General features: G+C 43.4%; 8 protein-coding genes and 1 long non-coding RNA gene across 18 annotated transcripts in view; 4 read left to right on the top strand and 5 right to left on the bottom strand.

The window, feature by feature from the left end:
* Positions 1-34417: 34417 nt before the first annotated feature.
* Positions 34418-42328, top strand: ODF3 (outer dense fiber of sperm tails 3). The gene is made up of 6 exons (XM_033156716.1): positions 34418-34573; positions 36765-36962; positions 38982-39083; positions 39894-40015; positions 40594-40731; positions 41827-42328. Exons 1-6 carry the CDS (start codon positions 34465-34467, stop codon positions 41914-41916), a joined length of 759 nt encoding a protein of 252 aa, XP_033012607.1. The 5' UTR covers positions 34418-34464; the 3' UTR covers positions 41917-42328.
* Positions 42329-45260: 2932 nt separating this feature from the next.
* BET1L (Bet1 golgi vesicular membrane trafficking protein like) lies at positions 45261-50606 on the bottom strand. 2 transcript variants are annotated; one of them, XM_033156697.1, is made up of 4 exons: positions 50053-50182; positions 49860-49951; positions 49386-49442; positions 45261-46194 (listed from the first exon to the last, which is right to left on the bottom strand). In XM_033156697.1, exons 1-4 carry the CDS (start codon positions 50087-50089, stop codon positions 46027-46029), a joined length of 354 nt encoding a protein of 117 aa, XP_033012588.1. In that variant the 5' UTR covers positions 50090-50182; the 3' UTR covers positions 45261-46026. The 2 variants fall into 2 exon arrangements, with proteins under 2 accessions (XP_033012588.1, XP_033012597.1); XM_033156706.1 differs by lacking the exon at positions 50053-50182 and adding an exon at positions 50507-50606 and having other exon boundaries at positions 46027-46194.
* A 2372-nt stretch (positions 50607-52978) lies between these two features.
* On the top strand, positions 52979-72872 carry RIC8A (RIC8 guanine nucleotide exchange factor A). 3 transcript variants are annotated; one of them, XM_033156613.1, is made up of 11 exons: positions 52983-53343; positions 56119-56303; positions 61319-61366; positions 63479-64093; positions 65529-65623; positions 65799-65949; positions 66709-66804; positions 67164-67308; positions 68142-68286; positions 69428-69547; positions 71603-72872. In XM_033156613.1, the coding sequence occupies exons 2-11, from the start codon at positions 56220-56222 to the stop codon at positions 71736-71738; spliced, it is 1635 nt and encodes a 544-aa protein (XP_033012504.1). In that variant the 5' UTR covers positions 52983-53343; positions 56119-56219; the 3' UTR covers positions 71739-72872. The 3 variants fall into 3 exon arrangements, with proteins under 3 accessions (XP_033012513.1, XP_033012504.1, XP_033012522.1); XM_033156622.1 differs by lacking the exon at positions 71603-72872 and having other exon boundaries at positions 52979-53343; positions 69406-69523; XM_033156631.1 differs by lacking the exon at positions 56119-56303 and having other exon boundaries at positions 52984-53343.
* Positions 65559-83132, bottom strand: SIRT3 (sirtuin 3). Of its 6 annotated transcripts, XM_033156652.1 has the most exons (9): positions 82935-83132; positions 82183-82278; positions 80522-80705; positions 79944-80126; positions 78301-78533; positions 78034-78134; positions 77615-77776; positions 76402-76608; positions 75254-75480 (listed from the first exon to the last, which is right to left on the bottom strand). In XM_033156652.1, exons 2-9 carry the CDS (start codon positions 82256-82258, stop codon positions 75268-75270), a joined length of 1359 nt encoding a protein of 452 aa, XP_033012543.1. In that variant the 5' UTR covers positions 82259-82278; positions 82935-83132; the 3' UTR covers positions 75254-75267. The 6 variants fall into 6 exon arrangements, 5 of the variants coding, with proteins under 5 accessions (XP_033012563.1, XP_033012553.1, XP_033012571.1 ...); XM_033156672.1 differs by lacking the exons at positions 75254-75480; positions 82935-83132 and adding an exon at positions 65559-65653 and having other exon boundaries at positions 82183-82504; XM_033156662.1 differs by lacking the exons at positions 75254-75480; positions 82935-83132 and adding an exon at positions 73562-73659 and having other exon boundaries at positions 82183-82505.
* A 430-nt stretch (positions 83133-83562) lies between these two features.
* On the top strand, positions 83563-92409 carry PSMD13 (proteasome 26S subunit, non-ATPase 13). Its single transcript, XM_033156601.1, has 13 exons — positions 83563-83777; positions 84258-84336; positions 86005-86039; positions 86175-86230; positions 87282-87325; positions 87716-87802; positions 89019-89190; positions 89491-89570; positions 89656-89781; positions 90321-90383; positions 90633-90713; positions 91011-91127; positions 91599-92409. The coding sequence occupies exons 1-13, from the start codon at positions 83683-83685 to the stop codon at positions 91692-91694; spliced, it is 1131 nt and encodes a 376-aa protein (XP_033012492.1). The 5' UTR covers positions 83563-83682; the 3' UTR covers positions 91695-92409.
* Positions 92410-94573: 2164 nt separating this feature from the next.
* LOC117050766 lies at positions 94574-99351 on the bottom strand. Its single transcript, XR_004427124.1, has 2 exons — positions 99027-99351; positions 94574-94667 (listed from the first exon to the last, which is right to left on the bottom strand). It is a non-coding gene; the product is annotated as an uncharacterized LOC117050766 (long non-coding RNA).
* A 1521-nt stretch (positions 99352-100872) lies between these two features.
* Positions 100873-107181, bottom strand: LOC117050760 (veficolin-1-like). The gene is made up of 8 exons (XM_033156579.1): positions 107015-107181; positions 105397-105534; positions 105115-105177; positions 104768-104812; positions 104255-104388; positions 103004-103133; positions 102294-102428; positions 100873-101823 (listed from the first exon to the last, which is right to left on the bottom strand). The coding sequence occupies exons 1-8, from the start codon at positions 107118-107120 to the stop codon at positions 101573-101575; spliced, it is 1002 nt and encodes a 333-aa protein (XP_033012470.1). The 5' UTR covers positions 107121-107181; the 3' UTR covers positions 100873-101572.
* Positions 107182-109062: 1881 nt separating this feature from the next.
* LOC117050755 (NACHT, LRR and PYD domains-containing protein 12-like) lies at positions 109063-125471 on the bottom strand. The gene is made up of 12 exons (XM_033156564.1): positions 125241-125471; positions 122773-124434; positions 121794-121880; positions 119451-119621; positions 118533-118706; positions 117010-117180; positions 115345-115515; positions 113739-113909; positions 112568-112738; positions 111670-111840; positions 110813-110983; positions 109063-109454 (listed from the first exon to the last, which is right to left on the bottom strand). Exons 1-12 carry the CDS (start codon positions 125270-125272, stop codon positions 109367-109369), a joined length of 3240 nt encoding a protein of 1079 aa, XP_033012455.1. The 5' UTR covers positions 125273-125471; the 3' UTR covers positions 109063-109366.
* A 5972-nt stretch (positions 125472-131443) lies between these two features.
* Positions 131444-140642, top strand: part of PGGHG (protein-glucosylgalactosylhydroxylysine glucosidase) — a 12659-nt gene continuing 3460 nt past the window's right edge. The window contains exons 1-9 of one of the 2 annotated variants that reach the window (XM_033156551.1): positions 131444-131898; positions 132551-132761; positions 133420-133855; positions 135376-135495; positions 136017-136148; positions 136516-136627; positions 137543-137615; positions 138745-138881; positions 140573-140642. The exon at positions 140573-140642 is cut by the window's right edge and continues 64 nt beyond it. In XM_033156551.1, coding sequence (XP_033012442.1) covers positions 131610-131898; positions 132551-132761; positions 133420-133855; positions 135376-135495; positions 136017-136148; positions 136516-136627; positions 137543-137615; positions 138745-138881; positions 140573-140642 — 1580 coding nt within the window. In that variant the 5' untranslated portion in view covers positions 131444-131609. The remainder of the gene's footprint in view (positions 131899-132550; positions 132762-133419; positions 133856-135375; positions 135496-136016; positions 136149-136515; positions 136628-137542; positions 137616-138744; positions 138882-140572) is intronic. The other variant, XM_033156542.1, reaches the window with a different exon arrangement.

Raw genomic sequence — 140642 nt, 5'->3', positions numbered from 1 at the left:
ATAACATAAGAATATAAGATGATCTTGCTGGATCAGACCAATGACCCATCCAGTCCAGCTTGCTGTTCTCACAGGGGCCAACCAGATGCCTATGGGAAGCCTGCAAGCAGGACTTGAGCTGGACAACAGCACTCTGCTCACCTGAAACTCCCAGCAACTGGGATTCAGATGTGTGTTGCCTCTGGAGGTAGGACAAGGCCATCATTGCTAATAGCCACTGGTGGTCTTGTCCCCCATGAATTTGTCTAATCCTTTTGGAAAGCCATTCAAGCTGGTGGCCATCACAGCCTCTTGAGGGAGCAAGTTCCATAGTTTAGCTATCTGCCCTGAATCTTCCAGCATTCCGCTTCATTGGATGCCTATGACTTCTAATGTTATGAAAGAAGCAGAAAAACACTTTCTACATGTCATGCATAATTTCTGTCACATCACCTTTTTTCTCTGAACTAAAAAGTCAAGAATGCTTCAGCGTTTCCTCACAGAGAAATTACTCCACCTTCTTGATAGATTTGTATAATGGTGTTATGATATCAGCAGTTTTATTTTTAATTCCTTTTCTAGGGATCTTCTGTTGTGGAGGTGGCGGGTGGTTAACAAAATCAAGCCTCCTGGCAATATCTGGGAATATCCCCTCACTCACACAGTTTAGGACATTCCACACCTTTCCTCAGCAGAGTTTCTTGTTCACTGAGAAAAATAAAGCTCGCATATATGTAAACTCAGCTTTAATAATAAGGAAAACTGTAACAGAATAACATAATGAAAGAAACTAAATACAACAACATGAGGCAAGTCTGAGGCAAGAAACAAGAAGAGACAGTTGGTCCCTCTTAACTGAAACTTAACAAAACACACTGAAGGAAGGAGCTGATTCCAGAGCAGAACACACAAGCCCCTCCCACCAGATACCTAGCACTCTACTATTCAAATTAGGCCCTAGTGTTTTTCTTACATCTTCAGCATGGGATTTGCCCTTTCCACAGCTGCTACACCCTGGGTCAAATATTCCTTCAGCTACTACCCCATGGTCTCATTCCTGATCAGTCACTGCCAGTTCAGACCCTATGAGTGTATATGTGAAATTAAGATTATTTTTCACCACAATATGCATCACTTTACACTTGTTTACCCTGAATTGCATTTGTCATTTACTGCCCATTCCCTCAATTTGGAGAGGCCTTTTTGGAGTCCTTTGCAAAATCTTTTCATGCTAATGACCCTGAACAATCTATTATCTTCCACAAACTTGGCCACCTCACTGCTTACCCCTAACTCTAGATCACTTTCGAACAAGCCAAAGATCACAAGTCCCAATACCAATCCTTGTGGGACTCCACTTTCTACATATCTCCATTTGGAGGACTGTCCATTTATTCCTGTTCTCTGTTTCTTAACCAATATCTGACCCACATGAAGACTTCTCCTCTTATCCAATGACTGCTAACCTTACTAAACTTTCATGAGGTACCCTGTTAAAGGTTTTTGAAAGCCCAGGTACACTACATCACTCGATCAGTTCTATCTATATGCTTGCTGACACTCCAAAATAAATTTAATAGCTTCGTCAGAAAGAGCTTGTCCGTGCAGAAGCCATGCTTGCTGGCTTTGCTTCTTGATGATGTACAAACAGCCTGCCTATTTCTCATAAGAGTACATGAAAAAGGCAGTGCCTATCTCCAGAGAGGCGGAATAACCCCCAAGCAGCAGCATTGGGGTAAAGTGGCTGTAGCCTCCTTGTATATTACTGATCTACTCAGTAAGCATGACCAACCAACAGGGGATAGGAATGTTGTATTCCAGAAACATCTGGAGGGCCATAAATTCCTTATCCTTGACAAGATCTCCTGAAAAGGTTTTAAGGGTTGGTCAATCCATTAATCCACCTGATAGCATGCTTGTGAGCACTCCTCTTCTACAGCACACGAAGGTGCAAAATTTGCCTCAGACACTTAATACCAAACACACAAAGTTGCCTTGCACAGGCTCAGACCATTTTCCATCTAGGCCACACAGACAAATTAGCGTAAGCACAGCCCTGACTTCACCACCACCTTCCCCTTCCAGTACATGGAAGTGATGCTACCTCTGTCAAATGTTGTTGTTGCAGCTCCACCCAACCACTCTCGTAATAGTATACAGCATTTTTAAAATGGGTCAGATTTCTTCTCATCATAAGTCTCGTGATTTATTTATTTTTAATCTTTGGCCCTTTTCACTTTGTTTTCAGCTAAGGAATCTTTCTGCCCATGTCAGACCTTTTACCCATAGAAAGTGATAGTACATTCCTCCACACAAGGAAAAGATAACAAGGAACGAAAAGGAGAAGGAAATCAGAAGAAACCTAGTTGATCAGTAAAGATAATATTGTCTATATGTCTGCTTATGAAATGAATGAATGAAGATAATCTGGAAAATTTTGGGGAGTGAATAGAATTCAAAGCAGAATTCATAGTTAGCCTAGCCCAAAGACAATAGGTGGTATCTAATGAAGTAGTTCCATCAGTGGCGGAGCTTGGGGTCTCAAATTTCAGGGGAGCCCTGTGCAACTTCAAAATTCAGCACCCTCTGCCTTTTCTGCTCCATTCTAAATCATAGTTGTGGTGTCCCCAGCGTTGCCACGCCCCTAAACCTGTTCCATTAGCACATGGATAAGAGAAAACACACAGGCCTGGGCACAAATCAATATGCAAAGGAGAAATGTCAATATATACACATCCTTTAATTTAGGCACAGTAATCCCATAATGACCTAAAGAATTTAAAAGCAACATTCATATTAGCAATACTTGGCAAAGTCAAGATAGTTTGGACTACTGTATTTATAAAACCTCAGGCTATACTGATCATTTGCATTTACATTACCATGGAACAACCTGCCCTTTCCTTTTTGCCTCCATCAACCATTTGCTCTCTATAACCTTGAAAATCTTACAACCACTGATCTTTTGTCCTGAAATTTCATTGAATGCACATTTGGAATGTTACTACAGATTTACAAAGTGGTTGGAGTGGGGGAATCAAATCAAAGACACAGAATGAAAACCTGAGGGTATTTGTAAGTGATTTAGCAACTACACACAGGGTCTATTAAGTATAATGCATGAGAGAGAGAGAGAAATTTTGTTTTGTTACGTTCTCTTCCCCAGAAACTCAGTGTGGCACTCGAGCCTCACAATACCCCTTTGAAGTATGCTATACCAAGAAAGAGTGATTTTCCCAGGGCTACCCAGTGAGCTTCATATGTGAGCAGGGATTTGATCAATCGAAACTCAAGAGTACAGCCATAACGCTCTCTTGGCTCTCTTGTCTTCTTACACCCTACGTACACTCTGCATATAGGTAAATGGGAAGCCACACCTGACCCTCCTTGTGCTGTAGGAATTGATCTTGGTCTCTTCATCTTGCCAACCTTAAGTTTAAAGGTAAAGGGACCCCTGACCGTTAGGTCCAGTCACGGACGACTCTGAGGTTGTGGCGATCATCTCGCATTACTGGCCAAGGGAGCCGGCGTTTGTCCGCAGACAGCCTCCAGGTCATGTGGCCAGCATGACTAAGCCGCTTCTGATGAACCAGAGCAGTGCACGGAAATGCTGTTTACCTTCCCGCCGGAGCGGTACCTATTTAACTACTTGCACTTTGATGTGCTTTCGAACTGCTAGGTTAACCTTAAGTTTAGTCACCCCATTCCCACAGCATTTTTTTTCCTTTTAAAAGCTGCCACAAAAATAAATGATATTCTGTATCAGTTTGCTGACATACTGGCTATCTCCCCCACCTGCAGTGCATACAAATACCGGTAGTCAAAAATTTTATTTTGTCCCCTCAAGGAACTCTCTAATAGGGCACACCACAGTAACCAACCCAGTGCACGCTCAATTTTAAATGCACGCAGCAGCTCTCCATCTCCTTTGGGTTTGATCAGAAATGAGGAGGAGAGCAATGTGAATAAGGGCATGTGTTGTGTTGTGTTGTAGGCGGAGCAGCTCATGGGCACATGGAGCTATATATATAGATGCTTGAGCTGTGCAGCTCAGGATCCCAGATAGTTTTGCTGTGTGCTGCAACCCACCTGAGAATTTTTCTCCATCATGAAGCTGACATTCATCCTGCTCATCGCCCTAGCATGCTACTGCTCTTCAGGTAAGCATCACTACTGAGACTTCTGGCTCTTGGTTTCAATAGACTCAAGAAGCAAACATTAAGTAGTACGGCATAACATTTCCAGAGATGCCATTTGTAAATGAAATACAGTAGAATCTCAGTGAAATGAACTCCAAGAGCTGGACATTTTAGGCAATGAGATGTCCTGGACTAGCTCTGCAGGCCTCCACTCAAGTGCAAATGCAAAGCAGGCTTACTCAAAAGTAAGTCCTGTTGTGCCCAATAGGGCTTTCTGCCCAGTAAGCTTTCTTTAAGATTGCACAGGCCACAGTTAGGGATATTGGAGAATGCTGACGGAAATGGCAGCAGAAATCGCCACTATTTACTTATTTATTCCATGTCTGGAATGAAAATCAGTCGACTGAATGCAATCGGTATTAGATGTCACTTCAGTCTGGAAATGAATGAGGTGGAATAATGCAATGGCAATGTAATTACATAATTTACATAATTATGTAAAATTTGTCACATCGGACAGTGAGACGAGTAACATAGTTTCTGACAGAAATGGTGCTTTCTTACATCCTTAGTGACAGTACTAAGCTCTAAAAAAATGTTATGGCAACCAGATGCAAAAAAAGGACAAGGCTCCTGTACCTTTAAAAATTTCAGCAGGTGTAGTTTGGCATGGGAGGTGCATCTGCAGAAATCTCCTCTTTTTACACAGCTGTTAAAAGGTGCAGAAACCCTGTCCTTTTTTATACCTGGGCACCCTAAAAACCACTGAAGATGATAGTGAGTTTAAGTGGGCTACAACAGGACTCAGTTTCATCTAGTGACATGTGCATTTTATGGTAAGTTAAGATGTAATATTTATGGCCTCCAATTTAGAAATTACTCAGCTGTGGAAAGGCCGGTTTTGGTTAGTACTACACAGAGGAAGTATAGTATTTTTTCCCTGCATCTACAGAGCCCAGGAAACATAGCATCCTCTGGTCAGGGCTGTGTGTCCTCCCTGACATACAAACATGGTAATGAAAGAACATTTAAACCATCCTCATGTGGTGTCAGCACAAGAAAGTGCTTTTCCCATGGAGGTTTCTTGCAGAGAAATGGGCATCCAAGCTGGATCTGAGCTGGGCCCTCGCAGCTGAGTCATATGATTTCCATCCAGCTATCAGGTGATTATTTCTTTTTTTTCCTAAGATGACAATAAAGAGTTTAAATAAAACATGTATAAAGTATTATAAATTCAGTTTTTGTTTTTGTTTTGTCCCCCCCCCAGTTTATTCTGAGCTATGTCCTTCTGTCCAGAATTCAGTGACTGCATTCCTTTCTGGAACACCGGATGACTTAAAACAGGAGCTTAAAAAACATGTACCTTATGCAAAGTATGGGATAGCCAATGCACAGCAGGTGCAAAGTTGCACCAAGGATGAATTTACAGAAAAGGAAAAAGAGGCGTTATATGATCTTGTGGTAATTACCTATTCTGCCATTTTTTCTTACCTGTGTTTGGGTATTTATTATACCTTGTCTTTCATCCCCAGTCAAACTTTATTTGCAGTCTGCTATTTGAAAACATTATTTTACCATGCATATCAAAGGCCACAAGTAAATATCTGAGGATCTAAAAATGATCTAAATTCTTTGTCCTGCCATCTATATTACCAAAGCCTTCTCCATATGTCAGAGACTAATTCAGGTCATACACTAATAACTCTAGTTTAACATGTATGCATGCAGCAGGTCTGTGTCATCATAAGGAAGAGCCATCTTTTCCAACCCTAAAGCTGCCCAATTATGGTTGAGCCAAGTGAATCAAGGCACAGACAGAAAGCAAAGTGGCCTTTTATTGACTTTCAGTCATTTTCACCATGGCATGACCTTCTACTGTTCAGGAGGCAGGCTGTTGAGTAATGCTCGCCAAGAGCCAGCTAGTCCCAACCTTCCTCACTTCCTTTAGCAGCCTGTACTTACATTTATTTCATTTCATTTCAGAAAAAGATGGTTGACAAATGCAGCAGCGACGAGTAATTCTGATCTATGGAAGAAGTCAATCAAATTCCACATGCCGACTACTGATATTGGTTGCTGGAAAATATCAATCCATTCGTCTATTTCTTTCATCCTGTCATTGATGTAGGAGCGCCCTCCTCCCTTTGAAGCAATAATCATATGCTGCAGAAAATCTCCTGCCATGTTCTTCAATCATTCCTACTTGAATCATTATTAAAACCCGTGCTTTGCATTTCTGTGCCGAAGATTCGTTTTTCAGTGTGTATGATAAATGTCACAGTTAATCCCGAGACTACTTGAAGGATCTAGAGAACAATTCTAGAAGAGGAATTTAATTTTTGTCAATATTTATTTATAAAAATATTTATATACTGCCAACTCAAGGCAGGGTAGAACAAAAGATATAAGGACACTAAAGGATTGTTGGGGTCTTCTAATTGGGCCCAAGCTGCCTTGGTCACTGAAAGGCCAATAAATGCCATAGACAGAGGAGATTCCCATAATTACTCGTTTATTCAGCTGAGTAAAACAGAGCGGGCGAGCCACACTCACCAGTGTGATGGTGAAGCCACACCCAAATAGCCTTTGTTCATGCTATTTATAGGCACCCTGGAAAATCACCTAGCAACGTTATCTGGTCTTCATATATTTGTGGCTCACCCTCCTAAATTCAGTTTCTTTACAGAAGCAAAATGGCATCAGTTTAGGCTAACCAAAAAACAGGACAATAACAGGCCTCTGTGGCTTTTCCTGAGACCTCACAGGATAAAATACAATAAAAAACAATACTGTATATGGCAAAGGGCCAGCATTGCTATATCAAAGGATTCTGTCTGAATGTGGTGCACAACTCTAATACATAACAATATTCAAACTTATGCATCTTGCAAATGACCTGCTTATCAAGCATTCATTCTGGTTTGCTTACATAAGCAACTACACCCTCTACAGTGCAGCTCATGGTTGGCACAGCAAGCGGGAGCATAGCAAACGACTTAGTCCAGCCCACTCTGTGGAATGGAGAGAAGAAGCATGTTTTGCCATCACCCTACCTTCTCACCATCCAAAGACACATTCAGTCAGTAAAAAAACAAAGACCTCAAGGAGGACTGGGGGTGGGTGATCTGAGCCCCCCCAGAGCCCAATATTCCATATCTATGCTCTAACCCAGCACCCTTAACAAAATACAGTTCCCAGGGAGCTGCTATTTTCTGCTTTACCTCAGGCAGCAAATTGTCTTGGAGGGCACATCTGGAGGGCACCATGCTGGCGACTCCTGATCCATTGGATTCGCAGAGTTTTATGCTGGGTTTAATTTTTTTAGTTGGTGTGTTCTATGCTGAAGTTAGTTGTTTTTCATTGGGCTCTTTTTACTTTCTGATTTATTTTAAGGTTTTTAATAATAGTAAAAATGCAGTGTAAAAATGCAGGCTAAACCAGCTTCCTGGCCAGGAATTACCTGGGGAACCATGTGGCTCTCAGAAGTGGACAGAGGCAGGAGAATTGGCAGGTTTTAAAAACTGGGCTTGGAATGCCTGAGGCTGAAGGGGAGAGGCTGCGTTTTCCAGGGACTTGGGCGTGTGTAGGAGAAAGGAGAGGTCAGAACTTCATGTAGCAGCTGAAAGGCAGAACCATCTTGGCTGCTGGCTGGATAGGCTGCAACCCAGAGGCTGAGGAAGATGGCTGGCTGCTCTGGACTCAAGATGGCTGAAGCTATGAGAGAAGCAAGGAGAGACACTCTGGAGATGTAATGCTGTGTACTCCTCCATCCTAGGCTCAGGTGGTAAATATGTGTTATTAAACCATATTTCTTAAAGACACTAGCCTCCTCTGTACCTTGATCTGCCCAATGCAAACACAACCCTAGGTTAAGTGCCTGGAACCCCGGAGATTGGGGTAGCGTGTAACAGTATTTTATATCAAAATAAGGTGGCTAAGTTCCATTAGCAATACTGTTTGTTCTTACCGGAAACCCGAGGACACCTCTGACTCTGTACTATAGCATATCACAAATTATAATCTCCATGTGTTTCTAATTACGCCTACATTTTACAACATGTGAAGTGAAGCTGTTTCACATATTGCAAAACCAGGTGGTAAGTGAATTCAAGGCTTAGCTCACAGTTTATCTTGCCCCCTGAAATTAGGGCAGTCCAGCAACAATTCTGTTCTATTTTGACTTCTTTGTGTTGGGTTAGTTAGCATAACCCCTTGCACTGGGCCAATGATCTGCAGAATTATTTCAGATTGAAAATCAAACTCTTACAAGTATCACCAGCCATGTAGCATGGCATATTACGGACACCCAAGTGACTGCTATGGAATCAGCTTTGCAACCAAGACATTTGTGCCCTCCCCAGCAGTTCAGTGGGTGAGCAAAGAGCACTTGTCATCAAGAATACACAAAGCAGAGTTTGAATGCAAGGCAATGAGTTTAATGAAACAGGAAGTTTGAGTGATTTAGAAATATTATAGGAGGTTTCTTCAAGTTTTGTAGATCATGATGAATGCACTCTAAAGGAAAGATGGGGCTTCTTGATCAGCGAGAAGGAAGGGATGCATCTTGCAATTGGCTTTATCTGGTTGTTGACCTGTAGTGTTGCTGTAGATTTCCTTTGAAAACTGAAGCTACTGGATTGAGTCGCAGTTCTTCATCACATTACGCTGAAATTGAAAGAACAGATGAAAGGTCAGGATAAAGTGCCCACTCTCAAAATCTCTTCTGAAGGATCCTCCAACCCTCTGGAGCAGATTTTGAAGGCATGTGCATGGTGGACTACAGGGGAGAGGAGGGAAGGGGGAAGTTTTGTTTCACAAGTGGAAGTCTTCTGCACAGGCTGAACAGCAGCTTAGATATGACCCAAAGACTCATGGGTATTCACTGGCATCATACCAAACAAGAGAGTCAATAGGCTGGTCAGTTGGGAAAGGGGATAGGATTCCTGTACCTTTAACAGTTGTGTAGTAGAATTTCTGCAGGTGTAGCAAGTGACAACTGCTGGAATTCCTTCATCTAAACAATGATTACAGGAGCAGAAGCCACTCTCCTGTTTTTCACCTGGTGGCCACCCTAGTTACACCTCATGAGCACCACTTTGTCCATTGAATTAGACAAAGGTAGGACCTTCAGTCATAATTAATTCAATACAGTGGTACCTTGGGTTAAGAACTTAATTCGTTCTGGAGGTCCGTTCTTAACCTGAAACTGTTCTTAACCTGAAGCACCATTTTAGCTAATGGGACCTCCCGCTGCTGCTGCACCGCCAGAGCACGATTTCTGTTCTTATGCTGAAGCAAAGTTCTTAACCTGAAGTGTTATTTCTGGGTTAGCAGAGTCTGTAACCTGAAGCGTCTGTAACCTGAGGTACCACTGTATTGGTATCTTTGTTTGGCTCAGTGGTTATCAAACTTTTGGGTCACACGCCCCCCCCCCCCAGTCCCATGAACTCATTCCCAGCATCCCCTACCCTATAAAAAGCATAATTCAGAATAGTGGTTTGCACAACCCACTAAGGAAGATAAGAATGCAATAAAATTCAAAACAGTGACAATTAATTGCACAATTATTCAAAATAAACCGCTCCCTGCTGAAAGGCCCATTTCCACCTGGCCTAGGGGGCAGGGCCCACACTCACCCTGAACAGCTAAAAGAGGCTCCTGGGAGGCCACTGGGACACTGCTGGAACAACTCTTGGGTTGAAGCAACTGACTAAAATGTTTTAAATGGTTCTAATTTTGGTTGCTCTGCTTCATTTTTGTTGTGTTTGTGTCAGTTAAATGTTTAGTTAAGTTTACCTTAATTTGGGTATAACTGTAAACTGTTTATTATTATTATTATTGTTATTATTGTCACTGCTTTTTATTGATTTTTTGGTTCGTAGAGGATATCTTGTTTTCTAATGTTTGATATTTTGTTGCATTTTATATGTTGTAAGCCACCCAGAGTGGCTGGGGAAACACAGCCAGATCAGTAGGATATAAATTAATTTATTATTATTATTATTATTATTATTATTATTATTATTATTATTATTATTATTATTATTAAAATCCAGTTAAAACTATTTAGTTGAATTACTTCAACAGTGGAACCACTGGCTTAGCCAGTTATCTCATAGATACACAATTATGCTGTACAAGTAGTCCACCACCTGAAATATGAAGGCAGAAATGTGATTTTAAAAGTTAAAGGATTGCATGCATGCGTGCAAAGGCGTACCTAGGCTCCCATGCAGCCTTGGCAAGGAACTGTATCGGTGACTCCCCATCCCCACCACCAAATCCCTTCCACCTTTGACACCTCTGAAGCCAGGAGAGAAAATGAACCATGAACTCAAAAGGTTTGCTTTTTGTTGCCTTTCACTCTCTGCCAGTGACTTCCTCCACAAACATCGAAGTTAGGATGCATCTGCTCTGCCTCCCTTCCTCCTCCTCCTCCTCCTCCTCCTCCTGTCCATCTGCCTCCCTCCCCACCTCAGCTTCCCATGGCAGAGAGTGGAAACAAAACTATTTCTTCTTCTCCCCCACTCTCCACAAACAACTTAGCTTAATTTTCTAGATAGTTGTAGCAAAATTTAATTACCACCACAGGAAACAGAGTTGCTTTTTGCCAAAGGCTTAATTCGCTGACACACTCTTTCAATTTTAATACAGAATTCTTGGCATCACTGTCCTCTGTGTGCTTATAAACTTCTTTCTCAACTTCATCATCCGATTTAAAAAGCACCGCTATTACGAAAGACTTGACGGGTTCACAGATGGAGAAAGCTGCATTAAAGCAAAACAAAACAAAACAAAACAAAACAAAAACACTAAATAGCTGGCGATTTAAGAAATAATTTTTCACATACATTTAATTTCAGATCTTTGGAGTTTTAAATGTATAATGACAATAGTAACTAGAAACAGTGTATGGCTTGATTATTTTTATTTATTCCCTATTAGATTTATATGCCATCCTTCAAAAGATCTCAGGGCAGTTCACAAGACAAAAACACTAGATAAAAGCACAGATAAATAGTTAACACAGAAACAACAAAACCTCCCCACAAACACATTTAAAAGGCTATAGAATGTTATCAGGAACGGGGAGTGAGAAGAGAAAAATATAAAAGAAAAAGCCTTTTCTGCTTATAGCTTCCTAATCAGCAAATTCTGCCTAAAATGCAGAGAGCAAAATAGTAGGAACACAGGCAGTTGCATTACACCAAATCAAGCCACTAACTAACTTAGTAGTGTCTACACTGACTGGCCATAACTCTGCAGGATTTCAGGCTAGGAGTCTTTGCCAGCCCTGCCTAGAGGTGCTAGAGACTGAAACTGGGACCTTCTGCATGTAAAGCAAATGTAGCAACGTCCAAAGATCAATTAGATATCAGGAGAGAATGGTGTCCATGATTGCCAGTCGGTTATGCTACGCTCTGTGCCTCCCTGCCATCGTTTTGCGACTGATTCTGTCCCTGCACCACCACTTTGTGACAGTAATTTTCAGCCATGTCAGGTGGGACTTGGGAGTAGAAGGCTTGAGGAAACCCTGCTCTACAGGGAGTTCTGCATGGCATTATGGATGCTTACCAGAGTTGCAGTTACATGCCAGGATGAGGAGCAGAAAAAGAAGGGTTGGCTTCATAGCTGCAAGGACCACTTCCTAGGAACAGTAGAAATGCTTTGTGACTTCCTTTGGAACCTAAGGCGCACAGCCGAGAAAGAAGCAGATATATAAGTGGCTACAACACTGACTCCTCCCTCAACAGAGCATGGCAGGTCACCAGACTCCCTTCGCGCTTGTCTTCCTTGAGTATTTCCTTAGGGAGGACACACAGGCAAACATGCCCTCCAGCCAGTTTCAAATATGCAAGCCTCTGTTCTGTTCTACGAAGCTATGACATGTTGAAGAGTTTGAGGAAACCAAGCAGCCACAAGGACTGCCATTCGCACTGGCAACAGCCATGACCAGACATAGTTGCACACAGCATAGAACAAGTTGGGATTTTCTAAGCCCATTTTAACAACAAGAGCTGTTTCAAATCCCCCAAGAGAAATAACAACACCAAGATCTGTTGAGTTGGGTTTTCTCTAGAATCCTTGTATCTGATATATTTCAAGAAAATGTCACCCACTAACCCCATCAACAATAAAGCAGGAGCATAGAATGGATAATGTTTTATTTCAAACAATTTCTTGGGAAAGTAATGGCAGAGGTGAAGAAATCAGTACCCTTCCCCAATCATCTTTAAGGCATCTAGTACAATACAAAACATAACACACATTCCTCTGACACAGTAGGCTTCATCCACTCAGAAGACTACTATGCCTGCAAATTTCATCCAGTTTTGACACATTAAACCCACTTGCTGATCTCTCCATTATACCGTTCTTGATGGGGAGACAGCTGAAGCTTTGAAAAACTAACCAAAGCAAGGCTCCTCTTCAAATCTTAAATTAAGTTTGAGGATATTACTAGGCTTCAGTTTGAGGCTCCAAAGTGGGTTCTGAACCGAGGTAATTTGTTTTTACACCCCTAATCTGTATGCAATGGGACATTTGTTGTTGTGGCAGACGCTACAGTTGTCACCTCTGTGTTCTTTTCCCTGGAACTGTCATTATTTGTTTACTCACTTTCTATGGTGATTCATACAAAGTGGTTGCCAGATCGTTGCGTTCTTGTATTTGTTTTTGCGGTGGTCTCCTATTATTTTTCAGACCTGGTGACAATTTTTGTTATAAAATACAATCACAGTTGCAGCTTGTCTAATGTGAACAGAGAAAACACTCTCAAGGCTTTTAAACATTAGTGTGCCTTTAAACAAAAGCTTTCTGTCTGCAAATCCAGGACACAGATTGATGGCGCTGGTCCCAGCAGGTAATTGGGCAGCCCCGGCCTTGCTGCTGCACCATCCAGGTTCTCAGCAGTTTCAGGAGAGCTGTTCCACGACTCCACCACACCCCACTACCACCTAACATGTTATCAATCTTCTTAAGGGAATAAAATAAAAAATACACCTATGGAAAGACCCCCAATACAGATTTTGTTTTGGATTTGTTTCTATCATTAAGGGATTTCCTTAGCTATTGACATTTCTTCTCTTGATATTGACATGCAAGTTTCTTTTCTGAAGGAGCAGTTAATTTGGCCACAGGCATGCTTTACTTTTATTCCTGGTTTTGGCACACTTTGAAATTCAGTTGCTAAATGTGCCAAACTACTACACCACTAGTTCTTTATTTATTTGCTATTATACTCCACCCTTCCTGCAAAGGAGCCCTGTGCTGTTCACCCTAGGTGCTTGGGGTGTGTTTTATGTTAAAGTGCTTTCCAACCATTGCAAATGCTTTTATTTCTAAGTACAGTGGTACCTCGGGTTAAGAACTTAATTTGTTCTGGAGGTCCATTCTTAACCTGAAACTGTTCTTAACCTGAGGTACCACTTTGGCTAATGGGGCCTCTCGCTGGCGCCGCACCGCCGCCACACGATTTCTGTTCTCATACTGAAGCAAAGTTCTTAACCCGAGGTACTACTTCCGGGTTAGCGGAGTCTGTAACCTGAGCGGCTATAACCTGAAGCGTCTGTAACACGAGGTACCACTGTATTTCAAAGAAAAGTTTGCATTGGGAGATACAAAGGTGAAAACCATCCTACATGCATATAAGTGTAATTGTGTTCTTATGGCCTGTACACCTAATGCACGCACACACAGAGAGAGAGAGAGAGAGAGAGAGCTGTTCCATCCAGCATTTCCAACAACATGAAAATAAATTTCTTTCCATCTCCACCTTGTCAGCTACCTGCCTGCTACAGTAAAAGATGTGTAGAGTGTTACTGCACTCATCCATCTAGTGTGTTTGTGGGAAATGTTTGCATCTGCCCTATTGGAAGATGGCTGATGGAGAAGCTTTGTCTCTTATTTTTTTATATAAATAATTTTTTATTGTTTTATGCTAAATTACTACAAAAAATATAATATACATTCACATCCATTTTTCAGTTTTGGCTAACATAGCCGTGACTTCCCTCAGACCTTCCACATGGCATTCAAAATTATATCTTAATATTATACTTCTTTAATCTACCATTGCTTACATTATCATAAATCTCTTACTCACTCTAACTACCATAATTACAATAATATTTCTACAAATTAACTACAAAGCTTCTTGAAGTCCTATTAGCGTATTCAACTGCAAATTGTTTGTCAAATAGTTCGTAAACTTTAACCAGTCTTTGATGAATTTCTGGTCCCGCTGTTCCCAGATTCTTCCCGTCATTTTGTCCAATTCTGCATATTCCATTAATTTCACTGTCCAATCGTCTTTTGTCGTTATTTCTTTTTGTTTCCACCTTTGTGCTAGCAAAATCCTAGCAGCAGTCACTGCGTATTGGAAAAGTTTAACGTCCTGTTTTTTAATGTCTGTACCTATAATACCTAGTAAAAAGGCTTCAGGTTTTTTAGCAAAATTATATTTCAACATTTTTCTCAACTCATGATATATCATATCCCAATATGCCCTCACCTTCTTACACTCCCACCACATGTGATAAAAGGTACCGACACTTTCCTTACATTTCCAACACTTATTATCAGACTTATACATCTTTGCTAGTTTAACTGGGGTAATATGCCATCTATACATCATTTTTAACATATTTTCTTTTATTGACGTGCATGCCGTAAATTTCATTCCTTCCTTCCAAAGTTTTTCCCAGTCTTCTAGCATGATGTTATGTCCAAAGTCTTTTGCCCAATGAATCATCACCGACTGAGAATTCCCCTCCTCCTTCAAATGCTACTTCAAATGCTACTCCATCATTAAAGTGCCCAATCTGAAGCCCCCCCCTATCTCTCTCACACACACAGTGAACAAAATGGAGGCAGCTAGTACCAGTTTAATTTTCCATGGAGGCCATAAAGCATAAATGAGGGAAAGCACACATGCCTCGGTCCAAATCTTTTCCCAAAGAAGAAAAGTCCATGTATAAAAAAAACTAATCCTTTAATTTAGGTAATCACTTAATAACCTGAATAATTTAGAAGCAGCATTTATGCTATCAAGTCTTGCCAAAGTCAAGACATTTTTGACAGTTTACAATGCCTAGGATTATGTTGATCGTTTTTTATTTACCTTGCTATGGAATAATCTGCCTTTGCCTCTTCCCCTGCCCAGTCACCAACCATTTGCTCCTTGTAACCGTGAAAATCTTATAGCCACTGATCTTTGCAAACCTCATGATCCTGTTCACCAGTTCTTAACACAAACGCTTCCTTGCTATTTATACCCATTAGTTATCTTGGGAGGGGTGCCAACTTGAATAAAATATTGGAGGGTCCAGATAAGCCCTTCCTCTGCCCCTGTCCACCTTAGGCTTCAAGCTTGGTTTTTTCCACTCACCCTTGGTCACCTCCAACAGAGGAGAAGGTTGCTGGTAGGCTCTAGCTTGTCTGGCCCCTAGCTTGTCTGCCCCCCTCCACCACCACCACTGCCACACCATGACCATGAAAACCTTATGGCTATTGATCTTTGCAAAATCTACCATCCTATTCTGCATTCAGGTAGGTAGCCGTGTTGGTCTGACACAGTCGAAATATAAAATAAAAAAATAAAAAAATGTCCAGTAGCACCTAAGATACTAACTAAGTTTGTTCTTGGTACAGTATAAGCTTTTGTGTGCATGCAACACGAAAGCTTATACCAAGAACAAACTTAGTTGGTCTCTAAGGTGCCATTGTACATTTCTTTTTATTTTTTTATTTTATACATCCTATTCTGCAGTTCTTAATGAGCACTAACTCTCCCTGATCTCACTACCTTTCCAGCAGCACTAACTTAATTTCATTCATTCCTAATTTTCTATTGTCCTCAGATTTTGTTTGTATGCCATCAAATACATATTCTGATAGTTATTTTCTTTATACAGAGTTTTGGAGGAAATCAGAGACATGGCATGCAAGCCCGAGGGCATGTGAAACTGATTCAGCACTTGCAAACCATGTACATGAAAAATGAAAACAGGTCAGGCAGATATAGATATTGTTGCTTTTCTGACAGTTATAGCTTGGCTTATACATTAAGAAACTCGCAGGAGTTTCTAAGCATTCCATCCTCACCATAACCCTATGAAGTAGATTGTGCAAAGGCAGAGTTGTTTTCTCAGAGTGGCAAAGTGGTAAAGTTAAGTAATGTTAGGCTTTGGACTTAGTGGTCTGACAGCACCCCCTTTCGATGAGCACATGAACTACTGTACTTCAGTTGTGAAGCACACAACATTTATTTCCTCCATCACCACCATCACCACCACCAATTCCACACTTTAAAACTGTTTCTACATTCGTGATAAATTTAAGCAAGCAAGAAAAAAAAAAAACTGTTTGTCAACCCTGATTTAAAAGAAAAAAACAATTATGAGCACCTGAAATTTCACATTTTAAAATCATAGCACTACCATGCCTACCACCCTCCTTTCTTCAAGAGAATGTGACAGTTCTCCCATTGCCCAGAACAAGGTGTTATTGGAATTCTAAGGCCTCATATATAAAAATAATACGTTCATAAATGTACAAGGTAAACACATACCTAAGTATATGAGCCACGTGTCTGAAATAGTGCTCTTGGATACCCCATAAGAGTATGTGTGAGCGGCTGCACTCAAGCACAGCACAATCTGATGGAGATTCGTTCAGCTGTGGGTTCTGTTGCGTTCCGCGGGGCTTATTCCCTAATTCCTTTATTTTCTTTTGTGCATCTCACTGGCAAGCCACGAGATGGAGCTCTAAGAATAATCGAAGATGGTCAGTGTTACTTGAGGAGTTATTATTTGCTCCACAGTGGCCATCTGGATCCTGTGGCAACTTCAGGTGTTGCACTTAAAGTAAAGGTAAAGGTAAAGGTAAAGGGACCCCTGACCATTAGGTCCAGTCGTGTCTGACTCTGGGGTTGCGGTGCTCATCTCGCGTTACTGGCCGAGGGATCCAGAGTACAGCTTCCGGGTCATGTGGCCAGCATGACTAAGCCACTTCTGGCGAACTAGAGGAGCACATGGAAACGCCGTTTACCTTCCCGCCGGAGCGGTACCTATTTATCTACTTGCACTTTGATGTGCTTTCGAACTGCTAGGTTGGCAGGAGCAGAGACCGAACAAGGGGAGCTCACCCCATCGCGGGGATTCAAACCACTGACCTTCTGATCGGCAAGGCCTAGGTAATGGGGAAAAAAATAACTGGGTGCTGAACTAAAAGGTGCCAACGAAGAACTTACACCCCAGTTAACAGCGGCCCATTAAAATATGCTTCCCGTAGAGTTAAAGAATAAACACAACAGAAAAAATAACTTTACTAAAGCAGGCACCAGAGGAAAAAAAGGAAGGCTTTCTCAAACTAGAGTTTAATTTACATAAACAAAGTAAAAAAAACTCTCCGTCAGGTTCTAGCCTTTTTCAGAGACTCTGTTACACTAAATCAACTGTACTTTATCTAATAACTTTCACTCCCATACTCCCAACCTTCAAATCCCCACCAACTCCCAAAGCTAGGAGGACTAAACGCTTTGCAACAGAGCCTTATATACTCAGAGTCGTCAACAGGTTTTCCACACCTATCAGCTGATCACCCATTCCCACCACCCTTCTGAGTAATACCCCTCCCCACTCCCTCACTATATTTAAGGATCTGGTGACTTCTGTTTCAGTGTATCTGAAGAAGTGTGCATGCACACGAAAGCTCATACCAAGAACAAACTCAGTTGGTCTCTAAGGTGCTACTGGAAAGAATTTCCTATTTTGCTTCACCCACACTTCAGCCAATTAAAAACAAAACACCGGCACCTGTTTCTTCTATTTCTTAAACAAACAGTACTGACATCAGACCGGCTTAGGTATAATTTCAAACCCAACACTAGGCTCTGTGGTTTAACCCACAGCGCCACCCGCGTCCCTGCACTTAGAGTAGATATCACCCAAACCAGGGGTTGGCAAGGTTTGCCTTGCCTGGGACAGTTCACTCCAGCGGAGATCCCTCCGTGGGCCGGATCATGCCCGCGTCCGTGATTTCCAGCATCTGTGTCTGCGCAGATGCGATTTCCAGTGCCATGAAAGCAAGTCCCCGCACCGCAGCTTGTGGGCCGGTTAAACAACCCCCGTGGGGCGCTTGTGGCCCATGGGCCTTAGGTTGCCTACCCCTGACCCAAACCATGTGGAGATCATTGTAAGAAGAACCTTTGTTTGACCAGTGCTACACAGAGGAAGCACAATACTTTAAAGTTCCTACTTTCCTGCCCAGCTCCAAGCAGGAATAGCTCCCTCCCATCAGGGCTGCATCACATGTCCTTGCAAATGCATAAAGCACCAGAGTAGATTTACCTGACTTGAGTTGTGCTGCCTCCAGAGGCTAGGGGAACTATGTGGCTGCCCAGCACAGCACATAACAGCAACACTGTCACTGTCACTGTGTATGTGTCCGCTTGCATGCAAGGGGGAGGCAGAGGCTGGTGGCTGCACCCACAACAGCACCAAATGCTGGTGGGAACTGAGGAAGCAATTGCTGCTGTGGGATCTACCAAGGGCAGTCTGTTCTGGGCATCCAATACAGTGGTACTTAATTCGTTCCGGAGGTCCGTTCTTAACCTGAAACTGTTCTTAACCTGAAGCACCACTTTAGCTAATGGGACCTCCCGCTGCTGCTGCGCCGCCAGAGCACAATTTCTGTTCTTATCCTGAAGCAAAGTTCTTAACCTGAAGCGTTATTTCTGGGTTAGCGGAGTATGTAACCTGGAGCGTATGTAACCTGAAGCGTATGTAACCTGAGGTACCACTGTACTCTGGAGCTGGGTTTGTGTCCTTTAGTATATCAATGTGAACCCATTGTCACTTATTATTAAGGGGCAGGGGGAATGTTACCATTCTAGATTAGTTCTCTAGATCCCCAAAAGTACGGTAGCCTCTGTGACAAAATGCATTCACCATACAAACTTAGAAATGAATCCTGAGCACAGGAATGCAAGGCAGTGATTCGAGCATGTAAGATTCAAGAACGTGTCATATTCATAAAAATTCTCAAGGTTTTCTGTAGCATAATAAGGGCCGGATTTAGGTTTGATGAGGCCCTAAGCTACTGAAGGTGATGGGGCCCTTTATATGTCCAGCTCTCCTTTGTCAACAACAAATTGTCACTGTTTTTTTGTGTTGAATATATGCTATATGGTAATTTATGGACCTCACAGGTATCTAAAGCCATTTGCACATAACAAAATATGTATTTTATCAAAGTAATTGTTGAACTGAAATACAATTAAGAAGAAGTATATTAATAGTGAAATACAATTAAGAAGAAGTATATTGGGGGGGCAAGAGAGTGGGGCCCTAAGCTATAGCTTATACAGTACGTAAATCTGGCACTGTCTGTGACAAAATGCATTCATCATACAAATTTAGAAATGAATCATGAGCACAGGAATGCAAGGCAGTGATTCGGGCATGAAAGATTCAAGAACATGGCATAAAAAATTCTCAAGGTTTTCTGTAGCATAATGATTATTGCCTCACAGGGGAAATGAAGCTTCTTCATCAATGACAATACAAGAGAGCAAGGAGAAAAGAGTAGATTGATGAGGAGTATTTCTCTGCAACTGATGCTGGTAGTCAGGATGTAGAGTTATCTGGGCTTCATCCAAAAATCATAATTCCTAGAAGGCTTAGCATTTTTCCATCACTTTTTCCTGAAATGAAATGTAGGTCAGTACAGGGTGCTGAAGTGTAAAAGAAGCAGGAGGCAAAAGCATAGAGTACTTTTTCATGAACAAAAGTATTAATAAGCTTCCAGCTTCCCCAAAAGTATGAGATTGCATCATGGCAGATAAGTGGAAATAATGAATATCTTTGCCTTCTCTTTGTGACTTAGGACACCTGCCTGAACTATTGGAACAGCCAGCCAGCTTTAGTGTGGGCAGACCTGGGCTTTCCTCATAATTTTTGAGGCATACTGTGTAAATTGAGGGATTATGCATAGGAATTTGTGTACAGAGAGGGCTGTTCGACTTTTGATCTGTACCGTAATGTGTTTTTTTTTTACAAACAGACTGTACGTAAAGTTTGAAAATTCTGAAGCTGTTTGTAATCTTCAACTGGGGGAAAAACAAGCAAGAAAAAATGACAGAATTACCACCAGTGTTTTGAAGCCATTTTTTTCCTCCTGTGACATTTTGTCGACACTCTTTTTCACCGTGGCTACAGCAGTTGTTGCAAGCTTTGAAGCAGAGTGTTTTTCAAGAGCATTCTTCACATCGGACTGTGATCCATGAAGCATTAGAGACATTATATCTTGAACAATTGCACACTGATAAAAAGAAGCTAGGAAGAAAAATAAAAAAAACCAAACAGATTTCTTTAAAAATGCATGCTTTATTTAAACTATTTGTAGTGACTCACCTGAGAATGCACTACCTCTTATATGGTGTGGATACCAATTACAACTCTGTAGAGTTGTGGTGGGAGAAACACTCCTTCTGCTGATGCTACATGAGGGAAGAGTGTAATGCTTACTCGCTCATTGCTATGTTTGCATGCCAGGGACATGAAGCCATTATGAAAGGATGGCACACTCATTGGAAGTGGTGTATTCAGGAAGGAACATTCAAACATTAAGCTTCCTCTACGTAGCACTGCTTCCCCCCACCAAAAAACACAAAAGCCACTTTGGCCCAGCTTTCCTGTGAGCTGAGTAACTTCTAAACTGGATGCCATTGATTACGACACTGGAGCTCACCACAGAATGCAGACGTAACTACTAGAGCCAACATAAACTGGTGGTGCCTCATGTACCAGTAACTCACTGACTGTCACCTTCACGGATCTTTCTGAGCTCAGTCCTGTGAGGTGCCAGGCAGTAGCACAAAAGCAACTAAACACAATTACTAGGGAGTAAGCCTCATGAAGCACAATGGGATCTGCACCTGAGAGAACTTGGGTTGGGTTGGGCTGTGCTTGAGTGCAGGGCCCTCAAGAGTTAGTCCAGGAGAACTCCTTGTCTCCTTGTTCTGGGCACTGAGAGGACCACCCCATTTTCCTGAAGTAAGTACAGTGGTACCTCAGGTTAAGAACTTAATTCGTTCTGGAGGTCCATTCTTAACCTGAAACTGTTCTTAATCTGAGGTACCACTTTAGCTAATGGGGCCTCCCGCTGCCGCTGCACCGCCACCGCGCGATTTCTGTTCTCATCCTGAAGCAAAGTTCTTAACCCGAGGTACTATTTCTGGGTTAGCGGAGTCTGTAACCTGAAGCGTCTGTAACCTGAGGTACCACTGTAGGTGGGTGATAATTCCAGAATACTACTACCAGCCTTTTTGAAAACTATTCTTTCTTCTCCCTGAACCCACACACTTCTTTTATTCACATTCCCTCTGCTGTCACAATTCCTCTGAACCCAACTGTTCTCCCAGATGCACAAGCAATCCTTGCTAATCCACATCAAAACAGTCAGAGCCAGTAATTTCATAGACTCAGAGAATTGGAAGGGAACCTGAGGATCATCTAGTCCAATCCCCTGCAATGCAGGAATATGCAGGTATCCCACACTCTACCCATCCAGGCTCATAAACTTGCTACTAGCAGTATCCATAATTGACCCCTTTCCACAGATCAGGTGGTTTTCAGTGCTAGTTCTACTCAAAGTAGACCCATTGAAGTTAATGGATAGAATGAATTTAGGTTCCTGAATTTCAATGGGTGTGTGTAGAACTCAGTTGAATACAACTCTTTGCATTTGGCCACATGTGTACCTACCTGAAGGCAGGTGGTACCGTTTGCCTGAAGAGCCCAATGCCTGAAGTGTCCTGGTTTTGGAGTTCATTTCACTGAGGCTCTCTGGCACTTTGTTTACAAATGTTGCTTCTGAAGACACCACACTGAATTGTTCTATTTTTGCTCCTTCAGTTTGTTGAGGAAATGAAGGCCATTAGTAATACTTACCAGAGGAGCAGCAACATGCCATGGTGATGAGCAGAAGGACAAGCGCTGGCTTCATGGTGGCAAAGAACGCTCTGAATATGGGTTACAATAAGCGGCAAGCTGTTTGGGATCCTGAACTGCACAGGTCAGGTATGTATGTGTATATATATATATACACACATACATACACACACACACACCTGGTAGCAAGACCTGCTCCGCCCACAACATGACAAATGAGGAAACATGACCTTATTCACCTTGTTCTTCTCATTTCCTGAGGGAGAGAAAAGATGGGTGATCTGATGTCTCTTGAGGGGGGGGGGGCGGAATGAAATCTGAAAGAGACAAGGGGCATCTTCAAACATTGTAAAATTAATAGACAATGTGTAGGTCACGGTGGCATGGCCTGTAAGGCATTTCCTTGCGAAATAAGGACAGATTTCCCTCCCCCCAGCCCAAGGCAAGTGCATCTCCCTGTGGACTCAGGTGCAGAATGTAAATGGGGTTTTAAAATGCAAGAGGGGGGAAATTGTGTTATGAAGTGTTTCATCTCAATGTGGAGAATCTCTGCTCACATATGGAGCTCTCTGGTAGTGCTGCCATGTTTCTATTTGAAAGACTTCCAGAGGACAGTCTGCTGTTTGAAGGGTTTCCCGGTTTAAAGATAAAACCCATGGAAGCCATAGAACAGAAAGCAGGGGTTTTGAAGCACCTGTCAACTGTTATTTATCAATTTATTTTATGTTGTTGTTGTTGTTGCTGCTGCTGCTGCTACAACAGATTTGTCAATCACCTTCTAGACCAGGCTCCCTCAAACTCGGCCCTCCAGATGTTTTGTGACTACAATTCCCATCATCCCTGACCACTGATCCTGCTAGCTAGGGATCATGGGAGTTGTAGGCCAAAAAACATCTGGAGGCCGAGTTTGAGGAAGCCTGTTCTAGACCACCATCTCAAGGCAATTTACACATTTAAAAACCCAGTTAAAAGCACAAAAGCAAATACGTTTAAAACAAAACTTAAAACCTTAATATAGTAGACACTCATGGTAAGGAGCCATTTATCCAGCTGGGAAAGCCCCCTTTTCCTCCAAGGAGCTCAAGACAGCACACATGTTTCTCCCCACCTGCATTTATTCTCGCAACAACCCTGTGAGGTAGGTTAAGCCGAGAAACAGTGACTGGCCCAAGATCACACAGTGAGCTTTATAGCTCAGTGGTTGTTTTTTTGACCCAGCTCCCCCAGGTCCTAGTCCAGCACCTTAAACACTAGAGAACACTGTTAGCACACAGCACTTGTACAGCAAGCACACCGATCACCTGGTTAGAGCTGGTTAGAGTGCATTATATTTCCCATTAAATAATTGCATTTATTTCTAAATGTATATCTATACATATAAATGAGCATGTGCAAATTTTGTGTGTCTTAGTTTGACCTTCTGGTGCATTTTCTCTTCTTTGGCTCTGCCTACGTGGCCATTTATTCACTGGATAGTCCTGAGAAAACCACCCTCTCTCTTTGCGTAGCCTGCCTGCCTGGTTTAGGAGGCTGGAATGTTACTGTGTATTTCTTGGTGGAAGGAGAAAATGTGCACGTAAAGAATGAAATGAAATATGTCACTTTCGCAAGTCAAATTTAATGTGCGTTCTGTTCAGCTGACGAACCTGATTCAGATGCCCTTAGATTTGCACTTTGGTGTCTTTCATTAGTTTCCCCTCCGCAATTCTCTTTAAGTGTAGTAACATTCTAAATGTGTATTTCATTATGTGCGTATACAAATGAAATCTGAAGACAATGCATCTCAATATGAGCAATTTTGAAGTTGAATGAGTGATGTTGAAAATATTGCTGGATCGGGCAGCATTTGTGTTAGGAGCTGCACAAGAGGATTGCAAACTTTGCAGATCAATGGCTGTAAGTTTTTCAAGGTTAAAAAGAGCACATGGAGGTGGGGGAATGGGATGGAAAGAGGCAGGTTATTCCACAACACAGTTAATTTGCCCTGTATCCAAATAATCAGTATAGCTTATTGTTTCTGGAATTCCGTCTCCAGTGAAGTTTATCTGGTGCTTTCTGCATTGTTATTTTATAGGTACCAATGTTTTATTTTCTCAGGCATTATTTTTATTTTATTTTATTTTACATATGATAGAAACACTGTTTTAAACACTGAAACTAAATTATCCATTCTCCGGAATCTGGGAAATTATTTTATTTTAGCAGCTTTTGTACTACATTCAGTAAATATGAAGGGCTGGATAAAAGCAAGTTGAGAAGAAACCTGTCACCAGTCACCCAGGGCAAAAACATGCTGTTCCATATCAACTGCATGTCTAGCTCATGTCTAGACCTTCCCAATTTGGGGACTGTGGGTGTGTTTCTTCAAAGCCTCCCTTCAGCCATTTCTCTAATCCAAACCATCCTCTCCAGAAACTTTTGTGGCTGGGAAGAGTTTAAAGGCCACATGGACCCTCTACGGCCACATAGTATGACCCCTCTATGAGATCACCACAAGGCACTTAACCAATAGGAATGCATCTTCAAGGTCTCCGTTCTGAGTCAGGCTAAGCTCCATTTTGTCATGTGTGTAAGCCTTGTGTGGAGTTTCTGGGACCTTGTGCAATCGGTCAGTCTCCCTACACCTGCTGCTGAGAGTTTTGGAATATAGGGGACGTGCCCTGAATCAGGGCGTAAAGGAACCTCTCTACCTTAAAGAAATGGTGGGAGAAGCATGGGGTGCTGATTGTATGGGATGTTGAGTAATAATAATAATAATAATAATAATAATAATAATAATAATAATAATTTATTTATACCTCACCCATCTGGCTGGGTTTCCCCAGCCACTCTGGGCAGCTTCCAACAAAATGTTAAAATACAGTAATTAAACATTAAAAGCTTCCCTAAACAGGGCTGCTTTCAGATGTCTCCTAAAAGTCTGGTAGTTGTTTTTCTCTTTGACATCTGGTGGGAGGGTGTTCCACAGGGCGGGTGCCACTACCGAGAAGGCCCTCTGCCTGGTTCCCTGTAATTTGGCTTCTCGCAGCGAGGGAACTGCCAGAAGACCCTTGGCGCTGGACCTCAGTGCTGGGCGTAATGATGGGGGTGGAGACACTCCTTCAGGTGTACTGGACCGAGGCCGTTTAGGGCTTTAAAGGTCAGCACCAACACTTTGAATTGTGCCCGGAAATGTACTGGGAGCCAATGTAGGTCTTTCAAGACTGGTGTTATGTGGCCTTACGTACAATGTTAAAGTCCCATTTCGCTTTAAAAACCATGTGCACCTTTCTTCATCTTGGGGGGTACATAGCTGTGTTTTCACTCTCCCCAGGACCATCTAAGCAGAGTCAGAAATACACTTTGCTCTTCTATCTCTCCGATGTTGCAATATGAGTGTGGGGGGACAAGACCCTTAAAAACAAAAAATGCTGTCTGCTAGCCTGCTTGTCTCGTTTTACAATGCAATATCCATACATTTAAAGGTTTTCTGGTATTTTCATAGATGCATAGTTCAGTTTATCTATTCTGAACATCTTTAAATGAATTTTTCTCAGGCAATTAAGTGGTTGCCAAATTACAGGCCTGCATCGTTGTATTGCACGTCACAGATATTGCTCCTTACAAGGATGGGGGTGCAACTGCAGGCAGCCCAGCCACGTCCAAGTAAGGAAGCCCCCTCCTCACTCTGCACCACCACTGCCCCTCTTCTGGCCACGGTAGAGGAGTGGGTTGGTGCTGGAGCTGTTTTTTCCTCTCCCACCTCTGCAGCCAGGAGGGCCTGGATTAATAGTATAGTGTAAATATGAGTTTTAGATGCACTGGGAAACAAAAAACAAAAAAAGTATGACTCTCTTTATTGCAACATTCACTTTGTTGTGGTGGTCTGGAATTGAACCCACAATATCTCTGAGGCAGAGGCGCCAACTTGGGCCCCAGTTTGTGGGTGCCCAGGTGTCATGACATCACTTTGCACATGCGCACACATGCATTGCTCGGCCTCCGCTTGCAGAGAACACAACAAAAGTGCTTGTTTTTATTAATTTCCTCCATGCAGCTCAAAGTGACATATTTGGTTCTACTCCCTGTTGACCCTCACAACAGCCCTGGAAGGTAGGTTTGTCTGAGCTGCAGCAACTGATTCAAGGATAGCCAGTAAGCCTTTTGGCTTGAGCAGGGACTTGAACACCATATATGAACCATTGCGGGATCATATCATACAACAGAGGGTCATCCTGCCCAGCTTCTGAATGCATTGTCTAAAATGATTATTTTTTTAATTGAAAAAAATGCAACTATTTTGATTTTTATCCTGAAGTACTGCAATGGAATAATTCAGAAGCTTCATACCTGAGCACTACAAAACTGATAATATCGGCTGCTTCAACACGAGAGCCTTTTACTAGTGCTGAGGCCACTATTTCCCCACAATTAGCTGCATGTGAAATATAAAGTATAGCTAGAAGGGAAAGTATAGTCCTGCGTTATTCAGCCCATGGCCAAGGTCCTGTTACATAGCGCCAATGGAAAGTCTCTGATCTGACTCTTGCGTTGAAATAAATCCTCTTCACCACAATAAATAAGTTTTTTTTTAAAAGCTTTACTTGCAGAACTTGGTTTCTAAACATTTAGCTACAGACAATAACTGTTAGCAACAAAATGATACCTTGCATGTTAGCAATGGGTTTCAGTCTTTTAAAGTCCAGTACAGTGGTACCTTTGGTTAAGAACTTAATTCGTTCTGGAGGTCCGTTCTTAACCTGAAACCGGTCTTAACCTGAGGTACTACTTCCGGGTTAGCGGTGTCTGTGACCTGAAGCATTTGTAACCTGAAGTGTTTCTAACCTGAGGTACCACTGTAAATCTCTCCCTCTGACTCCAGAGTGAGTGCATGCACTGCAGTTTAGAAACAAAAGCAGCCCAAGAAGTCTTGTAAACTGTCATGCCATATTGAGGGAGGAGTCAGTGTTGCTGGCTGGCTCCTATATATTTCTCTCGGCTGCATGTCTGAAGTTCCGAAGAAAGTCACAGAGCATTTTGACTATTCCCAGGGAGCACTCCTTTGTCCTTGTAGCTATGAAGGCAGCCGTTGTCTTTCTGCTCCTCTCCCTGGCATGTGGCTGCACCTCTGGTAAGTACTGTATTGCCAATACTGTTTATGTCTCTTTAAGATGAAGGTAAAAGTGTGTGATCAAAGCCAGAGATTGGCAGTGAAAATGAACAGAACCTTAAGAAGAGCCAGGCCCTTGTTTCCTTAAAACTTGAGAAAAACCACCATTTTATCCTCTCGACAAGCCTATGAGATAGATTAGAGTGTGTGAGAAAGTGACTGGCTCAACATTCACACCATACAAGCATTATGATACCACTTTAAACGGTCACAGCTTTCCCCAAAGAATTCTGGAAGCTGTAGTTTATTAAAGACTAGTGGTTTAAACCCGTTAAATTAACGGGCGCTAGAACGGTGCGTTCCCCTCAGCGCGGCCGCCGCCAGCGGTCTCACCTCAGCCGACCAGCCTCCCTCCCTCGCTGCCGGCTCCCCTCCTCCTCCGCCAGCTGCCGGGGCGAGACCCGGAAAGAGGAGGAGGAGGGCGGCGGCGGCAGCAGCAGCAGCAGCAGCGGGAGGGTGTCGGTTGTGCGCGGCCGGTTGCAGCGCTTTTTGCCCAGCAAACAGTGAGGGAAGCGTGCCTCTTTAACCCCCTCGGGGGTGGGCGTGTCCGCACCGCCGCCGCTTCCCTCGCTGTTCGCTGGGCAAAAAGCGCTGCGTCTTTTTGCTTCTTCAGTTCTCCGATTCGGAGCCGGCGAGCAGGAAGCAGCGGTGGCAGCAGCAGCGGCAGCTGTGGCGGCTGCAGCGGCGGCTGCAGCGGTGGTGGCAGTGGTGCGGACACGCCCACCTCCAAGGGGGTTAAAGAGGCACGCTTCCCTCGCTCGCTTGCTGTTTGCTGGGCAAAAGGCGCTGGGCCTCGCCGGCGGGGCGGCTGCTTCCTGCTCACCGGCTCCAAATCGGAGAGCTGAAGAAGCAAAAAGACGCAGCGGCGGCAGTTGAAGCGGAACGCCGGCGCTCCGCGGGGCGGGCTGTTCTGGGCCGCTCCCGGGCCGCTAGGCCTCGGGGCTCTGGTTGGAGCGGCTGGAGCGGCAGCGTGGCCTCCCTTCTCGGCCTCTCCTCGGCCTCTGGAGTGCCAATATTCTGCTTCAACCGCCGATTCAACTGCCGCCGCTGCTCCCGGCCCGATGTCTCTCCGATCCAATCCCTGTGTCCATGGGGCACATGCGCAGTAGCGCAAACCCAGAGACACAGGGACTGGACGCAGAGACACTTGGGTTTTATATATATAGATGCTGAGAGTCGTTAGGAGACCCCTCTATCCTGCACAGAGCTACAATTTGCAGAGGTTCCTTGGGAAGAAGGATTAATTGTTAAGCCACTGCATCGCTTTTATTAATTTTACACTCCTAAGGCATGAAATAAAATATGTGTAAAAAAATGTAATTTTCAAATCACTTGCTCTTCAGTTCTTTTTCTTTTTCTTTTAACAAACCTAGGTTTGATTTCTTGTAAAGCTCTCAATGACATTGCGCACAAAGGGCTTTTTAAATCCAATTCGGAGTTTCAGGAAGAACTTTCAAAGTACACAAGTGACGTCCATGCGATAAATGCTGCACTTAAAATGAGAGCAAGTATATTCGATTTGTCTTTCGCCCACAAACTGGCTATAGTGGATCTGACGGTAATCTTCTTTTTCTATTTTTTAAAACATCCTTGCTTTTCTTGCAGTTAAACCTTAACTTTGACGGGTCGTCATAACATTTTCACAAATGTTATTCAATTGAGAAAAATCATGCTAATGTCCACCTACTGGACATGAAAGAATGTAGAATCACACAGGTTTCCAAGGACTTGAGACATGTTTAAAAATTAGAACAAGTTTTCTATCTGCTAGAGAATAGTGAAATCCTGGACCACTGGACTGGGTGCAACCTAGCCTCATGCAGCCTGCAGTGTCATCCTAGGCGGTGGCAGGAGCTGGTGCCAGGCTCCAATCAGGAAGGTGGGAAAACTGGAAGTTGTGTTTGCCACAACGGCAACCTCTCTCAGTCCTCTCTTACGTTTTGGTTTGTGGTTGCACCTGCAAGTTGCGCAGTGCAATTTTAGTGCTCATTTCTGCAGTATTTGCAAATAGATTTTATCTGGATGCAAATACACAGGATCGCTCTGTCGGTAGAGCATGAGACTCTTAATTTCAGGGCTGTGGGTTCAAGCCCCACGTCAGGTAAAGATACCTGTGGCTGCATCACAGGGGGTTGGACTAGAAACACCCTCAGGATCCTTTCCAACTCTACAAGTCTATTGTTCTATGAACACAGAAATGAGCACTCAACTTGCGTTATATTCTGCTATGTTCCCAGAAGTGGCTTTTACTGTATGTCCTGTGAAAGCTCATTTATAACGTAGAAATCAACAGTCAAGGAAATGTGAAAAGCGAATAAATTGCTGTGTGGATGCAGTCTCAGTAGACAAAGTGGTGCTTATGAGCTGGCACCAGGGTAGCTTAGGCTCACAGATGCTCACTGATATTATATCTAACATGGGGAGCCAGAGGTCCAAGAGAGTATGTATTCCAGTGGGTGTGGCTTGTCAAGCAAGCTGAAATCCCCTCATCTGCACAACTATTAAAGAGCCAGGAGACCTGTCCTCTTTTGTATCTGGCCAGCCTAGGTATCACACCTGTGTTAGATATAATACCAGCAAGTTTTTGTAAAGGAACAGGTGAACAGGTGTGTGGCCATCCCAGCATCCATCATGTAGACACAAGGCATGGTGCTCCAATAGCACTAGGTCAAGACTACCACAACAACTGTGTACAATTATTTTCCGTATACTCAATAAATGTTCTCCACTCTTCTTTAAACATATGTTCTTCTTGCTCTCTTGTTCTATGTGTTAAACCTGCAAGTTCTGCATATTCTAACATCTTAAGTTGCCAATCCTCTTTATCTGGGACCTCGCTCATTTTCCATTTTTTCGCTAACAAAACATGGGCTGCTCTTGTTGCATACATAAACAAGATTTTCTGACACCTAGGAACTTCTGTCTGGGTTATTCCTAATAAAAAGGACTCTGGTCTTTTGGGGAAGGTAATTTTAAACATTGTTTTTCAACTCATTATAAATCATCTCCCAATATTATTTTACCTTTTTACATGTCCACCACATATGAAAAACGGTCCCCTCCTTTTCTTTACATTTCCAACACATATCTGATTGTGCTTTATACATCTTAGCCAACCGACTCAGAGTTGGGTACCATCTATGAATCATGTGTAACATGCAGTAAATTTCAAATCACATTTCCAGAGTTTCTCCCAGAGGTTTAAATCTATATTGTGTCCTATATCCATTGCCCAGTGTGTCATTGAAGCTTTACCTAGCTCGTCTTTTGTTTCCCATTGAAATAGAAGATTATACATTCTAGACAAAAGTTTATCCTTGTTTTGTAATAGTTCTTTTTCAAATTGTGAGCTTTGGTCCAAAACCCCAAAAATGCTGTTAAGATAAATTCAACTGTGTAATTAATGTCTGAATGGTGTAAAAATGGAAAATTGACTTGAATGGTTATAGTAAAATATGCAGGAATGGAAGATGTATAAAATGAACCATGGAAAGAGAAGAGGGGAAGTCATTTGATGTCAATAAGTTTGTAAAATGTCTATTTCAAATTGTAAAAAATTGAAAATAAAATATATATAAAAAAGACTACAACAACTATGGTGAGGGTAATCTGTGAAGATGTGAACTTATCCCATGTAGCCATGTTGAGAGGACTTTATGCTGAATTTTCTTCTGCTCTTTTAATTTCAGGCTGATATACTGAAGAGGTGCATATAATTCGAAGGAAATCTTCAATAACATTGCAGGCCATCTGCCAGCAGCAGTTGCCCAGTACTGCTAACTGAACAATGCACCCTTTTCTCTTTCTGCTTTCACGGATCAAGCCCTATCCTTCCTTTAGAGTACTGTATATTCATTATGCTTTACAAAACCAATGTGAAACCTCTTCATAATATTCCTGAATAATTCAAGCTTCATGTTTCATTAAACTCCTTATCTTGTTGCATTCAGGTAAATTACAAACGATCTTTGTGTGTTTTCCAGCAGTTATAACAGCAATTTGGGTCTCTGTAACATGTAATGCTGTGTGGCTGATAATACTTTTAAGGAGTTTCATTTTCAATCTTGCAAGTAGCTGAGGCAATATAACGGCTTATCCACTGCAAGTAATTCAGTATGGAAAAAGACAGTAATTGGTGTGAGACTGGATAACTCTGCCGGTTCCAGGAGCATGGGGAGGTAACAAAGGTGAATTCTGACCACTGTTCCTTCACCATCTTGGCTCTGTCTTAAGTCTGCAATATGTGAAAATTAACTTCAGTTCAAACCTTGTAAAATACAGAAATTGTCTGCATGAACATACAAAATCAACACATTCAATTTAATTTGAGAAATGGTTTGGAACATGCATGGAAATTGCATTTGTGGTGACAACTGCAGGTGCAGGTTTTTTCATGTTTGTTTATTTTTATTTGACCAATTGTGGCTACCCATATGTACCCATAATGAAAAACCAGCATGTCTTGACCACCACCCATGAATGCTGGTTTGCAAACAGCAGAAGCAGCCCCCCCAAAAAAAACCAACGCATGAAAATCAACTGCAAAAAACTACAGGGAAAATTCTACATGTTTGAATAATGTAGTTATTCTACATGTTTAAATTACATAGTAATGATAAAAATAATCTCATTGAAAGAAAAATAATCTCATGGAAAAATACTGTAAAAATGACTGCCTCATATAAATATTAGCAGCAACTACTTTCAACTCTCATCTGATGGACCAGAAGCTAACTCAATATCAGACCCAGAAAGTGTTTCTAAAGCACAGCAGCAGCAAAGGTCTTTTTTCCCCAGCCAGTTGGCATCCTCAGCTGGAGGAAAGGGGGGCAGGGGTGAGAGCCTTCTGTTTGGGAGAAAGTGGCAAAGCGGGGGGGGGGGGTTTAGATAGAAAGCTGTTGGGCAGAATGATCCCTACTGTCTCAATTTCCCTACTGTGCCAAAAGGTGGAAGGCAAATGAAAGTCAATCAATTTATTTCTCTACATGTCAATGATAACTTGTGATGGAATCCATTCCCCAATCATATCCAATGTTCCATTGTATCCAGAGCAGCTGTAGGGCAATCTAGTGATAGAGACAGTGATTTTGGCTTGATGACTACATGTGAACCTGAAATGAAACAAAAGCCACCAGTATTATGAAAGTGAACCAATATCCTAACATGGCTGGTTTCAGGTCAACAGGCATTTGCTGGAACCAAAGGCAAGGTATGCGTCCATCTTGTCAACAATGCCATCATGTTCACTTTGCATGGGGCATAATCACTCATGAGTTCTGGGACCCCACTGAAAGTGGGAAACAAAAACTAAAAATGTGTGGCTTGCTTTATTGCGATATTCACTTTATTGCGGTGGTCTAGAACTGAACCCACAAGATATTTGAGGTATTGTCACGGACTGGCTGGACATGGGAATGGTGGGAGGCACCAGTTGGGGAACCCCCAAGGGAAGAAGGCTCAGAGCCTGGGGATTGGTGGTGGGATGATGATGAGTGGTCAGAGGGAGAAGATGGAGCAGACTGGGATGAGGAGATGTTGGCAGAGGTGGAGCTAGCTGCTCCAGCACCCAGAGCGAAGCACATGCTGTGCACCCAGGGGCGGGGCTAGCCAGCTGTGGGGGCAGGGCTAGCCAGCTGTGGGGGCGGGGCAAGCATCCCAGGGGGGCATCGCCCATGGTGAGCATCCCTGGGGGGGCAGGGGCGATGTCCCCCCCCCGGATTACACCCGGGGCGGGCTGCAACTACCACACCCCATTCCTCCGCCAGTGGGTGTCGGAAGCTGAAGAGGTAACATGGTTTATTGCACAGGAAGAGGCTGTGGCAGAGGGAAGTCCAAAATCAGGAATCTGAAGCAGGAGAGGAGGGAGGCCAAGAGGCAGAGATGGGTCAGGCTGGTGAAGAAACAGAGATGTCTCCCTCTTCTGCTGCAACAAGCTCTCCTCCCCACAGTCTCCCAAGACCAGAGGAGGTATGAAGACAGAGGAGCAGAGACAGGCATGCCAGCATAGTTTCAGATTGCTTGGGAAGGACCCGGGGGTGGGGGGGAGGATGAGATTCAGACAGCTGTTGGAAGGCAGGGACCTTCAGCATACACAACTGCCTCATAGGGGCAAGACCTACTGAGAAGAGTTGCTGTCTGCATCATTAGAGACAACTTGCTTAGAGTAGCTGGCATGGGAGAGAAGTGAATTAATTCCCCTCCTTCTCCTATGCAGTGTGCCAATCAAAATCCCTGGTTGCTTTTAGCAAAAGAAAAATACATTTGGCGATCCAGCCAAGGATCTTGCACAGGCTATGTGATTTGACTCTATTTCTCATCATGACACACACACAGCCCAGTCTTTCCTAAGAGTCATACCTGGTGTTCTAGAACACCCAGAAGTACTATGAAGGGCAATTGTCTGTTTCTATGGCAATTTCATGAAGGTTCTTCACATGGAGGGGAGGATAAATCCCTGCAAACGGAGATGGGTTCTGCCTGTTCAGAATTCCATCTTCTCCTTAAACTGTCCACAGGCCTTTTGACAGACAGCAAGGAAATATCCTGCAGAAAACACTGTTGCCCACATCAGTTAAATCTCCAAGGGCAAAAGAAGGTGAATTAGCACTCAGTGGTCATTTAAGAATTGTTTTAGTTTATATCCTTTTTTTTTTTTTTACTCTGTTTCATGTGCTGTGTAGTTAGTTACCTGACTCTTTTGAAAGTCAGTGGCTGATTCTGGGCAGGGGTTTAATACTGTAAATGGATAGTGCAAACTCGTAACCAGCAACACAAGGTTTTCTATTTATTTATTTACTGGGTTTCTCCCAGGAAAGGTAAATCCAGATTAAACAGAGGGAGAAATGCAGGCTGGTATTTTGACGACGACAACTACGCCATGTGGACACTACAAAAGATCTTGGATGCATGAAGAGCCCCCTCCCACGATAAATGGTGGCCACTGTGAAAACAGGATGATGGACCAGATGAGCAGCTGGCATGATCCAGTAGGCACTTCTTATGCAGGGGAGGCCTAATGCTTCCATTCTTGGTACTTCTGGCTCCAATATAACCCATATAATACAACGAGACTCTACTGAATTGGTAACAGTCATGTTAGTAGCTAGATATAGATCCTGCCAGCTCAGTACAGGGTACAATAGAGTTACCCAAAGTTTTTCCCCAGGAGGATGTATCCAACCTAACCTTTACACAAATTCACTCTGTGTTCTTCATTTCTTAGGCTCCAGAATAGACTGCCATCATGAGTAATGGAGGTTGGGTGGGCACATGGAGGCCCCATCGTCCACGAGGACCAGTCATGGCCCAGTATTCCAGCCCTGGGCCCAAGTACAACATACCGGGAGCAACAGGTAAGCAAGCGGAAACAGAAGTTTAGTAGGGTTTTAAAAGTTGATGCAAAGAAAAGTGCTGGACAGCAGGAGCAGTCCGCCAGGCTGGGCCACCGCACAGAAATTGATCAGGGGTGGGGCAGCTCCATATTCTGGTACATATTTTTTCCCTTTCAGGGCATGTAGAAACTTGAAAACTCTTAGAGCCTGGGTCCCCTGCTGGCTCTTGGCTGGGGACACCATTACCCTCTGTACCCTGTCCCTCTCAGCTGCCCTGGTGCCCCACAACTAGACAGTGGTGTCAAGTATCACGTTTTTGGCGGGATTCTCCCGTTTTTAAACGTGTTTCCTGCTGCTGTCACGGATGATTGAAAATCCCGTATAATACCAGGTTTATTAAGTTTCAAAGGACTGCTTTTTCTGCCCGGCTCACAAGTCAAGGGCGATGAAGGGTTAAAGGCTGCAGCGAAGAAATCCCGCCTCCTGCCTTTAAGGATTGGATGCTGCAAGCCAGGGGAGCAGAAGAAGAACACACACAAAAAACACCACCTAGCTGAGTCTTCATTGGCCGCCTCGGCTGCCACTCGCGAGGAAGGCTCTCTGCATGTCGATTTGAGAGGCGGATTGAAACGCAATCGCTTCTTCTCCAAGCGATCCTACTTTCCCATTGCCCATGTGCTGCACTTGAAACATTACCTGCTGTTTCAGCCCTTGGAAAAAAAGGGGGAAATACAGGGAAAGCAGATAGCTGAGAGAGGAGGAGATCTGTTTTTCGTTAACGCTTTGACCTATTTGCAGGGTAAACTTTCTCTCTGACTTCGTGTAGCTGAGGGCACCGGGGTGCAGTGGAATGGAGGCACGGTTAAAAGCTTGCCCCCATTTTTCACTCAATAAAGGAAGATATCAACAAGATGGGGGTGGTGGCTTAGTGATAATGAGCATTCCTTGAGAGCTGCAGTTTTTGCACCTGGAAACAGTTCGGAGACTGGGTGAAAACAGTCGAAGGAAGGGGGAGGAGGTCTTGTTCCTTCCCAGGCGGGCCTGGCTGCTCCTGGGGACGGCGGGGGGGTGGGAGGGAGCAAATATCTCAGACCAGGTAAACTCTTTTGGCTAAGGAGTTTTTGAGCAAATCAGGCTGCGATGGAATCAGGTAATGGCTTAGTGTAACTAACATTTACCCTGGAGGAGAGGGAAGTTAGTTGCTCCCAATTGCCTCTGAGGAAGGAAGAAGTAGGTTAAATATTAGCAAGAAGCAGCCATCTAAGAACAGCTCAGCAACAAAGAAGGATCCCAGGAGATATGGTAATACATCTAGTTTCAGAAGCCTGGGATCAGCTGAACTGAATAACCATAGGTAAGGTAAAGGTAAAGGGACCCCTGACCATCAGGTCCAGTCGTGTCCGACTCTGGGGTTGCGGCGCTCATCTCGCTTTATAGGCCAAGGGAGCCAGCGTTTGTCCACAGACAGTTTCCGGGTCATGTGGCCAGCATGACAAAGCCGCTTCTGGCGAACCAGAGCAGCGCACGGAAACGCCGTTTACCTTCCCACCGGAGCGGTACCTATTTATCTACTTGCACTTTGATGTGCTTTCGAACTGCTAGGTGGGCAGGAGCTGGGACCGAGCAACGGGAGCTCACCCCGTGGCAGGGATTCGAACCGCCGACCTTCTGATCAGCAAGCCCTAGACTCTGTGGTTTAACCCACAGCGCCACCTGGGTCCCTAACCATAGGTACATGAAGGCATTTGAGGCCGACTTTGTAGAACTGTAAAATTCATTGGTGTCTGGCTGTTCTGCTTGGTGTTTGGATCTTAAATATCTGATGCTTGCATCTGACAATTGCTTAATCATCCCCTGTATCTTTGTAGAGGAGGAGAATGGTGTAAATTAATTTTTAGCCTGGGGGGATTACCGCGGTGTGGACTGCCCCTGAGAACCGTAGGCTGTCCCTCAGACAGGTGAGGGTGCGCTGATCCCTTATTTTCAAATCCGAAACTTGACAGCTATGCAACTAGAAATGACTGAGATCAGCTGCATCATCATAGGAGAACATATCTTCCCAGGTTCGATCCCTCACATCTTGGACTAAATGATCAAAGGAAGCAGGGCCCGGAATGTCCTTTGTCTTTTAGATACTGGAGAAGTGCAACCAGTCGGAGGCAACGCCTTACTCCTGAGCTCTGTGGCATGAAATATGTCTGTGCTTTTTCAGGTTATATCTCGCACATCCCTACCAAAAGGAAAGCCCCTGCCTATAGTATGTACGGTTCAAAGCTCCCATCCAGCAAAGACAGAGTTCCGGGTCCTTACCATGTGCAGGGCTATATGACAAACAAAGGAAGGCAATCGGCTCCGTCTTATACAATGGGTGGTCGAATGAGAGTGAAAAAGGAGGTTACCCCAGGTCCTGGTGAGTAATAGTCACCCACCCAAGGTATATGTTGACGGCAGTTGCTAACCCAAGACTAAGGTAGAGTTTGGGTACATCGTTTCAAAACTAGCCTTTGGAATGATTTATTATGGCTATGTTGAAAAAAATGCGGTGTCATCCTCAGATTAAATAATCCATATGAGTTGTTTGCTCAGAAAGAGAGACTGGACTGATTCTGTTTGTTCAGTTTCTTGTTTCTTTTTTGTAAATTTATTTATTTGTTTTTTTCAATTTAAAGTTTTACAATCACATATCCAACATACGTCATAAAACCAAGGTTCCATAGAATCTCCTGGACTTCCCTGCTCCGCTTTGTGGGTCCTATCATTAATCATTTCCTCCTGAATCTTTTATAATAATCCAACTGTTTGTTCAGTTTCAGCATGCCTGATTATTTTTAGATAATAAAAAGCTCTGTCAAAGGCTGCATCTGGATGTTTGTCAAAAGTGTCCTCAAATCTTGCCACAACATCAGGCACATCTCGTATGCTACTGTTGGCTTTAGGTTGAATTTTGTCTTATTTCTCAGTTTAGGCTGCATTTTATCTTGTTTTTCAGGTGTATTTTTTTTTATTTTGTGCGGTGCGATTTTGGTTAAGCTGCTTTGGCCAATATCCAAAGAAGTGCTTCTACTAGTGCAGATGTGGGGACCATATATCGGCCCTCCATATATTACTGAACTACAGTTTGCATTGTCTCTAGTCACTTGGCCGTGCTTGCTGGGGCTGATGGCTGTTGTGGCTCAACTAGTTCAAGTAGAATAAGGATTTCCACTTGCGCAACCGAATTTCTCCCTCTCCTCTCCCTGCACCCTCCCAGGGCCGGCTCACAACATTTTGGCATCTGAGCCAGGCACCGAAATGGTGCCCCTGCCCTGCCTGGGAAGAAGGAGTGAGAGGAGATCTAGATCTGGAACAAGGGAGGGGAGAAATATCAGCATCAGGTTCTGGTGCCCTGGCGAATTCAGGCACCTGAGGCAGTTGCTTCACCTCATTGGCCACAGAAGGGACACCCAGTTTCCTGCCAGCTCGCAGGGACATAGATACTATTTCGTCCACCAGTGCATACACCCTTTGTACCAGCGACAGTTCTGTGGCACAAATTTGCACAAAACAAACACTTTTTTGGGCATCCTTCTGTCTTGAGAGACAGTGGAATGCTCTTCAGGGGGTGAAGTCAAACTGCCAGAGAATCACAAATCCTGCTGTGGCTGCAGAGACCAGTAACGCATAACTGCTGCCTCCTGTGCTGTTTTTGCTGCATTAGCAGCACTGCAGTGACCTCCCTGGGGTACAAGCCTGGGCAGTGTGTGTGTGGAGGTTCTGGGCTGCCCAGACAACAAGACCCCCCTCTCGGCCTCAGTGATGTGGTCCAAAAGAAAGCAGAGCAATACGTTTGGCACCAGCTTGGCTGCAGGAATTCCCAGAAGGAGGCATACAAGACACCATCCAACCATCTTAGGGACTCCACTCAGGATTTGTGTGGTGTTTCCTCCTTAGCCTTTTCTTCTCCTGAAAACAAGACATTGGGTATGTATATGCATAAGGTAATTTATATGGAGAAACTGAGATGGTGAGTGGCTGGGGTCTTGCAATCACCACACGGTGCAGAGGGCCCGAGTGCCATAGAATTAAAGTTAAGAACAGGAGATCCAGAGCCTGCCAGAAAACACTTGTGGTCTCTGCAACTCCCAACAGCATCCCTGCTTCCCACAATACATTCTATTCCTTCTGTATCTGCTGTTTTATATTCATCCAACGACGCTGTCATTTGCAACCAGGATAAATCATGCAAAACGTACATTCATTCTGCATTTTAATTCACATGCCTTAGTCAAAATGTGACGAGGGATTTACGCTCCCTGCACGCAGAATGATAACTTTTTAATTAACAAAACTGTAGACAGCCCTTCAGAGGCTTTAGGACATAGCAGTGATTTTGGCATGGTGAAAGATGAGCTTTAACCTAATTGCATCCATTGCCTTCCCATCTACCTAGCCTCTTACTCACCAGAGAAGTCACGGAAAATAATTTATCAAAGTGCTCCTGCACATTCTTTGTCATTCAGGACTCGTGGTTACAAAGTAGACGCCACACCAGGTAAGGCTTATCCCTTATGGTTTTGTTTTTTGCTTTGCTGTTGTTGTTGTTGTTGTTGTTGTTGGAAGGCATCAAACATAGGTTGTCTTAAGAAATTTATCAATGATGAAACACAGTGCATTAGCTCAGGTCTATGCATGTTTACTTGGGAGCAAGTTCAGCAGGACTTACATGTGCATGTTTGAGCCTAGGGGTGTAGTGTTATGCTTCTGCCATTCAGGAAGGTCTTCTCTCATGGTGGTAAGGCTGCGGGTGGCTGGCATCATGCCAACCCATTATTAGTAGCTTGCTAAGATATCACCATTCACAAATTATCAAAAGAAGAGCACCTAGCCTTTGCAGTTAAAGGATAGACTTGGTGGAAGTAGGAAATAGCTTTTTATGTTTTGACCTGTGAATTTGAGCACTAGAGAGACTGCACACATGGCCTCTGGAGGAAAATAAAATTAAGAAAACGCTTTTGAAATGGAGGAGGCACCGAAAGGCAATTTCTGATATATTGCGATGGTTCAATGTTCTAACACAGGTGTGAGGAACTTTTGGCCCTCCAGATGTAGCTGAACTACAGCTCCCATCAACCCCAGCATGGCCAAAGCCAGCGATGATGGGAGCTGTAGTTCAGCAAAATCTGGCAGACCAATGGTTCCCTACACCTCTTCTAAGGAAAACAGAAGTTTCATAGGTTTTATTCCCGAACACTTAGGCCAACTTGAAGTAGCCCTTTGGATCCCAGCCATTACCTCCCTCCTCCTCTGGCTCTGTTGGAAGTCTCTGGTGCTCCTCCCAATGGTCCACATGTTCCTCTTTCAGGTCCCAGCACTTACACAATGCCTGAAGTCCTTGGGCCGCACACAGCAGCAACCTCCGCTGGCCCTGCTTACTCCATGACAGGGAGGAGTAAGCTTGGGCGTTTTGATGAAGACTTGCATAAGGTAGACTGCTGGTTCATTTCATGCCTTGTTTCTCTGCTGGTTACCAATATTCAATGTTGCGCCTGCTCTGGTCCATTTTTCTTACATTTGTTTTAATCTTGATTTAACAATTTAATGCATACTGCTGGTTGCTAGTGCCAAAGAGCCAATTTGTACTCTTTCATGGGGGTCTTAATGCTAAAATTACTCATTCAGGAGCAGATAAAAATCTGGCTGTGACGCACTGTTCACTCTTGCCATGGTCATTTTACCAAACTTTTTGCAACGCCTTTAATCTTGTTTTACCCCTATTTTTTAGCTTCAGTTGTGCAACATCTTTTACTCTAATTTTCACATGTCCTTAAAAAAAACCCCTCAATGGCAAGTCCTATTTTCATATTTTATTTTTTATTTTACAACTGCACTGATAAAATCATTGGGGAGCGGAAGACAATTAATGAGAGAAGTAAAGTGTTGCCACGGTAGAAACTATATTCAAGGTGTTTTAGTGTAACACAGTGAGCTGCTCAATTTTCCTGGGAAATTAGGATATATGGATTGTATTATTACTTCATCTATGGGAGTCCTTTCTCTTACAGACCCCTGGTCCTGCTGCATATTATAAGCCCGACACAGATATCTACAAAAAGAGAGCACCCAAGTATTCTATGGGCAGTCGAAGCAAGGGTCTAAGAGCTGGGAAAACACCTGGGCCTGCAGACTATACTGTAGGAAAGGTGAGAAGCAGCTTCCTTTCATTCTTAATTGTTTTCAGCAATTATTACTCCTGTGTATGAATATTCTCCTTTCCTGGCAACAGAGCCTGAAATTGTGGGTTGTGAGGAGAGGGAATTTTTTTGTCCTAATATTACAGAAACAGAAGTTAGTAGCTGGTCATAGGTAGCGTAGCAACCCTGTTCATTTTTGTTAGACGTAATTACCAAACCATCAACTTGTTATGGCCCATGCAAATATTCTTTATCTAGATTGGTCCATTTGTCACATGGGTCTGATTTGGACATCACATTTCTCCTTCAAGAAACCATGGTTTGTTGGCTCAGGAGCAAAGCAATGAGTTGGAACAGTCCCTCCTCTCCTTATGCAGCTTGCTGTCAGAGAAACTTTCTGTGTTGTTGAATGACAGTTTGCCATGATGTCTAAAGTATGAGCTTTAAAGCTCTCTACAAGTCAGGATTGTAAACCAAGAACAACCAGTAGTTTACAATCCTGGTTTACATGGTGTGCTTAGACCAATTTCCTGGTTTGGATATAATGCAAACTATAGTTTAACAAACCAGTCTCTTCTGCTGCCAAACACATGGTTTGACAGACTGGGAACATAGTAAGACTACTACAGGGGTGTGCAAAGCTGTTTGGGGGCAATGTGGACTGGTGAACCTGAAAATCGCATGAAATTTTGTTTGCAAGTGTGTGCTGCTGGATCTTGGTGATCATAGAACTGCACACACTCCATTTCCAGAATCAACCATGGTGCTACTTAATTGCATATGAAGTTACTCAGACCAGAAGAAACAAGATGTTGAAATTACTGTTTATCTCCAGGGGTCCACGATCCCCAGGATATTCATCTAGTTCCTCCAGCAGTATTTCATGAAACACGGCCCCAGTTGTGCTCCGCAATTATTAATTGTCTGTACTTAATTCTTCCACTTAACTTTCCACTTAAAATGCTTCTTACTCAGTAAACCAGCAGGAAGCAGCCTGTTCTGTTAAGCAGAACACAGAGATCAAAGAACAAAAGTAATCAAGAATCTGTTAGCAGAAGCCTAGCCTGTTTCACCTAATATATTTTACACTCCTTCTGTTTCTAGGTATCATTGCTCAAAACTTGTTCTCCAGTTGTCACTTTTGGAATCAGACACTCCGACTACACCACACCTCTGATTGTGGACGTCTGCTGAATTCATCCGTTGTACAGAAAATGATTTTTCTACTGATATTTCTATATCATGTTCCTCCACATTTTAACAGTTAACCACCAGCTGTTTAACTGCATTTTTTTTTTACAAATACCAGAGCTAAAGGACCATTTAAAATATTCAGAAACTGATTACCATTCAAGACTGAAGTTCTGTCCTCTGATGAAGGGATATGCCATAAGCCCCTCTTGTGAGGAAGACAAAGCGCAGCTCACACTTGCCCTACTATTTGAGCCCAAGGAATACATATCTAAACGCATGTTGGCATTCTGACAACTGGTATACAATTAACGGTGTCATTCTTCATAAAGTAGGATCTGATATATATTAAATATATATGTGTATTTGTGTAAAAAAGCTACTCGTGTTCCTGATCCAGAATTATTTCATGGAACTTGTTGCAATAACTCACATAAAAAGTATTTTGTATCAGCTGAGAAACGTGTTTTGAAATAAATAAATAAATCAGGAATAAAATGTTTATTTCATGTCCTAGCTATTAAATAAAACATCAGTTCTTTTGTAGAGGGTTCACTACACAAACTGTATGAATATTCTGAACTTGAAAAGTAGAGTGTTAAGCTTTTTCATAGAACTGGCATGAATGGTGATAACAATATTGCCTTGCTGCTCAGTCAGGATTCTCACCCATTAATGCTGGTACAGCAGCTGAAATAATTGATGCTGCAAATGTTTGCATCCCCTCCTGCACAAAGATGTTGAGGGGAAACAGGATCTCACCAGTTCCCCTTCCTTATCATCCTTTGTGCATTATATTTATTGTGTTCATCTTCACAGCAACTCTGTGAGGAAAGCCATTTCACAGATGAGTATGAGGCTGCACTTGCTATTTCCTCCCAGGCTACACAATAAGCCCATAGCAGAGACGAAACTTGTACTGTATATAGATCTGCTTGTTCCAAGCCCTTATCTGTCCACTTGACAATTTAGACAGTAACTTTATTATGGTATAAGCTTTCATGGACTACAGCCCATAAAATCTGTTAAGTCTTTAAAGGTGCCGCAAGATTGTTTTTGCTGCAAAAAGCAAATAAACTCACTTTCTTTCTCACCATGCTGTAGCAACAGAATGTCAGTTGAGATATCTTTCAAAATAAAAGCATAAACTTCTTTATTTAGATTTATCTTTCAAAAGCCTCCTAGCACATGATGTGGAATATCTGTGATCAGATCTCCCAATATCTTTTTTAGAGCTTTAAAAAGGGAGCTCTAAAAAAGATATTGACACAGAAACAATTAGCCCTGCTTTTGAGACAGCAAGGCTATCGGCTATGGGAGGAGGAGGAGGAGTTTGGATTTGATATCCCGCTTTATCACTACCCGAAGGAGTCTCAAAGCGGCTAACATTCTCCTTTCCCTTCCTCCCCCACAACAAACACTCTGTGAGGTGAGTGGGGCTGAGAGACTTCAGAGAAGTGTGACTAGCCCAAGGTCACCCAGCAGCTGCATGTGGAGGAGTGCAGACACGAACCCGGTTCCCCAGATTACGAGTCTGCCGCTCTTAACCACTACACCAAACTGGGAGGAAGCTTTTGAGCAGTATTTTTGCCCTGATCTAGTTGCACTGGCCCCTTTTTAGTCCAACTTTTAAGTCTGGGTCAGGAATGGCATGCTACGAAGTTTGTCTGGCTTGGAAGCCAACTGAGAAGTGTGCTTTTAATTTTATGACATTAAAAATGATAAATCAGTGACTTTAAAAAAAAACTGCATCTTTTGACAGCATCCCTGAGTTGAAGGTTGCTTAGCTTCTCAGTGACCTCAGGTTCATTTCGCCTATTGCATTTTTAGGTGTACTGTACACCTACTGTAGAGATATGAGGTGAACATGACAAACATTGCAACCACATGTATCAGGATGGGTACACTTGTCTAAGAGGTACGATTCACTGCATGTCTCTCTGGAGTATGCATTTAGGGGTTCACAAACTGGGGCTTGACGCCTTGTCCATCATTCAGAGGTTCTAGAAGACAGGCTCCTGGAAGATTTTTTGACATGCCCTCAAAAACATGATACTGATCTAGTTAGCTCACTTGTTCTAAAGGAGCAACTATCTAAAGAAGCAACTATAACCTTGGCCAGCAGCCTCTATTGTCTTACATGCAGGAGCAAATATTTGCTTTTCAAAACAACAGCCAAAGGTTACTAAGAAAGACTTTAGAAACTACCTAGTATATATCCAGGACTGGCATGTTTTGCTGCCTGAGGCAAAGACAAGATGATGCTCCTTCCATTCCATGCAGCTGAATCTTACTTCACTACTAGCAACAGGATAGTCCCCTCTACTGCGCCTAAGGGCAGCAGGCTTTTTTGTTTTGTTTTGTTTTTTGGCAGGCAGGGTGTGTGTAACATCCTGTGGCACAAACAGCTGTGCTTTAACAGGTGAGGACTGGAGGCTCAGGAACAGCTTGTGGGATTGTAGCTGCTATCTCCCTAGCACTTGCTGAGCTAACTGCCTCACTTTGCCTAATACTAGGCAAAGTGTGTACAGTATATCAGAATTTATACTATGGACAGGGATACAGGGGAAAAAATACTGGCAAGTGTTTAAAACCTGTTTTAATTTTATTTTTAAGTTAAAAATCAGAATGAAGGTACTACAGTGGTACCTCGGGTTAAGAACTTAATTCGTTCTGGAGGTCCGTTCTTAACTGGAAACTGTTCTTAACCTGAGGTACCACTTTAGCTAATGGGGCCTCCCGCTGCTGCTGCCGCGCAATTTCTGTTCTCATCCTGAGGCAAAGTTCTTAACCCGAGGTACTATTTCTGGGTTAGCAGAGTCTGTAACCTAAAGCGTCTGTAGCCTGAAGCATCTGTAACCCGAGGTACCACTGTATTGCTATGGTGAGATGTTATAGAATAAATGAGAAACAAAAAAGCAAGATTCACCCAAATAGAGTCAGGCTGTGAATGACAAAGATCAGCAATGTATCAACTAGATCATGATCCACAGCAGAACTGTACCAGAATCTTTCTTCTTTATATTATTTCAATTGTGATATAGTAAATTATGGAAAGTTATATCTGGGAAATTGGAACGTTAGACCACCAGTCGATAGATGAAAAACCTAGGCTGCAATCCTATGTGCCTTTACCCCAGTTCTGATTATACATTTATAGCGCGTGCGCACACACACACACACACACATCACACAAACTTAGCTCCAGTTTTGCTGTTAATACCTTTCTGGCACTCCAGGTGCCAGAACCTGGCAACAAACATTAAAAATGAGGAGTATTGCAAAATGTTACTTGATTCCAGAGAGAAGTGGATTCAGCAGCCAGCTAAAAAAGACTTAACCAATAATCAATGAATCAATAAAATTATTTAACAGAAAGGATGATTTGGACAAACTTTTTAAAGTGAATATACATTAACTTGCTATAAGGTAAGGTTTGTGTAACAAGAAACAAATATAAATAATCCAGTCAGGGGACAGACTAGAAAAAGAAGGGAAAAAATGAGATAAAATCATTTGTGCAAGTTCTCACTCTTCCTTTGTTTAGGAATATTCTCTGTTTTACTAAGCAAGTCCTTGAGAGTAATAGGCAAAAAGGCTTGACTACTTATAAATGCTGGTGTTAACAGAAGTGGAAATAAATTCAGTTACTTTTCTAGGAAGAAGTTGTCCATAACACAATTAGTTCTCAAGAGATGCATCACAGTCCTCCAGGTAGTATTTTTTCATTTAAATCGGGCACTTGAACATCTCTGACATGAGTGTCAGGGTTTTCCTGCCAACCACAAAATTATAAAGGTGGCATCACCAGCATGCTTTCCCACTCAGACAGTGGAGAGAAAAAGGTATTCTATAGAGACTTGGTTTCAACAAGGATGTGAATTGTGCTGCATTTAAGTTTTCAAAGGAACAGTGACAGAATAAATTATATTCTTTTTAAGAGAGCGTGTCAAAACAATCCAGAGATGATACTGAAATCCACAGAGGTGCCTCTGGATCACTGTCAACATTTGAATAATACTTTCAGGATTTGAAGATTTTCCAAAACCATTTTCATCATCAGTTTCCCCCCCTCTTCAACAACTATCCAATACAAAATCTTGACAATTATTCTCAAGTCCGTGCTCTTGTCACCAAATAATAGAGGATGAAGAAGACAACAATCAGTCCAGCAGAAACGTAGCAAAGAAGTTTACGATTGTCTCTTCCCGACCGGGTCATAGTGGAGAAACGCTTCACACTCCCTGTCAGAAGGCCTGTCACACTCATGAAATCGGAATCCTAATGCAAAAAGTAGATAAAATAAGGTATTTAGAAGACATTGCTTACTGAAAGAAGCAACATGATTATAGAATAGATCTTTATTGTCATTGTCCCCTTGCAGGAAACAACGAATATACATATAGCATAGTTCAGTGACAGAAATATATTTAACTCAGTTAACTGAATACCAATTTACCGTATTTTTTGCTCCATAAGACGCACTTTTTTCCTCCTAAAAAGTAAGGGAAAATATCTGTGCGTCTTATGGAGCGAATGTGGTCCCTGGAGCTGAATTGTCCAGGGGCCAAAAGCAGATTGTGCCTTTTATTTTACAAAGAGAAAAGGGAGTGTTGAAAGGACCCGCTCAGCAGCTGATCAGCAAGAGATCGGGAGAGAGATAAGAGTCCCGGCTCCCTTTCAGCCCCGCCCTCTTGCCACACCCTCCTTTGTTGAATGTGCTGCAGAGGGAGGTTGGTTGTTTCCCCAGGACATGTGACTGGCTGATTAGATTATCTGACTGGAAACAGTAGAAACAGCTCCCTTAAGATTTTTCAGAAATGTGAGTTAAACCCCATAAAAATGGGGCTTTTCCTCTTTGCTTTCCCCCCTTTGCAAAAGGAGCTTTGCTTTTCCAACTTTGCAAAAAAAGCTGCAAAACCTTTAGCTGATCCTTTTTAAAAAAAGGCCTTTTGCCTTTGCAAAAACAGCTGCAAAACTTTTAGCTGGTCCTCAAAAAAGCCAGGGCTTTTCCCCTTCCAAAAAGCTGCAAAACTTTTAGCTGATCCTCAAAAACACACACACACACACAAACCCAGGGCTTTTAGAGGAGGAAAACCAGAAAAATATTTTTTTCCTTGTTTCCTCCTCTAAAAATGAGGTGCGCCCTATGGTCCGGTGCGTCCTATGGAGCGGAAAAATACGGTAATACTGTTAATAATATTTAAAAAGAAAATCCAAACAAATGCAGCCACATTTGCTCAAATCCCACACCAGCAAAATACATTATTGAAATTCAAGATTTGACCTTGTCAATAACAATTTTAAATGACTTTACTGTGTGCATATTTTGATCTCTTTTATCCTTGTGATAACCCAGTGAGAAAATAAGACGTCTATGTGATCATTATAACATGCGGTAGTCTGTGCAAGGTCCACACAAGGTTTGCACACTTGTTCATTCAGGTACTTCTTGCATAAGAAATTCAGAATATTTGACACAAACCTCAATCTTATTGCATAAAATAGTTTCACAGCATATTTGCCATTAGATACCAGATCACTGAACACCAGTTTCTCAGGGCATCACTACCAACAGAAGACCAACAAGTTTGGTTCCTCTTGGAAAGGGAAAAAAGATCAATGTGTGCATGAGCACACAAAGTGGAAAGGACCTAACAGAAGCAGAAGACATCAAGAAGAGGTGGCAAGAATACACAGAGGAACTATACCAGAAAGATATAGAGGTCTCATACACCCCAGGTAGTGTGGTTGCTGACCTTGAGCCAGACATCCTGGAGAGTGAAGTCAAATGGGCCTTAGAAAGCCTTGCTAACAACAAGGCCAGTGGAAGTGATGATATTCCAGCTGAACTATTTAAAATCCTAAATGATGATGCTGTTAAGGTGCTACACTCAATATGCCAACAAGTTTGGAAAACTCAGCCAGAGGATTGGAGAAGATCAGTTTACATCCCAATCCCAAAGAAGGGCAGTGCCAAAGAATGCTCTAACTACCGCACAATTGCACTCATTTCACACGCTAGCAAGGTTATGCTTAAAATTCTACAAGGCAGGCTTAAGCAGTACGTGGACCGAGAACTCCCAGAAGTGCAAGCTGGATTTCGAAGGGGCAGAGGAACCAGAGACCAAATTGCAAACATGCGCTGGATTATGGAGAAAGCTAGAGAGTTCCAGAAAAACATCTACTTCTGCTTCATTGACTACGCAAAAGCATTTGACTGTGTCGATCACAGCAAACTATGGAAAGTTCTTAAAGAAATGGGAGTGCCGGATCACCTCATCTGTCTCCTGAGAAATCTCTATTTGGGACAAGAAGCTACAGTTAGAACTGGATATGGAATAACTGATTGGTTCAAAATTGGGAAAGGAGTACGACAAGGCTGTATATTGTCTCCCAGCTTATTTAACTTATATGCAGAATTCATCATGTGAAAGGCTGGGCTGGATGAATCCCAAACCGGAATTAAGATTGCCGGAAAAAATATCAACAACCTCAGATATGCTGATGATACAACCTTGATGGCAGAAAGTGAGGAGGAATTGAAGAACCTTTTAATGAGGGTGAAAGAGGAAAGCGCAAAATATGGTCTGAAGCTCAACATCAAAAAAACTAAGATCATGGCCACTGGTCCCATCACCTCCTGGCAAATAGAAGGGGAAGAAATGGAGGCAGTGAGAGATTTCACTTTCTTGGGTTCCATGATCACTGCAGATGGTGACAGCAGTCACGAAATTAGAAGACGCCTGCTTCTTGGGAGAAAAGCAATGACAAACCTAGACAGCATCTTAAAAAGCAAAGACATCACCTTGCCAACAAAGGTCCGTATAGTTAAAGCTATGGTTTTCCCAGTAGTAATGTATGGAAGTGAGAGCTGGACCATCAAGAAGGCTGATCGCCGAAGAATTGATGCTTTTGAATTATGGTGCTGGAGGAGACTCTTGAGAGTCCCATGGACTGCAAGAAGATCAAACCTATCCATTCTCAAGGAAATCGGCCCTGAGCGCTCACTAGAAGGACAGATCCTGAAGTTGAGGCTCCAGTGCTTTGGCCACCTCATGAGAAGAGAAGACTCCCTGGAAAAGACCCTGATGTTGGGAAAGATGGAGGGCACAAGGAGAAGGGGACGACAAAGGATGAGATGGTTGGACAGTATTCTCGAAGCTACTAACATGAGTTTGGCCAAACTGCGGGAGGCAGTGAATGATAGGCGTGCCTGGCGTGCACTGGTCCATGGGGTCACGAAGAGTCGGACACGACTGAACGACTGAACAACAACGTGCATGAGCATGTTCCAGAAGTACAATGGCAGGCTAAAACACATTAACTCTCTGGCACAGAGCTACTTACACCAATAGGCTTGTGGGTGATTTCTTCTCTGTACAGAAATATATTTCCATATAAACTAATTGTCCTGTTTGCTCATGCTGAGCTTCATCAGTAATTCTTAAAGAGTGCAAACAGTTGCTTACCATGCCATCCAAGTAGTGATTTTGATCCTCAGCATCTTTGTCAATGTCCAGTGCAAGCTATTGAAAATACATAATGAAGCAGTTATTGACACCTAGACAACTTTCGGAAAGAACTAATAAAACTGCAAACAAGAATATCATTTGCTCCTGCGCAATTCTCTATACTGTATATTACTAAATACAGGGGGGCGGGCGGGGGGAAAAACAAAAACCCTCAAAGACCAAAGTCTTCTGGAGAGCAAGACAGCAATCAAAGAGCAAGAGCTCATCCAGACTTATTTTTTGCCCAAATGCCACAAATTTCCATTTGTTCTGATTCAGTGTGAAAGAGCAAGTTTTCGATGGCAAAGTGCAGGAGCAAAAGAAAGAAAACATGTCCAGCGATGACATTTCAAAGCACAGCCCTGTGCCTAGAAAGCACAGGGCAAAAGGTAAGTGCGGATGAGCCCCAAGTAAAGTAAGTAATCTACAAACCGATTTTAGCCGGGTGACTTTGGAGGCTAGGTTTTCGGTCATACGCTTATTTTCCACATCTAACATATCATCCACAGCATTGGCATTCTGACCTGAAACGAAGATAAAATAATTATGCCACTGAGCGCAGCTAAAACGTAACAGTTGTTAAAACAAAAGGTAGTATGGTAAAATGTGTGGTTATTTTGCAGACCTTCCCCCTGGCTCACTCCAAAGCCTATTTTCACCATCACAGGGCACAGCAGGCTCCCCACTTGCTAGTGTGGAATGTTACCCCACACTGCAGACACACACAAAAATACCCTGCGTGGGGGGAAGAGTCCATTCCACCACCACAACAGAAAGCTACACTGGCAAAGCATGGGCAGAGAAGCTGCCACGTCCTTGCCCGTCAGTTAACTACCGGTACAGAAGACACAGGAGCCCGAGCAGGGGGGAAGGTGGCAACTGTGACCTGGGGAGGATCAGAATGCCTCCTTTGTTTCCCGTCCCCCACCCCTAGCACAGGCCACGGAGGTCCTGAGGCAGCGCGACAAGCCGGAGCAACGGCGCTCCCAGCCCCATTCTCCTGAGGGAAGGCGCCGCCGCCTCCACCCGCTCTCGCTCCTGCTCCGGCGCCCCCTCGCCAGCCTCTTCCGCGCTCTCACCTCGCCCCCAGTCCGCCATGGCCGCTTCCTGCCTTCGTGTCCCGCTCCGCCCACAGAGAGCAGGAGGAGGAGCGGCGGCGGCGGCGAAGGCTCGGCTAGCCGAGGAAACGTACCCCTCAGCCGCAGCGTCCCCGCCTGTCGGCCCTCCCCTCGGCTGGAGAGGGAGGCGGCCTCAGGCTGCTCTTGCGGGGCGCTGCGCACCGGCGGCGGAGGCCTTGTCCTCGGCTGCCGCGCAACACCTGCTCTTCCCTCGCTCAGGAGAGCGGCCTCGTCGCCCTTGTTATTCGGGAGCGACTTGGATGGTCCGCGGCCTCGGGCACCATCGCCATGTCGGGGCCCCGCTCCGGCTTCTAGTAGGCTGCGACGAAGGCTCGTTGGCTGAATTCCTGTCACGCAGGTGTTAAAAGGGCAAGAAATCATTTAGAGAAAATGGTGGCACTCTTTCCTCGCCCCTTTTTCCTGAACAGTACAGGTCCATAAGATTATTTATTCTTCCAAGTGAGCAGGTTCCTTGGAGCTTTGGCAAGCCAAATGCTAAAGTGTGACATCTTTATGCCACCACGCTCATACCTTCCAGGTTTTTGTGTGTGTGTAGTATTAGCTTACAGAAACTTGTTTGCATATGTAAACAATTTATGAGTATGTTAGTTCTTCCAATTCATCTAATTTCTTCATGTGTTTTTCTTCAGGTTAAATATACCGGACACTAATTTTCTTGTACTGGATACAATATATTGCCAAGAACTCATATATAACTCCAAAAGAATAATTGGTAATTAAGGCTGGCATCCTGCATGCAAGTTGCTTAAGTTCCTTTGAAGGGAATGGGATTCTGGCTGAAAGGCCAAGTACATTTATAAGGGGCAAGTCCAGTCTTGTCCAAAAGCATTTACCAACACACCAGGAACAGCTTCATCTGGTACGCAGGCTGAGACCCTACCTGCCCGTGGACTGTCTCGCCAGAGTGGTGCATGCTCTAGTTATCTCTCGCTTGGACTACTGCAATGCGCTCTATGTGGGGCTACCTTTGAAGGTGACCCGGAAACTACAACTAATCCAGAATGTGACAGCTAGACTGGTGACTGGGAGCGGCCATCAAGACCACATAACACCGGTCTTGAAAGACCAACACCGGTCTTGAAAGACCAGTACGTTTCCGGGCACAATTCAAAGTGTTGGTGCTGACCTTTAAAGCCCTAAACGGCCTCGGTCCATTACACCTGAAGGAGTGTCTCCACCCCCATCGTTCCACCTGGCACTGAGATCCAGCGCCGAAGGCCTTCTGGCGGTTCCCTCGTTGTGAGAAGCCAAGTTACAGGGAACCAGACAGAGGGCCTTCTCAGTAGTGGCACCCACCCTGTGGAACACCCTCCCACCAGATGTCAAAAAGAAAAACAACTACCAGACTTTTATAAGACATCTGAAGGCAGCCATGTTTAGGAAGCTTTTAATGTTTGACAGACTATTGTATTTTAATATTTTGTTGGAAGCCGCCCAGAGTGGCTGGGGAAACCCAGCCAGATGGGTGGGGTATAAATAATAAATTGTTGTTGTTATTATTATTATTAGGCAAGCATGACTAAACCACCTCTGGCACACAGAACACCATGACGAGTGCCAGAGCGTATCTACTCGTGCTGGTGTGCTTTCAAACTGCTAGGTTGGCAGGAGCTGGAACAAAGGGGAGTTACTCAGAGGTAAATCCCTTGCAGAACTTAAGTTAGTGAACTCATTCAAGAAAGTAGTCTAAAATGACATGTTAACTGACTGAAACACGATTGAGGGTGTGTGGTTTATATGTTTAAAGATGGTGCTTGCATATCGTAGATAGGAATAGACAATGTGGCTTACTTTTCCCTTAGCATAATAATCAGAGAACGAGGCATAGGAGCAAACTCCTAGAGGCCAAGGGGTGTTCGGCCATCCCAATAAAATATTTGAGGGGGCCAGCCCTCAAATGGTGTGCGTGCACTGCATCATGTGGTTGTATATTTTATACAAGTTGCCCCCCTGGAGCGAGGGTAGTTAAATATTGGTACAATTGACTTTTTATGCTTATACATAGAAGAGTGATACATTTAAATGTTTTTCTATAATCTAGATCAATATTTGTATAGAACAATGATGTAGCAGTTATTCCTACCTCATTAATCTATGCCATTATTTATTAAATTTCTACCCCAGCCTTCATCTCAAAGGACTCCAGGGTGACAAACGCCAAATTCTTAAAACAACAATAATAAGAGGTTATACAAGTTTCTGTAAGTGCCATTACAGAAGATTAAAGTATTATCTATCTAGTTAGTGACGCATCATAATAGGACTCTGAAATAACAAGCTGGGTTAAGGGTTTCCATAAGTCTGTTATCTCCAAGAGTAAAACAAAATCCAGGTGATTTCCTTTTTTTTACCATTTGGATATCCAGTCTGTGGATGCTGGTTTGCCATTTCTGACTGCTGCCCGGGGAGCAAAGCCAAGAATTGACTGTAGCCTATCATCTGCTCAGTGCCATGATTTTTCACTTCCCGTATGGTTTTGCATTCACCATTTCCCATCAGCCTAAAGACAGTTACTGAAAGGGGTGGAATTCCCAAGAGACCTGTTCTTTCTCTTCTACAGTCTCTGGATGAGCAGCCCAGCATTGTGGTTCCCCACTGCGCCCTCTGTTTTCTGCTAGCAGGATTTCCAGCAGAATGACAACAAAGCCGCTGCCTGCTCTTGAAAACTGCATTTGGTAGGGTTGGGGGAAGGAGGGAGAGTTGCTGTTTTCAGGAAATGAAGGAGGAAGTCTTGATCGAAAACTGCACACATAAAAGGCAGCTTAACTAAAAAGAAGGTAACATTTTCCTCTCACCCTCTGATTAGTTTGGTTTTTAAATTACTGAATTCAGGTTAGTAGGACTAGCTAGGCATGAATTTATAGTGAAAATGATTTTTCTTTTGCTCTTTTTAAAAAAGGAAAAAATGGATATATAAACAATTTTATTTTTAACCATTTTGGAGTCTGTCGTGTAGCTTGCATGTTGGATGACAGGCTGGGATATAGGTTAATGGGATATTTTCCATTTCCCCCAGCTTGTGAATGTTTTCCAGAGAGTTGTGGATGGCAGTAGGCTTTGATGGAGTTTGAAAGATTAACATAATCTATGTATATATGGCTTGCCTAAACAGAAACAGATCTGACTTCAGCTTTACATTTTCATCCATATACAAAGGTTTGCATATTCTGTTTGATGCTGATCCTTTTCCCCCCCAGTGTGTGCACTAGAAACGGGTGAAAAATAAACTGATATGGCTGTTTCTAAATTACAAAATCCTTGCATGTGTGTGGACCTGTAGTGGAAGTGCTAACTACAATCATTGTAGCAAGTACTGCCAGATGTTCCCTATTTCAAGGTACAGTACTGTATATAACTTAATAATAATAATAATAATAATAATAATAATAATAATAATAATAATTTATTTGTACCCCGCCCATCTGGCTGGTTTTCCCCAGCCACTCTGGGCGGCTTCCAACAAATATTAAAATACATGAAAATATCACAGATTAAAAACTTCCCTAAATGCTTTGCTTTTGTTTCAGATTATCACAACTATGTGAGATAAAAGAAGTGATCTGTTTTGCAAACTGATACAAGCTAACTCATACCATCAGTTGAGCTATTAGCCTCATTCTTTGATAAACTTTCACTTGTTGGCAACGCTTGATGTCAAAAAACTGTTTTGCAATTAAGAGCTAATTTATACAATGATTCTATATTTTACTTTTTAGTTCCCTTAGAAAATGGGTTACACCTTATGTCAAAAGGGGTCTGAATTATTTGTTATAAACACAAAACTCATGTTGCCACTCCATTGCAAACCTTCCTAATAGGAGTTGAATAACAGTATGCCAAATCGCAATTTGTACTTGAGACAAATGATCCCAGACAAATCCACCAGGGCGCCTGGTGAAATCGGGACACTTTTAGTGTTAGAGAACTGTCATAAAACTTTTTGTACAGTATTTATAAGAGAATACAGGAAAACATACAAGCCCACATTCCCCACAAGATTTCAGGGATTTAGCAACAGAGACCTTGATCCAGCTCCAATTGCGAGGAACTAGTTGCATGATTGGCCCTGGGTGGGGACGTGCATGTTCTGCGTGTACAGAAGGCTGTTTATTTTCATGCAATTTGTTTCTAATACTCTGGTTATGTTTACATCTCAGTCTCCACACATACATACCCCACTGTTCCAGTGCCTGTAGCTCTGAGAGCTGATTAAATTTTGTATAAAAGGGAGCTGAATTCCTATGAGATGAGGCATTTATGGATCCAAGAATGGTGATGCTGTGCCAGAATTGACAATGCCTGCCTGTATCTGGTCATAAATATATAGCATCGTATCTCTTAGTTCAGGGGTCAGCAAACTTTTTCAACAGGGGGCTGGTCCAATGTCCCTCAGACTTCGTGGGGGGCCGGACTATATTTTGAAAAACAACGAATTCCCGGACCGTCCGCGGGCCGGATTTAGAAGGCGATTGGGCCGCATCCAGGCCTCGGGCCTTAGTTTGGGGACCCCTGACTTAGTTCTTTATTTGGATGTTGTTCTGTGCCATACTCTTTGCTGGTTTGCAAAGAATTCATAGCAAGTAGTTAATTATGTCCATGTAAGCTGTAGCTCACAGCAATTTCACACTTTGTGGCAGCTGGGTAGTGTTTTCCTCAGTACACATGTAAAGTGTGAAGGTCAGGCACCTCTAAAAATGAGACGTGACTCTTAGATAGTACAACTCGTGGCATTCTGGGAATGTTATCAGGCTTCTGTAATTCTGGCTTGCACATAACTTGCAACTTGCAGGAAGAGACCTATATCATCATGATTAGCGTTTTAGTTATGAAGGCCAGGACGGATTCTATAATGTAAATGGAATGCACTTGATTATAAGGCTGAGCACTCTCAAGATGGGACAGGTGTGGACTTCTTGTTGCCTCTCCCAGCTTGTGTGCATGGCCTGCTGATCTCCCTCACCCTGTCACTGTGTGCTTGACATCATGTGCTGTGATTAGAAAGACCACTGGAGGGAAACAAACATGGCCACACATCCTTTAAGCAGTTGCCATGTTTGTTACTCTGTGGTAATTGAATGCAGATGATACATTTAACCAGGTTCATGTATTTGGATCTGATGGGAGTACTCAGGTCTGTGGAAACCTGACAAATGATTTTGCTACCTTAACCTAGATGGGGTGTGTGTGTGTGTGTGTGTGTGTGTGTTTGTTTGCCTATATTGTGCTACGCACATTTCTTAAACATATCACTGGGATGGTTCTAGGTTTTCCTGTGCTGTAACAGAAACCAGGACAGTTGGAGGAGGGAGGCTATTTCAGGGAGCTGCAGCATCCCTTCTGAGGTAATCCTCAGACTGGGGGAGGGGAAGGCTTTTGTAGGTGCTTTGCTGGGAGGGCATTTTTTAAAAGCTGCAAAGCTCAGTGAGAGAAGAGGATTAGTGTGAGAGAGCGAGTGAGCCGCTGGCTGGTTTTACTAGGATCATCCATCTGCTCTGTGCTTTGGGCGTATTGAAGTGGGCAGTCTCACTTTGCTTTCCTCATCTCCTCCTCAGCTGTGTGATTAGGGCCCTGCGCATCTGTAATTATCCAGCCAGACTGCAAAGCCGCTTGCCACACTTTACAGCACTCCAGGCCACCTCCACATTGTGGAGCAATGGCGCTCCGGACTGTGCTAGAGACTGTCGAAAGTGGGGAGCAAGATACTATTCTCAAGGTGCTGCAGATCTACAACCAGGAGGTGAGTATTCATTGGAAATTGTTTGGCTGGTGTCAATCTGAAGGATCAGCTGGAGAATCTGCTGGTGCTTTGGTGCCATTCCCCGTAAGCTGCCTTCAGTTTCATCTGCCTGCATTGCTTCAACAAAATGTTGTTAACCTCTGCAAGCAAGTATCTTTTTGCCTTTGCGAAGAGTAGGTCTTTTGCATATTGATTGTTTGTGACTGCACTCTCCCCTTTTTCCTGTATGTAATGGGGAGCTTGCGCTGCTTTGGGCAGAGTCAGATGTTAGTAGTGAAGGACGGATTTTGGAGAGCAGAAGGGAAAGGAGGAGCTTTATGTGGTAAACAGATGTGTGGTATTAACAAACAGGCAGCCCCAGGAGGAGCTGTATGTGGAATAGAACTGTGTGGTGTGCAATTTTAGATAATTAAAAAAATCTCTTAATGAAGGGATTGCCATAGATATGGCATTTGAAAACTGATGGGGAAGAGAGAGAAAACAATGAACGTGGTGAGAACAAGCAGTCTAAGGCACTAACCATTAGGTTTGTTTCAAAATGACACAAGAACCAGATACTTCAATGATAAGCATATCTGAGAACTTGAAATCAAGCTCCTGTGAATGTGTCATTAATTTACAGGCAGTTGCATCAGGAATACTTTTGGTTTACATATCTATGTGACTCCCCTTGTGGCAGACCTTCAAACTAGGTGGGATATAAGCAAAGCTGCACATTTTATATGTAGCACAAATGGTATTTCCTCAGAGGAAAAATAAATAAGTTGGCAAACTGCATGTATTTATTTGCATATGAAATCGTCTTACACTGTGTCAGATCATTGGTCTTTAATCCAGTATTTGCTTACTTCAGCACACAACGAGGCCTCGACCAGAGGTCTTTCCATGTCCTGACCTGAGATGCTTTTTAATTAGAGATGCTGGGAAATGAGCCTGGGAACTTTTGCATTAAGAGCATGTGCTCCACTGCTGAGCCTTCCCCTTGTTTTGCTGTGGCAAAGATTCCAGCTGTAGCAATGACAACATGAATAAAGCAGAGACTGGTAGATAAAATATCAGCTTCATTAGCAGAGAAAAAGGTTTAAATCTTTAGAACTCCATTCAGGATATATGTGTATGTACTGTATGTATGCATTTGTAGGCGATTTTGGATAGAGAAAATAAATATTCTACCTGGAAGTTTAGAGAACAAGAGCTTTGTAAACAGAAAGGCTACCTTTTGGTGTTTCTCCATCAGTGTTTGGAAGAGTGACTGCCATTCTCTGAGCAATCAGAAATGCTCCATTGTTGCCTCTCAGTATGGAAATAGTTTAATGCTGAGATATTTTAAGAATTATTGAGAGGGAACTCCATAAGAGGAGGCACAGCAGATAAAGCAAAAGTCATGCTTACCAAAAACTATTAATTTCTTAGGTATGGTGACAGAAGAATATAAAAGCTATAAACCTAACAGTGACATTTGTGCTCCACTTCTCAGCTGTCACTGCCAAGCAGCTACCAGTGAATCGACTAGTAGGCTTATTCAACAACTGAGGGAATAATTATGTGAATTTCATTTTTCTTTTTCTTAATAATGTTTGCATATAAATCAGACAGTATATGAAGCAGCAGCAAAGGCTGTAGAACTTTGTTTCTTCAACACATGAGTGATCTCTGCTTGATGCTGAGAAGGAATATTTGCCACTTGGGAGAATATGAAACCAAAACCAAGATATTGCTAGGGGTTTTTGAATGGTAGTGTAGGAAACCCATAAGATCCTTGGAAACTTATCAAGAATCCTGCAATCAGAAGATCAAGAATGGTGGGCAAACTTTCCTGAAGAATGGCTTGCCCACCATTGCTGATCTTTCATTGCAATGTAAAGCTGAAGGGGTGCATTAGTGTGTTCTAGAGTGTGTTTTTAATTCCCACAGGGCAATGATGAGATCCTGTAGGCCTTCTTAGAGCGCTGCATGAATGGACTGCCCATCTTAGGACACACATCATAATATTCTACATTGTTGGGGTTTCTCTTCAGCAAAGTTAGCATGGAAGGGTTTCCCAGAAAGTAGAAAATTTGAAAACTACAGTCATAATCAACATGGCTATTCTTCCTGTATCTCTCCCTCCTCCTTACCCCAGCAAAACAAGATGGTACAAAATATGTTTAAGCTGTTTGTCTGCAATAGCAAACAGTGTATGATTCAATGGGCAGGGCTGTCTTTCAGAGAAGCTTGCCCATCATTACCAGTACAGTGGTACCTAAGGTTACAAACACCTCGGGTTACAAACACTTTGGGTTACAGACTCTGCTAACCTGGAAGTAGTACCTCTGGTTAAGAACTTTGCCCCAGGATGAGAATAGAAATTGCGTGCTGGCGGCACAGCAGCAGTGGAAAGCCCCATTAGCTAAAGTGGTACCTCAGGTTAAGAACAGTTTCAGGTTAAGAACGGATCTCCGGAACGAACCTCCAGAATGAATTAAGTTTGTAACCAGAGGTACCACTGTATTCTCATTGATAATGTTGTCCCTCATCTTGTTCTCTCCTTCCCCCCAATATCTTTCCATGTGGAATGTGAGCCACTCTGAGGACTCCAGTCTAAACGTGAAATACATATCTAATAAATTAAAACTATTGTGGATCCCTTGATAGGTTTTCAAGGAACCACAGAGTACCATAGAACAGAGTTTCAGAAACCACTGCTGCTGCTAATAAAACACATTGCAAGATCTGAAGCATAAGGCCTACTGATCATTGAAAAAAATCCTCTTCATACAGCCGAAATGCATTGTTAAATCATTCCTAAATTTGGAATCTTCGTATTCCATTTCATTTCTATATGATAACAATGAGAGAGAAGTGAACATGATTTTGGAATGTGCATAGATGAGTGTGAACAAGACCTGTCAACAGTGATTTGCCTGTGTCTGTTTGAGAATCATCATCATATATAGCAAAAGTGAATTTGCTAAAAATAAAAAATTACATTGTGATTATGAAATATTTACATAGTATAAAATTAAAAAAGAATTTAGAAGACTTTAAAAAGCAAATGGACTCAAATTTTGGGTCCTTATTTACAATTTCCCATGTATTCTTCCTTCAAGAAAGCTGGCTGGGCTGTGTGAACTGTCTTGTACTGAGGATAGCCCTTGAATGTAGTAATCTTTGAGTGGTAGTTGACAATTCAGATTAGAGCCCTGCGTGCTCCCCTGCTACTTCATTGTGGAAAAAATGTCACTACCCTCACTTAAAATGGTTGTAAGGTTATCTCAGGACCGTTAATTTCAGTAGAACAAGATGTAGAAAGTGTAGGACTAAATTAAAGATTTTAGATTCATACAGTGTAAATGGAAGAAAAAAATCATAGTGGTATGAGATGAAGCTGTCTACCTGCCTTACAATAACAATTAATCTTTTGCTGATGTTTGGATGTCTTGGTATCCTGGTACCTCAAGACTGAATAGGTATGCTTTGAAATGACCCTATGAACTTAATTCAAAGTCCATACTTAAAATGGACTCTATATATTTTCAGTGCCCAGTGTCTCCAATTCTGTGTAGGATTTAATGTGACCCTTACTGGGCACTGCTAACATGCTAGGTTCTATACATTTTAGTTTATTAAGCTCCTTATGATGAAACAAATCATGTAACATGCTTTTGAACATTATGATCAGTAGTGACTAGCTGGGAATTTGCATAAGTGACATATATACACATTCCAATAACAAAAACTTGGATCATAACTAGGCTTGTTTGTGGGAGCATCCCCTGAGCAGAGTTCCTCTTGCTGGCAGGAGCATCTCATGAATGGGCAATGGAACTTTCCTCCTGCAGTCCCTTATGCCTTACAAAATTTGCTCTAGAGGGTTGGAAGATACTCCAGAGAAGCATGAGAGTGTGTGCAGGGGGAAGCGAAAATTAGAGAAAATTGCCTCTTCCTTCTCCCATGTTGCAGACTCATAAGAATTTTTACTCAAATAGAAATTGGCTCCAATAATATATTGAAATTTCTTATTCCAAAGTCAAGAAACTAATTAGATCTTCATTTTCTCGTGAACACATCAGAATGAACCTTTTTTGTATTGTTGAGATGATTCTGTTGAGCACATCCTCAATGGCTTCAAAGGGCTTTCCAGATGCAAGTACTTTAAGTACTGCACAGGGGCGGAGGAAGCCGCTTTGCCACCCGGGGTGGCAAACCTGGGGGCGGAGTCACTCCGTAGCGTGCATGCGCAGCGTTGCTACATTCGGCGCATGCGTAGCGACACTGCGCATGCACGCTACCGAGCGGAGGTGAGCCAGGGAGGGGCGTCAGCAGCCCAAGAGAAGTCCGCCCCTCCCCTCTGCCTGCAGCCCAAGCGGTAAGGAACGAAGCAAAGTGCCGAGCGACGCCCGCTCGGCACTTTGCTTCATTCTAACCTGCTCGGCATGCGCTTTGCTATTTCCAGCTCGGGCGGAGGCGAGGGGTGAGTCTGCCCCTCGCCTCCGCCCAAGCTGGAAATAGCAAAGCACACGCTGAGCAGGTTTGTGAGCCCTGCCGCTGAGTGTGGCTTTGTCCCGGCGTCCACGGGGCTCAGCTTGGGTGTCACGCCGGGGGGGGGGGCGCCCAGAGTGTCACCCCCTCCAGACTGGAACACGAGGCGTCCTGCCCCCTTCGCCCCCCCTTCCTACGCCACTGGTACTGCATCCCAAAGTTGCTTTGTTCTGCGTCTTATATTACTTCAGAATTGTATCTTTTTTGTTTTCTTCATCATAGCCTTATATGAAACTGTAGAATTGTTCAGAGCTGCACAGTTTCCTTATATCATAGCTTTCATATGCTCCTCAGTATGAATTTATCAGTTTAAGCATGTTTCTTGCTTAATTTCTCACTGCTTTATACACTGTAGTGTTCACTGGACTTGCATGCTGTAGGACTAGGTGTTTAGAAGAAATCAGTTGATTATCACTTGTTTTAAAATTCCTTTTGCACTTTTAGAGTGAGTTTATTTTCCTAGTACATATCTATTTTCTCTGTCTCATTCTCAGAAATCACAGTGTTTCACCTTTGAAGATGAGGAACAGGAAGAAAGGAGGGTAAGTACTTCTTTTCTTATTTTGCTTACTCCATCAGGATCACTGAGGCTGTGAGATGGTGACTTGCCCTAGACTTTGAAATCACTGAATTCCTCCTACATGCATGCAAGCTTTTCCTTCTGAACAGAAGTGGGTAGTTCAAAAGCATGCTTCATGTATATTATGGTCCTCAAGATGTATGAAATCATGCTGGTAACAGCTAGAGGGTGGCTGATGGTGCTGCCTCATAAAACCACATGCTGGGTAAGAAGCAGAGTACAGTTTGATAGCAAGGCACCTGTTGCATTCAGGTCCCATTTCTTTTGTTACACCCCGCCCCGTGGCCCCCAAGTCTTGGAGCCGTGAGAGGAGTAGCAAATAATCTACTTGACTAGTGTTTGTGTGATGTGCTTATACAGAAAGGCCTTTCTATGAGGAGGCACAATCACAATAAATAATGGGAGCTCAGTTCCTCATGAAGTATCCTTGATGAGGCAGCTGTGCTAAGCCAATTACTGTACATCAAACCATAAGTCCTGTAAAGCTGTAGTGTTTGTGATCCTTCTATATCAACATTTCTGTTGATATAGGTCTAAAAGGTCTATTTTAAATAATATAGTTAACTTTTATTTAACTGTTAAAATAATATGAACAATTACTGATAATAAATGTAATCAATCTTGTTAATACTGTTATGATAGATAGTTAACTATTTGATTATTAAATATTTAACTATTTTAGATAATAAAAAGTACTGCTGCTGTTTTACTGACATGTTTTTTACCTGCTTGCTTTATGGGTAGTATTTTATGTGTATGGGATTCTTTTATGTTGTATTTTTATCTTACTTGTTATTGGGCAACTTGGGCGTCATTATGTGGAAAGGCATGATATAAATTTAATAAATAGGGTCACACATTGGCAGGCACATTTTCAGTAGGTGCCAGTATAATTTTATCTGTTCAAGGAAGCTTCCTTGAGTTTTACTGCATAGCCAAAGAAAGAAAAGGGGAATCATCCAAGATGTAACTGCATACAGTGACTATGCAGATATCTTTATTGCATTCACTTTCAGGGCAGAAAGCTACTGTGACTTGTTCTCTTCTCCTACCCTCACCCCCCAGCTGTTTTCAGTTTCTCTTCTCTGGATTTGTACTCTGACAGAAATAAGCCACCAGTCTTTGAGGAGAACTGCAGTTCTTTGCATAAACAGTCCTGTTCACTAGCATCAGTTAAAAAGGCATTTAAACAAGAGCCCCACTCACAGTGTTTACTGATAATGCTCCTAAAATAGATACCTTTGTACCTTTACTGAATTTGGATTAAATTGACCAATAGTCTGCTGCAGAATAAAAGGATACAAAGAGAAGACGAGAGAGAGAGAGAGAGAGAGAGAGAGAGAGAGAGAGAGGAAACCTATGAAACTACAAATGTGCCTATTTTTAAATACTGTACAGTATCTTTTTTCACTGAAGCTCCACCATGGCACTCCTCCACTCCCTTTTGCATCATTTTGCTGCTTTATTTGTGGACTGCAGAAAGCAAAGAACTACATATCCCTAAAACCAATGAGGGTGTGCGTATAGAAAGTGAAATCCTCTTAAGGATCAGTGTTAAAACCAGCTTTTTTTAACTTGCTCATTAATGACCTAGAGTTAGAATTTTGCCAACAACACCAGAGATTTTGAGAGGAGTCCCAAAGGCATATCTGCAAATTGCAGGGAACTTATCATTAAAATTGCAAATGCAGTTGCTGCTGCTGTTTTTATTATTTAATTTTTATCCTGCTCAATATAAGCAAGTGTAGAGCGGTGCACATTTGGGCAAAAAAGCCTCATTTATTTTAACTATATTTATTTATTTAAAAATTATAAACTGTTCTTCATTCAAATAATAAGTGGTACAGTATATTAACATATGTCACAGATGTACTAATGGGGTCCAAACTGGCAGTGACTGACCAAGATGGATATGGGCCGAGGCACTGGATGGGTTGTGCAGGTTTGAAGTACAACATAGCTCGTTGAACCTGTGCAATCCACTAGCACAGACATAGTTTTCTTTCTTCACATAGACGTTTATTGCTTGACTACTAGTTTTCTTCTCCCACCCCCCACCTCTGTAATGCTTCAGAAACTGGCTGCACTTCTGATCAAGTTTCTGGAGAGGGTGCTGCAGCCATCCTGCCAGGTCACATGTTTGGAAAGCATACGGATCCTGTCCCGAGACAAAAGCTGCCTTGGCCCTTTCACAACCATGGAAGGCCTGAAGACGCTGGCCAGGCACGCGGGGATTGATTACGCAGAAGAGCAGATTCTGGAGGTTCCAGACCTTGAAGTGATCCTGGAGGCGCTCAAGTGTCTCTGCAACATTGTCTTCAGCAGCCCCCGGGCTCAAGAGCTGACCTCCGAAGCCCGGTTTGTGGTGGGCCTCACAGACCGCATCAAACTCTACAACGAGAGAAACCTCCCGCATGATATAAAGTTCTTTGACTTGCGCCTTCTCTTCTTGCTGACGGCACTAAGGGTGGACATCCGGCAGCAGCTTGCGCAGGAACTCCGGGGTATCGGTCTGATGACAGATACCTTGGAACTTACTCTGGGAGTCAAATGGCTAGACCCTCACGAGGTAGCTGCTGAGGGGAACCCTTCTGCTCCTTTACCTCGGCAGGAGGTGGAGCGTGCCATGGAGATCCTGAAAGTGCTCTTCAATATCACATTTGACACCAGCAAGAGGGAGGTAGATGAGGTAAGACACTCAGAGGGAGCTTTTGGTAGCTCAATTTTGTGATGTAATTCTGTTTTTATGTACCTGTTTATTTCATCCATGATTCCTGTGCTTATAGACACCATTTAAGAAAGGAAGGGGGCAAGTTGCCTGTCTTAGTTCACCCACCCCACACCCCCTGCATTTCTGACTTGTTCTGTGGGAACGCCTACATATTTGGTCAATTCTGCTATGCCCACTGGCTGACTCTTGTTATAAACAGGCCTATTTATCAGCATTCAAAAGCACAAGTTCCTGTACTCTCAAAGCCAATAAAAAAGAAAGGCTAAATGAATGAAAACATTCATTTCTAAAATTATGTTTTGTTTGCTTCCATGGTCCTGTTCTAAAACATGGTATAATCAGATATCTTACAATCTGGTGGAATCTATTTTTCAGCAATGCATGGCAACTTAAGAAAGAAATCCTGGCACTGTGGGTGTTGAGGTGTAGGCTAAGCAGCAGTGTTGGCAAGGTACTGCCCAGTGTCTGTTTACTAACTAAATGAGGATGATAACCTAGCAGATCAAGCTATTTAAAAAAAATCCAGTGTCTCTTTCACTTTCTAGATTAGTAATGAACTGTGAGCTCAGGGAGACCTGTGAAGCATATACCGGTAATTTCTGGGTGTATATTTTATACTATTTGTTTATTTCATCAAATTTATATACTGCTTGATTGTAGAAAACCTCAACAAAATTACTTTTAGTTTTCTGTATGCTGCTCTGATACTTTATGATGTGAGTTTATAAACCTTTAAAAATATAAATAAATGAAACATGAAGCGGCATAAGAGAGGGTAAAGTGTGGCAGATACTTTAGATTTAGATACCTCTGTAGGGAAACGATATTTGCACCTGGAGTTCTGCATTAAGAAAAATATTCCAGATTCAGCAACCAGACAATCCAAATTCCATGACTGGATTTTTTATTTTTTATTTGCAATTTGCCTTGTTTGTGTATGAATTAATTTAATTTAACCGTTATATTCTTGCTGCCTAATTTAATTGTTGTTTTTCATAATTTTACATTGTAGGAAAGGAAAGGAAGAATGCAGTTTAGATCAAATTGTGGGAGCATAATCAAGACACCCAGAGAGAAGGATAAGGGGTCAAGGGAAGAAAGAAATGCTGAATGAAGGAGTCTCGTACTACTTCATTCAGCCCTGCTTTGGTTACTATGCCCACATTTCTCCCAAAATGGTGCCTGGAACTCAATGTTAAGGGCTGTATTCTGAGCAGGGTGATTCAGCTACACACATTTTTAGTTTCCTTGGGCACAGTTTTTCTTTGGACTAGAATTACATTCCATTTTGAGAACGTACTGTAAAGTGTAGCTTTTTGAAATCAACAGACTGTGTTCAAGAGAGATGTGTTCCTTTCTCATAATCAGGCTTTTCATTGTGTTTTGGGGCCAGGAAGATGCTGCTCTGTACCGACGCCTAGGTGCCCTCCTCCGTCACTGCCTGATGATTTCAGCAGATGGTGAAGATCGGACAGAAGAATTTCACAGGTGATTATCCTGGTGAAAAACTTGGATTGGCTGGGAAAACAAAAAACATTATCATGACCACCATACAGCTTGGGTATTCAAGAATCTGGGGGTCAGGTCTATTTAACACAGTTAGTAACTAAGAACTTTAGTTGCTGATACTGATTGCATATTTTGTCTTGCATTGCATGTTCAGCCACACAGTCAACCTTCTGGGCAATCTGCCTCTCAAGTGTCTGGATGTCTTGCTGGCCCCCAAGGTGCATCCGGGCTCGCTTGAATATATGGGAGTCAACATGGATGCTGTCAATGTTCTGCTGGATTTCCTTGACCGACGTCTTGACAGGGTGGGTGAAAAGTTCCTCATTGCCTCACACCCACATTTACTTCAGATACTTTTTATGCAGCCAGTGAAATACACTGTAATATTTATTAGAGAGGAAGGGGGGGAACTACAGAGTGTTAGTTTTCGTTGGGTACCCTGAATTTCTTATAACATAAAGTTTCATCTGAGAAAAGGGATGAGATATATCCACTCCATGGGTGGAGCCAGGATTTATTTGGGGTGAGGAGAGACTTTATGTGGGTGGGGGGCAGAATTGATATATCTGCAATGCAATTGGTCAGTTAGTTAAGTACAGTGGTGCCCTGCTAGACAAATGCCTCGCTAGATGAAAAACTCGCTACACGAAAGGCATTCGCTAGCGGAAGGCTGCCCCGCAAGACGAAAAAGTCTATGGGGCTGCCTCGCAAGACGAAATTTTTTTTTTGGCGTGAAAACCTCCATTGCCGCTTCGCTAGACGAAAAATTCGCTCTACGAAGACACTCGTAGAACGAATTATTTTCGTCTAGCGGGGCACCACTGTATTTCTATTTATTTACTTGACTCAGGAGGGCAGCTGCCCCCCCCCCAGCTATGCCTCTGATCTACTCTGATGATTTACTATGATGTTGCCTGCAGCTGAGCTGCCATTTACCTGCTCTGTTTCAGAGAAAGGAAACTAGTGTTTTTAAATCTGTACTCTGATGTATTCCCCCCCCCCACATGGGAAACATAACATGGCTGTGATTATTATTATTACCTTTTTTGTGGGCTCTTCTATAGGGTCACAAGCTTAAGGAGAGCCTGACCCCTGTGCTGAACTTGCTGACTGAGAGTGCTCGAGCCCATCGGCAGACCAGGAAATTCCTTAAAGCTAAGGTAATATATTTAAATTATGTAGGATCCTAAGCAATAATGCTTCCATTGATCCAGCAAAAATGTAAGGCAAGCCCCACCCGTGCCATCATTCTGGAAATATATACTGCAGAAATACTGAAATTGTCTCCCAATATTGTGTGTGATCCTATTGATTTTTAAAATGCTTTGAAGTTGTGCACTCCATTGCTATGTGAGTGTGATTGGGCACGTGTCTGCCTAATGTAAAAGTGGCAAAATTGACCATGATGGTTTCTGCAAAGATGTAGTGGCACTTTTGGAGCAATACTTACAGGCCTTATAAAAACCAACATAATAGGAAGGCTTTTTAAAATAACTTTTCCCTTTCCATGGGATTGCAGGTACTCCCTCCACTGCGAGATGTGAAAAATAGACCGGAGGTGGGGAACTTGTTGAGAAATAAGCTTGTGCGCCTCATGACTCACATTGACACTGATGTCAAGCACTGTGCTGCGGAATTCCTCTTTGTTCTCTGCAAGGAGAGTGGTGTGTGCCTTTCCATGTTCTATTTCACCTAGTGAAGGTTGTCTTGTAACATTGTATGTTTGAAAAAGCAATTGAATGAATAGACTGATCCATCCAACTTTGTAACTGCTGAAAGATTCATAGCACTGGGGTAGACACAGAATATGTTTTAATAGTGGCTTGGCTGCTAAGAGCTGAGGCAATTCACTTATGAATCATAAGGCAAAATTACATATTGCCTGGGTAAGGATGGAATGAAATAGAACCAAATAATTCACCCTAAACAAATATTTGTTGTAAAAAGGGAGGGAATTCCAAACTTAAGCTTTGATAGCTGCACACTTACATATTCTCTCTCAAGTTCAATCAAAGGGCCTCGCTTCACAATTAAATCACTCTTTTTGCTGAATGTTAGGACAATGGCAACAGTTTTCCATATTTTTTCTTTGCAAAGTGACTGTTTCCCTCCAAATACATGCACCAGCCCATAGATGCATACAACCAGTCCCATATGACATTTCACACATTTCTTCTAGTGTGGATATTACATTTGCTTGAGGTAAAAGTAATACAAATAGCTTTAACAGTCAAAGAAGCTGGGTTCCCTGCTGCTACAGGGGTAAGGGGATTCCCTGGGCCTGTACAGCACGTGGAGAGTGAGAAGCAAAAGAGGTGAGGTGAAGCGGCTCTGAATGTGACTTACAGACTTGAGAGGCTTGCAAGAAATCATTTCCTTGAAAGGTGGTCCGATAGCAAGAGTCAGTTTTATGATTATTTGAATTCAGCAGTCTTTTCCAGATTGTTTCTGTAGCAGCAGAAAAATATTACCCTTTTGCCTTTATTTTCCTCAACAGTGTCACGGTTTGTGAAGTACACGGGATATGGGAATGCTGCAGGGCTCCTGGCAGCCCGAGGCCTCATGACAGGAGGTCGGACAGAAGGAGAATACTCTGAGGATGAAGACACTGATACAGAGGAATACAAGGAGGCAAAACCCAAGTATGGACCCCCTTGTATGCATTGCTTCCTTAAGTTTTTCCTTTTCTTCCACTTTTGGCACAAGTCTTTTTCTTGTTAACTTTTCCTCACTCAACCCATTACTCATTTTTTTCTTTCCAACTTTCTTATTGGCCTGATGCTCATTTCCCTGTGTTTAATACTGTGGTTATCTGCTTCCATGCCGAATGGCCTTATTCACTGCCTGCCATGTCTTCACAGTTGCATGTCTAGACCAACAGCTTTCCCCTATAATCTGCTGCAGAGAATCACAAACCTTAGATTTGAACTCCATTTAAAGGTGGCTGTATGTATGAAAGCTGCTATGTCATGAAAGAGGTTCTGACTCCTCCCCACGCACATTTATCTAGGTAGCTTTCTCTCTTCCTATCCCTTGTCCCATCCCTCCCATTCCCTTCATTAGCAGAAGATTCTCCCTTCTATTCCAAATATATACAGAATTTCCATCATTCACGATTAAATCCATCTTTAGGATTTATTTGGCTAACTGTTTTATTAGCACGAACTTCACAATCCTATGTCAATGTTCTTTCCTTCTGCTACCCCTTCCCATTTCCCCCTGCTCATCAGTTATATTGTGATACATGCATTTGCACATAAAGAAAATTTATTAAAGTAGGGACTATAGCAATTCAGAGGAGGGAGAAGTGAACATGACTGGGAAAGGTGTGAAGATTAGAACCTGGACAATGAGAGGAATAAGATTGAACTGAACTGAGTCAAAAGTGCTATTGTGGACACTTTGAGGATAGAGACACAAAAGCACCTTGTATTCTCATGTTAAAGGTGTGTGTCTGTGATAGGCATGTGAATTATAGCATTAGATTGCTGGGCTGCTAACCTCCTTCTCTTCCCCTGCTTCCATGATAACCAGTCCAAATGGGGATCAAAACTGGCATGCATGTCAGTAGGTGGATTGCCACTTGCCCTAGTAAGAATCCTGTGCCATTTTCAATTTTTTAGTAGTATTTGGTCTTAGGGAGCATATAGTGTTGAAGAATGTTTGCTACATCTCTGGTACAATCAACAGTCATTATGCCAGTGGTCAATATATCTGCCTGCTTTTAAATGAACATGCTTCTGCCTTCTTTCTGTGTGTTGTTGTTTTGACTGACTCGTACAGCATTAACCCTATAACGGGACGTGTGGAGGAGAAGCTTCCCAACCCAATGGAGGGGATGACAGATGAGCAGAAAGAGGTTGAAGCAATGAAACTGGTGAACATGTTTGACAAACTCTCAAGGTACCATGAGATAGATTTATCTGGAAGTGGGTCAGCAGTTTGAAGAGCAGGCTAAAAGCGGTCAACCGGTTAAAATTGAAGGTTCTGAAATTCCAAGCTCATTGTGGCTTCAAACGAATAATTTCTGAATTGTCGAATTACATTTGACCTCCTTTATCCTCCAAATCATTGAACTGTCTTAGATTGTGAGCTCTTAGGGAAGAGGGCTATTAACATCAAGAAAGGCATTGAAAACAGCCATGAGCCTGTTAGGTAGCACAGGATATCAATATGATTTTGTCCGATAAGCCATTATGTGTTAAAAGTCACTGAATGGGAATGAAGTGGAACAAATTGTCTGAAAGAATCAAAGGAGTGAAGTACTGCCCTGCTATCAGTGGTGGCTGATGGGGTACCATTGCTCTCTTGGCTTCCCAATGTTGTGCATCACTGTGAGTTACTAAGAGGTGGAGGGGGGCATGGCAGCAGGGAGCTCAGCACAGTGTGGGTGCCAATCCATGCACTGTGTCAAGCTCCCTGTTGCCTTTACCTCCTCTCTCATGGTAACCAACAGCTACACTGGATTTCCATCATTTGGTGACAGTAGGGCTTCACTCATTGGCTTCAAATGTGGTTGTTGGAATGAAATAGTGTGCATCTCATTTTTTAAAAAACCATGTAGACTCTTTTGTAACTGCTAGTGGCCTAGGAGAATTATATTGAACTTAGTGGCAAGCAACAGGAAGGCAATGACAGGTGACCATACCAAAAAGGTGCTGGCCTTTTGACTACTGGAACTACAGAGTAGCAGGGCATGGAAAATGTTGACCATGTATCATTAAGTTTCTTCCTCAACAATGAGGATTGGAAATATTTGTTTTAATATTAAAGCAGAAATTTTCTAGAATCCTGAGGGGGAAGTGGAACCCAAAATCAGTGCTGTAGGTGAGGGTTCATCTGTGCTGGAAAATGAACACCTTGGATAAACTGGGTGTGATGACTGGGAATAATGGAAATCTGCACCCTGGGGAATTGCACACTACTTACCTACAGTATATTATTTGAATGTCATCTCCACAAAGTTCATTCTGCAGATCTATGTAGTGATAAGTCTGGCTAGCTGCTAGTAGGAAGTACTATTGCAAAGGCAGATGGCAGCTAATGCCACCCATTCTCCTTCCCAGCAGGCATTCACTCTACAGTAGTTGTTCATACATCATTTAAGAGTAGTGTGAGCAGGAGTCCAGGATCTACCTAAGGAGTTCAAATGACATCTTGCTGAGCAGCAGTCAGTCTATTTATGCAGATGCCCCATGTTTCCAGTGTGCATTAGACAGACAGAAATGCTAGTCTGAGCATTTCATTAATGGTATTTCCACTACAATGTCACTTTATTTTGCTGCTGACGTGGCCTAATCAGAAGGACCCCCAAGGCATTTTCCAGCTAGATTAGCGGAAAAAGATTTTGGAGCAATCACTTCCTGGGTTTCCAGTGTAATTTTAGCATTGTTACAAACTTGCATTTGGACCTTACTTCTCTGAAAATCACACCCTTAAACTTTGCCAGGATGTATGTCATGAAGGTTCAGAAAGGCTGATAATTAGCATTTGCTGCATGGCTAATGTGCCCTTTAACTAGCAATGAAGCCAAAAATAGTGCTCCAGTGTACCGTAAAATGAAGAAAAAGCCTTCATTAGCAAGCTAGTCTCCACATTTCCCAATGAGTTTCAAACAAAAAAATGTTTTTTTCCTTTCAGTGGAAATGGCTCATCATATAAATTGATTTCAGACAGAATGTAGGCAGTTCTGTTCAGGTTTCTGAGCATGAAAAACTGCTTTCTGGCCAAATATGGAGAGTACATCCTCTCTACCCAAAAAATCTAAATAACACTCTTAGATTTGACACACTGATTTCATTTATACTATTTCTGCTAGGATCAACAAATGAATTACATTTCTCAAAGTGGGCATACTGCTGGTCTGTCCTTAATGTAGGCTTCTCCTTGATAGTTTCTCTAAGAATGTTATCATGAGGAGCCCCTCTTTGACTGTGCTATTTCTCCTTTCCATTGCAGACAACGAGTCATCCAACCAATGGGGGTCAATCCAGATGGCAATTTAACCTCTCTCAATGTAACCTCCTTGGAGGATGCTGTCCATCAGATATCTGAGGAAAGGTTATCTTCTGACTCTGACTTGGAATTGGACTGAAAAAACATTTCTTGTTCCTCAAAAACCTATGGACCCTCTATTCTCCCTCTGTAACAGGTGCTGCTTCAGGAGACCTGTCCCAAGAAAGGACTTCCCATGGGATGGATCTCCACCACCCAGGGTGGTATAACATCTGTTTCTTCTCTAGCTCTGTAACACTCCTAACTTAGAGAGCTCTTTACAGCTTAGCTCTTTTGATCTATTTTCCCTCTGTGTCCACAAGATTATTACACTCCGATTCCAAGGATTTTTGAGCAGAAATTTCATGGAGGGAAGGGCAATCTCTTATTATATCAAAGAGGTTTAGTAGCACTTAAGGGTGCTGTGAGTGCACTGCACGGTTACTTGTATGGAACCAAAATGTGGTACACACAGGTGATATATGTGTGTGTGCGCGCGCGCATTGATACTTGTGCAAAGCACATAATGCAGCAACCATACAGCATGGTGGTGTTTAAAACACACGGATACTCTTGGCAAATGTAAATGTCTATTTGCATACATGACTGGGAAATATTATAGAAATGTGTGAACATTGAGAAGCCTGCCTTTTTTTTTTACATGTGAAATGCAAGAAAGCATACTCCTGGAGGCATATAAGTGCAATGTATGTGGCAATCAGTCACATTTTTAGGCAGTTCCTTTAAGACACATTGCATGTGTATGGAAACATGCAGGTAAGGAAATATGCATTGTTGAAATAGTATGTATATGTGGGGTGTGTCCATTATCTGAGATAATGTGCAAAACTCTGAGACATCCTTTGCTCACAGCGACATTAATGTTGGTGTTGGCTGATAATCTGGGGCCGGAAAGCCTCTAATCCCCCCTAACTTTGACACCATGTTTCTCTTTCTACCATGTTTGGTTTCTGGACTAATCTAACTCTCTGTGCTCTTCAGACAAAAGGCAGTGACCAATTGCTTAACCGCACTCTAAATAATCTGCTTCAGTTCTCCTATATCCATAGCACTCTGCATTCACCCTGTTATGTACCTTCATCCTGATCATAGGCTTTTCTGTTTAAACAAGCAGCCCCCATCTCCTACTTTGTTTCCAACTTTGCCAACAGTTTCTGAACTTAGCACAAATATAAAGATTTTCACTAGAATAAATGAAGCCTTCAGATAACAATGTGTGTGCATCTGTTGATTATTTGGGTGATTGTATCTGAGCAATTAGAAATTAATTTATTGGCAATGTAACTGCAGCCAAACTGGGAGGAGTCCAGTTATAGCAGTGTTGTACTCAAGCACAATGAGCGGTGAAACTTTCTGTGCTTTCAACAAACTAAACCTCACTGAGGCCATTGGTGTCTTATCAGTCAATCTGTAGTGATCACATATGTGGAGTATCCTGTCCATTGCATCGGACTGGATGATCTTCCAGCTGCCCGATTCTAGCTGTACTGTATGAAAAAGTTGGAAACTTTGGATTATCTCCACAAACTAACATTGAGTATAATTATGACTCTTCTGCATACCCCATTCTTCTAATATATAGTTAAAAGGTTATTAATAACTTATGTTTCAACACAATGAAACTAATTGAAGGTCTGTACATCAGACCAAAGGTCTGCCTAGTATCCTGTTTCCCAGTGATCATCAGGCACTTACAGGAAGCCCACAACCAAGCCTTCCCCTGTTGTTCACGTAGCCATCATGCCTAATGGCCATTGATATTCCTTTTGTCTTCCATGTCATTAAAATAAAATGGTTCAGGGTCATTAAAACAAAGATTATGAAGAACTCCAAAATGACTCTCCAAACTGAATGAAAGGGCAAAAGCAATTCAGTGGAAGCAAGTGTAAAATGATGTAACTTCATGTGTATGCTCATGGGTTCTAAACTGACAGTGACCAGGAACACCTTGGGGTTGTAGTGCATGGCTCCATGGAAGATGCTGCTCCACTGTGCTGCAGCTGTGAAAAAGGCAAATTCCATGCTAGGGAGCATTAGGAAAGGAGCTGAAAATAAAACTACAAATCTTGGGTGCAACAACATTTGAAATACTGTGTACTGTTCTGGTTGCCTCACCTCAAAAACAATATTGTAGAGTTGGAAAAGGTTTAGAAAAGGGCAACCAATATGATGGAGGAACTCCTCTGTAAGGAAATGTTGCAGCGTTTTTAGTTTGGAGAAAAGGCAAGTAAGGGGTGACCATATATAGCAAACGCAAACACACACACACTTCAGCAAGGCTGGTGATTCAAATGTCTCATTTGAATGGCTTATCCTAAATTCAAGAGCTTTCCAATCCAATATTTGAATCACACATTCAAATAAACAAATCTGTTGGCACATTCAAATTATCAGAAGCTCTTTGCAAAAACAACCTTGCTGAAAATAGAGCTTGCGGGCGGGGGATCCAGCCTCTGAGGTTGATTGTAATTGGAGAGCAATAAGTAGAGCTCTTCAAATTGGGGACGCAAACTAGTCACAATTCCTAAAAGCAGAGGGGCCAGGTAATCCTTGGCTTACATGGTTATCAGATGGCACAACCACAAAGTTAATATTAAGCTACACACACTTGACTCGTACAAAGTGGTGTTTGGATCTTCATGGTAATTTGAAGTTCATAAAGTAGCAGTACTAGATTTAATAGGTTTCACAATTTCAATGTTAATTCAGGGTAACACTACAAATAACACTGTTCTAACCACCCAGAACTTCCTTTAATCTATTTGTCAACAATTACATAATGAAAGAAGCCCAGCATCTCTATTAAACAGAAAAAAGCCTGTCATTCATACATGCTGAATAACACCCAGAAAAATGTCAGAAAATTATGTGTGAATGATGCCCACAATACTTTTTTCCCCATTAAATGAATTCAAGGACAGAAAATACAAGTTTAGAATTTAAATACTGGAAAATCTGCAGACAGAATATTGAGAGACTGCTGAAACATGCTTTTATTTTGACTAATTATTGCCACTCAATAAGTGTTTATTCAAGTTCAAACAGCAGCTTCACTACACTTTTCATTGTTGTCATTTCTTGCTAGAATTGTAGTTACACGGACCTTAAATTTTCATGTTACATAAATGATACACTGCATATTAATACATCAAATTATTTTTAGAATATCAGCTTTCAGGTTGATCTTCACAGAAGCTACAGCAGAAGACACACTGACTCAAAAGTCAAACTTCTAAGCTTAGTTATTAAAGTTGGCGTAATCAAAATTCTTTCACAAGTTGGTACAATGTCAGATTCAGCATAACTGTGATGAATTCTATTGCCGCTAAGGCTACTGCTACTAGTGCAACACCACAAGATTTGTGGTGGTTTAGGAAACATTTGAAGAGTTCGTTTGGAGAAACAGCTTAAAAGGTGATGTTTAATAGGAAGTAGCAGCTATAATGTACATCTTCATCTTCCTCTCTGGTATCTAGAGCCTCTCCTTAAGCAAAAGCAAATTCACAACCTACCATTTGATCATCATCTCCCAAGATCCTTCAGAGGACATCCAAGTGCAACTAGACTGACTCTCTGAATGATTTTTAGTTCTTGTAACCTACTGGATGCTAGCACAAAGGAGAGCATATTTTCCTCCAGTTCTCTGCTCTTATTGCTGTAACCTTTGGCTGCAGCGAACAGTCCTTTAGGAGGTAAACATTTCCAACAGCAGGGGTCAGATTTCCTATTTGTCTTTTGCATCCAGCTAAAAATAGAAAGAACATTATTTGTCTATGAAGCTTGCTTGTTCCAAAGTCCATCCGTTCAACAGCTGATACTGACTAAAGTGAAAAAGCAACAACACAGAGAAGGAAATGATTCGTTTACAGTTAAATGAAAGCATATCACTGATGAATTGTAAGAATACAACAAGAACATAGGGAAATGCCATTATTTCTAATGTCACAGAATCACAGAACTGTAGAGTTAGAAGGTACTCATCTATTCCATTGTTTTGGGAGGGGATATTCATCTTATTTTGTATTTTTATGCTGTTTACCTCCCTGAGATCTTTGGATGAATGGTGGTGTACAAATTCAATAATATCAAATAGTACAATCCCCTGAAATTAATGACAGATGGCCATTCAACCTCTGCTTAAAAACCTCCAACGAAGGAGAGTCCACCACCTTCCGAGGGATTAAAAAGGTCTTCCTGATGTTTACTAAGAATCTCCTTTCATGTAACTTGAAACCATTTGTTTGGGTCCTACCCTCCGGAGCAGGAGAAAACAACTCCCTCGACCATTCCTCATGAGGTTTGGTCTCCAGACCCTTTATCATCTTGGTCACCCTCCTCTGCTCATGTTCCAGCTTGTCAATATCCTTTTAAAATTGTGGCACCCAGAACTGGACACAGTGCCCAGGTGTGGTCTGAAGAATAGAGCGGTATCATTGCTTCCCTTGATCTGGACACCATACTTCTGTTGGTGCAGCCTAGAATAGCATTAGCTTTTTTGCTGTTGTATCACACTGTTGATTCATGTTAAACTTGTAGTCTACTAAGACCCCTAGAACCTTTTCACATGTACTGGCATGCCAGATTACTCCCCCCCCCAAAAAAAAATCTTGTATAGGCCATATTATGCCAATACTGGCGATGAACTGCTCTTTTCAGAACTCCTGCAATGTTTGTACTCATGAGAGATTCTGCAAGTGAAATGGGGTGAGAGAATAAAAGCTTTTCAACTCGGACTTTCATACCTTTTCTTTTTCCTTCTTCATTAATTCTTGCAACTCCTCCTTCCAGCCCAACAATTCCACTACTTTTTCTACTCCAGTGATGACGTCTCCCAGTTCAGCCACATCACTGTGCTGTGGCTGAGCGAATGGTCCCACCAATTCCCGATTGATCAGCACACGTGGAACAGAGCTACGAATTGCATAAGCTAGACTGGCAAATGGCTCCACCTAAAATCCAAACACCAAAAGAAAAAGGCTGCATATTCCTGTTCCTAAGTCACAGCTCAAAAGAAATTTGTAACACCTTGAGATCTATCTATCTATCTACGCACCCAAATACTGGTTAATGACGAGGTAGCGTATATGGTAGTGTAAATGAGAACCTGCTAACATAAAGGATATATGTTACCTATTGTACAGTGGTTCTGCTAAATGCTCACTCAAAGCAATTCAAACTTGGATTATTTCAGGTAATCCTTTCAACAAGTCAGGTAGGTAGGTTAGCAATATTGTTCCTAAGTGAAAGGGTATAGCTGATGCTTGTAAGATAATGACTTGCTCATGGCCATCCAGTGAGTTCATAGCTAATCTAATATTTGAACCAAAGCCTTACCTATTTCAGGGTGCATACCCTTGGCCATACATTGTACCAGCTATTCACCCTTACTTAATGCAGAGCATTCTAACAGCAGCTAAGGAAATCTACATGGTTCTTATTTAGGAAATGGGATGTACTGATTCCTCACTGATCCCTACAGTACAGGTGACTGAGTCCATATTGCTCTCCCTTTCCCCTGGCTAACACAGTTGCTGATGGGTGGATGTGCATGTTAAGATTTCTATTGTGTGTGCTAGGATAACATCATAGGAAAAACTGCGTGCATTTCCAATATTCCTGACTGACACAACAATATTTAGTTAAGACTGTCTTGTCATATGTATATGCTGAAGGCACATTTACTTCTGCCCTGCCACTGAGAGACAACAACACTGATTCTGCCTCTCCCTACATCCACTAGATACACAAATCCCTTCTTCAATTTTGGCAATCTATGTTTCCCGAGCTATTTATAAATCCTTCTTACACATTTCCCAAGATGCACTTGACTTTGTTGATCCCTGAATTGCCACCCTTGCTTTCCCTTTGGATCCACATTGCTTTCCAGAGTCCCCGAACCACTCTGTCTCAATACCCCAGCTTTCATTCTCTTCCCATGTTCAGGATAGCGCAGACCTCAAGGGAGGTTCCGATGACAAAGAGCAGATCTGCCATAGGAAAATCTGTCACGTGCAAGAAGAACCGATGAGGGAGCTCCTCTCCAAAAAACACGATGTCAGGTTTTATCATTCCAGTACACACAGGGCACTTGGGGATCTTCTCAGCCATCACATCCTCCTATAATGATAACACAGAAAGCAAGATATGAGTCCACATGAGGTAGTATAAGCCACACATTACATCACTTGAAATTACAGTACAAGGGACACTTTTCATAGGTACTATTGATTGACACCCCAAGCATTAGTGAAAGTAAAAGCAAGCCTGTGAACCTCACAAAACAAGATTCTTGGTGCCTAAGCCAAACATAACCAGCATCCTTTGGAGTATGCTTGATATTCCCGGAGTGGTGTATCTGCTGTGCTGTCACTTACCCTGAAGTCTTCACCAGGGTATGACCTTCGACAGACAGTGCATGTAGCAGAAGCAAATGTACCATGAGCCTCAACTAGTTTATCTGGAGGAATCCCAGCAACTAGAACACAAAACTCAGAGTTAAGATCAATTCGGCCCAAACGTTCCATCAACACAAAGGAAGTGGAGAATACTCTCCCTGCCATCCACAGGTTTGCTGCAGTATCTCTAACATTAGCCTAGATTTTTATTTCTTAGATCCAAATTGAGGGGATGGGGAGACTTACCCCTCTCCAGCCCATCAATGTTCTGTGTGTACAGACGCAGAAGGAGCCCTTTGTCAAGCAGAAGTCGGAGAAAGTAATGAGCATAGTTGGGCCTGTAATTGCCAGGGTATAACTCCTTGGCCAATGTAAAGAAAGGCTTAGGGTTGTGGAAAAAGTAATTAAGCTCAAATATGGCTTCTGGATAAGGAATATTATACTGCTGGAGATTACTATAGAGGCCACTCCCAGGGGACCTGTGGAGACAAGAGGGGAAGAAAACTACAGAACATGCCAGGAAACCAAGCCACTGCAAAGGTTTTTCATGTGCTGGTATACCCCTATTAGAAGTAAATTCACATGAGAAAATGCAGTTGAGGAATATTTTCTCACAAGTTTGTCAAGAAGACATACCACCAAAGTGGCCTATCAGTTGATATGTGAACAGCTTATGGTGAACAGGAAGAATTCAGCAATGGAGGCCTCTCTCAAGAAGCAATGACACTTTTAAGATAGGAGGAGACACTGTGACAATGATACCAGAAAATGAGAAGGAGGGTAGCTGATAGCACGCCTGGTAAGAGAAATTCAAACAGGGTAAGGTTGTTTTGATTTTATATAGTAGCATATTGTTTCACTCTTTATCAGCATAGCAGGATCAAACAAGCAAATGAATACAGGAAAATGTGACACTTCCCTGAGACCAAAGATCTTTACATAAATACTCAGATTAAACATGCCTTCCTTCTCTGAAAAAAAGAAATGTGTTGAAAGCAGAAGATGATTGTGCAGGACACTGGCTGGCACTGCATGAAGCCACCTAAAACATCCCTCTCTAATCCCCAATAGCAGTTTTTCACTTTACTGCTTTATTTTTTAAAAAGAAAACTGTTAAGTTTCTTTTTTTAAAAAAAAAGCCAAAACAAGGCAATGGCTGAATGGTTATAGACATAAGTGTTCACAAAATGCTTTCAAAAATTAAATAAAGGCGACTGACAATCCACATGAAGGATGGGGGAGATGCGTGACTGGTGAAATAGCATTCTGTTCACAAATGCGTGTCTGCCACTTCATGCACAACACCTGGTGTATTTGCTCTGGATTCTGTTGCTATTTGTTTTTGAACATAGGCTGCAATCCATAAAAGGGGCAATTTTGGATGCAAGAAAGTCAAATAAAATAGTTAAAGGACATATTGTGGCATCCTCCATGTAGCATAAATCCAGATGTGAGAGAGAGATAAAACTTTATTCGCATTAGCCAATGGCCATAGCAACAATAAAACATAATATATATAGAAAAAGGAATTTGATATAAAAGCACATTTTAAAATCCTGATTCATCAATCAGTTAGTGGCCCTTATTCTAATTGCCCCTGCTATGATGTGACTTATTTGGCATTAAGGGACTATACTGTTAATGGACCTTGTTTGGTGCGATGTTGGGATAGAAAAAAGTTACACCAACAGTACCAGCCTCTTCTTTCAATTCCAAAAAAGAGCCTAGTTCACTCTTGTTGCCTGTGCCCTGCTTCTTGAAGCCGCTCCATCTGTGACTGGGCAGTGTGGTGGCTGCTGAAGAGTTTCCACAAGGTGGAGACTTTACAGAGTAGGGAAAATGTCTGTACAGTCAAGAGAGCAAGGCCTTGACAGCAGTTTGAGCGTTACCTGAAATCGGGGATTCCACTAGGAGTGCTGAGCCCTGCTCCAGTCATCACCACGACTCTCTTGCATTCTTTCTTCTGAATTAGTTCTGCCACATCCTTCAGGGTGAGCCGCTCCTTTTGACCATCATTTCTTCCTCTGCCACCTCCAAAGAATACCATTAGAGCAGTGGATAATGAAAAGGGCCTGCCAGCAACATATGCAACGGGTTACAAAGAAACACATTCAAATGTCATTCACCAGAATGAGATGACTGAAGCTGGGAGAAAACTCCCTCAGTTCATACTAGCATTGAATTGGCATTGTTTTTAACAATGTGGCTTTACTCGTCCTCTGTCTAGTGTCATATGACTTAAAATGCGCTCGCAACACTTCCTTTTGCAGTCACAGCTTGAATTCTAAAATAACTGAAGCCACAGCTGCAAAAGAAGAACCAGGAGCGCACTTTAAGTCAAGGAGATTATTATATTCTTCTGGGATAAGGCAGAGAAACACAAATAAATACAAGTGTCCCAAGCACGTTTTGTGAAGGAAGGTGGCAGAATTCTAAGTCAAAATGAGCGGGAGAAAGGATATCATACCTCACTCCATAGGTACTTGCAGTCTTTTCTATTCCACCTTCTGGAGTTCTTTGAAAGAAAAGATTTCCATTTGGAAAGAAGAAGGTGGGTTTCAATGAAGTTAGGAGCAGTTTTTTGCAGGCCATAGAACCAGAAAAATTCCCATAATAACGTTGCTGGGAACATATCCAGCAATTCCTCCAGCCTATAAAACATAACAACCATTTTCAAATGCAGGGCTTGTAATAGTTGGCTATATGAAATTTCACTGAGGAATAGAAAACCCATTTGACAGCCTACTGCTCAGCCTACTGAAAATTATTGCTCAGTAGTGGGGAAGAGGGAACATGGCTGAGACCTGCTGCTGAGCTGCCCATGAGCTGAGCTGAGCAGTTCTTTCTTCATGGGCAGTGTGGTGCATTTTTATCCTGCACATTGAGAAAAGGCATCCCTTTCACATTGTGCAGCACAAAAGTTAACTGAGCTGCTTCTGAAGGAAGAGATTACTTTCTTCCCCCATTGGCAGTTCCTGGGTATTTCTGTGCTGAGCATGGAGAAAGAGGAGTCCCTTTCTCAGCACGTAGCACAGAAGCCAAGCAAGCAGAATGCAATGCTCTTCAGAGGTTTTTGAACCATGACTCTGATTCTTCCTGATCATTGATCAGGCTGTCTGGTGGATGAAGAGAGGGCACCACACTGGCGGCCTGATACAGTGTGTATATGTGCACGTGATATGTACAGTGGTACCTCGGTTTAAGAACAGTCCTGTTTACGAACGATTCAGTTTGCGAACTTTACCTCGGTCTAAGAACGGAATCCAAATGGTGGAAGGGCACCAGCAGCGGGGGCCTCATTAGGGAAAGCGTGCTTCGGTTTAAGAATGGTTTCGGTTTAAGAACAGACTTCCGGAATGGATTAAGTTCATAAAACGAGGTAACACTGTATGCAGGTTTGTGAATGGGATGTGGGTGTCTTCTTTTGGCCTTGGCCCCAAACACTACAGGTGTATGGCCTTGTCTACTCCTCCCCCCGCGAATGGAGCCCCGGAGAGTGGGAAAGGTTCCCCAGCCTTGCATTATATATGAGTAGTATTTGCTGAAGAACATAAATTATTATTAAGTATCTATCATGCAGTTGTACAGACAAAACAACAGGTTTTGCTCCAAAGGAGAATCATACTTTATGCAACAAAAGGGGATAAAAGAGGATACACTGCAAAAGTCTGAAGTTACATTTTACTGCACTTCCTTCATATGGCTCCTTGGAGGATGTGAGAGTTATAAACCATTTTGCAGACTAAGTGTTCTACAGACAGATGGATGTAAAAAAATTACCAACTCTAAATTGGTTCAGAGGAAACACCTTAGCTCAGTGGTAGACTGTATGTTTTCCATGCACAATGTCCCCAGCATCTCTAGTTATCTCAGATAGAGGGCCAAGAAAGGCCTCTGTCCACTTGAGATCTTGGAGAGCAGTTGTCTGTCAGAGTACTCAACCAACGGTCTGATGCACTGCAAGAATGCTCCCTATATCCAACTTTCCTATTTATACTAAATATGCCAACCGTCTCCCTGAGTACCTGTAAGATATTCTATTCCAGGACTTAGCCCTCCTAACTCTTCCAAAATCTGATATGTCCCTTCCAGTTCATTCATATTCTTCTGTATTAGATTATTACTTACCTATTGGTCTCTGAAAACTTTCAACACAAAGTGCATGCCTTCCTGCAGAGACTCTGAAATGTAATCTCCAGTTCATTTCCCTCCAGCCGCCTAGTCCTGCACCAGAGAAAGAAAAATCAAGAGGTTTCTATGTCTTCTGTGTTCTTCCCTTTATTAATGGCTCTACCTATGCAGGTAGGCAGGAGGCTGGTATCACTCTGTATATTGTCAGTTTCCTGTTTGGGTTGTATTTGTGGTCTGAAGGTTACAAAAGATCTGGAGTGGAGTATAGGGCAAAGCACCACTCTTGTTTGCTTTCAGTGATCTTGAGCCTGAAAGAACAGCTGAAAAGCTCTTTACCTTAATGTTCCTAATAGAAGAGCCTAGATCTGCTCATGCTAAAAAATCCATCTCCTACGGTCCCCACCACCTTTACAGCAGCTTTTTGGAGATGAATTGCACCACCACTTAAGGCATTATGCTACAAAACTTCTCGTTATACAGTACTGCTCTGAACTGGCAATAGCGTTTTTCTTTGCAGTAGGTCCTGCTGGGTGTAATCTCGTTCACAGTGGCTTTTTTATGGGGCGCCATTAGTCTCCGATTGCCATAACTGCCCCAAAAGCACAGCTCTGTGTTTCATTCATTTTAAGGCAAGGCCCACTTCAGACACACATCCCCATCCAGGATATTATTCTTTTTAGCATTTTCGAAACCAATATACAGCAATGAGTCCAACAATTCTGTTCTTTGCGTTGCAAGATGCCACTTGCAGCAAAGGGAACCGCACCTCCCTCCGATTCTAAGACTGAGCAGAAAGGGACGGAGGGGCCAGAAGCGGGAGAGCGACCCTTCCCTGCCCAAACCTCCGTCCGACGGGGGCGATGCACGTGAGCAAAGGGAGCAAAAGGAACCTGAGGGACCCTGTCCAGGTCACTTATGGCCGACGCGGAGAGGCCCTAGCGGCTCTCCCCAAGCCTGACCGGGGGGGAAACGGCAGGGACATCCGGCATGGGAAACATGTTCTCTGCCGCCGACAGGTATAGCGAGCAATATTTTATTTCACGAAGCTGCAATGGTCGACCTCCTCCTCCTCCTCCTCTTGGCGCGAGGCGGTGGCGAGTGACGTCAACAGCCCCACCCCACCCCCTCACCACGCTAGGCGAAAGAGCGGCGTCACGCGCGGGGGCGGACCGCCATGGCAACCGGCACCCAACGACTGCAGGGGGCGCCCGAGAGAAGCTCGCCGGCTCGCTCGCGAAGCGGAGGCTGTTGCCATGGCGACCAGCGGGCCTGCCCACCCTCCTCCCGAACTCTCGCCCCTCCTCCCCGCGCGTGGAGCGAGATCGAGAAGCAATGCTGCGGTGAGCGAGGCCAATACGGTACCCGGCGTGCTCCGCGCCGAATGTGCCGGAAGTGAGTGTGCATTTCCGGCGGCAGGGTGGCCCGGCCTCCTGTTCCTGCTCCTGAGGGTGAACCGCTCTCTCTGTCTCCCGCTGCTTCCCCGGTCCCGGCCTCGCCATGAAGGACGTGCCGGGTTTCCTGCAGCAGAGCCAAAGCTCGGGGCCCGGCCAGGCCGCCGTGTGGCACCGCCTGGAGGAGCTCTACAACAAGAAGTGAGGCGGGGTTGGGGGGGGTGACGGGGGGAGCCTGCGGGAGTTGGGGAAGGGGCGACTCTGTGCCTCTTTATGGGGATGATCCGCTGGGGGGGTATCCTGCTCTTAAAGCCGAACCCCACCGTTCAGCAAGCTGGTGCATCGGGCCTCACTCCCGAGATGTGTGGGCAGGCTGCTTGCTTTAGGAAAATGGTGGATAGGCACGCGTCGCTTGCCTGGGCCAAGGTGGCATAAGCACAACAGGGTCTGAAGTGTGAAGCACTTGGCCGTCTCCATTGAGGCTCTGCTCTGGCCTGGTTGCCAAAACGTGTGTGTGTGTTGTGCAAGGGCTTCTATTCATATAACTCGTGTTTGATTTGGGTAACTACACCGTTGAGGGTGGTCTCCTGGCTGCTGTACTCTTCCCTTGCTCTCCCTCATTTTGTAAAATTGACAGCCTGTCCTTTGCCATTTCCATTGTCATGTGTGTATATTTTACAGACTCTGGCACCAGCTGACCCTTCAGGTTCTGGACTTTGTGCAAGACCCCTGCTTTGCCCAAGGAGATGGACTCATCAAGGTAATTAATTCACAAGATTCTTGGAATTTCCACAAATTAGAAAAAACAAAATTAAGAGTAGGGTAAGTGCATACCCATGGGTTCTTATGAATACAAACGTTGCCAATGATGAGGCTTTTAGGGAAACTCCACTGAACACATCACTTCCAGGGCTTTGTAGTTTATGTCCCTAATTTTTTGCTTTGTAAATTCTGTTGACTTCTGTATTGCTTTTTTGGTATTGGGGATCACAATTTTATTCTTTCCAGGAGTGAAAGGGTGCATTTTGTAAATATAATGCTGGTGCTCTAAACAGATGATGCAAAATGGTATGAGATGACATTGCAATGAGAAACTGCCAGATTAAATCATTGGTGGGGAACCTCTGCTTCCAGGCCTAGTTAGGCCTACCAGTCCTCTGAATTTTGATCACCAGGCCATGTTTGGCAAACTACACCCACCTGTCAGTCATCTGACACCATATGACATCAGGCATGGATAAGATGTTATCTCCAATCTAAGTGCTATTTGTCAAGACTGGAAATAAGGGATCTCCTTTCTCCTATCTTGGTGCTAAGCACTAAAGTGCTAAAATCAGAAATAAGCCCAAGCATATCAAAAGAACAGGCCGTACTGTGAGACCACAGTACTAATGGCAGATATAAGTCTGTGCCTACTCCCATGGTTTGAAGTTTACATTGGGTGATTGACAGGTGGGTAGCCCCACCCCCTGTCAAAACGGCACGTGGATGATGTGCCAGTTATAGATCCAGCCCACCCTGTATTATAGTTTAGAAAATACTAAAGGAATGAAGGATTGCTTTAAAGGAGGACAACAAGACAGACAGTTGTATGAAAAACAAGAAAGATTGAAGGAACTGGATGTGTTTGGTCTGGAAAAGAAGATTGAGAGGGGACATAGAAGTTGGAAGGGACCCAAAGGTCATCTAGTCCAACCCCTTGCAATACAAAAATCTCAGCTGAAGCATCCATGACAGATGCCTATCCAGCCTCTGCTTACAAACCTCCAAGGAGGCAGAGTCCACCACATGGCAGCACTGTTGAAATAGAGGCTCTCACATAGAAATGATCACATAGTTGTTATACCTAGAGGGCAGGACTGACTGGTTTCAGTTACAGAAGGATAGATTTCAAATGAATTATTAGGATAAAATGTTTTACTGGTAAGAGCAGGGTTGGTGTTGCCAGCCTTCATGTCACATAATTTGCAGACATTTTGTAGCACAGAGTTGGTCTGCTAATTGGCCTGGGGCTAGAAGCCAGCTGTCTGTAGATCAGGTCCTTGGGGATCCTGCCATCTTCCATTCTGTGGACATGAGCAAGCCAGCGTACCTAAGCTAAACCGTGGCTTAGTGTAAATGCATGAACTCTTGGAGAGAGATCACATCTGCTTTGCTCTTTCTCTGGGCCTACTAGTGTTACCCATGGTTTGGCTTGGCATGTTGTTCAAACCTGGGTTTTTGATGTTTCTCACTCCAGACAAGGCATGAGCTGTAACAAAGGTGTTATGGCCTGCTGCTGACCAGGGGCTTAATATTGATTGCAAGGAATTCCACACACGCTAATTCAACTGTAGGTAGCATCCTAGATGTACTAATGATCAACTTGACTTGTTAACCAAAACACACTTGTACTGCTACACTTACCACCTCTTTCTTTGATTTACAGCTTTATGAGAACTTTATCAGTGAGTTTGAACACAGGTAAAACTTTTAAAATACTTAAAATTTAGGGAATACCTTACATTCTTAAGATCAATATTTTAACTCTAAAACTCATTATTAAACTTAATTGCTGTTAAAACTTCAGTTGTTCATGTTACCATCTCTTTATTTCAGGGTGAACCCTTTGTCCCTTGTAGAGATAATTCTTCATGTAGTGCGACAGATGACAGGTAAAACATCTTCATTTTATCATAGCTATCTTTCATTATGAAAGTGGTTCAGGGGGGGAAATTGAGGCCAACAATAAGACCCTTAGGACTATGAGAATGGAAGAAACATTTAGGTATTTGTTAAGATGTGATTTTTTATATTTGAAATTGGAATCAGAAGAAATATAGGCTACAGTATAACAAAGTTAAGTGAAGAGAGGATAAAAGAAGTTGAGATGTGGAATTTGATGTTTTGCTTGATAAGGATAAGATTTAAGATTTAAGATATGTTGATTATAATTGTAAGATTAAGATTAGATGTAAGAAAGTAGATTTTACAATGTTACAAAGTTACTAAAGAAGATTAGAAATGAACGCAAAAGAGAGGATGTGAGGAAGTCCCAAGTTTAGGATTATAAAGAGGATAAGGATGAGTAAATAAGTGTTTTGTTTGTGTGTATTTAATGTAGTTTTTTGTAGTGTATGTGTTTGTATTTTGTGTATGTTTATTATCAAAATCCAATAAATTCTTATTTTTAAAAAAAAGACCTTTAGGAAAGTAACAAAGGATTGAACTACTCAGTCTTGGAGAAAGGGATTTATTCACATTTCAGTCTTTGTGGACACTAGCCATTAATACTGCTTAACTTTGCTATAAGGCTAGCAGAGATGTACCGGTATTAATGTAGAATTTGAGAATCTAATCCTAGGAGTTTGACAGACTGAAGGCCTCTTTGGGTGCTGGTTTCTCCCTGGGAGTGATCCAAGGAAGTATCTGGGAGCTGGCATTTGGCTTGCACAATCACTCCCTCTCAGTGTAGAGAGAAATGGAATGATCAAACAGGAGATCTCATGTTACTTTGAACATGAGCTCTCCTCTGACTTTGGGACATTAAATTTTTGTCATTCATTGTTTCTTGGAACGAAGGGAGGAAGCATGCCTTGAAGCCCTCTACTCCTCTCCCCAAGGACAATATCATTCAGTCAGGTCCTTAGTTCTAAAACTTTCATGATAGGATCCAATAAGAGGTTATGTGAATCTTAATGTAATTGCTTGCTTGTACCTCCTTAGATCCTAATGTAGCTCTTACTTTTCTGGAAAAGACCCGAGAAAAAGTAAGTATGATATATGACAGATACTTTATATAGTACTTTGATCCGCTTGCATTGAATTGTTTTTAATGCAGTTACTAATTTTTATTCATTGATGTTTTTATCACTCATTTTAAAGGGGTGTAAACTTAAAACTGTTGATTTAAAATAAGCAATTATAGGTTTTATGTTACAATTTTTGTATATTCTGTTATACAATATAAATTAATAACACATCTACTGAACTAGCCAACAAGCTATGTTTCATTGCCAGTAAGAAAATGATCAAGGATAGTTATACAGTCAAATTTGGGAAAACTGCTGACTACTTATGCTCTCTTTGACAGACACTAGTTTCATTGCTATTTGAAACAATAGCCATTTTATTATGTTCATTTTGTATTGTGGCTGCAGGTGAAAAGCAGTGATGAAGCCGTGATTCTATGTAAAACTGCCATTGGAGCTCTGAAATTAAACATTGGTGATCTACAAGTCACAAAGGTGAGACAAAATACATATTTTCTTGTTCATATTAACAAAACCTTTTTTGAATTTGCTGTATTGGACAGCTCTTGCATTTTTGTGCAGCTTTCAACTTTTAGCCCTTAGCTTCTAACATAGGAGAGGGCAGACTTCAGGCCTGTATAGGTACTCTGAAAAGCCATTAGCTGGAGGCAGGTGCAAAAGACATAAATTTAGAATTGAAGGACATTTTGTGTTTGAGCAGGTGCTGATCAGCATGATTTGTTTTGGGTACCAGAACTGAGCTGAGTTTGCTCTCTTTCCATGCAAAAATCCATTCCTGATTACCCCCAAACATTCTTCATTGTCACAGGGGGAGAGGTGTTTTGTTGCCATTGTTAAACAATTGAGAGTCTTTGCCATTGTACTGGACATGAGGCAAGGATCTACCAATATTGTGGACCTACTTCTCTCCAGTACTGCATGTGTGGAGGAGACTAAATTCTATTTGCTTCTTGTGTTCCACTTTGTGTTACTGGAAATGCAATACAGTACAGTACAATTTAAATAATCAAAAGTGTTGTTAATATTTCTGATAAGATACTGTATTGAGTTTTTTTCAAATAAGATGCTGAGTATGCAGTAACAGTATTTGTGCCTTTGACAAGTGGCATTATTATTTCCATTCTGAAGGCCAGAGATGACTCTTGATACTTTTGGTTTGATTTCTTTTGCTGATATAATCCAGTAACATAATCCATGGCCCATTAGAAACTGTTCACAAAAGTCTCAAATAAACATCTTGCAATGTATTCATACTTTGTACAAATGAAAGCTGTTTATCAGTTTGCCACAAGCAAAGAATAAGGGTTTTCGAACCTGTAAACATCTGTTTAGAAACTTGTTTTGGCAATTAACAAGGTTATTAAATTTATATAATGGAGGTTGTTTCATTTTTTTATAAACCACTATTAGGAGTTGTAGTGTTCAAGCAGACAAGGATATACAGTTGTGGATTTGTTTCTTCAGCAGAGTTGAGACTTCAGCAGGTCAAGTCCTAGTACCAGCAGAAATAAAATAACAAATATGTTCTGATCCTTAAGTTAATGTGATCATGCCATTCTTTGGAGTTGTGTGTTTTTCTCTCTTCAAATATTGCTTATAATTGTTAGGCAAGGTATTGTAACATGCTTTTGTGTGTATGTATATAAAATACATGTGGATTTTAAGGATTGGTATCACCTTTTCCCTTTAGGAGACCATTGAGGATGTTGAAGAGATGCTGAATAATCTTCCTGGTGTGACATCTGTTCACAGCCGTTTCTATGATCTCTCCAGCAAGTATTACCAGACAATTGGGAATCATGCCTCTTATTATAAGGATGCATTAAGGTTCCTGGGCTGTATAGATGTCAAAGATCTCCCAGGTAATGCTCTTTTCTTCCCATATTGAGCAAACTGCATTTGTTTGTGCTGTGGAGACCTGTATCAAATGGGTTTAATTTATTGTGTAGAGGGGGAAATGGAAATTATCCTCAAGATTATTGTTGTTGGAACCTGGAATCTCAGGAAAATAGGCCTAAGACAAATAATTTATTGTACCTTTGTATATAGAATGCACACATTTTTTTATTGAAGGTAGGAGTGTGTGTGTGTGTGTGTGTGTGTGCTAAAATGGGGTGTGGTCTCTCAGACTGTTGCTTGACCCAGATTATTCTTCTTTTCAGTGGCAGACCAGCAGGAGAGAGCCTTTACTTTAGGGTTAGCAGGACTCCTTGGGGAAGGCGTCTATAACTTTGGGGAACTGGTAAGTAGAACTTAATTGGTAAAAATGTTCAGGAACCAGAAGCTAACTACTATATCTCAATGTCCTACTTTATTTCCATCCTCAGCTTATGCACCCAGTGCTGGAGTCTTTGAGGAACACTGACAGACAATGGTTGATTGACACGCTTTATGCCTTCAATAGTGGCAATGTGGAAAAATTCCAGGCTTTGAAGTCAGCATGGGGGCAGCAGGTAGGTGGCTGGTTTGACTGATTAAATAAGTACTTTCTCTTTGACTTGCTAGTGGAAAGTAAAGCTTATGCACTTCTGAAAACAGCTGGTATAGATTCAGTCTTCAAAAAAACCTTGGGGCAACAGGACAGAGTTCCCCCATTAGCTATTTTAGAGTACTTAAGCCTTGGTACCAGGCCAGTTCAGAAGGATCTGCTTCAAAGAAGGTCCAAATAACTCCAAAGCATCCCACTTCAATTTAAAATCCAGGCTCTGAAACAGATGCATTGCCAGATGTCTTGAACTGTGTAGTAGCATTCATTTTCTCATTCCCACAGAGGAGATGTTGGTTTTAATCAATCTTAACAGTTGCATTTAGAAATTAAACATTTCTGTTGAACAATTTACAATGGTAGGTCTAAGGCTGTGGTTTCATGACACAGAAGCAAGACAAATGAAATGATGAGCGCTTTCTGTGTGTTGCATGCATCTTGTTAAATAAAAGAAAACAAAGTAAGATTTTTGGAGTAACTAAAGTTCTCATCTGTCATGTCTTACAGCCAGACTTGGCTGCAAATGAAGCTCTTCTTCTACAGAAGATCCAGCTGCTGTGCCTCATGGAGGTAAGTCTAGCAATGCTAAATTATATAACCTGGTCCTGCCCTGTAGTGGCTCTCACTTGGGGCTGAGGTTTTTATTTGTATTGAAATGTAACATACAGTATGCTATTGAAGATCTACTCCACCTTTCAGATAATGTCTTGCACAGAGGCAAACAAAGCTGGGGAAATCAGGCTTTCTGATCACTATGTTGGGAACCATTTTTTCACATAAGCCGTGGTTGGTTTTAACTTTAGTTTTACTTGACTGCAGATGACCTTCACCCGACCAGCTAACCACAGGCAACTCACTTTTGAAGAGATTGCTAAAAGTGCCAAAGTCACTGTAAATGAGGTGAGTTGCATTTGCAGTTCTGTATGAGGGAACCAAATGTTCTGGGACTCTGGGTCATTCCATTTTCAAAGACATTTTCATTTCAGATAATCCCTGTTAAAATTGGTGCAGTTAAATTTCCAGATATGCATTTACAGCAGCCATGATCTTGGACATTTTCCCTTTCTCTATTTGTTAAATGCCTCTTTTTGAGTTGTAGCAAGTACTCAGACTGGTAAGTTGCAGTGATTTTTGTGGAAACAACTGGATATGTTTCTCTAAAGCCAGTAAGGGACTCTTGGTTTTCTTTTCCTGCAGGTGGAGCTGCTAGTGATGAAAGCCCTGTCAGTGGGTTTGGTGAAAGGCAGTATTGATGAAGTGGATAAAAAAGTTCACATGACATGGGTCCAACCACGGGTGCTGGATTTACAACAGGTAATCACTGCTGCTGAAATCTCAGTGCAACACTCCTTTTAAAGCATGACATGGAATCTTAGGGGGGGGAACAGCTTTCTGGGGAGAAAGGGTGTGGTTTCTTTGATTAATCACACTGCATTTATATGTCTTCCTTTAATTCAGTGCAGAAACAGCTTTATAAGGTCACGTGTCAAATTTATGACACGTTGAATAATTGTTTTCTTCACAATGCTTACTTTGTTTCTGGCACTTTGAATCTCCCTATCAAAAACGTCTTGTCATTAAGACAAACCAATAATACACACCATTGGGAGATTGCAGTTTTATCTTTTCTCTAAAACAGGATTTTAATGTAGTCTGTTGCAGGAGACATTCTGATGCAGAATGGTTAAATTTTTTATCTTTCATGGCCCTTATTTTGTCTGTGTGTATTCATTGTGTATGTGTTGAGTCCCAAGTTCCTAAAGTGCTTGTGGGTTTATTTCCTAGATAAAGGGCATGAAAGACCGCCTGGAGTTCTGGTGCACAGATGTGAAGAGCATGGAGATGTTGGTGGAGCACCAAGCTCACGATGTCCTGACATAGAGGACTTTGCACTGGCTGAGGGAATGTCTTGTACTGTTGCTGAAACTGGCAGTGCCCTGACCACTGACTCTGTACTGAATTCTATTAAAAGGGGGGCTAGGGGAGGAGGGAAAGAACTACTTTTCTGATGCTTGTACAGAGGACTAAGTGGCCTTTGCTGTGTAACCCTTTGGTGCTTGGAGTCGGGAATTCCCTCCTACCTGCTAAGCCATTTGATTAGCATTCTCCTTGGGAGCTCCCATCCTGCTGCCACCAAAGGCAATAAGGACTCCTTCATGGTGGATTAATCGGTCTTGGTGTGAGGCTGCCGCAATGGAGGATGTTTGGGGCTTATGGGCTAAAGGGTAGAGGTCACTAGCTCCGCAGTGGGATGGCAGCAGGACTTCCATTTTGCATTTAGGGTGTAAGAAGGAAGGGCCATCTTCAGTCATTGGGCATTTCAGACGGACGTGGGGGGAGAGCATGACCTTTCTCCCTGCCAGTCCAAAGGCAGCATAAATGAGAACAAATGCCTCTTTCCCCTAGTCTCCCTCTGTTTTGCAGTAGAGGAAACTGCTCAAACCCCATCAGTGAGTTTCCAAGAATAAAATCATAAATTTAATGGATTTGTTTTTATACTCTCCTTGGGTTTGCTCTTGTCTTTTATGAACGTTTTATCCTGAAGTGTGATGCAGTAAAATAACTGCTGGAATAAACTTCTCTGCCTTCCCTCTTGCGCAGTTCTGTTGGTATGCTTTACACTGAGTCTTGAATTGAGCAGCAGTCCTTGAATTGAGCAGCAGTCCTATTATAAGAGGCACAAAACCAGAGTTAGCAGCTTGTTTATGCCCTTCAGAGATCAGTGGGTTTTAAATAATAATATTACTAATCACATGTCTATGGAAGGCATGATTTCGATGTTAGTATTGCTCTCAGTCTTAGAGCAGCAATGGATGACTCTGGAGTTGATCTTGAAAGGGGCTGTGTTCTCTAATTTTTGAATACACACATTGTCAAATTCTATTTTAAAAAGCTTTTAGATTTCAGTGACAGTTTTTCAGTTTCATGTTTGAAGGTAAAATGGGCATCTAATGACAAAGGCTTCTCTGGCAAAGGCTTTTATGGTGACTAAATAGCATTAGTCTATTTAGTGAAGTGAGAGCTGGACCATCAAGAAGGCTGATCGCCGAAGAATTGATGCTTTTGAATTATGGTGCTGGAGGAGACTCTTGAGAGTCCCATGGACTGCAAGAAGATCAAACCTATCCATTCTCAAAGAAATCGGCCCTGAGTGCTCACTAGAAGGACAGATCCTGAAGTTGAGGCTCCAGTACTTTGGCCACCTCATGAGAAGAGAAGACTCCCTAGAAAAGACCCTGATGTTGGGAAAGATGGAGGGCACAAGGAGAAGGGGACGACAGAAGATGAGATGGTTGGACAGTGTTCTCGAAGCTACTAACATGAGTTTGGCCAAACTGCGGGAGGCAGTGAAGGATAGGCGTGCCTGGCGTGCTCCGGTCCATGGGGTCACGAAGAGTCGGACACGACTGAACGACTGAACAACAGCAACAACAAATAGCATTCATTTACAATAGGGTGCTCACCAATGTTAAAGGCTATCTTGAAAAGCGTCCTTTTCACTTTTCTCTAAATTGATGAGAACTGTGGTGATAGTTAATTGATAATTATGATTAGATTCTCTACTGTTCACAAGACGTTGCCAGGGCTGGTCAGAGCAGTGTAAAATGCCTTGTAAAAAACTATTAACAACTCACAAAGGGGCTGAGTGGCCTATCTCATTTCAAAAAATCAGCAGGTGATATTTCTAATAGTTCTTTGGTCATCTGCTAAAGAAACTCAGAAGTATGAGAACTAGCTGCTGCTAGTTGTGAATAAACAGCTTTCTGATAGCATCACAGCCTTGCTCAGTTACACTGGTTTATAACTGGTAACATTGCAAAAAGTGTGACATGAAGCGACATCACTCAACCTTTTATAGGTGTGGGGTTGGCTAACTGATTATTTTGATACAGATAGTTGTGTGCTTTTGTACAACTGCACTTTCAACATGTAATTTCCACTAATTCAGCTGAGTTGCAAAGTGGTCCATTTTAAACTGTATTCCAGTCTTTAGTCCTTGTGAGGGGGATAATGCATCTATCTGTAACAAAAATATGTAGAGGATATTGTTAGTGACAGCATACCTTGTTCTTAGAGATGGTAAATCAGTTTCTCAGTTACATTGATCCAATCTGCAGTAGCAGCTTCGAATTTGAAAAAGTTCTAGTCAAGCCATCACCCTGACATGCTAGTAATCTATGCAGCATTTGTTTGCTTTTCTGGAGGGGCATTTTATTAAGTTAGTCCCCTCCTGCAGTCTGGAGTGGCACATCCTAGAAAAAGGCTAATGGTCAGTGTCACTTGTTTCCACATTAATGTGGGTTGAAAAGTATCTGGAACACATTTACATAAAGCAAGTCCCACTATGGTGTGTATAGGATTGGGGCCTGAGAGACATGAGAAGGCACTGCTTAATTGAGAAGGCTGTTAACCACATTCTCCTTTTTCTGTTGTACCATCTCCAAGTTCGTGGCAGAAATGAGATTTTAACAGGGGAATTTCAGATTTACAGCTTGGTCTTCAAGCCACTGCACTATGCTAACTGAATACTTAAATCTCTTCTTTCCTTGACATGTTTTATTATTTCATGTTGCTATAGGGAAGAGGAATAAGGGGCATTTTTTCCTGAACAAACAAGTTTCACCATGGTTTTTTAAAAGCAATTTTTTAATTATAAAAACAGCAAGATACAGCTTTCCGTATGGGAGGATGCAGGTTTCTTTGGCATCTGCTTTGTGACCACGTTCATAGTGGAGAACTTCTGCCTGTGCTTCATTCACGGTGCGCATTCTTGTAATCCTCCATATGGCTCAATATCCAACCGGATGGGACCAAGAAGGTTGCAAACATCACAGTCAGTGCAATAGCTTGGTCCTGTACAAAGGAGAAACAGAGGTGAATGTCATCTGCAGTATTATGAATGTGGTAGAACATTCTGGGTTCTCCTGGGCTAATCCCCATTTATAGTTCATGCAGGGAAGAAAGCAAGTGGGCTAAAGTTACTGTATGTGCTGTGTGATTTGCCTTAATTTTTGTACAGTACAGTGAAGTCCTTATATGATATTCGTCGTGGTTTTGAAAGAATCCTCAGTTGTCTGACTAGTCTTGACTGCCAGGGCCCAAAATAATCTGCAGATAATTGAAACCTGTTGGTTGGTATCTTTTTTTAACGGTCAGGCACGCTGAACCCACTTCAGCTCCTATAGCCACTACTGTGAAAGAGCCTGAAACCTGAATTGCATTAGTAACTGCCAGGGCCTAAGAGAGATTGCTATACACCTAATTGTGTAGTTTTGAAAATGCCTTGGGAGTCTTAGCAGGGTATAAATACTGCATACATGTGTGCTCTAGAGATGAAGAACTCTTTGGATTGGACTTTTTTCTAGGTTTCCTACCAAAAAAAGTAAAACTTGGGGAAAACTAAGTCACTCAGAGGGCTTGGGTTTTTATTTTAGTTATTACCCATCCCTCACCCCAAGGTCCCAGGGCAGGTTACAATTTAAAACAGAACTGCAAAAAATGCAACCACAAAAGATAACATCTAATAAAATAACAATAACATTAATAAAAAGTAACACAATTCATATGATTGTTTATATTATATTTCGATTACCAGTGTTGACCTCCCTTTGCTAGCCCCCAGATGCATTCCTCCTTTTCATACAGAAGCAGGAGCTTTTGAAGAACTACAGCTCATAGTTCTCTCCAGTCTGTTCACAAGCACAATGGGGCAAGAGAACAAAATCCTCTGCTCTCCACTCACACACCTTTGATGCTGTTCCCACTTTAATAAGGGAAGGGGAGGAGGGACGGGCTGATGGGTGGGGTTGAGAACAAGAATTCATCTTAAGACTTAAGTTTTGTAAAGTTTGTCTCAATTTTGATGAATACCTGCAGTACGTACGTGTGTGTGTGTGTGTGTAGTCACACCACTGGAGAATCACAGCACCTGCTGTAGCTGCGGAGACCAGTAACTCATAACTGCTGCCTCCTGTGTTGCTTTTGCTGTGTTGGCAACACCAAAGTGACCTCCTCAAGGCACAAGCCTGGGCAGTGTGTATGGAAGTCCTGGGTTGCCCAGACCACATGACCTCCCTCTCGGCTTTACTGATGTCCAAAGGCAAGCAGAGTAATACGTTTGGCACCAGCCTGGCTGCAGGAGTTGCTGGAAGGAGGCATTCAAGGCGCCATCCAACAATCTTAAGGATTCCGCTCTGGATTGATGTGGGGTTTACTCCTTAGCCTTTTCTTCTCCCAATGAAGTCCCACAAAGGAGTGGGTTTATGTTTATGTATGTATGTGTACATACACACACACATACAAATGGTTTGGCTGAGATTGAACAGTGTACTGTACAACCTACTCTTATCAAATGTGTGGTCTTGCTGTATCTGTTAATTTGTCTCGTTTAATTTTCCAATGATGCAATGTACATAATTTTCCTCATCCAATATAAAGTGTTAGTTGGGCCCTCCCTATTGCTAGCTATAAGCAAAGGCTGTAGTCAGCCCAGAAAAGTATTGCTGAATGGTGCAGCCTTTAGATGACTTCTGAGCAAGGAGATACCGGTAATCTTTTTGCAATGGCATACTGGCAGTAGCCTGACTTTCAAGTGACTTTGTCCTGAGAGCAGTAGCACAGGCCTGCCTGATCCCAGTTAGAAATCATCTGAACAAGTTATAATCTGTCACGACTGACTGTGCATACTAACTCGTGTGTACTAAAAAATACGTAAAGCGTATATTTTTGTTTGGTTCCTATAGAGGGTGGACGTGATTTTCAATCGTGTTTACTCCCAATTTAATTCAGTTGAGATTGGTCTGATAAAAGAATGAAGAAAAAATTGCCCTTCAGAAACCACTCTTTTAATCAAAAGTTGTTACTGACAGTTTTTTTTGGCAAGGAAGTCAACGTGCATGCCAAAAACTGATTAATTAAAGCAACATGAAGAAAGAGGATATGACTGGAGGCCATAAAAACTGGTAGAATTTGTGGTTGCAAAAATTCTACACTGATCAATAAAGGCTGCAGATACTGCCTAGGTATATTCAAATGAATCTTTGATTTTCTTGTATGTGAAAGGCCTCTAAAAGCTGCTGCTTCTCACCTGATTGTGCCATAAAAGGTACAGAGCTGTGAAATTTCTGTTTCCTGGTACGTGTATCAGATCTGGAGAACAATGGCTCTGTGCAGGCATATTGCCAAAGTTCTTAACATTCATGAAGCTGGGAAGATTGAGGAAATGAATTGTATGATTTTTTTTTAATCTGGATGTGCAAGAGTTGAGGGTGGGAGGAGATGATCTCTATAAATAACTCTGCCCCATTATTATTAATTTGCTGGGGGGGTGGAGTTCTACATGTGTCTCCAAACAGTGTTTTGGCTATTAGGTTTGGTGTGTTTTTTTTGCATTGATTTAATGTATTAAGAAACAGCTTAGCTTCTTTCCCCTAAAAGTGATTTAGAATGCCTTCAAATCCACATAGCAAACAACATGTGGAGAGTAATATAAAGTACACACACCTCTCGGCACACGTGTACTCACATCTCAAAAGTTTTCAGATGTATGTAGAGGCAGGTTTAAGGCTGTATGTATGTAATCTGTACTTTCCTGCAAGAAACATGAGTATTATGATGTTCTGCCTACTGCAGGTAGCGCTCCCCCCCCCCCGTGGGCAGATGCTGGGGGTCGAGGGGGTGCCATGCCAAGGGGTTAAAAGGACAAGAGCTGTGTGTGCCACATGGCTCCTAATCTAGCCTACTGCCATGAGTTGTGGAGGGCAATGTCCCAGTGCCAATCTTGGAGAAAGATCCTAACTGCCATCCTGATGGCTTCTAGACATCTGATTTGTCCTTCACCTTAGGCTGCAAACTCTGGAGTCAGCCCTGGCTGCATGGAACGTGGACCCACCACACCTGCAGTAGGAGAGCCATCACTTAGGAAGACTTGAAATGAAGGTTGGCCTGTGGGAAAGCCCTACTCTGATACATGTCCATGCTATAGAGGTAAAAGAGTTCACAGTAACATTCAAATGTGGCCAGTGGGACCGAGAGCCATTCTGAGCTGCTGTTACTGCATGTTATACGAAGCAAACGTGCGACAAACACATTGCAAGGAATAGGCTCAACCCTATTGCATCAATAAAACCGTACTGTTGTGCTGCAACTTTGGAGGACAGAATTTGAGACCGCATATAGTGGGGAAGGTAATGGCCTGGAGCAGCTGCTTTAGAGTCCCAGCAGCACTCAAGGCAGTCGAGAAACTGTATTAGGTCAGCTGCTTGAGGGCCAAATGACGCAGTCTGTTCAAAGCGTTACTTAAACACTTGGTTAGAACCCGCCACCACTTTTAACAAAGAAGCAGCCAAGTGTGTATGTGTGGCATTCAGCTCAGGAGCCTTAAATCCTGTGCCATTTTCGCGCCTGGTATCACAGTGCAAATCGTGGGGAATTTATTCATTGGGGGAAAGACACAAGGGAGGAGGAGGATCAATCCTTCCCCCACATCCAGCGGTCCAGATCTGCTACAACCAAAGTTTCGTTGGGATCTTTATAAGAGTCAGTGAAGGGAATGCATGAAAGGTTGTGCAATAATCATTCTGTTGTTTTTGAGGTGCCACACGCTCTTTTTTTTCTAAGGCAAGAAGTAGTGAAGCATTTTAAAAAAAATGACATATATGATATTACATTGTATGGTTGAAGGAGGCCCTTTGTATATATCCATTCCCTCTTTCTTGTTTTGCTTTCACTTCTAAGCCCATTCTAATTTCATGCAATTCTATATATGTTTGCTTGGATGTAAGTCCTCCTTGTGTTCAATGAGGCTTACTCTAGGATCGCAGTTTTGGATCAGTCTGGGCAAACAGAAAAGGCCCTGGGACTCTTTAGTCCCTCTAAAAAGCAGAAAGTGATCTGAGCATATTTACAGTGGAAGAAAGACTCAGCAAACTCAATGGTGCTTATTTCTGAGCAGGCACGAACTGGACTGCACTGTTAAAGAAAAAAAGGCAAATCCCTAGGCTGCCCCCTGTTACAGACATTCCTTTCAGAAACCAAAATCAAGGCTTCAGGGTTGTGACTGAATAAAGTGTGTAGCTTCCAGTTCAGGGGACACCTTAAATGTTTTCACCTTCCGAAATCTGAACGTGACATCTAAGCACACGAAAATACAATGTATCTGCTGCATTATCCTAATTTCCTGGTGGTCCAGAGACACCAAAAAAGGATACTTACTATTGGGGTTATGATCTCCTTAGGTGGCTTCTCCGTGATATTTGCTCGAGGAACGATCTGATTCCTCATTGTTGCATTCAGGAACCTGAACGTCTTATGGAAACGCAGCATTTTCTTTTAGCTATTCGCTTTTGAGCTCCCCAAAGCTGTTGCTGAAATGGCGCTTTCTGCCCTTTGGTAGGGAGTGTCTACAGGCTCAGACTCTCGAGCTGGGAAGTTGCAGCTGTCGGTGTCACAACAAGTGCACGCTCGCTCGTCCAAAGGCAGTTGAAGGTTTCTAAGAGGTCGGAGAGGAAAACAAGTGGCTCCGTTCCTGCCAGACTAATTTAGCACCGCTTTCTTGGCTCCGATTGGCTGCTGAGTTGCTCAGCTGCTTCCCTGCGATAGCAAGCAACTGCACAAAGGTGCCTTGATAGCAGGAAATATCAGGGCTTCTAACTGAATAGTTCTAAACAGTTTCTACTAAACTGTGTGAAATGTTTTTGAAGAACCCAGTGCAAAAATAAAAATCAATAGATTTATCTTTATTTTAAAGTGTGACTTACTTGGCAGAATTCTAGAAGGAAGTTTAAAGAAAATGCACCACCAATTATGGGAGTAATGTGGCAAACAGGCTTGGAACAGAGCCGATTTTTGGCGGGAAAAGCTTCTCGCACTGCGGTCCTGATTCAAACTTTTCCTTTGTTAAAAGATGTGTCAGGCCCTAACAGTGTGCTTAAAGTGATCCATCCTTTGGCCTTTGGCCTCTGAGACAGCTCAGCCTGCACATCCCCACAAAACCAGCTTGCTTTCAACCCCACAAGCAGGTCATTGTTTGGGTGATGCATGTGTTACAATAATGTGATCCTGGTATGCTGCCAGCCCCCCACCCCATTGCACAAAGTGAAGGTCTTACTCTAGTAAATACCCCAAAGATCTCTTGCCCTCCATGTTTAGAATTTGGAAAATGCTTAAGGTGTGATCTAAAGGTAAATATGCACCCTTTTGCTTTGCAGCAGTGCTTCTCCATGTTTCATATCACAATGCTTTCCCAGTTGTTCTCTGTCTCTTTGAACCAGCCTGTCCAGGAGCAGGAGTTGTATAAACATAAAGAAAGAAAGTGTGCGAAGCCAAAGTCCAAAGAGGCCCAAACAGGGGATACTGTTTAACTCTCTACATCTCTCTCCATGTACGCATACAAAGTGCCAAGAAGAGCATAAAATATATTGCAAGTCTCCCACCCACTGTTTTGGACTAAAACTCCCATCAGCCCTGCTAGCACAATAAAGCGGATTGCTCACGGAGTAGCAATTGCAAAAAAAAAAAAAAAAAAGATTCCACAGTATCTGCTGTCAGCATAGCTGTTTGTTGATAGGAACTGCCAGTGCTTTTTTTCTTTAAAAAAATGTTTAGGGGTACTCTTCATTTTCCTACTCATATTGAAGTACTGCCCCTCAATGAGGCCAAACGTAGATTCACAAAATGTTTAGGGGTATGCGTCCCCCCAGAAAAAGAAACACAAGGAACAGTTATCTGAATGCAATAACTCCTTTATGTCATTTTCTAGTTTTGATGTCCATCTGATGTGGGTGGCCAGCAAAAGAATGAAATATGTTGTGTATGTATTTTCCCAGTAGTAAAATATTCTAACTGGAGTCCTCAGAAATACTGCAATAAAAATTAAGCCTCAAGAGAAGACAGGAGGCTGGTATTTAGCAACACAAATGTGCTTTTAAAAATGTATAAATGAATATTTTAGAAAGGCCCTTGCGATGATAATCTCCAGTGCAATTTTCAGAGTGATTGTAGAGCTACAGGGGGGAAATAAACCTGGCTGCAAATTGTAAGTAAAAGCCACAAGGCAGTATTAACTGATCAGTTAGGAACTCTGCATTGTTCCAGTTTTTATTTACAAATGTGCTGTTTGCTACAACTTTTTGATTGCTTTGTATCTCCCTAAGCCCACTCCATTTATCAATGTGTACTGACAAAACTCTATATAAAACCATTATTGATATGACTGTACATATGAAAATGCATCATTTTGTGATGTGTTTCTTTACCAATGTGCACTGATAAAAGCACCCGCAACAATAATGAAACAAAACAAGGGAACTCTGTTCATCCTCATGCCACAAACCAGGAATTTATAAAAAAATAATGAGAACATTTCACATCATTTTTTAAAAAGCAGTTGAACCGGCATGTAAACTTCTTGTGTGGTGTTCAACACCCACCAGCGCTGCAGTAGCTATTGGCTGTTGCTTTATGTGTTTACGTTGTGGGTGTTTCAAAGCAAGCAGCCAATCACAATTTGTCCATTCAAATTGTTCACTGAGGGATAATTTCTACCATTCATACAAAGGGAATAAAAGGCGGCCTTATACAAGTGACAACCAGGTGCTTCACCAGACTGGCGTCTTCCTGTCCAGGCCACTGCAGTGCCCTGTGCTCCAAGGAGGGCCTCTGTGTGTGTTGTATTTTAAAAGCAGATGATCCCACATTCAGAGATTGCCCTGCCAGGCATGGAATGCAGAAGCAAGTTCCTGAACAGGTGGACACTTCACCTATTGAGGTCTAAATTTCATGTCTGCATATTTGTAAGAATAATGATGCCCCCGCCCAGTACTCCAGTTGATTCCGTTAGCATAAGAAGAATGTTCGCCTTTGAGGTACAGGCCATTCAGGTTGGAAGAGTGGCAGACACTGTACCACCAGCCCCCCTTGTAAGCTACAGCGCAGCTGCCCTTTTCGTTGGTATCGTTGTCCTTGTCTCGGGTGGAGAAGGCCATGCCCCTGTGACCTGAGAAAGAATCACCTGAAAGAGAAGAGCAGGGAAAACATCAAATTCACCTCTTTCACATTAACTTTGTGTGCTAATTACAGGTAGGTAGCTGTGTTGGTCTGCCATAGTAAAAAAAAAAAAATCCTTCCAGTAGCACCAACTAAGTTTGCTCTTGGTATGAGCTTTCGTGTGCATGTATCTGAAGAAGTGTGCATGCACACGAAAGCTCATACCAAGAACAAACTTAGTTGGTCTCTAAGGTGCTACCGGAAGGATTTATTTTTTATTTTTTATTTTGTTTTGTCTGTGTGCTAAGGCAGTGAAAAAAGGCAAATGCACTGCTAGCACAGACCTGCTAGGTCATATATGTAAGTGCCAGATGAGATGCTCTGCAGGCGGAAGGTCCTCCTAGATTCAATTCCTGGACCTTCAAAAATGCAATATTCGTGTTTTTAGGTCACCTTGAAGTAGATGCCTCAAAGAGAATTCTCTGTATAACTCACCCATGTTGCCATCTAAATAGGAGCCCACTTCCAGTGTGTAGTTTTCCCTCTCACTCAAGACTTGGAAGCTGGTATATGTAGCATAGGTTCTAGTGTCATTGAAGTCCTTCACGTCAATTCGCAATTGTTGTACTCCTAACCCCCAAGAGAACGGAAGAGATCTGAGAGTAAGCATTGGTTTTGTTTTTTTGTTTTTTAATTGGGTTTTATAAATAAGAATAATGTTATACAAATAAGTATACCAAGTTTTCTCAAGTCATTTGTATATAACAAAAATAGCATAATACTGGCCACATGACCCGGAAGCTGTATGCTGGCTCCCTTGGCCAGTAAAGCGAGATGAGCACCGCAACCCCAGGTCCTGTGACTGGACCTAATGGTCAGGGGTACCTTTACCTTTACCTATCATCAGCGTACTGATGACACCTTGCTCCAAAACTCCAAAACTGGCTTAATATAGACGTTGAATAGCACTGGGAATAAAATAGTGCCCTGTGGGATTCCACAGTGTACACACCAAGAGCACTCTTCCAATGATATGCTCTAGACATGACCCCGCAGCTATTTATCCCAACGTAAAAACTTCATAGGTCCGACTCTGGTGGAGCTTTCAATAACTGATTCCACAGCTTTCTCCATTGTTCATTAAAAATCCCCAAGCTTTCCAGTGATGCTCCAAGCATCACAAAGAAGAGGAAACGTTGGTTTACCAGAGGTTGTAAGAAGATGGATTTTATCATTGCCCAACCAGAACTCTGATGCGTGGCTCCCAAACCCTTTCTTGTAGGACTCCCAGTTACGGTAGAAATCCTCCGACCCATCCTGTCGCCTCTGGAAGACCTGCGAGCAAAAGGAGGCGATATGTCAGTGTCCCAACTGAAAGACAAGCCCGTTTCCTATTCCCTACAAGTGCTAGGTGCAGAGGTTAAGATTGAGGGGGCCTACATATGTCATGTGTGCATGAAGTCACGCACGTGACACGTGATGTACGCAACATCACCTATCGCCGGGAGGAGGCCGAGCAGAGCCCAGCATGGGGTAGCTACAATGGCCAGCAGCTCCTCCTCACATGTGCTCAGGAGGAGGCCACCACTTAAGCCACGCCATGCTAGGCTCTGCACTCTGCCTCCTCCAACATTGAGAGGCCCATCCCCATCCTAGCAAATATTAAGGGGGCCAAAGACACCTCAGCCCCATAGAGTTGGCGCACCTGGCTGGGTGGGCTCTTTTAGGCAGACTCATTGGTTTCGGAACAGGCCTCACAGTATAAAGAGGTATCGCTACTGACCCTTCCTCAGTCTAACATATTTCAACAGGGTGATAAATTAGGGAATGAGGACAATAACCTCGTAAAAAAATGAAAATAAATTCTCGCAAGGGCGTCAGCAGGGTTTCCACACCATATCTCCGCTACAAAGCACTATAACGTAAACAAAAAACATGGTAAGGGATAGACTTGCACATGTTCCCTCCTCTGTTGATTCAGATTAATAGTTTTGCATTCAGCTTGCACCACATGTCCTTTCAGAAAGCACAGGACAAGTGGAAAACCTTTCATACCCATGTTTTTTAAGCAAAGGATTGTGGAAGTGTGGACAAGCCGTAAATGGCAAACTCTCCTCCGTTCCCCTACATAAGCCGTTCCCCTACAGAACACCCTTGGACAACACCTCCTCTGAGCTCTGTAGAAGCCAGCAAACAAGGGAAGGCAGCTCCTCCTACTGCTTCCTCTCTCTAGTCTACTGTTTATGAGCATGCATGAGCAGAAAGCATGTGGGGCCGCCTTTGCTTTGCTTAGCACCATGGGCCTCTTTTGCTCAGTGAAGGAGATGCCTCTGGAGGAAGGAGCTGCCCAAGTGCCCAAGGGGATTCCACTTCTTGAAAAGTGTGCATCATATTGCCTGACACCCTTTTAATGTCATAAACAGGTGGTTCTTCCTTCTCCAAGGGGTAAAGCTCACCAGCCAGCCTCCTCCATCCGTCTCCATGTCACAGAAGACCACCATTGCTTTCCCTGTGGCAGGATAGATGGTGTACCAGCCACTCAGGGTCTCTCCACGTTCCAGAAGTTCTTTGCAGTCTTTGGCTCCAGCCTCTAGGAGAAATATCAGGGAGGAAAATGCAAAACAGGCAGGGAAATTCAGTTCACCTATTTTCGGTTCTGGAAGTATGTGTGTGATGAGAACAACATGGCACTCTACTGTCTTTCTCATGTTTGGTTTTGCACAGAAATGAACAAGATTCTGGGAATACAGAGAAGTTTAATTTGAGCTTCCACCATGGGATTTATTTATTTTTTATTAACCATAGAATTACAATTTCTCATGGGTTAAGATCACCCTTCCCTATATTTTCCTCATGATCTGTGTTCGCAGCCATCTTGCATTAGATTGGAAAGGACCGTGAGGTGAACCAAACAAACACAGCTGTACTAGCAAGAGGATGATTAAGATGATGATGATGATAAGACATACCTTGCGGCCGACAACCAGCAGGAGTGTCCAAACTGCAGTCTTCTCCTGCAGGAAGGGAAAAACAACGTCTGGTGAGGTGAACAAGCTAAAAAGAAAGGTGAGAGTGAGAGCAGTTCCAGATCCCATGCTTTTATGCGAGTTTCTTTTCCTTCTCCTCCAGTGTAGTAGTAGAGGCAAAGGGGATCATGTTGTTAGCACTGGGGTCTGTTTCTGCTCAAGCATAATGCACAGTGTAGTGTTCACCTGGATCAGCTTTCACCTGTGAATAATCCAAGCTCTTGCATTGCCACACCCCTCCCCTCACAGTGGAGTTATAGATGCAATATTACCTTTGTCTCCTTTGTCTCCTTTGTCTCCTTTGTCTCCCTTGGGTCCAGCTTTCCCAGGTGTCCCAGAAACACCTTTCTCACCTGAGAGGGAACAGGCGAGAGATGAAGCCTTTGGAAACAATCAAAACATCTCTAGAAACAGTCTTTCCTGCCCCTAACAGCCCCTCTCCTAGATATGGTGTTTGCAATTTCAGAGCATAGCAGTGAGCCTCTTCTCCACAGTGATGAGGCTGAATTAGATCAAATGATCCCCAGATCTGTCTGGCACAAACTCTGAAGGAGAGATTGGGATCTTCTTACCTGGAGGACCCTGAGGGCCTGGGTCACCCTTAGGCCCAAGTGATCCGCTTGTTCCGGGCACACCTGGTATTCCTGGTATCCCTGGCTGGCCCTGGAAAAAGATCCCGCCTGCTCCACAATGTGATAGGCCCCTCAGCTCTGAAACAGGAAACGTGAGACAGCGTATAAACCTGTGTGAGACAAGACATGTTCCCTGGCATGGACATATTAAACCTAGAAAGGACTGGAGTGCCAAGCATCTTATGTGGTGCAGCAGATAGGACTGCATTTACATGAGGGGAAGGCAGGTTCATATCCTCAGGCGCCATCTTTTCATCTTTACCAACCATACAGAGCAGCTGTTGTGAGGATTTTTGAGGAAGGAAAATTACTTTCCTGAGCTGTTGGAAGCGGTTATGGTTGTTAGAGCTACCATGGAAACCTTTTCTCCTTTATATATATCTCCATATATCTTAATTTAAATGTGGGCAAATTTAAGAATCCCTGTTGAATATTTCAGAAAGGACATGTTGATAAACCTGGGTCTTCCACTTAAAGTATGACTGGAAGCTTGCAAACCCTGGCTTTCTAGTGGATATGTGGATGTCTTTGCAGATTGTTTACACTTTACCTTTTCAAAGGTATACTTAAAATATCTCAGGTAAATATCTTAAAGTTATCAAGTATGAAATCAACCATTTAACTACAGTTTAAAGGAGGGGGGGGGAAGAAACCTGGGCTATCTTATTTTACCATATGCTACACTAAGGGAATGTGTGTTTCTCAAAGAGTTTTCTGAAAGACCTGAAGCTAGGTTTTTATAGAATTCAAGACCAATTAGGCACCTGCCCCTTCCACTCTGGCCTCATTCATTAAATTAGTTGTGGCCTTATTGGGAATATATTGACAAATCTGAACATTTAAAGGGAGCGGTGACAGGAAGTTGAAGAAAATGCTAGTTGCAGCCAGAAGACAGAGACACACAGAGTGACTAGATGCTGCTTCTTTTTGAGGAACGCCCTTTGTTTCAGAGAAGATCACAACTCAATTTGCCAAATCATTTCTCTCTCCAGCCTTCAAAGTCCACCTCAAGAACCTCACTCTCCCATCCCATCCACTGCTTCCAGATTAAACATTATCACATCCCTGTGACTAAAATGTAAGCCCCTGAGTTATACTTTCACATACCCAAACAATTAACTGAGGAAACAGTGCTGGCCTTGACATGTGTGACACAGTGGTCTGATGAGATGGGAAAAAACATGGCTCATTTGCCCTTAATAATTGCACAGAAGAACAAACTTAGTTAGGTCCAGCTTTACTTATTATAATGCTGCAGGTGCTAGGAGAAACACCAATATTCCTCTTCTGCACAATTATTTAAATTTCTATAGGTGTGCAGTTAACATTTCCTGGACAGCTTACAAGATTTTTTTTTTAAAAAAATGCAATATAAAATAGTAATTAAACAATAAGTAAAAAAATGTACTTGCATCATGGCAACAATTTTTTTTTTGCAGCCCAGATTAAAATATTTGTTTAATAGACTGGAGGAATAAAAGGCACTGGCTGTCCCGCTGCCTTTTATACTTGTCCAGAAACAAGGATCACCTCCCACCTCATCCCCTTTTGCACTCACTTTCACAGCAGCTGGTTTCTGCCTCCTGTCCAAAGCTTCCTCTCTCCTCCACAGACACAACCACCAAGAGAGTCAGAGCCAGGCGGAAACCAGTCAAGGCTGTCATCTTTTCTTGCAGAACTTTCTTGGCCGATCCTCTGGGTGTCTTTTTCTGAACAAGAGGTGAGTGGCAGTGGTGGGGCTTTTATATATGGCAATCCCAAACAGTTCTGTAATGTGGAAATTCTTGCCTGGGGAAAGGGCTTTGCCAAACCCCACTGTTGTGCAATACTTGCTTTCACAAGAGTCAACATAGTTCACAATATTTAAGATTGTACATTTCTAGAGCAATGGCTGGAAATCCCTCAATTGCACAATGCCCATCCCCTACCCTGCCCTGATCAGGAAATGCTTATTTATGCTGAATAATGTGTTCTTTGGAGCCATAATCCTATTGCTGTTTTGTTTGGCGTGAGGCTTGATCATGAATTCCTTACTACATTCATAGAAGTGTCCCTTCCTTCTGTCCATCTCTTAATTTAATTCCTTTCTTGAATGGCTTTGTAGTGTTGAATGGCCATTCTGGCTGATACTCTGTGCCTCTTCCCAGGCGCGTAGCTAGCTGCTGGGCTGCCGGGGGCGGCAAGCCCAGCGGCACCCATGGGGGCGGGGGCGTCGCTCCGTGCGCATGACGTCATGACGCATGCACACGGAACGCCTCCGCGTGGGCCAGTCGGCCCGCCCCTCTCCCGCTGCGCTCCGTGAGCGGAGCAGTCCCGGGGAAAGGAGATGGGTTGGGCCAGCTGGCCTGCCCCTGTCCTTTCCCCCAGGCTCCGCTCCCTGAGCCCAGCGGGCAGGGAGCGGAGCGGCGGTGCGTGGGAGTGGTGGGAGGGGCCGCCGTTCGTTCCTTCGCCCCGGGAGCAGCAGCACCGCACACACTGTGCGCTGCTGCTCCCACGGTGACGGAGTGAGCGGTGGTGCGTGGGGGTGACATGCGGCGGCCCCTCCCACCACTCCCCACGCACCACCGGTCACCCTGGGAGGAGCAGCGCTGCTCCCGGGGTGACAGAGGGAGCGGCGGCGCGTGGGAGTGGCGGGAGGGGCCGCCGCTTGTCACCTCCACCCGCCGCTTGTCACCCTGTCACTGGGGGCGTACCGCCCCTACCGCCCCTCCCCAGCGACGCCCCTGCCTCTTCCAAACCTATGATACTGTGGTGGCTGGGTTTGGAATGTATAAAAGCAAGCTTACCAAACCAGCTTCTTTGTCTAGGGCTAGGCAATGGCTTTGGCTGGCTAGTTAAGCACCACAATGAGCATAACCAAAGAAGTTGCTTTGTGCAAAAGGACAAATGGGAGGACCTCCCCCTTCTCATCTAGATGCCAGGTAGGAGAACAATAGCCGGGGTTGTGTGTGATGAAGGTGGAAGCAGACTGGAAGCTGGACACACAGGCATGCTTGCTCTGTGCTGGACTCAAAGCTGTGATTAATGAAGCAGGATCTTTCCTCTATTCTTCCCTTAGGAGGGCAGATCCCCTCAGGTGACCAGTACAAACATGCATTTTCACCTTCTTCAGTGGGTATTTAGGTCCAAAAATGCCTCTTATATGAAATTTAGGTGGAGTCCATGTGACTGGAGCAAGTACTGTTTTATGGTAAAGCCCAAAGCTTGACTGGAGAGGAGACTAATTCTTGCCAGAAATAAAAGCTGGTGAACAGGATTTCTGTCTGTATATTTTTACAGCATGAAGTGAAACGGGGAAGCTGGTTCCCCTTCATTAGAATCTAATTTAAGCAAGATGTAGCTAATGTATGATGCATCCTGATTCCAGTGTGTTTGTTGTGTGGATAAGACAGAGCATATACCCCGGTGTACTAAGGCAACCAAGACATGATAATATAGAGCAAATGGTGAAGCTTCAGCCTTTAGAGGGGAAAGAAAAACCCAGGAGAAACCAAGGTATACAAATGAAATGTGAAATGCAATATACGGTATATATAAAATCAGTTCTGTTGAGAAGAGCAGAATTCATGGAACACTCACATTCACATCAACCAACCAGCAACAGAATAAAGGGTTAACAAACAGGGCAGAAATTTATTATTTGTTCAGCAAACAGTTCTACACTCAGTCCTACTGGCTGCTGAAAGTGGGCAGGGCAGTATTGCGGATGTGTGAAATCCTATAATGGTCCGCTTCCTTCCTGTTCTGGCTGCTGCTTCAGCTCCCGATTCTCAGTATGGCTTGAAGGTTGGTTTTGTTGCTTCCCAGTGATTGCAATAGGAGATGTGGTTCAGCGGAATGCCAGTTCCCAACAGAGCTATCCAGGTACTCCATCCATGACCATTCCTGTCCTCTGTCATCATAGCGGTTCCTATGTGTCTATAACCAGGTCAGGCTTAATTCTTTTCACACTACTAAGCTCTCTCACTGTGTCTTCAGATAACTCGTCAATATCGAGTCTGTGAATGGAGAAGAAAGAAACATTTTGTTGCCTCCTATACATGGCAACAAAGACTATGCACAACTTATGCACACTACAAAACTTAAGTTACAGGTAGGTAGCCGTGTTGGTCTGCCATAGTCAAAACAAAATAAAATAAAAAAATAAAAATTAAAAAAAACTGGAAGGAATTTTTTATTTTATTTTGTACAAAACTTAAGTGATTTTTTTAAAAGGCAGCTTCGAGGTCCCTGCTTCCCACTTCAATATGCAAGTTTGCATGGTGGTGCTGAACATTTCCTGGGGGGAGGAACCCCACTCGTCCCCCGGAATTAGTTTCTAGGGAAGGTTCTGCAGGACAGAAATCGTGACATTTAAACCCGCTGAGGTTGTTAAGAGTGGTTTCTTAAGACATACTATCTTATTCAAGCACACCACTTTCACAGGTATTTGCTAAAATGGCAAATCTTTTTAGCCTGATATACTGTGTACACTCCCAACCCCCCACCCCAATTACATGGAGAGAAAGTCAAAAGTACAGAGATGACTAATGGGCCTTATCAGGCTCCTTACAGTCATTTAAGCTTCCACTGGGCTTTATTCTTCATTCATTTCCTTCCTTATTTAAACAGCTAAACTGCCTATGCATGCAAACACACCTATGCTCACTGGAATTCTATAGGACTCCTTGGTGCTTATCAGAACAAGTCAGGGTTGTAAAAAGTCAGTGAAGGAGGCATCTCTAAGGAGCAGAGACCCAGTGTCCAATGCTAGTGCTTAGATGCAAAAGCACAAGGCAAGTTTTTTAGTGCTTAAGAAACAGAGATGGGGAATTTGATGATATCAAGTAAATGGGTCTAGTTCAAAGCCTGCGATTCTCATGAGAAGGACCCTCTACAGCATGGAGCATGTGGCTGGACTCCAAATCCCATCAGCCAACAGAGCCAATGGCCAGGGATGATGGGAATCCAAACACACCTGGAGGGCCACAGGTTCCCCATTCATAACCCACAGGCTTTAATCATTATACGCAGCAGAACAATACTGTACTTTCCATTCTCTATGTACTGATATGTTCCTGGGAACAATCTGCCAACAGTGACTCAGACCTCCACAGCTAAGCATGCTCCTGTTCTTGACTTCTTTCACAAATGCCACTCTTGATTAGGCAATTTTCCCTTGTCTCTTCATGTCCCCCTGCCCGGTTCTACTCATGGTTTGATCGTCACACTGGCTCCCTTGGTTCTTCTCCTGCCTTGTTTTCTTAACTTTCCCCTTTAAAAGTCAGGGGCATCTCTGCCCCTGGGAGCCTATCTTAGGCAACCACACAGCTCCTCAAATAAACGTTGCACAGCAAGGAAACTGCCTGCAACTTACTCAATTGCCTCCAGTCCACAGCTCGGGTCTTTCAGTCCTTCACAGAGCATCTTCACTCCGGAATCTCCCAGGTTGTTACCCCCCAGCTTCAGCTTCTTCAGACTCTGGTTGGTGCTGAGAGCAGAGCAGAGATCCCTGCAGGAAGCTGAGGTGAACTGGCAATTCCATAACCTGAAAAAACACACCAAACGGCTAGGATGGGAGGGGCTGCTGACTTGTTCCTTACTTGTAAATACAACTCCACAAAGTATGAGGGTGGCAACAGTTCGGGAGAACTCTTGATATATTACAGGCAACCCCCCAATTTGAGCCGGGGTTGCACTCCAGGTCTTCATGCGAGTCACCATTGTTGGTGGAGTGCACATGAGCCCCCCCCCCGCGCCCCCATTATACCCTCTTCTGTGTCTGAAAGTGGTGCACACATCTGTGGTCACACACCGAGAGCTGACTATACTCTCAGTGATCCAAATTTCTTAACTAGTCACATTCATTGTACTTTCCTCATTGTGTTTCAAGTGCCATTACATTTGTTCATAGAACAGACTTTGCTATGGAAAGCTACCTAATGAGAATTTCAGCTTTCAGGCTTTCTTGGGTTTTCAGGTGGGTTGAAAAGAGAGAAGTTACTAGTCCTCACTCTTTGTTGGAAGGGAAAGCTCCATAATATTTCCATGTTCTTCTCATTGTTACCTTCTGTTAAGTATCCGGTGCTCATTTCCTGACAATATTTTTGTTTTTTAAAAACTGAATTATACAAAAACAGATTTTTTTTAAAAAAACAACTGTGTAGATAGATAAAAGCAATGTTGCAATTATGCTTCACGTTATGCATTTTGATAGGAAGATTTCTTACTTACGACAAAATCTGAAGTTTGCAGCCTGGGTGTTTCAGTGCCTCACACAGCAGCCTCATTCCTGAATCTCCCAGTGGATTGTTCCATAAATCAATGTCTTCCAGCATCTGGTTTGTGCTGAGGGCAGAACAGATCTCTCCCCAACCTGCTGCTGTGATTTCAGTGCCACACAAGCTGCAGGACACAAGCACACCTCGTGTGACCATGGGTTTCGGGAAGGTTAGAAGAGGGAGCCCCTGTGGTTTATGGTGAGACCACCAAGACTGAATTGGGTGGGTGGAGGGACTTTCCTTGGGAACGACACCAAAAGGGCAGGAGATATTGGGCAGCTTTTAACTAAGAAGTCCTGCTAGTGCAATGCACCTTTCTCCTCTATCCTCGCCTGGCACTCCCTCTGCAACACCCCCACCCCACCCCAAATTGGCTCAAGGAAAAGTTAAGAGAGCCCCCAGAGCAGGGTGTGGAGGAAGAAGAGGGGGATCAGTCCATCTGGGAATCTGAAATGTGATTTCCACAGCACTGTGTTGAATGCCTCCGTGTATCGTTGTGGTGGGATGGAACATAGATTGGAGGCAGAAGGGGAGGAATGGGGTGGGCAAGGGAAGAGGTACAGTCCTCTTAGAGGGACGGAAAACACAGGAGAAATTAGCCTGGAGTGGGGAAGGGCCTCCTTTGGCTAGGGCATGTGTACTTTTGCAATTATGAAAATGCACATATAAAGACTATTAAAATGAAAACGAGAGGGGGGGAGGGGAGGTATGAATGGATGGATAAGACAGGATAAGGGAGGGATTTCCCCCATGAAATCTAGAGTGCTCCCTCATATGCAACAGAACACAATTCCGGACCCACAAGCACTGCGCTCATGATCTGAACCCGAAGGAACAGAGTTCTTCCTTACCACAACTTCTGCAACGTGCACTTTGGATGTTTCAGCCCCTCACACAGCAGCTGCACCCCGGAATCCCCAAGCTGGTTACCTCCCAGGAGGAGTTCGGTCAGCGTCTGGTTGCTGTTGAGGACAGAGGCAAGATCTGCACAGCAGGCAGCAGTGAGATCACAGTTGTACAAGCTGCAGGAGGGAAAAAAACCATTGGATGTGTTGTGTTCACACAAAAGCTAGAAGAATCCCTCTGCATTCCTCATCCCCTTTTCAAGTTCGTACCGCATCTAACCACTCTGTAGGACTGGATTCCGGCAGGTCATGGAAGAACAGGGTTTTAAGGGGATGGCTTGAAGTGTAAAGACCCTTCTCCCATTTCTTCAGATCACCTCGCAACTTTCTTCAAATACAAACAATTCCTGTCACATGCAGCAATATCCTGCAGCCCCTATGTAACAAACTGGATGACAATGGCTTTCTTGGCCATGCCTCAGCTGACGGTAGCTGCTACTGAACCCATTCAATGAGCAAAAATGGGCTTCTATGTTCCTCAAAGAGTTTCCTGGAGGTGCAGAAACTTCTCACCCTGAAACTCAGGCGGAGATGATGTGTAGTGACACTCTCAGCCAGGGGTAGGCAACCTAAGGCCCGGGGGCCGGATGTGGCCCAATCGCCTTCTCAATCCAACCCGCAGACGGTCCGAGAATCAGCGTGTTTTTACATGAGTAGAATGTGTCCTTTTATTTAAAATATATCTCTGGGTTATTTGTGGGGCATAGGAATTTGTTCTTTTTTCCCTCCAAAATACAGTCCGGCCCCCCAAAAGGTCTGAAGGACGGTGGACCGGCCCACGGCTGAAAAAGGTTGCTGACCTCTGCTCTCAGCACTTGATGGCAGGAAATGTAAGCCTATTTTTTTTTTTGTTGGAGTGGGGGTGAGGAGCAACCTGTTAATACCCTATGAATAGTTAAGGTGAAGGAATCAAAATTTAGGAAGGGATCTTGGAATACTGTGATTCCGAACATAAACAAGTGATGCCTCAACAGGCTTTCCTTGGCTGTACAAAAGGGTCTATCTGGCTCCTGCTTAGGGTGCAGCGTTTCTAGGGTCCCTTACACTCACTGGGGGGACCACAACCTGGGCTCCAAAGATGCTATCCAACCCCAGAGGGATCCAGCCGATTACTTGCTTGAGGAGCTGCAGCTTGCAGTGCGGGTGCTTCAGACCTCTGCACAGGAGCTTCACCCCCGGATCTCGAAGCTCGTTACATTCCACCACCAGCTCTGTCAGAGTCTGTCTGGCCTCGAGAGCAGAAGAGAGATCTCCACAAGAAGCAGCTGTAATATTACACCGGGCCAGCCTGCGTGACCAAGGGAAGAAAATATGAAAGGAAAACCTCTCCCATTCATGTTTTCCTCCACAAACAACTTCCGCTTGCTAGAAAACCCTGAAGCCTTTATTCCCAGCCACTGTCAGGATGAAAAGAGTGTTGAAGGACTCAAAGTAACATTGCAGCTGTGCAGGCACTCCGGGGAAGGGTTTCTTATTTGTGTATGCAGTTTTGGTTCACTCACACACCCCTCTGTGTGGTCTCAATAGTCAATTATAACTGGCCAGACTTTGTTGTCTATTTCATGTTTCCAGGCCTGCCCTTCCAAATGCATGAGAGAGTTTATCTTTCATGTTCCTAAGAGCCAATACTCACCTCTGGGACTTTTCCAACTACCTGACTCTACCTTCATTCCTGAGCTGCTGAATGGTGCGCAGAGGTACATGGGGCCCACCTGCTGCAAGGGGATGACAGCTTACACCAAGGGTGAGGAACCGTTGGCTCTCTAGATGCTGCTGAACTGAACTGCAACTCCCATCAGGCCCAGCAAACATGGCAAGGATGATGGGACTTGTAGTTCAGCAAGGATAGTTCCCTCCCTTCGACACAGAGCTAGGGCCCTTCCCTGCCCCAAGGCAGGTGCAGCAGCAATCAGTTCTGCTCAGCAAACCTAAATTACCTTCAGGTTTTCATGCAGATCACCTTGTGCAATGTATGCTGGGTTTGTGTGTACGAATCCCACTTTGTATGTGATGCAAAGGCTCTCAGAGCAACTCTGCCTTCTTCATATGGTCACAGTCCTGTTGCCAGGCATTTTAGGAACAGTAGGAAATCAAGAGCAACAAGCACTTGAAAATGGTTGGCTCTGCTGGTCCATCCTCATTTGTAGGTGGGTGGAGAAAGAAGACAAGCATGTCAGTAAGCACAGCAGATCTGTGATGAGAAACCTACAGTGCCCATGACAAAGTGTGACCCGCTAGAGGTGACAGAAAAGGCTGAGAGATCTGCAAAACCAGCTGGATCAGCCATGGAGAGCAAGCAGCGTCTCTGAAGGCCCTCAGGAGTGCTGGGTCATGATCCATTTCCCCTCACCTTCAGGTTATTCCTCTCCTCTCCCTACATTCCTTCCTTTGCCTTACCTCTTCTGCTATGTCTATCAAGCAATATATATATGTGTGTGTGTATATATATATATATATATACTGGTATATACATACATACATACATACATATATATATTATATATGGGGAAAGTATGTTCATATTCTGATATTTTAAAATATACTGCTATTTGTTCCTGCATGCAAATATATTAACCCTCTCCCCAATATGCTGGATCAAGGATGCTGCAGTTGTGCAAAAGGGAATCACCTCTTTTCATTTCCCTTGAGAGCAGACATTTCTTTGTATTCTGCAATACACGAAATCACGGAACCCCACAGCACAAATCCCAGCCGCTGCTCACCTCAGTTTTTGCAGCTTGCAGCTGGGCTGCTTCAGCCCCTCACAGAGCAGCCTCACTCCAGCATCTCCCAGTCCATTATATTCTAGTGCCAGTTCCGTCAATGTCTGGCTGGTGCTGAGAATGGAGCTGAAATCCCCACAACAGGCAGGGCTGAGCTCACTTGTTTCCAGTCTGCAAGAGAAAACAAACAGATCCAACAAGTGCAAACATGGCTCACTCACTTCTACAGGCCCCTTCTATTTCACCCTCCGATATTAAGAAGATACGTTATTGTGAATTGTTGTTGTGAAATGAAACAACAGCCCTTCTACTCTAAATCGCAGTGATCACGTCAGTGAATTTATTCACTTTACAGTCGAAAGCCTATAATTGATCTGTGATGAAAGGAGGGCTGTCTGCCTCCATAGCGGAGCTGTATGTACCTGTATACTGTGTTCTCTGTATGGTTCTAATGTAAGAACTCAGGTTGCGACCCTTCAGCCAGGGCCTCGCCTATAACATGATATTCACTGCAGCAAAGGCTAGGCACATGCTCCCGTTTACTCTGTGTCCAGTTAGCCGCAACCCACAATCCACATCTATGCTGCAGCAATCCTATTAAAGGCTGTATTTTGATGCCTTTCCTCCCAAAGCAGCTTCAACACGACTTGAGAAAAAGAGCCACCCGGCTGTGCTTTAAGATGGTTAAGGTGTACCCAGCCAAAGCCTCACTCTCCCTGTTCTCATCCATCACTGAGTTCTTGGCTCTAGTCCCAGAGAATTCTTTTAGGCACGTGAGAAATTATTCTGTCATGGAGGTGATAAGACCACAGCAATAAAGGAGAAAGGGTCAGGATTCCTGATGTGGAGAGCTGGTTTGGACATTCAGCTTACCTCCATCTGACCTCATCACATACATGCCCTCCAAGGCACGGGTGGGGAGCTGGCTCTGGCCAGGGAGCGGGATCCCATGCTCCTCCATCCCCACCCCAAAGGGTCAACCACCTGTCAGTCACCTGCTGTCAGCAGAGTCCTCCTTTGCAGGCCCTGATCGTTCAAACTGTACCTGCAAAGGAAGGCTTTTCCTTTGCTGCCAGAAAGTGCCAAATTCTGCCAGCGGCTAGAAATGAAGAAGCACGAATGTGCTCCCGAGTCTCCCTTTTCAAAGTGGCCTTTGGGTTTACCAGTTCCGTGCCTGGTGTTATATATGGGATGGAGGAAACACCCGTGAGCCGAATGTTCACACACGGATTTTTCAATTGCAAGTGGTTTAGGAGTCGACAACTCTGACATTGCATGCACACCTGAACTTCCTGGTCAATCAAACATTTCCTCATGTCTTTATGCAACTGTAGCTGAACAGAAGGTCCTCAATGGAAATTACATGGAGGCCAGTCTGAAGGTCTGTTCCTACAGACTGCTGGTTTACTCTGGTTCTGCTTTGCAGGGAAGAAGACATAATAAGTGCTTGCGATATTGTCAAGATTTTCATCCCTCCCTTTCATAAAGGCAGGGTGAGTTATCCTTTGTTTTATCAAGGAGAATAAAGGCATGAATGATCCTACAGCTCTATAGACACCAAGAGACCAGACTATGTTGTCCAGCAGGACCCCTGATCTGCCCAGGACTCCTTGAAAGTAAGCTGCCCAAGGGACTTCACACGGAAGGAATTTGGCTCCTACTTACAATAAAGTTTGCAGTACGCAGTTTGGATGTTTCAGTCCTTCAGACAACATCTTCACTCCTGCATCTCCCACTTTGTTATCTTCTAGGTTCAGCTTCAACAGAGTCTGGCTGGTACTTAGAACAGGGATGAGATCCTGACAACTGGCAGCTGAGAGATTGCAGCTGCTCAACCTGCATAGGGAGTGTGTGCAAAATTGTTATTACTTTTTTGGGGGGGCACTTGCTGAGCCTGTGCTTCTTTCATACTTCAAGCTGCAACCAAGATGAGCTGCATCCCATCTGCACTGCAGCGCTCACTCGCTCTCCCCCCCCCGTCATGCCATGTGCCAAAGTGGGTGTGGCCAGAGTAGAAATGTGGGAACAGTGAAGACTGCAGTTCTCAAGTTTCCTATCCCAAAGGCTTTCCTATCAGCTATTGTGTGATATTTTCAATAACTGTGATCAATTAATTGCTATCAAAGTTCAAGGTTGGGTCTGAGGGTGGCAGTTCACTTTTTTGCCATTACAGTAACACAGCAACTTACGCACTTTTTTTTAATGGACAAATTAATGGGGGGGGGGAGTCTTGGGGATCCCACAAAAAAACTTTTGGGATTGCACCACCACAGTGGGTGATCTGCGAGACTTCCGATTTATCTTTGTCCCCTTGCAGCCCCCTCCCCAAAATCTGCTCTGGAGGGCTCAATGCAGTGTTTTGGGTGGTTATGCAGCACAAAACAGGAAAGAGAATCATCATGGCACGAGAAGACATCAACTCATGCCATGATGATTCTCTTCCTAAATTAAAAAAAAAAAGTTCCAAGGCCTCAAACATTCAACCTTTAACAAAAGAGTGTGTGTGTGTGTGTGTGTGTGTGTGTGTGTTGGAGAGGGCCACAAAACATGACTGGTTTAGACTACTGCAGGATGATCTGTGTGTGACTGCCCTTGAGGAACGTTCAGAAACCTTTCGTCATTCCCTGAGTTGGTGAGGCTCATTTGACAACATCGAAAAGCTGAGCCTTTAGCGTCACTGGCCCGATCCTATGGAACACCCTGCCAATAAAGATTCAGCAGGCAACTTCTGTGCCAACTTTTAAAAGCCTGAGGGAAACTTTTCTATTCCACCAGGCCTATCCTATGCAGGCAATTAAGAGTACATCCACCCCCACAATGGTCTGCTGGTGTTTTTATTTTATTTTTGCCTTTAACTTGATATGACGTTATTGTTTGGTTTTATGTTTTAAATTGTTGCAAACCACTATTATATATTTTTTATGATACAGCAGTATAATAATAATTTTTTAAAGCAAAATTAAAACTATTCAGCTGGTGCAGTTTTGAGCTTACGATTCCACCATTGCCTGATTCACCTCGGCCCCCAGTGTTATTTCTGAGTCCATCCTAAAGTGCTGGCTAAGACCTTAAAAAAATTGGATCACCTGCTTGGTAAGACCACCTGCTTATCAAAAAGCACTAGACTTGATCCACCAGCTCTGGGCTTTGGCAGTCTGGTTCTGAAAGGGACGGTATGGTCTCCTCACCCCAAGCTCTGCAGCTTGCAGTTTGGATGCTTCAGCCCCTCACACAGCAGCTGAACTCCTTGATCTCCCAGTAAAGGATTCCAACCCAGTTCCAGCTCTCTCAGCTTCTGACTGGTACCGAAAACAGTGGAAAGGTCTCTGCCAGAAACAGAGGTCAGGCCACAGTCCTTCAGTCTGAAAGGTAAAAAAGAGGTGAGTGGTTGAAAGAGCCTGAGATTGAGATGACATCACGGGGCTTCTCACCCTTCTTCTAAGACTCATGAAAAAGAAGGTGTGATCCAGCACAGGAGAACCTTGTGTCCGTTTCACTCCTTGGGGAGCATAGACCACATTAGGCCCACTTGCCTAACTAGGTATAGTGATCATTGGTTTCATTGAAGATAGTTATGATTTAATTCGTTGGGGGAACTTAGTAATATCCATTTTCAAAGACTGGTGCCTTTAATGTTGAAAGATGCTTCGGACTAAGAGATAAAAGTAAATTAGATTAAAACTGATTAAAAACACACACACATACAGTACATGTGGAGTTCTGGGAAATTCAGGTTAGGATCTGTGATGGCAGGAATTATATAATATGGCAAACAATATCCAACATTATACATCACAGTGTGTATAGAAGGAATACACACAGACGCAGTGTGAATCAAGAGGGACCACAAGAAAGGGAGATACTGATAGCACATACCTGAGAGATAGTGGGCCCTTAAGCTTCATATTCTAGTTTTAAAAAATTGAAATCTCTCCAAAACAGTCTTTTGTCCAAGAGGGAGAAATTGTGCTATGGTTACTTTTTTAAAAAACAGCAAAACCCCTGAGTAATTTTGCACACCTGAAGACAACTGACGCCGTGCAACCCTCAATACCTTTATGTTCCGCTGGTAAAGCTTAGGCAGAGGAAGCTTCTTTTCAGCTTACCCCAGTTTTTCTAGCATGCAGCTGGGATGACTCAGCCCTTCACACAGCAGCCTGGCTCCCGATTCCTTCAGACTGGCTGCCTGCAAGTCCAGTTCTACCAGCCTCTGGCTTGTTGAGAGAACAGTGGAAAGATCTGCCCAGCAACCGTCTGTGAGCTGGCATCCATCAAGCCTGCAAAATGGGACAGAAACAGTTCCATTGGCCAGCTCTTTCCCTGGGTATCCTTTGGACAAATCCTCATAAACGCGGCTGATTCTTCTCTAATCATCTCAATGATGCAGCAGATGCTGACTATGCACAGGCCACCTGAACGAGTGTAAAACATTCTGCATCTGGAGCTTTCCTTTTTCTCCTGTGTTTTTCTCCTTAGGTGGTTCAAAGCACAACAGCTTTTAATCTTCCCACCAAATTAGCAAACTCTTTCTCTGGGATCCACGGAAATGCTCTGGGAAGTTGCCATAGGCAAATGGAAGGCATTCGAGAAGCATGCTAAAGACCAACAGGTATGAAGAAATGGAACCCAGATGTAAATAACTGGCTTAGACAGCAAGCGACTTCTGTCCTGCACAGGAGGCTAAGCTGTGGCCCTTTGGATGTTGTTGGGCAAGAACTCTCATCATCCCTGAACCCTAGGGCCAGGCTTGCTGGGGCTGATGAGAGCTAAAATCCAGCAATATCCAGAGGGGTCTCCTACTGTACTGAAAACACAGAGAGAGATGGGACCTTCACATTAACAGCTATCTTGGCACTTGGGGTGTGTTGGCCCACCCAGCAGCGGAGGAAGCCACTCAGGCACATGGGGCGGCATGCCCAGAGGCGGGGCGAGCCGCCCATTGGGGTGGGGTGCACCATGGGGCCTCTAGAATCTGCCTGCCTCCTCCCACTCAGCCACCCTACAGCTGTGGTGGAGGCAGTGGGCAGGCCGGGCAGGCATTTTGTCACCCCCCTCAGTGGTGACACCCGGGGGGACCTGCACCCACCTCACCCCCCTTCCTCTGCCCCTGGGTCTTCCACGTGGTCTTTCCAGCCGCCTTCCCTCCCCTCATGCCAAGAGATGCAACATTTTTGTCTGGTCTTGCTAGCCAAGCCAAAAAGAGTAGATGGTTTCCTGTAGAATTAATGGTGTGTTGGGTGGTGGAGTGGCTAAGGAAGTGCCTTGCTAATGATACCTGGAGGAAAGGCCAGAGGGGAGCTTGCCAATTTTGCTGCTCTGCAATCAGGGTGGCCCAGCAAGAAAGCAATCCCTGGCTTGGAGCCAGAGAATGTATGGGATCTCTGTATAGTTGTGGGGATTATCTCCACCCACCTCCAAAGTCTAAGGTGGGAAGGAAGAACGATCACTGCTCACACCCACCAGAGGTCTATGGCATGTGAGAATGGAGAAGCCTGGCCCCTCCTGACTTGGTTCATTATGTGTCTCACACACAAATGATCCACTCCCCTTCAAAAAAACCATTGATGACTGACATGTGAAGGAAACTCTGAAACACTTGACTTAATTGTTAGTACAGTGGTACCTCGGTCTAAGAACAGTCCTGTTAACGAATGACTCGGCGAATAGACTCCAAAAAACCAGAAGTAGGTGTTCCAGCTAGCAAACTTTGCCCCGGAAGCCAAATGGTGGAAGGGCACCGGCAGCTGGAGGCATCATTAGGGAAAGTATGTCTCGGTTTAAGAACGCTTTCGGTGTAAGAACGGACTTCCAGAACGAATTAAGTTCGTAAACAGAGGTACCACTGTAGAGTGGTACCTTGGTTGTCGAATGGCTTGGCTCCCGAACAAATCAGCTCCCGAACACTGCAAACCCAGAAGTAAGTGTTCTGGTTTGCAAATTTTTTTCAGAAGCCGAACATCCAACTTGGCTTCCGCGGCTTCCGATTAAGTGCAGGAAGCTCCTGCAACCAATCGGAAGCTGCACCTTGGTTTAAACTTTCCCTAAAGAGGGGCTGGGTGCAACTCTCACAGAATCATTGAATTTTACAGTTGGACAGCACCCCATCTATGTAGTTCAACCTCATGGAATGCAGGAATCATAAAGCTCAATATACATCTTGCCGACAGATCTGTTTCACACTTGATCATTTGAATACTGCAAGAGAAAGGAGCTGATGGTGAGATCTAATATAGAGTCCTCCGTAGCCTCCCAAAACTTTCATGACCTCAGACATTTCCACTTGTCAGTTATTCAGCAAACCTCTGGCGATGTGGGGCTGCCCTGGGACCCATTCAGGCACTGCTGTGGAGATACCTGAACCTCAATAAGACACACATTAGCTGAGTGTGTCTGATTTAATAGAGCCAAACAAGTTCAGTAACAAGGCAAGGAAAACAGCTGTGACTTACTCCAGTTTCCTGATTCTGTTGTTTGGATCTTTCAGAGCCTGACAGAGAAGGTAAATTGCTGAACGCTTCTGTGTTTTCTGATCTGGCCTAAAAAGGTAGAAAAGGTTGTTATATTCTGTTTTCTCATATAAAATGAGCATCATGGACAAAATATGCTTATTGGTTACCCTACACTTTCTGTTTTGGGAGAGAGAAAAAGCAGTTTTTAGTGATTGCACTACAAAATTTAAACTGGTTTGAAAGAAGTTTAACTGTTGCTGCTTCTTTCCAATAAATGTAGGACGTTCTAGGTCTGTAAGTGTGGTGGTCATTCTTCATCAGGGAGACCTAGGCCTTTCATGGAACTATATTTCCCAAGGTTGCCAGTTAGCTATGCTGGCTGGGGCTGATGGGATTTGGAGTCTAAGAGCAGTATACCTGAAAGAGCATCTCCACCCCCATCATTCAGCCCGGACACTGAGATCCTCCTCCGAGGGTCTTCTGGTAGTTCCTTCACTGCGAAAAGTGAGGTTACAGGGAACCAGGCACAGGGCCTTCTCGGTGGTGGCGCCCACCCTGTGGAACGTCCTCCCATCAGATGCCAAGGAAATAAACAACTATCTGACTTTTAGAAGACACCTGAAGGCAGCCCTGTATAGGGAAGTTTTTAATGTTTGATGTTTTATTGTGTTTTTAATGTTCTGCTGGGAGCTGCCCAGAATGGCTGGGGAAACCCAGCCAAATGGGTGGGGCATAAATTGTTTGTTTGTTTGTTATTATTATTATCCAGAGGACCCCAGGTACCCCCATCCCTGCTCTACAGCTTAGCATAGACATAATCCAGATATAAAAGGGAGAAGAAAGAAGGATTTGCCAAAAAACAGAAAAAAGAAAGCAAAGAGCAGAAGTCTTTGCTAACGCACATTATCAGAAGTAAGAAAGAAGAGGAATAAAAATCAGCTACAACAGTAATACAGTTAAGAGTTCGGGTCCTACTTACTGACATGGATGACTGAGATGCCCTGGAAGTTCTTCTCCCTTAGGTTCTTTCGACAGAAACAAACTTCCATACAGGCAAAGCGCCTCCAAGTGTAAACAGTTCTGGACGCAGAAGGAGAGAACAGCTTGGTCCAAGGGAGTAAATGTCAATCTGTCCATCGTTATTTCAGTCAGATGGTCGAGAGCACATTGGACAAATTCCTCTTCTTGGATCGCATAGAAATAGTGAAAACGCTCCAGCGGGTGATAATTTGGACAATCTGACTTAACCTGTGTGTCTGTCTTAAACCAATCCAGCAAGTCAGCCTTAACTGCAGGTGAAATTTGCCACCCAAATTGTTCTTTCAGGTATTCCATTATTTCTCTGTTTAATAGGCTAAAGATGAATTGGGCAAATAAAGCCATATCTCCTGGGTCTTTGCCACATCTTTCTAGTGAGAGCTCTAGATCTTGCTTCATAGTCTCAGGATCTTTGGCCGTGTCTTCCAAAACGTAGAACAAGGCCGCAAGAAACTCTTGTGCACTGAGGTGGAGGAACCTATAGAGACCTTCAGAATCAGGGTCTTTCTGAAAAAGAGCAGGAGGAAGAGAACCCAAGTGACCTGAACTATGCTTCTGGATTTCTTCGGCCTTAAACAAGGTCTTGTTTTTCCTGATTCCATCAGCAGCCAGTGAGCAGAGCCCTCTCAGATTCCACTGCCCTGAGCTACTGCAGGGAGACTCGGTCAAACGGGAGAGATAAAGTGCGTATACCGCAGTGAGTTTTTCAGACAATGGCACTAGATCTTCCTTGCCCCTGTCTAGCTGCTGTTTCAACACAGTGCAGAGGACCCAGCACAAATTGGGGACAAAGGATAGGGCAAAGAGTGCTTCATCCCCTTTAACGTAACTAAGAGCCTGTGTTGCTAGTTTTTTATCTCCAAAGACCTTGAGGAAATACTCTTCTTTGCCCTCCTCAGAAAAACCCAAAAGTCTCACGCAGCGTTCAGATTGCAGGCAATTCCTGAGGCTTTCCAAAGCGGATGGCCTGGTAGTAATTAGCAGGCAGGCCTCTGGAAGAAGGGCTCTGTGAAATAATGCACTCAGGAGGGCTCCCACCGGCTTCTTCTCCCTGGGATCAACGCTTGGGTGGTCTTCCTGGTGTTCGATGGAGCAAGTGAGTTCATGAAAGCCATCAATTATGAAGAGAAGCTTGACAGGGATTTCTAGGAGTTCCATTATCTCTTCTCTCTCTCTAAGCTCAGGGTCACTGTTTAAAATCAAGTCGGCCAAGTCCACCTGGCCCTGAACGAGATTCAGTTGCCCACAACTGAGGTAGAAAAGGTAATCAAATCTCCCGGGAAAGAGTCTTCCAGATGCCCAGTCTAGCAGGATCTTTCTGGCCAGGGTCGTTTTCCCAGTCCCAGCCCCTCCCAGCAGTACAACAGTCTGTGGTCCATCACTGTCAGCCTCAAACAAGGCCTCGGTGGGAACGGCAACCATTTGCTCTGACATGGCCCCATAATGCCTCCATGGTCTGTGCAGTATTTCAGTCTCTCGTCTATCTCCATTTGCAATAATGAGTTGCTCATATTTTTCATAGGGAGGCCCACAGACCCCATGGCTAGCGAACCTTCTTTCAGGGCTTCGGTATTTCTTTCTAATATGTTCTCTGTATTTCTCCCTGTAATTCAGACATTATTTGTCATTAGGCATACTTTATTAATTCTGAAAGAAACTGAGCAAGCATCATCATGGATTGCCCCCCCCCCCAAAAAATTAAGCTTTTGATGTATTTGACAGACTTTCTGAAATATATTTGGCAAAATGATACAAAAGCTGGGCGAGTTCATGTATTTTTTTAGTCACTGTGTGTCTCCTTTCCAGAACCAGCTCCCTGTGCTGGGAAATGTTAACACGTGAACTGATTCAGAGGAAGTATTTTTGACAGAGAAAAGCTCTGTTTGAATTAAGACCTGTGACAGTGGTTTACTAGCTGCAAACCTGTGCACATTTACGTGGGACTAAGCCCCACTGATCTCAGGACTTCTAAGCAATCTGCGTAGGCCAGCACTGTACAATATCCTACTTCAGACACCACCCTTGTCTTGCTCTAACACTCCTCCTTTCAGTTGTCCTTAAAAATCCACTTCCTGGAATCCAGAAGAAACTTCCTTATCACATCAAGTAAGATTTTGAATCGCAGCAAATGCTCCCATTTTCAGACAAATGGCAGGTTGCCCGTAAAGTCCCTCCGTCTGAAAGCAGAGATGAGCACTGCACCCCAAAGTCGAATTTGACTAGACTTAACTGTCCAGGAGTCCTTTACCTTAACCCACCCCGCCCTTTTTTTGCAACTCCAAAATTAACAAAATACTACAATACTGCTCACAATTCGGTTACTTCAAAACTCATCAAAGTCCACCTGATTTCAATTAAGCAACCTGAACTAATCTGAACAGGATTGCAAGCAAAACGATCCTGGCTTACCTGGCCGCATCGCTGGTGTCATTTATTAACATGAAAGAGAAAACCAACAAAACCAGGACACTGCTTCCTCTGGAACACAAAAGGGCAGGGTCACCTGAAATAGGCTAAGCAATTTCTTCTCAGTCTTAAGATCCAATACAATATCTACAGCGCAGACGGCCCTTTGTATGTCATCGGTTTCTGTTTAAGTTTAAATGCATTCAGCAACAAGGAAGTATTTCAAGGGAAAAGGTGGAGAGAAATGGATTTGTCCTCTGGTTCCGGTAATCTTACACTGACAGTCCGCCATCTGCTGGTGGAAGTCAGTATTAGTGTGACCAGACCGTTCTCAAAATTGATTACATTGCGCTTTTGCAGGTTATCATGCAGCCACATACCTTGATTTTTTTGGCTATCCCATTTTTCTGAGTTCTTACGCTCTCAACAGTTTACATTATTTGGGCAGCTGTAAAAACTTAACATTTGTTTCTTTGCCAACATTTCTCTTTTTCCCAAACATTCTACAAAAAGTTACATGAACAGGAGAAAGGGAAGTTTTGTAGGCAGCAAGAAATAAAAACTCAAATAAATGTTTAGTTCAAAATTGCAGTAAACACTCTCTTTTTTAGAATTAGCAAATCCAAACAATGTGAGAATAAGGAACTTAAAGTGAGCTTTCTATGGGGAACAAGCTGACTACTGGTGAGGTGGTTAAGCTTTAAAAGGGCTATCAATACAACAGGGTATGTGACTGCAAAAATCTGGTTGGTTTTCCAGGTGCACAATTATTTCATTGTTGTTCTGCCTGTTAACACTCACACGAGCTTCTGCAGTCTGCAGTTAGGATGTTTTAAACCTTCACTAAGTTGGCGGATTCCAAAATTTCCTAGTGCATTGTCTGATAAATCCAGATCTGTCAGGGTCTGATTGGTACAGAGGACAGAGGACAGGTCCTCACAACATGCTCCTGTCAGTTCACAGCAATATAACCTGCAGCAAACAGAAATACAAGCACGGAAATAAAATGTGTTTACACATCTATCCCCATCTTTTCCTTTCCCCATTTCCATCTCCTGAGATATTCTGCTTGCCTTGGCGCTGGCAAAGTGCCAGTGGAACTCCTCAGAGGCGAAAGCTGGATGTATATATGACTACACCCCACATTTCCACACCTTCCATCACAACAACAAAAGTTGGCTAACAAAGTTACCATGTTCCTTTCTGACCCACTCCTGCACGAATACTGTTTCATCCGCATCTCTGATGTCGAGAGTAGGGCTGGGCGACATCTGGTTTTCAACATCATAATATACCACCAGCTAACCATCAGTGATATATCATGATATCTGAAATAATACCGAAAACGGCTGAAAAAGTGGTAGGGCTGTGGAGGGAGCAAGGAGTGACTAGGAGGAAAGGAAGAAGGCTGCCTGCTTGCTGGGCGAAGGCGCTCCTGCCCACTCCCTCCCATCCTCCCTCCACAGCTTGGCCTTGCAGAGGGAGCCTGAGAAGGTGGAGGAAAGACAGCCTGTCTCACTTGCTCAGGCAAAGGCAAATGTGCAGGCAGGCAGGCAGGTGAGCAGGCAATTGAGCTGGCAATACACTGCAGCTTCCCGGCCGCTGCCAGTACAGCACAGGCAGAAGGGAATGAAATGCGCTTTTGCTGGTGGTGGCCAGGGAGCCGTGATGTATTGCCAGCTCAAAAAGTCTGAAACTGGTATCGCAATCTGAACTTCATATCTGTTTCAGATGATGAATTCAAGTATCACCCAGCTCTACTCAAGAGGGTTAGCGGACAGAGATGGACTCCTGTCCCACTTATTGCTGACCTCACTTGTCTTCAGCATGAAGGAGTGAGATAAAGGGAGGGACTTTAAACCTTCAATCAGCCCCAGCAATCATAGGCAATGCCCACGGATTTGAGAGTTGTTGCTCAGCAACATCTAGAAGGCCAAGGTTTCCCCAGACGTGTTGTAGCAAAAGGAGCAGATATGCAGGGAGGCTGAAATCTTAACAAGCACTGACTCACATCACTTTCTGTATCTGGCAGTTTGGGTGCTTTAGTCCCTCTGCTAGCTGCTTCAGTCCTGAATCTCGGACTTTACTTCTTCCCAGCTCCAGCTCCAATAGTGTTGCATTAACAGAGAGAAGAGATGCAAGGAAACCACAAGGAACCAGCTGTTCGTCATAAAACGTCACACTGTGGAGGACAATTGGATGAAAGGATGAAAATCTGTATATAGGAAATGATTCAGCATATACAATAAAACAAAACAGTAACAATGCTAGCACTGTATTTCCTTCCATCCACAAAAAGCCCACGTTCTCCACAATTCAACCTTTTAACATCACCTCCAATACATAGCGTTTGTTGGAAGGAGACATGAGAACTGTGGGTGGTAGCAAGACTGCCAAGTCTGCCCCCCTAAATTCACTGAACCCTCCTCCCCGGAATGAACATCCTGGGGCACAGTTAGCAAAAAGCCTTGGTGGGCAAGAAACATGGGCACGATATTGCCTGCTTCTGATGCTCAGTATTAGGATTGAGAGAGCTAGAGAGGAGCCACTGAGGATGCTTCTGTGGGTTTCTTTTCCATGCTTTATGAGCCGCCTTTTGCTGACTGAAGAAACTGAGGCCAGGGCAGAAGAACACCCACTTTGGTCCATCACAGCCAAGGACTCTAACGAAGTTAAACACAAACAGCTTTTTACCACACACGCCTTAAGTTACTTTTTGGAGACTTCAGTGCTTTGAAGATGGCTGGGTTCTGATACTGTTCACTAAGAGATGAAAGAAAATGTCCTTGTTGAGAAAAGGTTCGTCATATTCTTTTATTTTTAAGAAGAAAATAGTCTGGTGGTTTTCAAACCTGCATTTTAATCATAACACACACATCAAATGCCACTGTTGCACAACTTGTCCTACTACCAGTATCATGGTGTGAGTTGATCCAAGGGTCCAGGCCACCTTCACACACACCCCAAAAAAGGAGCCCTTGTATCACAGTATGCCCTCAACTTTTCTGGTGGTTACTTTCCATGGATCACACCTAAATATTGTGCATAGTAAAAACACATTGGGTTCAAGGGCAGGAGGGAAGTCTTTTTTCCTGGATGCCTGCCCCCTTTTAAATTTCTGTGTTTTTTTTTAAAAAAATGCCAAGCATGAAAAGAAGAATGAGTACAAATTAAAGATGCATAAGTTGCAGGCTTACTGTATTCCATTGCCCTTAAACATTTCCCACGCCTATGGTTTTAAAAGTAGTCCAGGAAGAAAGACCCCTAAAAATATGCATCACGTCACTAGAGGCACCACAGAAACTGATCTACCAGACAGAGTAGACGAGATGTTTGCTGCACTCACCTTCCTGCAGCGAAGAAAGAACAGTGGAGATAAGTTGACCTGGAGGCAAGCAGTGTGCTGCAAAAGAAGGACATTCATTTTCAAAAGGAAAATAGTTTCTTCCTCTCTTTGTCCCCTTTCCACCCATTTCCCAGACCCACTGCAGTACGAACAACCAAGAGTCCTGTGGTAACTTATTCACTAACATGTTTACTAATGTGGACTCTAGTCCACCTACCCGCCACAAAAACTTGTATCATGGTGCCATAAGGCAAGGTGAGGTGACTGCCTCAGGTGGCGGGATCCACAGGGGCAGCAGAACCCAATGTAGATCTTGATGGTACTACAAGATTCATCCAGAAAGACCCCGGTTCCTCCCCCCCTTAAATCTCACACACCAAAAAAACCATGTGAACTGTAGTTTGTTGTGGGTGCTGGGAACAATGTACAATACATACACTATATGGGAGTGATAAACTACAGTTCCCAGGATCCAGAAGGATGTGCATGTGCTTCATATGTATAGCGTGTAGGCAGCCCCAGGTGTGTCCGGGATGAATCTTTTACATATTTCACGGGAATTTCCCTGTTGCATATATTTCTTTGCTCCGGAACTCCTGGTTTCCTTGCCTTTTGCTGTGGGTCCCCCCCCCCGCCCTTTATTGTTTGTTGTTGAGCTTCTCCCTTGATCTCTTTGCTGACTAACTCTCAGGACGCCAAGCGGGAAATTTCCCCTCCGTGCGAAAAAGTGATTAACGGAGGGCCAGATAATTATTTTCCGGCGCAATCTCTGTACCCTGCTATGTTTCCCTTGCTCAAATTACGATATTATAGGACACACGCGACGTTAATTATCTCCGGCTGGAAGTTGTTACTGCTTTTTTTAAAGTTAAACGTATTTCCTTCTCCTCCCTCCTGGGCTTTCAGGATCCCTCTTCTGCGATCTCCCCGCCCCCGTCGTCCTCCGGCGGCTCCACCTCCAGCAGCAACCCGGAGGACTGGCCGGATCTCAGCGACCTGATTCAAGGCAAGACCCAACCATTGTTTTCCAGAGGCAACTCATCGGTTCCCTCTTTGCCTGTACCGTACTATGAACTGGCCTCCAGTTCACCACGTCTTTTAGCGCAGTAAGTGCCATTGATCCAAGTGGGGTTACTCCAAGGTAAGTGTGCGCGCACTTACCTGGGACTACTAGCCCGATCTGACTCAATGGCACTTACTTCTGAGTAGACATTTATGGGATTGCTTAACATGATCTCAATTAAGGTGGTTAAATGACTATGTTTCGTGTGTGCGTGTTTTGCTCAATCCTCAGCGCAGACGAGCAGAGGGAGCTTTTTTGCAGGAAAATCGCCAGGAAAGTGTTGTTGTGTTATACCTGTTGCTTGAGAGAAGCAGAGTGTTCCTGAAATGCCAGCATGGCAGTGGGGAGAGGGGCCGTCTTACATCCCGTCTAGTCTGGTCGTGCCCAGGGATGTCCATCGCGGGAGTGCAATGATCTCTAGTCCTAGCTTTTCAATAATAATCTCAGCAAACCTTGTGGCATTTGAGATGGGAGGCAAAATGTGCGGGCACCGTTTGTTTTTGTAAGAAACTAACCTTGCTCCTGCCTTTCACTGTGTTTAGCCAATGAATGAAGTCGTAAACAATGAGAAATCGGAGCTAGCCAATTAACCAAAAGAAAGGTGGAGTAGAGACTTCCTGGTTAATTTTTTGAGCGCCCCCCCCCACCTGCGCACCGTGAGTGTTTCTGGACAGAGGAGTGATTGAGCTTTCGACCTCTGGGCTTATTTTCCATACATGTGATTTTCTTCTTGTAAAATTGCCATGCTACTACAAGGCGAGTCTTTTAAAAAGAGGCCCCGTGGAACATGTGTACTCTGTATCCATGGGGCCTCTTTTAAAGGCCTGTAATAACAAAGTGAGAGTACACTAGCCTTACGAAGCAGACCAGTGATATACCCATTTTGCTGGGCGCTTCAGTAGGGAGTGGCAGCCCTGCAGTGTAGTCTTCCCACGTTTCCTTCTGTTTTTAAAAGGGGAAATGTGAGGGGACTGTGGTGTTACTTGGAGCAGCAGTGCAATGAATTAAGGGTGTGCAGAGCAAAGGGAGCCAGGGAAAAAAACTGAAGTATTTCAGCTGTGGTGGAAAAATATTGTCAAAACAGCAAGTCTACAATGATCAGTAAATCTGCCCATCGAAAAATAATAGAGAAATATGTTATATTAGTTCCTCAAAGGCAGTTACTACTCAGCTTAGTAGACATGGTCCCCAGGCCTCACCACCACTCAGTCACCAGATCTACCAGAAGTGATAGACCTGTCCCTTGGCACTAGTTATGTATCTATGTACATTTTGTACTTTGCTGCATCTCTCCTGGAAAAAAAATCCTGCAGATGCCCGAGTTCTTAGATGGTCAGACTGCTGCAGTGGAACATACCTTGTTGCAAATATGACTCTTAAAAACAGGTTTTTGCATTAGCATCCAGTCTTCGAAAATTTTCATATATGCATGAGCAGGAACCCTTTTTTCTGACCTACGGAAAGTGAGGGAAAGATAAGTCCTCTCCTTTTGGTTTCATCTTCGTAAGAGAGAATCTTGCCAGTTAAAGAAGGAAGAACATTCAAGTCTGTGGGCACGACCACCATGCTTACAGCCTTCACTTCCTGTGGCTGAGTGGGAGACTGAGACTGGAGTCGCAGGGCAGTGTTCTCTGAGCAAGTTTCCTCCTTCAATGGACAGCCAGATGCCAAAGAGGGCAGGATTCCTCTCTCTGTTAAAACTGCATAGAAGAGAGAATTTGAACAGGTCCATCTTTCCCTGAAGAGATGAGAAGAGTTCCAGTGTTCAAAATTATTATCTGAGATAATCCCTGTCCCCCTCTCTGCCTGGTCAGCCTAAGCACAGCAACACAATGTTTCCACTTCCTTATAAGAACATTTTTCACACCTCCATCCAGCTCTGAGCTTACATTTCATTTTGCGTGCCTTAGTGCTGAGTATTGTGATTACACGCATAACATTTCTCATCTGATGAAATATTCACATGTGCCATCACATTGTTTTCAGCTGCCTGTGGTATGTTGCCATGGCAGATGAGGATCCTGCTGTGTTCACCTCTGCCACTTTGCCCTCTGACCCCCGTCTCCTTGCCACGGTGACCAACTCCTACCTGGGCACTCGTGTCTACAGGGACATCTTGCATGTAAACGGGGTGTATAATGGAGCAGTCGGGGACTGTCATCGTGCTGATGTTCCCAGCCCTATTAATGTCAAAATGAGTGCGGCTGCTGAGGACAGCATGACCGAGACTTTCTCGTTGGACACCAGGACAGGTAAGTGTCAACAGTGTTGTTGCCCTTCCCTTCTTGCTTTTCATTGCAAATGCAGCAATGCCACAATCATAGGGCTACTTTATTTAGCTTGCGTTGAGCATGGACATTGTTTTAAAAGGAAGCTCTTACTTTTAAAGAGACAAAGGTGAACATTGAATTGAGTGTGCTGGTATTGGGCTCAGGGTGTCCTGGATTCAAATTCCCACTTAGCACAAAGTTCACTAAGTTTTTTGGGAGCCAATTGTAGTCTATCAACCAGTTTTGAAATAAAGCTTAAATGGAATCCAAAGTATACCACTCCAGAGGAAACTTAGGATTCAAATGTAATCATTTTTTTCCAGTACAGTGTGTTTAAGATCTGGAGGTTTTTCTGTCGTCTTGTGCTACTAGACAATTTTTTCAATTCCATAGGGTGCCTGATATAATTCTTATTTCAGTAAACAACAAAACAAAGGTTTTTTTAACCTCATTTTTTTGTCCAAGTATATCATTTTAATGTTGTAGATTGTGTTTAGATGTTCTTGTCCCAAAAGTGAACTTTGAATCAGACAGACCTTGTGTGAAATTTGTGTTGTTAGGCTTTCTTTAGAACTTAAATAAAAGTGTAAGAATCTGAATTGACATGGATCATTTTCTTTCCTTTTTCCTGCAGGGACCTATATCCACACAATCCAGGCCTCGGGTTATACAGCCACTCACAGGATCTATGCCCACCAATCCCTTGTTCACCTTCTGGCCTTCAGCGTAACCATCCAGAGGTCAACACTTGAAGGCGCACCCATTGCTGTGAATCTACAGACCCAATTCACACCTGAGAGTCCAGACCTGGACTTGCACAGAGGGGCAGATTTCCAGGGAGCTCAGTGAGTATCATCATGACAAGATTTGGTCAGATTTGTGTTGTCCTTCTTCCCCTGAGATTTAAAGACAGCAGCAGAAAGTATTGGGTACTTCCTGTGTCAGAGGTCAGGGGTGGTTTGGAGGAGAAGCCATAGCTCAGTGGTAGAGCACATACTTTTCATGCAGAAGGTCCAGGTTAAGTCTCTGGCATCTCCAGGGAGTCCTTGGAAAGACTTCTGCCTGAAACAATGCTGGGCTAGATGGAACAATGACCTGAGTTCCTGAAGGCAACTTCTTATGTCCCTGTGTTTGAATACAGGCAAGCCCAAGGAACAACGGCAACCCCATCAGAAGATGTTGGCAGATTAATGGGAGAGAAGATCTACCATGTATATCTTGATATCTTTTTTATGTTCTTAGGATGAGAGTTGTAGTCCAAAATAAGAGAGCTGTAGTCCAAAATATCTGAGCTACCCTTGAGGGTAGGGCAAAGATACGGAGAGTTTGAAAAGTAAGGAGGACAAAGATTTTGTGCAGGATGTGGATGGGAGATAGGATACCAGTGGTAGGATTAATGGTAGAGTTAGAAATGGGGTTTGAATTCCTTGTGAGATTCTCTGATCTGATGAAAGAACTGTAAGGTCTTCCTTCCTGCAGCTTTTCTCTCCCTCTCTCCTTTAGCTACATCTATGGAAAGACTTTGGTCCCTGAGGTGGAGGGTGGCCCTCGGCCTACTGTACACATGATCTGGACCCCAGTGCTACAAGCAGTGACCCTCCCTGAGGAGGAGAAGGAAAAGACCTGGGAGTTCCTCACAGCTGTAGCAGAGAGTGAAGAGGATGTGAAAAGGAGCTTTAGTGAAGGAATGTCACTGATTGTCTCTCATTCATTGTATGTGTCTCACGTCCAGGCATGGACAGCCCTCTGGAAAGGATGCTGTGTGGAAGTTGAGGGACCTCTTTCACTGAGCCAGGCTGTTTATGGATGCCTCTATTACCTGCTGAGTGCCATTCCTCCCCTGGGTTCTTCTGACTTCCCATTCTCCGGAATTAGCCCTGGAGGCCTTTCTAATGGCACCTCGGGTGAAGATTACTGGGGCCATGTCTTCTGGGACCAGGTGATCCAAAAGGCACTACTGTGTCTCCAGTTTCCCATCTCTGTACAGAGGTGATGAAGTGCAGAAATGGATGCCAGTAGGGAAGACAACACCCTGAACTGAGCTTATTCTTTGGTTGCTTGGGCAAATCTTGGCTTTCCAGAGTATATAATTTTGAGATATAAAGAACGGGAGGTGGCGTGAATTCTGCAGAATTTTCTCTCTGTGTGCTATATTATTTAAGTTTTGTGTAACTAGCTCCAGAATGAAGTAAAAGGTAAAGGTAAAGGGACCCCTGACCATTAGGTCCAGTCGCGGATGACTCTGGGGTTGCGGAGCCTATCTCGCTTTACTGGCCGAGGGAGCCGGCGTACAGCTTCCGGGTCATGTGGCCAGCATGACTAAGCTGCTTCTGGCAAACCAGAGCAGCGCACGGAAACACCGTTTACCTTCCTGCTGGAGTGGTACCTATTTATCTACTTGCACTTTGACGTGCTTTTGAACTGCTAGATAGAATAAAGTATTGTCATGTTATATACACAGCTTGTGGTGAGTGATCATGAAAGACTTGTTCAAAATCAAGGAAACTGAGTTGGACTATAAGTCTTATCTAACCCAGTGCCTCCAAGATATTAGACAGAGATTTTTCCAGTCCTATAGACTGAGATCTTTTAAACTAAAGATTCCAGAAAATGAAACTCGAACTATAGGTTGGAGAAATTTAAAGAGGTTCCTAGACTGGAGGTAACCCTTCAAGAAAACCAAAGAAAAAGGACACAGACTTCGAGTAAAAAGATCGGCCTTTATTAAAATGTATGTAGGAGTCAGCCTTTCACAAATCCCAGAGAGGTTACGTGTTTTTAGCTCTCAAACACCATCTTGTATACATCCCACTGAACTATCATGTATGCACTACCTAACCAATCATGTAATTATAAAACCTTTTCCCATGACAGTCATAACCCACTCGTACTATACGGAACCAATCAGGAAGCCATAACTGTAATTAAGGGGGGGGGGTTAAGCCATGGAAGAGAAAATCTGTAGCATATACCTCTCTAAAAAGTCAGATATGGGCACTATCCCCTAATCCAGGGGTAAAGAACCTGTGGCTCTCTAGACCAGTGGTCAGCAAACTTTTTCAGCAGGGGGCCAGTCCACTGTCCCTCAGACCTTGTGGGGGGCCAGACTGTATTTTGAAAAAAAAATGAACAAATTCCTTTGCCCCACAAATAACCCAGAGATGCATTTTAAATAAAAGGACACATTCTACTCATGTAAAAACAGGCTGATTCCCGGACTGTCCGTGGGCCGGATTTAGAAGGCGATTGGGCCACATTCAGCCCCCGGGCCTTAGTTTGGGGACCCCTGCTCTAGACGCTGTAAGAGAGCATCTTATGTGGGCTACCACTGTCCTACATCATTAAAGGCTTCAGGAAGAATCAACATACAGATTTTATGATCAGGTTAGTGATGGTGAGCTAGAAGGAATATGAGCTTGTCCATCTAATAACAATATGTAATGTTGTCGTTAAACTCAGGATACCTGGATGTACCCAAACATCTTGCTTTTCTATCCGGAAGCAGCTTGTGCTATCCTGAAATACCGGATTCGAACGCTAGGAGGAGCTCTGTGCAACGCACAGGAGCAAGGATACAAGGTAGGAGCAACAGGAACAGAATGGGGACCTTACTTGACAAAGGGATTGCTCAGGTCTAAAAAGAGAGAGGGAGAGAGATTGACCCGTGAGGGTCCATGCACTCTTATTTTTTTCTGCTCATCATATCTGTTAATATCCCACTGCTTCCCATCCACACTGCACAATGCAGCTTGTCAGAAAATAATCCTGGGTATGGCGTTCTTGTTCCCATGGGAAGAGGAATGATTAGTAAACCACTCTGGGAATTGCAGCTCTTTGCTAAAGTTCCCAGGACTCTTTGGGAGAAGCCATGACTGTTTAAAGTGGTACAATTCTGATTTAAATGTATAGTGCAGATGGGACCATTCTGATTTGTGTCAAATGGATTATACAAAGTGGGTCATGATCAGTCTCCAGTACGCATGACTTTCAACAGCAGCTAATGTGCAAGGTTGTCCTAGGTTTGAAATCACCCACAGAAACAGAGAATCGCCATTTGAATTATTATCTCTTTTGAGTGTCACTCAATTTGATTGTGGCAGGGTGCAAAGTTCCCCTGGGAGAGTGCAGCAACAGGCCGAGAGGTCTGCCCTGAGGAGGTTTATGGAAACGAGGAAATCCACATCAATGGAGATGTTTTGCTGGCATTTGAGCAGTATTACTACATCACTCAGGCAAGTGAGGGGCATATTGTATGGCATTGCTGGTAAATGAATAAAACTCTAGCCTCAAGCACCTGCTTTTGAAATTGAGAGAGCTTCATCGCTGAAGACAGTGTCGTATTCCTCTTTCCAATTAATGCATCTTCTGATATTTACCTCTCATTTCCCCTGAACAATGTTCATAGAATCGTAGAGTTGGAAGGGATCAGCCCCACTGCGATGCAGGAACACGCAGCTTTATGGGGATCGAACCTGCAACCTTGGCATTATCAGCACCAAGTGCTAACCAACTGAGCTATCCAACTGATGTTATCCTGTTCTAGGATGGAAACTTGGGACTCAGTGGCCCTCTGAGCCCCTCTTTCCTGTCTTGTTCTAGGACCTGGAGCTCTTTCATCAGGCAGGAGGCTGGGAGGTGGTCCATGCTGTGGCTCAGTACTGGTGCAGCCGGGTGGTGTGGAACCCAGAAGAGCAGAGCTACCACATCCTTGGTAAATATGCGCAAGGGGGGCTCCTCCTTCACCGAAAAGACATACACCGACTTTTGCATTTCCTGTGCTACCTCTTGAGCTGCCTGCAATCTGCTACTATTACACTTCTAAATCAGATGCAAAGTGATTTGTGTTTGGTTTTCTGGCTTCTTTCCTTAATCCTTTGAGGGGAAAGCATGCACACGGCAGGCACCGTTCTGGGGAAGCAGGAGAGATGGCTTTTTGTATGTCACAAGGACCAGCCTGTCAGCCCTGAGGTTCCCCACCACCACCAACTCAGTGTCGGGACAAAACGGTTTGTCTGTCTGTCTGTGTCCAAAATGCAGTGAATGTGCTTGCCCAGGAGCTTCGCCCAGGAAATTATACATGCCTGTGTGCATGCCCTTTCTCTACGGCACATTTCTAGGCTCTTGGAACCATGTTTGCAGTGACTGCTAAAATCTCAGAGGGGCTATAGAAGGGAAGGACTGTAGCTCAGGGGTAGAGCCCCTGCTTGGCATGCAGGAGGTCCCAGCTCCAGGTAGGGCAAGGAGAGACCTTTGCTTCTGAAACCTTGGAGAGTCATTGCCAGCCACTGTAGAGCAGACAATATAGAGCCAGCTGGAGCCACCATCTGATTCAATATAAAGCAGCTTGCTGTGTTCCAGTGCTGACTAAGTGGGGCTTAATTATCTGCATGACTCCTTGCCGCATCCCATACCTAACAGCATCCCATATCTAACATGCAAATTATGCAAAATAGGCAAGTATATGCACAATATACTTAACCTGCAACATTTGTTTGGCTCCTGGAATCTGACTTTTCTTGACTTGGGCTCTGAGCTACCTTGGTTCAGATACTGATTATTATTTTTTTAATTCATTCTGAATTTTCAAAAAATCCAGGAAGTGCTTCCATGTTCTGCCTTCTTCTAGGTGTCCTGCCCCCCGATGAATATCATTCTGCTGTAGATAACTCTGTTTATACCAATGCCATTGCTCAGAGGAGGTAAGGGACTTGCAGAATTGATGACATTTTCTCTCCATGCTCTTCCGGTTTCTGCCTTTCTTCTTCTTCATGCTTGGGAGATGGATACAGGCAAATGCCTCCATTAATTAATTGATTGATTGATTAAAAGTTCTTTTCAAAAAGTTTGTACCACCTTTCTGCCAAATCGCAGGCTGCTTGACCATACAATTATGAAAGGCCATAGAATGCATTGCATAAGGTAGCAGCAGAATAAAAGATGATGCAGGGGATATAACAACAAAGAAATAATTGTTATAATAAATTAATAACTCAGCAAGATCTTCAAACTAGACCAAACAACAAAACAAAACAAAACAAAACAAAACAAATCTCTTAACAGAATTAACCATCAGTACTGATTTCTACCTCCAATACTGATTAATGACTAAAGGACAGCTCAGCTCTAAATGATTGGTTTAGCTGCAGGAAGAAGTGGAACAACTTGGCTCAATGTTCCATTAAAAAAATGGGGTTAGCTCAGTGTGGCACAGCAGCAAACCAACTGGCCACAGTCTCCTCTTGCAGAGCCTGAACAGTAGTGCTCAGCCATGGCTTAGCTAAGTGTGATGTGTGAGCTAGGCTGACCATTTGCATTTCCTGTTTGCCCCACCACCATTTTCCTTCATGGTCCCTTTACTCTAGGTTTTGACAGCTTGATTGATGCCTTTTAAAACACGGAGGTTGCTTCCACACTCATCCTGATTTGTTTGCGGAAAGCTTGTGTGGAGCTCAGATGACATGGGCTATTCACTGAGGATTCAATCCGATTAGTTTGCGGGGAGTTTACAAGACCTCGTATCAAGCGCTATTACCCCCCACACTTTCCAATACATTTTCCCATCACTTTACTTTCTGCAACAATTTCAGTTTGGGGGAGGAAGTGGGCTTGTTGTGCAAGACCTCCAAGTCATCTTTAATTGTGCAACATGAATTTAGCACTAAGTGACCGAATCCCATACAAAAATAGCAGCAGTCCAGAAGCTCCCTAAAGCTTCCCACCTTGTAGCTCTCAGCCTTGCCCTGCTAGCCCAACTCTTTCTTTCTTTCCTCCTTCACTTTTTTTGTAAAGCTTTTTTAAGAAATCTCTCTTTTCTCTGTTGCTTTCCAGCTTGAATTTTGCAGTTGACTTGGGGTCTAAGTTGCATATTCCAATCCCTGAAGAATGGGAGGAAGTTCGGAAGAAAATTAAAGTGCCTTTTGATAAAAGCAGGAATTACCACCCAGAGTATGATGGGTACTGCCCAGGTGAGTTGGTTCATGACAAGGGAGTGTGTGGTGGGCCTAGCCATTTATAACAGCTGTTGTGCAGGTCAAAGTCTTCACATCAGTGTCACTCGCCTTGCTAGTAAAATGGTTTTCCATGTGCAAAAGTGTGGGGCACCAAAATGGGCAGAGGATAGGAGTGATTTCCCACATACCAGAGAGAACCCCCACTGTATTTAGACCCTAGCTCCCCACAAAACCTCAGAGTAGCAGAGTCTGAGGCAAGGAACACAGAAAGCTTTTTTATACCTAGCTCAGTATTGTATATTGTGACCAGCAGTGTGTCTCCAGGGTTTCAGACAGGAGTCCAGCCCTGCCTGGGGATGCCAGGGATTGAACCTGGGACCTTTGCATGGCTCTGGCACTGAAGTCTCTTGTGGTCCATGCACACTGCCCTCATGCCACCACAGAACACCGGCAGCAGGGAACAGCAGAGAAGCATAAACCCTCCACTGCCAAAGTTGACATTACATTTGGCAGCAAAAGTGGAGTTTCCTGTGTTCAGAGGAGACACACCGCCTCCTGAGTTTTTTCACAATTTGAAAGATGAGGGGGAAGGAAGGGAATTGACCTTGGAAGGCACATCTTGAAGTGCAGTTTCCTCCCTTGTTCATGTCTCCACTCCTCCACATGCAGCTGCTGGGTGACCTTGGGCTAGTCACACTTCTTTGAAGTCTCTCAGCCCCACTCACCTCACAGAGTGTTTGTTGTGAGGGAGGAAGGGAAAGGAGAATGTTAGCCGCTTTGAGACTCCTTCGGGTAGTGATAAAGCAGGATATCAAATCCAAACTCTTCTTCTTGGCAGTTTCATGTAACACAAGGGGTGGGGGGAGAGGTAAGAGAATTAATCTTCAAGAATTTGCACCCTCTCTCATACATCCTCCAAATCCAGTTCCTCCACCTTGAAAGCACTTGTGCAAGATGTCTGTCTTGCCCCCTGAGTGCAACTGGTTTGCACACACAACTATTATGAGGGAAGGTGAAGCCACTTGCCCCAGGTGACGGATCCAAGTCACATTGTGGCACCACGGCCAGACCCACTAGGACTTCCTGAGCTGTTTTCCTAGCTGTTGTGCCCACTGCACCCTCACCACTGCATCATGGCAGCAGCGCAGGTGCAGCCATAGGTAAGGGTACAGTTGTGTTGATGGGACTGGTAGCACAGGGGTAGAGGGAGGGTCTGGGATATGTGAGGGGGAGCTGCATCAGGGTATTTTGTCCACAGCAGCATCTCGGGCCAGCCCTGCCTAATATTCTTAAGTTGAAAATCTGTTATTATATAAAGCAATATCAAGCCATGATAAACCACTTAACTGTCTTATAGAGAATGTATTTGTGACGGATGGCTTTCTTGCATAATCACTGTACCATGATCTCACCTTTGTAGGATGAGGACTAAAAAATACCTGCTAGCTGTCTCCTTGGGCTGCCAGAAAAAGGTTGCTGGCAGGGCTCCTAGGCCTTTTAATTGTCGCACAGCCAGTGCAAATGCATTGTGGGAGAGCTGCAAGTGCAGAATTTTTGCCTGCTGTTCATCATACCTCCTTATTAACAGGAAAATTACAGGCTACTTGTCACCCAAGGTAGTCTGGCGACTCCATTTCCAGTACAATTCACCATAAGGCATGTGGGCCTGGGTCACATGTGTGGCTTGCCTCTTGTTCTTTCCTCAGGTGAGCAAGTGAAACAGGCTGATGTTGTCCTGCTTGGATTCCCTGTCATGTATCCCATGGACCCAGAAGT

Source organism: Lacerta agilis, chromosome 1 (genome assembly GCF_009819535.1).
Source record: "Lacerta agilis isolate rLacAgi1 chromosome 1, rLacAgi1.pri, whole genome shotgun sequence".
NCBI lineage: Eukaryota > Metazoa > Chordata > Lepidosauria > Squamata > Lacertidae > Lacerta > Lacerta agilis.
This window is presented reverse-complemented; position numbering and strand designations above follow the sequence as displayed.

Bases quoted from the DNA above. Each gene is read 5' to 3' on its own strand.
- ODF3 (XM_033156716.1), top strand. From the start codon at position 34,465: ATGAGTAATGGAGGTTGGGTGGGCACATGGAGGCCCCATCGTCCACGA. The intron at 39,084-39,893 runs GTAAGGCTTATC...TTCCTCTTTCAG, and splicing joins CAAAGTAGACGCCACACCAG to GTCCCAGCACTTACACAATG. The intron at 40,732-41,826 runs GTGAGAAGCAGC...TTCTGTTTCTAG, and splicing joins CAGACTATACTGTAGGAAAG to GTATCATTGCTCAAAACTTG.
- BET1L (XM_033156697.1), bottom strand. From the start codon at position 50,089: ATGGTGAAAATAGGCTTTGGAGTGAGCCAGGGGGAAG. The intron at 49,952-50,052 runs GTCTGCAAAATA...TCTTCGTTTCAG, and splicing joins TGGAGTGAGCCAGGGGGAAG to GTCAGAATGCCAATGCTGTG. The intron at 49,443-49,859 runs GTTTGTAGATTA...TATTTTCAATAG, and splicing joins AAGTCACCCGGCTAAAATCG to CTTGCACTGGACATTGACAA.
- RIC8A (XM_033156613.1), top strand. From the start codon at position 56,220: ATGGCGCTCCGGACTGTGCTAGAGACTGTCGAAAGTGGGGAGCAAGAT. The intron at 64,094-65,528 runs GTAAGACACTCA...TTTTGGGGCCAG, and splicing joins GCAAGAGGGAGGTAGATGAG to GAAGATGCTGCTCTGTACCG. The intron at 68,287-69,427 runs GTATGGACCCCC...TGACTCGTACAG, and splicing joins TACAAGGAGGCAAAACCCAA to CATTAACCCTATAACGGGAC.
- SIRT3 (XM_033156652.1), bottom strand. From the start codon at position 82,258: ATGAACTGGAGATTACATTTCAGAGTCTCTGCAGGAAGGCATGCACTT. The intron at 80,127-80,521 runs GTATGATATCCT...TGTTGCTGGCAG, and splicing joins GCAAGTACCTATGGAGTGAG to GCCCTTTTCATTATCCACTG. The intron at 77,777-78,033 runs GTAAGTGACAGC...TTATCATTATAG, and splicing joins ACCCTGGTGAAGACTTCAGG to GAGGATGTGATGGCTGAGAA.
- PSMD13 (XM_033156601.1), top strand. From the start codon at position 83,683: ATGAAGGACGTGCCGGGTTTCCTGCAGCAGAGCCAAAGCTCGGGGCCC. The intron at 83,778-84,257 runs GTGAGGCGGGGT...TATATTTTACAG, and splicing joins GAGGAGCTCTACAACAAGAA to ACTCTGGCACCAGCTGACCC. The intron at 89,782-90,320 runs GTAGGTGGCTGG...CATGTCTTACAG, and splicing joins AGTCAGCATGGGGGCAGCAG to CCAGACTTGGCTGCAAATGA.
- LOC117050760 (XM_033156579.1), bottom strand. From the start codon at position 107,120: ATGACAGCCTTGACTGGTTTCCGCCTGGCTCTGACTCTCTTGGTGGTT. The intron at 103,134-104,254 runs GTGAGCTTTACC...TTTTGCTCGCAG, and splicing joins CGGATGGAGGAGGCTGGCTG to GTCTTCCAGAGGCGACAGGA. The intron at 101,824-102,293 runs GTGAGTTATACA...CTTCTCTTTCAG, and splicing joins CTATTTAGATGGCAACATGG to GTGATTCTTTCTCAGGTCAC.
- LOC117050755 (XM_033156564.1), bottom strand. From the start codon at position 125,272: ATGTTAATAAATGACACCAGCGATGCGGCCAG. The intron at 112,739-113,738 runs GCAAGTAATCGG...TCCCTCCTGCAG, and splicing joins TGCAAGCTGCAGCTCCTCAA to CTTGTACAACTGTGATCTCA. The intron at 110,984-111,669 runs GTAAGTAAGAAA...GTGTTTTTTCAG, and splicing joins TGCAAACTTCAGATTTTGTC to GTTATGGAATTGCCAGTTCA.